At 44.8% G+C, this 144,179-nt stretch overlaps 1 protein-coding gene across 1 annotated transcript; it reads right to left on the minus strand.

The window, feature by feature from the left end:
- Window positions 1–8,372: 8,372 nt before the first annotated feature.
- On the minus strand, window positions 8,373–118,962 carry BRINP1 (BMP/retinoic acid inducible neural specific 1). The gene is made up of 8 exons (XM_035114125.3): window positions 118,476–118,962; window positions 80,004–80,271; window positions 46,626–46,816; window positions 37,975–38,144; window positions 34,019–34,124; window positions 22,506–22,742; window positions 21,477–21,699; window positions 8,373–10,061 (listed from the first exon to the last, which is right to left on the minus strand). Exons 2-8 carry the CDS (start codon window positions 80,219–80,221, stop codon window positions 8,921–8,923), a joined length of 2,286 nt encoding a protein of 761 aa, XP_034970016.1. The 5' UTR covers window positions 80,222–80,271; window positions 118,476–118,962; the 3' UTR covers window positions 8,373–8,920.
- Between the last annotated feature and the right edge of the window lie 25,217 nt (window positions 118,963–144,179).

Here is a 144,179-nt window from a genome sequence, read left to right on the forward strand (position 1 = left end):
AAAAGCCTTCTACAAAGTAACTCAGAGCAGGTTTTTGCAGTGTGACTATCCCTGTTATGTGGAACATCATACCTGCTGAGATATGACAGGCATCCAATATTTGAAGTTTCTGCAAACAATTGAAGACAATTGTTTCAACAAGGTTTTCCAGCTGGATGAAAAAGCATTTGCCTTCGGTGTTTACTCTGTATTGTTTTAAAAACTGTATTTACCTGGGGTTTTTTTGGGAGGCAGGTACCATTTAAAGTACTGTTTCAGTTGTTTTTATGAACGATTGTGAAAAGTGCTGTATCAATTAATGAAGTGCATTAAAAATAAAAGCAAAAAATTGTGAGCCATTCTGGAACCTTTTAGGACAGTTCATGTTTTCTTGTAAAAAATTAAATGGAAATGTTGAGTAGTAGCCAACTAAGTTCTAATCAGAGTAAACCTGCTCAAATTAATGAGCCAAAGTTAGGTATGTCCATTATTTTCAATGGGTCTCCTTTGAGTAGGACTAATACTGCCTTCCACTCATGGTTGTCATCATTAAAAAGAATGCCCAGAACATTTTCAGTTTGAGAACATAATCCTTTGAGTGATTCCTCCGGAATTTAATTTGCAAGTTTCAAAAATCTAGTTTTGCCTGCAACAGATATATTCATGCTATTTTCATCCTGAGATTTGGGAATGATGTTCGTAGTAATTTGACCTTCCTTAAAGAAACAACACTGTTATTTTCTGCGGCACCACATAACATTGTTGACTCATGCTTAGTTTGTTTTTCTCCATTTTGCTCTTCTTACATTGTTTAAGGTTGGAAGGGAGCACCTCTTTTTTTCAGGAGTGGAGCATAATAAAGGCCCCCCTGGCCCACGAGGTCACATTTACTCTATGTATTTAAAATAAAAATAAGTAAAGGTGTTCCAAGTGGAAAAGAGAAGCATAAATCCAAGAAAACAGGTGGGTAACCACCAAAGAAAACATCTTAACTGTCAGAGTTCAGCCTCTTCTTTCAAAGTATATCCTGGAACATGATGTCAACCCCATTATGCCTTGTGAAAATGCACTACAGCGAAGGGAGTGCTCTCATGCTCAGGTACGGCTGTCAGGCTTCCCACAGGGACCTGGATCTCTCCCACTGTGAGAGCAGGACACTGAACGAGATAGACCTTTGGTTTGACCCAACAAGGCTCTTCTTATAGAAGTGCCTAATGAAAGCCCTTCTGGCTTGGACCAAAGGCCCGTCCTCAGCATCTTGGTTTCAAGAGTGACAAGCAACATAATTCCAGGAAGCCCACAAGCAAGGCAGTAAGCGAAAGAAAATAAGAAGTGTCCTTCTGTATTAGACCAAGGATCTGCCTAGTTGCGCCTCCTGCACCTTACAATAGCCACTCAGATGTTTTTGAGAAGCCCACAAGCAGGCCATGAAAGCAATGGAAGAATCCCAGCCGGGCACCCAGTGGGTACATGTTTCATTGTTTTTTCCTTGCAAGGAGGAAGAGCAGCAAAAGCACTAGGGGAGTGTGACCCTTGAAAGAACTTGTGGTCTGCAGTGGCAATTTCTGCTGCAAAAACACTGGCAAACAGTATTGTGTGGGGAATGTGGGAATTACTAGAAATTAGGCTAGTATGGAAGACACCAGGGAAATCAGTCAATGTGTGCTCACTTTACATCTTGTTGAAAATAACTCTTAAAAAATAGATCCCAATAAACTAAACCTAAAACTAATAAAAAAATCATTTTCTACCTAGTCCCTGCATTGGGAATAGTTCCTATTTATGCTGATAACACTCATCTTGGGTCACTTTCAGTAATTAGTGGTCTCCCTGGAAAACCAACTTCAGAGTGAATTTTTGAATAAAGTAAAAAATAGTTTTGGTGTATGGCAATCTTCAGCAAAATCATCACGTAGAAAGGGTTGGATGTGAGCTAGGTTAGCTGAAATTGGGTCGCACTGAAATCAAGTGGAACAAGCACATGGGGAAAGACAGAGCAAGCATCTTCAGGTAAGGTTGGCAATGTCCTTTGCCTGAAACCCTGGAGAGTCAGTGTAAACAACACTGATGGACTTTAGATGGTCCAAAGGCCTGATGTGGTATAAAATAGCTTCATTTGTTTCTATTGCTCCAATGAGCCATATATCATGCTAGAATAGTTGTCTTGCATGCAGAACATTCTGAGTTCACTACCTGGCATCTCCAGGTAGGCTAAAAACTTTCCCCTGCCTGAAACCCAAGCTAAGGGAAGGGCCACAGTGCAGTGACAGAGCACCTGCTTTGCATGCAGAAGGCCTTAAGCTCAACACTTGGGTTCTTCAGATAGGGATGGAAAAGATTACCTGCCTAAAACCCTGGAGAGCTGCTGCCAGCCGGTGTTGATAATATTGAGCTACATAGGCCAGTAGTCTGACTTGGTATAAGGCAACTGCCTATCTTCCCATGTTAACTGACACCTACTAAAGACATTCCTTTATCAACAGGCCTTTTAAGAGAATATATTTATCCTGGTCTGCTTCTGTATTGGTTCTGATTATTATTTTTTTGGTAAGTTTGAATTGTTGATGTTCTTATTAGGAACCTAGGAAGCTGCCTTATACCAAGGTAGACCATCTAGCTGGACAGTGGCTCTCCAGGATTTCTGATGCACGTCCCTCATAGCCTGGAGATGCCATTGGGGATTGAACTGGGACCTTCTGCTTGTAAGGCAGATGCTCAACCTTTCTCTTGCTTTGTTGTTAATCATTCAGGGGCTTTCATGGGAAACAGCTAAGAGAAAATGAAATGAATACATTTGTGGGTTCAGGTCTTCATATTTTTGGCCTTGTTATTTGGCAACACTATAGTTGCTATAGTCCCCTTTGCCCCTGGCACAGCGCAGCGATGCCAAGAGGGCCTCTTCCCAATGATATTGTATGAGGGCTAATTAATGGCCTCTCGTTTCCATAGCAACCTCATGCTTTGCTCTTAGGCTTTCTCCAAGTGGCAATTCAATTGCTTCTATTACCCTAGCATCCATGTATTTCTTAATAAAGCAAGCTGATGAAACTTGCTTGCTCCCACATCAGACTGGCAACGATAGTAATTGAATTAGGAAAATATTGAGTGGAGGGTGGGGAGGAGGTTTAAGCAGGCTTGCAGCATGTCCTGTTTCCTCTCAGTTTAATATGAGCCTTGCATTCCCCTCCCCATCTCCTCCTTCCCACTTGCCTGAAGCAGGAAAGAAGCAGGACATTTTATCTTCTGTTCCTCTGAAGAGTTTATTTTCCTCTTATTTTATCCCACTAGGGATATTTATGGTAATAATTCATTAAACAAGAAAAGACAGCACCAGAGAGCAATGTAAGGGGTGGTCTTGCCCAGGATATCAATGAAGGACTTAAAAGAAATATTGGTAAGTTCTCTGGGACTACAGAACAACTTTTTCAGACTGAGAGCCACACTCCCTTCTGAGCAACCTTCTAGGGGCCAGTTGTCAGTGGTGGTTGGGGACAGAGGCAAAACTAGTTGGGGCAACAAATGTAACTGTTACCTTTGCGTTAGGTTAGTTTGTACACATGTTCCTCAGGCAAGCAAGAAGCATTATAAGAGTTCTAGGGCACATTCCAGTCAGACAAAGACACCCAAGGCCTGTACAAAGCAGGGCCAGTAAGGGATGTGGCCAGGGAGGGTATGTGGCCTAGGGAAGAGTTCCAAATGTTGTATTCGATGCACAGGCCTGAGGTACCCCACCCTTGCTCTAAGGTGTGCTGACCAGACAAAATACGATTGGGCAAATTTCTTTTTTAAAAAAGCAACCAGCCAAATGCGTTCAGAACCCTTTCACCTCCCTCTATCATGTCAGTCACCTCTTGGCCACCCAGAGACCCCCTCAACCCAGCAGCACCAGGAATGCAGCACACGTTAGCTGTCTGAAAGATTGTATTCCCTCGTATGAACCTGCCTGGGTTCTGAGATCTTCAGGGAAGGCCCTTCCCTCAGTCCTTCCACCCTCACAGGCACACTTGGTGGGGATGTGGGAGAGGGCCTTCTTGGTGGCTGCTCCTAGACTTTGTTACTCCCTCCCTAAAGAAACCAGACTGGCTCCCTCCTTGCTGTCCTTCTACCAGGAAGTGAAGACTTTCTTGTTGTAACAAACTTTGAGGAACTGACTGCTTGAATGAAAGGGCTGGTGCTGTGCTGTTTTTATTGTAATTATCTGTATGTTTTAAGCTTATTTTATATACTGTACTAGCTGGCCCTGCCACGTGTTGCTGTGGGTTATTTGTGTGATTTCCCCTTGTTTCTGCCTGAAAATAAAGGTAAAGGTAAAGGGACCCCTGACTGTTAGGTCCACTTGTAACCGACTCTAGGGTTGCGGCGCTCATCTCGCATTATTGGCCAAGGGAGCCAGCGTACAGCTTCCAGGTCATGTGGCCAGTACGACTAAGCCGTTTCTGGCGAACCAGAGCAGCACATGGAAACGCTGTTTACCTTCCTGCTGGAGTGGTACCTATTTATCTACTTGCACTTTGACATGCTTTCGAACTGCTAGGTTGGCAGGAGCAGGGACCGAGCAACAGGAGCTCACCCCATTGCAGGGATTCAAATGGCCAACCTTCTGATTGGGAAGCCCTAGGCTCTGTGGTTTAGACCACCGTGCCACCAGCATCCCTTTATGCTTCATCTGTAAATCGCATTGAGTCCTGTCAAGGAAAAAGTCGCTTTGAGTCCTGTCAGGGAAAAAGGCAAGGTATAAATACACAACAACAACAACAACAACAACAACAACAACAACAACAACAACAACCCCTTAGAGAGCTTTGCCACAGACAAAATCAGGGCCAGCTACAGATTTGACAAGACCTTCGGCCTTCCATGCTCCCCTTTCTATATCAGTGGGCAGCTGTGAGCAGTAATTTAAAATTAAATGCCCTGGAACACTCATTGTAGCATTGCTCTAGGGTAGCCTCCACCACCCTGGTGTACTTCAGATGTTTTGGACTGCAACTCCCAGGACTATAATGGATGGGACTGAAATGAGTTTTTGTCCCAAAAAACATGGAGGTCACCATGCTGGTGAAACCTGAGATAGTGAAAAGTATAAGATGGCAGCTTGCAACTGCAAGGCATCTGGGCCAAGAATCCACATGGGTGGCCATCAGATAGGCCAGAGATGGGGAACCTTCCTCAGTTCAAGGACCACAAACCAAATGCATACCACCCTCCATCCAGGCAAGGTATTATCACACTTCAAGGATACATTCTAGCCAGGTAGGATTACTATAGGGTGCAGAGCAGGGACATTGAAGGACATGGCTTGGACAGGGGATTGTGTGTGTGTGTGCATTTGGTACCCAGGTCTAAGGTTTCCTGCCACTGAAGTACGAAGTGGGAATTTGCAGAGGCTGCTTCTGCAATTTTCACCTGTCCTTCAGTTGCCAGTTGTGTAGTATCTCTTATGATCCTCAGGCAGGAGTGGTCCTACTGCTGGGCAGCGAAACTGGTGGGCAACAGCCAATCTGTTACTCCTGGTTCCCCTAGTCACTCCTCACTGTTGCCACATGACCTTCCTGATGTTGGTGCTATCCTACATCCTAGGCCCCCAAACGTGGCCTGATTCTTTGGGTCTGCCACCATTTCTTAGACTGGTCCCATCTCAAGAGTTATGAGTGTGAATTATGTATGTGGGAAGGCTGAATAAAAAAGCAGATGGAATGACTTAAGGGTCTTTCTCCTTTCCGAGTTGAAGCACAATGCCAACACCCCACCCCAAAGTCTTAACAAGGACCTACAAAACCTTGTGTTGCTCTGTTGTTTCTGTACTTCAAAGTGTGGTCATTCTGCTGCACAGGGACTGTGCTAAGATGGCACCACTGACCCCCTAGCAGAATAGTATTATCTCCCTTACTTGACTAGGGTACCAAAGTTTTGCATGCTCCCACACTCCCCAGCAGTCACACATTCAGTGTTAATGAGAAAATCTGTGTGGGTATCCATGAATTCACTTTTCACGATAAAGGGCTATGTGCACATACAGCTGAATATGACACAGTTCTTTGAGAACATAGGAGACTTCCTTGTATAGCAGACCATTGATCCATCTAGCTCAGTAATGACTACCCTTACTGGCCAGTGGCTCTTGAGTGTTTCAGAGACTGTTTTCTGCTAGACCTTCCTGGAGATTTCTGGGATTGAACCTTATGGGACCTTATGCAGGGTATATATATGTTCCACCACTGAGTTATGTGGTTCTGATGAGCATAAACCCTGTCTGGCCCACGATGCACAATCTCTCTCTCTCTCCCTCTCCCTCTCCCACACGTTATGGGCATGTATATAATGATTTGTATATAGGATTCTTTCCCATTACAGCTGTAAACATGCCCTCCTCAGTACACAGCTAGTATGTGTGTTGACGTGGGGTGTTGTTGTTTTTTGGGGGGGAGAGACTAGCAGGTGAGATCCTGGCCACCCCCAATAAATGTTAAGTGACTTTATATGAACACCCCTCCAGTCACCACTGTTCCTGCTAGCCAAAATTCTTCCAACCTCAAAACTGGTAAATCCCCATCACCACCACACATACACAAATTACAACAGTATCTTTTGCGTAAACTGGACCAAACTGATCTTCCTCTGGCAAATGAAGTGGGGAGAAAGTTCACTTGAAGGGATTCTCTACAGATTACTCCTTGTGATGAACCAGTCCCCTCACCTCCACCACCACTGGCGTGGTTCGGAATAGTGTCAGCAATTACAAGCGGTCACTGGGGAAACGTGAAAAAGAAAAGGGAGACAAAAACTTCATTTCCTCCCCTCTCCCAACAGTTTTAAATTCGTTTCCACACATAGGCAGAAGAAAAAATGGCGGAAGAGAAATTGGAAGAGGTCCCTGGGGTCATCAAGGGAGGGAGGGAGGGAGGGATGATTTAGGACAGGATCACCACCTTTTGGCCACTTGAGCACATATGCAAACATGAAAAACTGTCACACACCCCATAACCTATTTTATTGGTCAGAACATAATGCTTCTTTCAAGCCTGATTTCAGTGAGGGAGAGGTGGTGGCAGAGGCCATGTGGGCTCTACAGAAGGTCTTTGAGGGCACATGTGCAGCTGCTGGTGCCATGTTGTCAACCCGTCATTGCTGCTTGCTTACACCACCCCACTGACTTCAAATAAATCCCTCTAAACTCAATAGCCTTAATTCTAAGTAGATGTGCATAGAACTGCACTACATGGTTGCCATCCTCCATGTACTTACATGGAAATAAACGTGCCAAGCACCATGAAACATCCATAGGATTTCTTCTTTTCTGGAACTGCCTCCCTCTGCCTATTTACTTGGGATAAAGTCCCCCCACCCACCCCCTGAAGATAGGCAGATTCACCTTAGAATAAATATGCAGAGGACTCAGATGTTGAAGAAAAAAGCATTCACGTTGAATTCCAGGCTGTAGAACAGCGGCAAGGAATGTGTGGCCTTCTCGATGAGGAAACTCTGGCCTGGCGACGGTGAAGACAGCCCCCCAAAGCCCCTCCATCTGGCCCTTGGGACCCACCCCAGACCACACACCCTCTCTAGATTCATCCCTTACTGTCTCTGCTTTGCACCCTATTTGGGTGTTTTTGTCTTACTGGGATGCTCTGTGGATGCCTGGCTGCCTTGAGGAGAGAGAGAGAGAGAAAAAGAGAGGGAGGGAGAGGGAGTGTGTATGTACATATACTAGCTTGGTGTACGAAGGAAAAAACTTCATTCTCATTGCTTTGCCTGCTTTTGTCTCTGGGTTCATCCACCACTATCATGTGGTTCTCTCAGAAAGTTGCCCCAAAGGCAAAGGCAGAGCTAGCTACTCCGGCACCTGGAGCGATGCACATGTCGTGCACCTGGGGACGGGTCTAGCTGCCCACGGTGAGCGTCCCGGGGTGGGGCGGGGTGCTGCACACAGTGAGCGACGAGCGTCCCAGGGGGGTGCCGTCAGTGGCAAGCATCCCAGGGGGATGGCGCGGCGATGTCATCACACACACACACCCGGTGTGACACCCGGGGTGGGCCGCACCCACTGCCACTGCCAAAAAGGAAATGTGGCTCTTGGGGTGAAAAGGATTCATCACCTCTGGACTACAACTCCTGTCATCCCTGATCATTGGCCGTACTGGCTGGGACTGACAATAGTTGGAGTCTGACAACATCTGGAAGGCCAGAGGTCTCCCCATCCTTGATGCAAAATAACTTCTGAAAGATATTATCACTGTGATTTGTAGCATATCCAGGCATTACTGGCTGGGTAAACGCTTAATTCCAAACCATAAAATTATACCCTTTGGCAATGCAAATCAAGAGTAGTAGTCATGGTCATCGGCAAACTCATCCTAGAGTAGTGGGGAAAATGATTGAGAATAAAGCTTCCGTAACACTTCACAAAAGAAATTTCTTTTATCTTTGGCCATTAGCTCCCATTAGGAGAAATGGCAACTCTTGGTACATGTACACAGAATTCTCTCTTTCTCACTCTGGTTTTCTTCCTTTTTTGGCACCTGCATATCTGAAATCTTTACAATTAAGTACAGGGAATCTCAAAAAAAAGCCGTTTCTGCATGTTCTGTAATTCCCTCCCCCATCCCATATTTTTGATTCCCAATCCCACTGAGCAACACCTCAGCAGATTTTCACGTTCTGACCCTTTTTAATGATTACAGGAATAACTAAACATGCCCGGCAGTTTTACATATTTGCTTGAATGGTTTTCTTTCAGTATTCCAATAAACAAAGACCTTTCCATCACTCTCTCTCTCTCTCTCTCTCCCTCGTATATTAATTACATTTTACATTTTTTTGTATTTGTTTAAATCTCTTTCTTTTAACTTCTTTTTTTAATGTTGGGTTGGGGGTTTTGTGTTTGTTTGTTTTTACAGCAAAAAGGTGAGTCTGGGTAGTACCTAAGTACATAAAGTCTTGGTTAGCAGAGCTTGGCAGTCATCTGGTCAGATTGCTTGAGGATTTCGGTGTTGTACAGATCCAGGGCGTGATTCACACGGATGATCTCACTGTTGGTCAGTTTCAGACGGTGCTTGAGCATACAGGAGAAGAGATCCAGCTGGGGCTTCCCTGGCGCTACAGGAGGTGCCAGTCTGTTGATTCGGTCCCGTATATCCAAAAGCAAGAGCATGACGGAGGAGGAGGAGTAGAACTGCCCGCCTTGTGTGTAAGACTGGTTGACCTGTTGCACTGCGCTGCGCAAGAGGTCAGCATTGAAGCGCAAGCTGTATCCAAACACCTGAATGTCTGAGATCTTGATGTAGAACTGACGCTTGTTGGGATCAGAGAGGTCCACGGGGCCCTGGCCAGTCTCATTGCGCATCAGGGAGGGCAGCCGGGTCCGGCTGCGTAGGTAGATGTGGACAGTCTCAAAAAAGGTTTTCCACCTGTTCCCAAGCAGCAGGGTCCAGTTATAGCACTGGCTGTTTTGCAAGCGGATTTTCTCCCAGCGTGGGTAGCCAAATTCTCCAAACGGCATGTTCCAGCCTTCGGAATGGCTTCCACTAAACGGGTTAACGTAGACAAAGAACATGGGGTCCAGGCTGCTGTTGCGCATTTGGCAGATGCGCATGGAGATCCCAATCACCATGTGAATGAAGTCCATCCTGTTTTTGTTGCTCTTCAAGGTGAGGGACATGCGCTTGCGCCACCTCGGGTCAAAGAAGGTGTCCAGGCGGATCTCATTGCTGATGAAGGTGGTGTGTACATACAGGCGAGAGTCCATCTTCTGCAGGAGGTACTTCAGCTCCAGGTCCTGGAAGTCCAAGTCCGTCTCAAAGCTGATGAACTGCTCACTGCGCTCTGAGTCCACATTCTGAGGCTCACAGCGACCCCGTGAGAGACGGTAGCCCTTGTTGCATGAGCCACAGAGGGATATGTTGGCCAGGCTGCACATGGCACAGCTATTGTTGCCTCCAATGATGCACGGGATCGGTCGCTGGCACAGGCTGGTGCTTCCATGGCAGACACAGCTCCTCTGGCTTTCCAGGAAGGTTCCCCAGAACCCGTTCTCATTGCAGTAGAGCAGGGACTGAACCCGGGACAACCATTGCTGTATTGTCCTATAAGGGAGAAAGCACAAGGGCATGAACTCCAAATTTCTAAAGGCAGCTGTCAAGGGTATCATTTTAACTCAATGCCACAAAGTAGAGGTGAGAGAAATGAAGTAGCTAAGTGGAAGTTGTCAATAGGCAAGGAGTTCCAAAGTGTAGATCCAGCCACATTACAATACTGATTTTTTACAAGTGCAGAGTAATAATAATAATAATAATTTATTACTTATACCCCACCCATCTGGCTGGGTTTCCCCAGCCACTCTGGGAAGCTTCCAACATGAGATTAAAAATACATTTATACATCAATCATTAAAAATAAAATAAAAATAAAAATCCCTAAACAGGGCTGAGTATTATGTGACTGTTCTGCACTGGGTTGTTTTTAATCCATCAAAGCTCTACTCAGAGTAGACCCATCAGAGTAAGTCATGCCATCAATTTCAATGGCTATATCCTAAATAGGTATAACATTGGCAACCAACCCATTCACATTCTCTGTGCCCTGCATAATTTCACAAATATTCACACACACACACACACACACACACACACACACACCCATGAAAATGGATTATTGGGGAAAGATCCTGTAACCACCACCACTACCCATAGTTTCCCTTGCTACAATTAGAAACAAGACACTGAGTGCAGCCAACATGTGCTCCAATAAAATCTTTCAAGAACAATCATACATAAATGTATGCATCTAGTCTACCGCCCACCTCACAGATAAGTATATCTTATTCTGCCTATCTGACTGCCAGCCAATGTGGTGTAGTGTTCAGCATGACAATTGGGGAGACCCTCATTCATAGAATCACAGAACTGTAGAGCTGGCAGGGAGCTCTAGGGTCATCTAGTCCAGCCCCCTGCAATGCAGGAATAACAACTGAAGAACGCCTGACAGATGGCCATTCAACCTCTGTTTAAAAACCTCCAAAGAAGGAGAACCCCATTTGGACATCTTACTCATTGGCCTACACCTGGAGGGCCACATCAAAGTTTGCCATCCCTGCTTCAAAACTTCAATCTCCTGTCGTTGAATCCCAACCACATTACAGCCAGCTAGCCCTCTTCTGATGGGACTAACAAGTGGACCACCCTGAACAGATCAGTCACAGTTTTCCAGGACTTCTTAATTCTACCATCATTTCATCCTGTCCAAAGAGCTCTTTCCAACTCCCCCCCTCTTCCCTGGCTGTGCTAATGAATGCCTCATTGTTTCCCCAAAGGCTGAGAGTTCTCAGCAGCTCTGCAGCGACAAGACACTTACTAATGAGAAATTAGGATGCCATCCTTGCAGATTGGGAGGAGTGATTACAGGCGGAGGTTCTGAGAGTCGGATTAGTAGGATTCACGGCACCTGCCTACCTTGACCCCAGAATAATCATTAGGTTGTGTGCTGTATCAAAGGCAGATTTAAAAACGACACAATAGTGCAGAAGAGCAAAGCAAATTGAGGGAGGGAGATGGGAAGGGGGAGGAATGGGGCTGGAGAGATATGGAGTCGGTGTGGGAGGATGGGAAATGGATGGGCATGTATAATTTAAAGAAGACTGGAAACAAAAGCCGGAGAAACACAGAAGCACCAGAATTCCTCAAGATGATGAGGGAGAATGAGGGCTTGGAATGATAAGACTAGATATGCAATTAAAAGATCATTCAGCCCAACTTCAATGCAGGAATCAGGGAATTGAAGAGTCTCTCCCTCCTCTACCTCTCATATCATCTGAAACATAACAAGACTTGGATGTGGATGTGAAGGGTGGGGTGTCTTGAAACCCCCACATGGGACCCTTCTTCTGGCTGCCCAATGACCCAGTGGAGAAGGAAGATAGGACTTATTTACGGTATTCATTTGCTGAAATTTATATGCCACCTTTCCACCACAAGGTGTTCAAGGCAGCTAACAATAATTCTCTCCCTCCCTCCCTCCCTCCCTCTCTCCACACACACACGCACGCACGCACACACACACACACACACCCACACACCAAGGCATGTAATAGTATCCCAACACAATCTCCTCCTCACGTCCCAGTTTACTAAGTTATAGATTGTATTTCTATCCCACCTTTTTCTTCAAGGAGCTCAAGGTGGCAGGCATAGTTCCCCCCTTCCCATTTAATCCCCACAACAGCCCTGTGAGGTAGGTTAGGCAGAGAGGCAGTGACAGGCCCAAGGGCACCAAGTGGGGAATTTGAACCCTGATCTTTCAGGTTCTAGTCTGACACTCTAACCACTGCACCACACTGGCTCTCAAGCTTGCTCTGGATATGTTGCTAATGCTGCTTGACTTCTCTCTTCATCTTCATCTTCTCCCTTCATCTTCATATACATCTTACAAGCTCTTTCCCTGCCCTGCTTCCTCCAACACCTACCTTATTTGCAAGGAAAGCTTTCACTCATGAGGTGGGGAATCCTTTTTTACTAGGGGCTGCATTGCTTAAGGCAAGAATGGGGACGTTTTCTAAACCAGTGGGTCAGCTTTTTATCTTCTTCCCACACCTTTGGCCAACTTTGATGGGTGAGCAGGGCCCTGTGGGGAAAGTACTGGTGAAGTAGCACCCAGCAGGATTGATCCCTTAACTCACTAGGAAATGAGCAGAGGGTTTGGTCCTGCTGGCTGAACTCACCAGCAAGTTCTTCATAGTGTATAGGCTAGGGAATTTGCTTCATGGGCCAACTTGGATCTTCTGGTGGCCACCCTCTGCTCCTAGCTAGGGGGAGTATTGCAAAGTCTAGTGACTGTATCCTGGTGCTTCTCCCCTCCTAGGTGTGATAGAGAGAGACACAGTCACTCACTGCCTCAACAGTCAGGCTGTTGTTGCCTCGGCAGCTGACAAATGAGTCAGTTCTGCACCCACTAGCCTGAACCTAATTTTCTTTTTCCCATAGCTTCAGCACAGTGGGGCTACCCAATGGCATTTGCTCTTCCAGGCAGAACCAATTTGCACATTTCATCCTGTGCAGACATAATACATATTCAGCAACATGGAGGTGCACAGGGAACATGAGGCACTTCCGTCCACTGCCCCTCCTGCCAGTGATACAGCCCAAAGCTGCCTGAAAAGGAAGACAAGAAGGAAGGAGGAAAGAGAGAGAAAGAGAGTGGGGAGGAAGGAGAAAATGAATCAGCAGCTATGTGCTTCCAGGGGTTTTTGGAAGTGTGAAAGGACTTTTATCACATGTCTCGCTTGTGCTGAAGCTGCTAGAGTCTATCACCCCCTCTCCCTCCCCTGCAAGGTAGAAGGAAGCCAAGGCACTGGATGGGGGGGGGGAGACACTGAAATCTATAAATGTTGTTCTCACAGAACAAGCCCAGCAACAAAGCCACATCAACAATGGCTAACACTGCAGAACTCACCTTCTTAGTCTCTGCCAAGGACGGTTCTACATTTTTGCTGAAGGCAAGGATGCATTTCAGAAAACACAGAATCTTCTGGCATTTAAAAAGCTAACCTGACATAATGCATTCTGAGAATGCACCTCCGAAGATGGAAAATAGGGAATGGGATCCAATTTATACAGGCAAAGCACAGGGGCTACACAACCTCTTAGCTTTTAAGGCGCCGCAATATTCCACTATTGTATTTGATACAATAGACCAGTGGTCCTCAACCTTGGGCGTCCAGATGTTTTGAGACTACAATTCCCATCATCCCTGACCACTGGTCCTGCTAGCTAGGGATCATGGGAGTTGTAGGCCAAAAACATCTGGAGGCCCAAGGTTGAGGACCACTGCAATAGACCAAAGGTTTTCAACCTTTTTGAGTCCATGGCTCCCTTGACTAACTACATTCTTTCTGCAGCACCCCTGTGAGACTCAGGACCCCAGTTATGTCCCCCTTGCCTGCAGAGCTGGCAGCCTTTTTCAAACACCCTCCCTTGTGGAGTGTTCCCTCAGCCTCCTCTCCCCTCTCTGAGCTGGTCTCTGAGCTGCCCTTCCCTGCCCTGCCCCAAAGAGAGGTGCCTCCTCACACTGTACCACAGGTGCCTGGCGCTTGTCTGCCCATTCCCAACAGCAAGAGCTGGTGGACTGGATGGCTGGGCTCCCTCACCCACTTGCTTGCTTGCTTACTCTGAGGCCGCCTCAGCTTCTGGCAAGCAGCACCCCCTGGCCAGCCACAGAGGCACCATTCAGCTGTAGAAGTCTTTGGGAGGCAGAGATGCGAGAGGGCATCAGAAGGAGGGAAGGAAAGAGGGACAGATGCCAGTGTGGCCCACAGCACCCATGACCATCATTCAAGGTACCCCATGGTGCCACGGCACACTGGTTGAAAACCACTGCAATAGACCAACAGAATTACCCTCTGAGGATATTTCATGGAGGAGGGGGGGGATACTCTCAGAGATTTTGATTGCTTTCTATTTCCATTTCGAAATCAGCACAGCTACACCCCAATCTGAAGAAGAAAGGCCATATACCACTGGAATGGCCAAAGGGAATATAATTGAGAGTTGTGTAGCAACACTGACAAAAAGGGGAGGGAGACTCACAGCCGTCCCCCTCAAAACAAAAAACTGTCTTAAACTCTTCCTTCTTTCTTTCTTTTGCCAGTTAGGTGCGCATTCATAGAGGTGCTTTCTGAATATATTCCACGAAGGCAGACTGGCAGATGAAACTACGGGACTATGCAAAGATGGCTAGATTGACTGGGAAAATTAGAAATCAGGAGGATCAAAACCTCAATAGAGAATGGGACAAATTTAGATTGTATTTAAAAGAACACTGTAAACACTTGAACTCTTTGGCAGGCTCTGAACCACTCTAGCAAAGTTACAAAGACTTTGGACATATTGGAGGACTATAATTTGGATGAACTATAATATGCAGTTGAAATATTATAGGAAAAGGAACCACGGAGGAGAGGAGGGAAGTCCTAAGATTCAGAAGAATCTTGTTTATTTCAAAATTTAAATGTGTCAATTGTATGGATTATTTTGTAAAACAAAAAAAAAAATCCAAAAAAGAAAAAGTCCATGAGGCTTTTTTTTTACTGCAAATGTGACTAACAATTTTCAGCATGATTTCCAAATGTAAGGGTGATCAGCTCTCTAATGATAATTCCTAGCAATGGGTTGGGCCAAGGTGTCCAACACACACTCACTCATGTGTGTTAGAAGATACACACACACACTCACTCACTACAAACAGAGTGCAAATACACAGGCACACACGCACACACACATTCAGACAGGCACATACAGATGTACACTTATTCAGGCACCCCATTCATCACCTACAAATCACCAGAGGTGTATGTGTTTGGTGCAGGGGAGGGGGGGAGTGAAGTCTTTCCCATCACAGCAATGGGCTAGGAGGAGAGGATGCTCCCCTCCATCCCCCCTCCCCTCCCCACATCACAGCATAGCCCACCACAGTGATGGGGTGAAAGAAAGCCCCGTGCTTTGTTTTCTGAGCCTCTATGGTTTTCTACTAATGGTTTTGTGCCACAGTGAGAAGTACTTTTCCAATGTAATAAATGTGTGAGTTTAGCAGAGGCTTGGCAGGTCACTAGAAGGGGTTTCATGGGCTGGATAGATAACCCAAGAGGCTGATACAGTGGGTATTGATGAACCAGGTTCAGAACCATCAGGGACCTACTTCTCTCAAGGTTATGAAGCAAAATGTACCCTGCTAAGCAATTTCTGTGAGATGAGCCAGCCTGGCTGTTCCAGTCTTTTAGCATTTTTAGCCAGTAAGTGAAGCCAGACCTGTGATTGATGAATGAGTTGTTTTGACACTGGGCAAAAGGAATCCCTGGGGTCCTAAACAGCTGCTGTTTCCCCCTCCCCTTTTCGGTGCTTCTGTCTCATTTTCTATTCCTTGGAAATTGTGTTCTTCTTTTCCCCCATCTAGCAATCAGGACACATTCTTCCTGTGGTGGGTTTCCCTGAGATCAGGTACTCCCTAGAAATTATTTTCTGCAAGTACTACTGCATGATAAGTATGGGTGGATGTTAAAGAACACCTCCCCCCCCCCAAAGTAGCACATGGACTTTTATACAAACCTGTGTCCTCTTTTGCAAGTGAGTTGGAGGGCTCAATGCACATACAGTGTACTTGGCTAATAAAACCATTTTTGTATTCCTGGGGCTAGATCTGGAACTCAGACCACTGATTCACTACTCCTGTGCTACAGGCAGCATTCTCTAGAAATAGCTGCGTTCAAATTCCAAGTGTTCCAATATCTAGAACACTTACAAAAGTGATCTTCTCCACTTGATGTGAAAAAAACCTAAGAAGGGTCCTGCTGGATCTGACTAAAAGTCCATCTAGCCCAGCATCTTCGTTTCTCACAGCGGCAAACCAGATGCCTCTGGAAATCTCACTGCCCTGGCTCCCACCCAAAATATGCAGACAGCTCTTACTTGTATTTATTCAGCCAAGTAACAGTACAGGCTTGGCAGCAGACACAGCACCCATGAGTCATGATTCAGGAGCAATGCAAGAAGTTCAGAAATGGGCGGAAGTGCCAAAGGTACCCCAACCATATTCCCTTCTGTACTCATCAAGCTTTCATTGATTGCTCACTTTGCAAGACTCTTGTGTTTGCAGGAATGCTGAGATAGCAAGTCCACACTCCGCTGGAGCAGAAGGTGAAGGTGTTGCCTGGTTCTAAGCCACAAGGATGCATCTAAGCTACATTTTCACAGCAATTTGCTTTTTAAAATATCTATCTATCTATCTATCTATCTATCTATCTATCTATCTATCTATCTATCATCTAAAGGTAAACTGGGCATGTCCGTTCCTCTCTAATGTTCAATGAAACCACTTGACCGATAGCGTTGAAATTTGGACACAACGCCACATGTGAATAAGAGAGTACTTTCCATACACAGATGTCACACCTGGGCCACGTAAAAAACCCCAAACCCCGTGTTTCAGAACACACAACTCACCCCAAAGTGCATGCTGGGAAATAGAACCCAGAAGCTGACAGTTCCTTTTCCAAGGGTGGGGGCCAAGGAATGGAGATACAGGGCGGAGCCCTTGGCTCGCATTTACATACTAGGCCAAGCCAAGGCTTACAGACGAGGCCTTGGCTCTACTTTACAGACTAGGCCGTGTGGAGCCCTGGATGGGGGGTGGAGGGGCCCGAATAGGTCATGGTTTGAGCCAGGGCGAGGGGAGTCACAGGGATGACCCTGGGGTGGGGGGAGGGGGGACGGGATACCTCATGGGTCGCAACAGGATGGGAGGAATCACAGGGATGAGACACAACGGGGGGGGGGGAGAGGAAAAACACATAGTCAACAGTGGGACTGACACATCCTCCCCCTTTCCTGGGAAACAAGGACCCTGAGTCAGGCACAGCAATGCGTGCCCGGGCCAACTAGTGTGTGTGTGTGTGTGTGTGTGTGTGTGTGTGTGTGAAAATTCATCAGAATTTTAGTGCAAATTTCTCCTTAGAAATATTTTTCTGTATGTAAATTTTGATGGATTCACACATTTCTGCATGCAGTGAGCTTGCATATTGTACTCACTTTACTTATGCAATTGCAACCTTACATGGGGGGGGGGATAAAATAAAAAAATGGAGACATGGGGATACCCACCACCCACGTCTCTCAATTTATTTATTTTTTCCTCACCCATGCACCCAGCAGGTTTTCCTCACTTACTAGGCTTTAGGTGGTAGAGGAAGAAAAAGATGTAGGAAAGTTGTGCTTGGTGGGGTGCCCAAACACAGAGTCCCCCTGCCCAGTGCGCCTAACCGCTGAGGGGTAAAATGAATAGACACAACTGTCTGGCATTTGAAATGGCCACTACTGATTTCAGATATAAGAAGCCTTGGCATATGTTTTGGGTGCGTATCCCTCTCAGCCCCTCCCCTGCTGGAGGACTGAGGCACGACAGGGTCTATCTGGGGGTGGCTCTATCACAAAATGCAAGTTTATGTGGATGGCCCCCCAAACGCTGAGGTAAGCTCTATGGCCCGCTAACCCTAACAACTGGCTTTTTGGACAGAGACTTCCCTCCAGACGCCTCTAACGGGGTACCCTGTTAACGTCACCATTAACAGGGGGTGGGTGAGTCACCACTTCACCACACCCCAATTGGATGAACTATATCGCCTAAATCGCCAAAGTTGTGACTAATGCTATGGGGAAGGCAAAACCTGCAGAGCAGGGGAAATTCCTTCCTGGCTCTGAATACGGCAACCGTCAAAAGAACACAGCAAAGCCTGGCTAGCTGAAAAGAAATGGTTAGAGCAGTAATCAACTATTAATGGAGGGAGGGGAAAGGTGGGTGACTCTCCCGGCCAACTGAATGTTGCGCTGAGTGGTCGGCCGGGCTAAGTAAATGGCCATGCCCCACCCACCACCCTCAGACCGCCACGGATTGGCTGAAGGATGGGTTTGACGGGAACCCATGAGCCTCTGTGGTGGCTGGAGGGGATGGGGAAACATTTGAAAATGACACTGTGTGTCTATGCGAGAGAGGAGGCATCACATTGGGCTGCAACTGCTGCTTACTGGCAAGCTGGTAAGTGGCTATTTTATATGTGGTCCTAGCTGAATCCCACAAATATTTCAATACATTGTTTTGAACATCTGACCTGACTTTGCAGAAGCCCCTCTTCATCATCATATATTGCCAATTGCCGTATTTTCATCCGCCTGCATCAGCTACTCTCGCATTCTCACAAAACGAAAAAAAGCAAAGCAAAACAAAACCCAAAGCACAACAGGCCCATATATCTTCAGTCAAGCTCAGAGCTCTTAAATCTATTACTCCCCTCCAGCCTGCAAAGTTAGCAGCCTTCCCTGAAGCAAACTATGCATCAGCCTGCCCATTCAGAAATCACACAAACAGGTCAGCAAAAAGAAGAAGGAAATGAATCCAGCATTTGATTCAATTTCCATTTGAGTCACTTTTAATTATATTTTTTTAATTAACTTCATTTGCTCTGCTTGTTTGGCAAACAAAATCTATAGATAAAAAAACAAAAAGTGAAACTGGGAGGGAGTATAGCTTTCTAAAAATCTGGATTCACACCTTCCTGCACCATCAAAATTGGCTGAACACAACTTTCCCTTTCAGCATTCAGTTCTATTCTGCTTCATTTCCGGAAGGGCAGTTGAGTGCCAGCACGTTCCTTTAGGCTATAATTGAATATAGAACATGCTATTTCTATTAGACCTTTGTGAATGGGACAGAGAGTGTCACGCTGTTAATATAACCACTCCATCTTTTCAAAGTCAGCGGCACATATTAAATGCTGCTGTCTCGGTCGGGGCATTCACACAGTCAAAATTGCCCCAGCATGGGGCCATATTGGGTCTAATTTTGTGCAAGGTATATTCTAGTAAACTCATGTCAGATGTGTGGCAAAGACAGAGGCTGAACAGTGGACCGTGAAGCTGAGTCTGGGTATCTGTTGAAGAAAACACACTAACTTTCTTCACAAAATTGCTGTCATAATCTGAAACCTATGCTACTTGAAAAACTGCCTCCTGTCCTGAATGGACTCAGCTTGCCTGCTTCCTAAAGTTAGGGGAGAGAATTGGTTCACGTTTTAATGTGAACCAAACTAAGCAAATTCAAGTAGAATAAAAGAGGAAGTGGGAAAGGGGCCAGTTTTCTGTCTTCCTTTCCCAACTCTATTTACTTCTCCAGAGAGAAAGAGAAAGGTGGCAGAAGCCACATGGGCACCAAGGGCAATCCAGGAAAAATTCGCACATCTCCCATTTTGCGGTACAGTCCTCCTACCAACAAAATGGGACAAGGAGAAGCCACTTATCTATAATGCTGACCAAAGTCCCACATTCATGTACACAAGTAGAGAATGGACAAACCTGTCATTTATCCCCTATCCATTTTTAATTTTACAAATCTTTTGTACCATTTGCCCCATTTATTAATCAGTTTGCAATTTTTCTTTAAAAATGCACGAAAATTCATAGCACTTGCATACACATTGCTCCTATTCCACACATTGTTGCAAACAATTCCCCCTAACATAATGCATTTTTGCAGTATTATTTCCAGTAATGTATACATATTGTGTGCAATTTTCTCTAATCTGTGCAGTTTTGTGCAGACTGATTTCTTGCCCTGTGGACAGGGATTCACAAATATCATTTTTGATTACTAGACAAACCACAATTTCTCCTCCATTTTCTCCTCAAAGGAAGATTAGGCAAATCTTACAATTTCAGTTTCTCTCCATTTCTCATTTTTAAGTTCATTTTACCACAAATCCCACTTTCTGAGGGTTTTTTTTTATAAAAAAGTCCTCATGAAAATGTATAATTTTGGTGTGAATTTCTCCTAATACACACATTTTTATACAATTTTACATAATATGTATATGTATTTTTTGCAAAGCATATTCCTTACATTAATTTCTTTCTTTCTTTCTTTCTTTCTTTCTTTCTTTCTTTCTTTCTTTCTTTCTTTCTTTCTTTCTTTCTTTCTTTCTTTCATGTTAGTTTCACTAATAGATGCACACCCAGTATATGCATTTCTGTGTACAGGTAACTCTCACCTTACTCAAGCATTTGGTTTTTGGGGTCCAAACATACAAAACTACTACTACTACTACTACAACAACAACAACAACAACAACAACAACAACAACCCCACACATAAAGCCAGGAGCCCAGGGAAGGAAGATCAAGAGCTCTGGCAGTTTCTCAGGGTCCTTCTGCCACCATCCCAAATCCCAGTAAACACTTGTCCAAATTTGGGAAGCAGACAGGTGGGCTCTAGGATCCTGGCAGAAACCTTGAGCCTCATTTCCAAAGCAGTGGGCACTGCTTATCAAGTTTTGGGAATGTGGCAAGAGGGCTCTGAGATGCTGCCAGAGGCCCAGCTTTGTGCAGGTGTATGGGGAAAATACTGTAAATGGAGAGTGGGTTTCCACAGTTCTCCACCCACCCACCCATTTACCTACTTACTTACTTACTTTTCCTCCCCACACCTGCACAAAGCTGTGATCATGAAGTAAAGGAGGTGTAAAATGGGAGTTACTGTTCATTACTTGGCTGGAGAACAACACTGCAAAATTTGAGAACTGTGAATTTAAAAGAATGGCATTGTTTCAGTTCATGTACTGTTTTGCAAAGTGAGTATTAAGTAGGTTCATGCTTAAATGGGAAGTGAATTGAATTTGTCTCCCTTATGCTCGAGTAAGCATAGAGGGCTATAGAGAGAGCTGGAGTCTTGCCTAATTTGCACCAATGCTCAGATGGAGAAAGAAAGAGCAGTTGTCTCTCCTGCTACTTTTGTTTACTGAAATCTGAGCAAATAATAATAAAAAAGGTTTGCACCCATCTTACACAAAGATTTGCACCCTTCTTACACAGAAAGTGATATACAATAAACATGTTGAACTCTTAATGCATGGATCAAGCACTCTCTAAATATAGTATATCACCCCTTACATAAATAAGGATGACCAGTACCTTTCCCGCGGCAGCTGGTGGTTAGGATTGTGCCGGCAACGGATGCTGAGGCCGAAAAGCTTGCGGGCAGTGCGCTGGATCTTCTGGCGTTGGGCCTCCATGGAACTCTGCAGGAGTTTGTACTGGTTCTGAAGGTCCCAGTCATTCCCCCAGTGCTGGTGGATACTTCCAATGGTCAGGAAATGGTTGTTAGGTAGCCTCTTCATGAAAGATTTAAATTCGTCTGGGAAATACACAAAGACACATATAAAGCCAAGAACAGAGAAAGGGTGGAGGAGTTCTTCTTCTTGTTGTTGTTTTGGGTGGCATGATGCCCTCTTTAATTTTCTATTTTTTTTATAGTTTGTCAAACTTTGGGGAGAATATGAAATTATTGTTAGAGTCCATATATCGCATGCATGAGGTCCCAGATTCAGTTCTTGGCATTTCCAGTTAAAACAGGGGCAGGGAATCTACCGTTTGGGACTTTCCCCAGGCTACATCCCCTACTATCCTCACTTCGTACCCTCCTTTAGTATTTTGACCTGCTATCTTGCTATCTGCCCAAGAACTCTGATAATGCTTCTTGCTTGGCTGGTGTGTGTGTGTGGCATATGAAGGTAAATCTCACATTTTCCCTCAAGCCTGGTTTTGTCAGTGGCACTGCCTATCACTAGTATATGACTCCCCAGAGGTTTGCCCAGAACAGAATGTGGCCCTCAAAATGAAAACAAGGCCCCCCATCCTTGAGTTAAAATGATCAGGAACCAGGTGAGGGAAGATATCTCTGCCTGAAACCATAATGGAAAGCCAACATGACACCCTCCAGATGCCATTGCAGGTCAGGGATGATAGGAGTTGTAGTTCAACAGCATTTGGAGGGAACCACATTGGATACTCATGGCCTTGTTGACTACATCTGCCCTAGATAAGCTGCTGTCAGTTGGAGCAGATGATACACAGCCAGCTGGGCAAATATCTGGGTCTGGTATTGGGTAGTTTTAGTATGTAATTCCTTTGAAACCCGCCTTCTCCTTTCCTCTTCATTACCTGAATTCTCCAGGTCTTTGTAGGCTTCTGTCCAAGATTTTGCCATGTTGGCCAATGTGTATTCCATGATCTGAATGTCGGTGATGGGACAGTTGCACTGTGGGAATTCTTCTGCACACTGACACCCACACTGGCTGTCTCGGCATATATATTCTCCCTCTCCATTGCACATTATGTAGCTCAATGCTGACTGCACAAATTTCTCTTGTAAATACTGAGGAAAGATTAGCTGGAGGCCTATTGAAAATAATTGAGCGTAAGAAAAGAGACAGTAAAAATTCAAGGTCCGACTCAACCCTCAACATTCTGAATATCCTGGAAGCTGACAGGTCTTTGTCTTGTTTTATTCATTTGTTTCCTTTTTAATTGCAAACATTCACACTTCATTGTACCTATGGAGACTCCTGCATATGTAGAAACTGATACCTTATTTCTAGGTGCTCCCTCATTCTGCTTCAGGGCCGGCCCAACGTGCAGGCTGGGTGGCGCAGGGCACCATGGCGCCGGCCCGCCAGGAGGGCGCCGCGAGCTGCGCCCACCCGCTGGCCGATCGGTCCGCCGCGCAGCTGCGCCTGCCCGCCCGCCTGCCGCGCAGCAGTGCCTGTTGCACCCACGCGGCGCCCACCCGCCCACTGCGCTGGGAAACGGGGTGGTAGGGCGCCGGAACGGGGCGGGAGGGCGCCGGAGGGATCCAGCACACCACGGCGCCGGGAGCGCTTAAGACGGCGCTGTTCTGCTTCCAAAATGATAGGCACTCAAGTCACCTGAGTTTTGCTATTAGAAGGAATGGTGTATGGGTTCTATTTGTGTTTTTATTTATTTATTTCAATTTATTAGCAGTTCAGGGATTGTGGCTAGTGGGCAGCTAAACCTTACTCTGAGATCACAGTATAAGCAAGGAATTGAGGGCATGGAATTGAGGGCATGGAAAACTGAGTATAGTTCAGCTTGGATTCTGCTGAGTTGAAGATCTTATCACATCAGCCAGCTACTATAAGGTTATGCTGTGACGTATGAAGCTCCAGAAGGCACCATTTAGAACATAAACACAAATGGATATAAAAGGAGTGTGTCCAGGTCAAATGCCTTTCTGTCCACTCTGTATAGCAATGCTAGCAATAACAGGCGTCAGGCTGCAAGGCAGGTAGACTTGCATCTACTCTGGCTCAAGGTCAAAAATTGAGGCATTTCCTAAGGCTGCTATACACTTGCCACATATTGTTTTGGAAAGTGTGAATTAGGAAGCTTCACTTCTGAATACAGTAAGGTAAGCCCCCAATTGGCACTTGCTTTACTTACACGTTTGCAGCCTTATGTGGTTGGGGTAAAAAAATAAGTAAATGCTCTTCATTTATTTCTCACCCGCACACCCAGCAGGTTTTCCTCCCTTACCAGGCTTTGGGAAAATAGCAAGAACATCCAAGAGCCCACACACGACCTCCCCAGACGCCAGTAAGCAACCCTCTGCCTTGCAGGTGCATGTGTGTTTCAGGGGCTCCTGACTTTGCGCATTTTCCTTGTGAGTCTGGAGCCCTAGAACAGAACCTTTGCAAAAATGCCTTGAGTTCCTTGGCAGAAGGGCAGGGTGAAAAATGTGAAGCAGGGGTAGGAACACCTCTTGCTTGGGGTGTGTGAATGTGGCATGCCTGCCCTCTTTCTCTGGCCCTCAGGAGTCTCCCCAGGCCACACACTTTCTCCCTAGGCCACAACCTTCACTGGCCCTTCCTCAAGTATTTTGTTTTCCTGGCTGGAATGTGCCCTCAGACCAGCTCAGACCATGCCCTCTTGCTTGTCTGGATGGAGGACACAGAGTTGGGCATGTGAATGTGTGTAGAAGAAGAAGAGAAGAAGAGTTTGGATTTGATATCCCGCTTTATCACTACCCAAAGGAGTCTCAAAGCGGCTAACATTCTCCTTTGCCTTCCTCCCCCACCACAAACACTCTGTGAGGTGAGTGGGGTTGAGAGACTTCAGAGAAGTGTGACTAGCCCAAGGTCACCCAGCAGCTGCATGTGGAGGAGCGGAGACGCGAACCCGGTTCCCCAGATTACGAGTCTACCGCTCTGAACCACTACACCACACTAGCTTGATGTACAAAGGCAACATTTACATTTCTTTCTCTAGCCACTTTCCCCTCTGATGCCCTGGGATGTGGCCCCTAGCATGTTTCACAAAAGGGAATGTGGCTCTCAGGCTGAAAATGGTTCCCCACTGCTGATGCAGAGGATGAAATACTAGCCTGCGACTATGAAGGGAAAACGCCAGCTGCACCCATGGACTTTGCTTTCAACATTCACTGACATATGAATGAATGGAGAAGTGAAAGAAAATGCCCTGGTTTTGTCAGCATTGTTTTCATAGACTCACAGAATCATGGGCATGGGGCTGGGGCTAGGAGGGGACTAGCCCCAGCCACACATTGAGAGGACGCAAACAAGGTGCACTCACACAGGGATCCCTGTTCCGCCCTGCCTGGCCGGCATGTCCCCAGCCCCGAAGTTGGCAAGCTGGGCTCTTTCCTGCATGGGCAGGCAGGCGGTGCAGCACGGCTCTGCTTAGCTCTAGTGGTGAGGGTGGGGCTGTGAACCCTACACGCTCCACCCAGTGCACACCTGCTTGGTAATGTCAGCGATAAGGGTTGGGTTAGCACGGCGGTTCCCGTTTGCCCTTTGTGCCCTGCCCAGTGCACACCACGGGTGCCAGGAAATGCCGCAACACCACTGCATATAATTGTAGAAGTGGAAGGGACCCCAAGAGTCATCTAGTCCAACCCCCTGAAATGCAGGAACCTCAACTAAAGCATCCATGACAAATGGCCATACTACCTCTGCTTTAAAACTTTGAAGGAAGAAGGTGGCGCTGTGCTCTAAACCACTGAGCCTAGGGCTTGCTGATCAGAAGGTAGGCGCTTCAAATCCCTGCGATGGGGTGAGCTCCCATTGCTCTGTCCCAGCTCCTGCCAACCTAGCAGTTCGAAAGCACATCAAAGTGCAAGTAGACAAATAGGTACCGCTCTGGCAGGAAGGTAAACGGTGTTTCCATGCGCTGCTCTGGTTTCGCCAGAAGCGGCTTAGTCATGCTGGCCACATCACCTGGAAGCTGTCTGTGGACAAACGGCGGGTCCCTCAGCCAGTAAAGCGAGATGAGCGCTGCAACCCCAGAGTCGTCTGCGACTGGACCTAATGGTCAGGGGTCCTTTACCTTATTCCACTGCCTAACAGCTCTTGCTGTCAGAAGGTTCTTCTTGATGATTCACCGGCATCTCTCTTCTTGTAACTTGAATCCATGGGTTCAAATACTACCCTCCAGGGCAGGAGAAAACAAACATTCTCCATCTTCCATGGGACATGCGGGTCAAGGAATAAGAATACAAGGTGGTGCTTCCAAGATCTGTGTGTGGAGCCTAAATCCCCCTGTCTGGCCCAAGGCTTGTGCAGGCCTACACATACAATACCTATATTTCCATTACCTCTCTTTAGATCAAATTCTGCAGCTTTCTGTTTGTGAGCCGGAGGCTCCAGGAGGATTCCCAGCTGTTTCCTCACACCTGATCAGTTCTGCTTGTCAGACTCACGTCAGTTTCTGGCTCCATGGGAAGCAGTACAGAAAGGGAATCCTTTATGATAATTCCCTTGCCCAGATTTGTCTGGCCTTATCGTCAAAGTCTGGGGTTTTCAGGCTGGTAGATGAAAAAGGAGCCTGAGACACCAACAAGCCCCAGTGAACTACAGGCATACAGAATGTGGGCTGGTCAGTCACCCATCCTCTTTGTGCCATTGTGGTTCTGGATGGCACTTTTCTAAAGCTGCCAGCTGACCAGAGGAGAAGGGGAAAGAAGTCAGGATTCACAAGATGGAGCTGAGCAAAAAGGAGGGGACAGTTATGGGTGCATTCTAGAGTTTGAGCCCTGTCCCTGGGAGGGGTTACTTTAGTGATCTAGAGAGGTTGGCAAAAACCTTAACTGGAAAAGGCTCAGCCGAAATCCACCCCACCCCCAGCCAGGCAAAATTCACAACCATGTTTGCTGTCTGTGAAAAGCCCACTTCCCCTTTTGTTAAATTTCATGAGCGTAGGCAGGCTGTGAATGGGACTTAATGTGTCTATCCCACTTACTGATTAATGTGCTGGACTGGGAAGCCAGTATCAAATCCCCATTTGGCCAGAAAACTAACCGAGTGGCCTTGGGCTAGTCACCATCACACAATCTAACCTGCTTTCACAGGGTCATTGCAATGATAAAATAGAGAGAGGGAGAACAAGGTAGCTTCAGTTTTCTAGAGGAAAGGTGGGATTTTAACTTAGTAAATGAATGTCCAGCTCCTGATGGGTACCCCATTATTTTACCCAGAAGAAGAGCAGGCATGTTTGCCTTCAGTCTGATTTGGCTCCATTATGATTCTGTATAGCTGCTAGTCACTATTTCTCAGTCTCGCAGAGTTGCTGTGAGGACAAAGTGGAGCAACTTGCTCCTCTGCATGCCAGCAATAATTTGGCCTCCATGCTGCCTGAAGCCAAATCAGAGTGAGGGCAATAGTTCAGCCCCTCAATCTAGCATCTTGGTGGGTGGGGGAGAGATGAAAAGAAGAAGGAGAAGGAGAAGGAGAAGGAGAAGGAGGAGGAGGAGGAGGAGGAGGAGGAGGAGGAGGAGAAGAAGAAGAAGAAGAAGAAGAAGAAGAAGAAGAAGAAGAAGAAGAAGAAGAAGAAGAAGAAGAAGAAGAAGAAGAAGAAGAAGAAGAGTTTGGATTTGATATCCCGCTTTATCACTACCCAAAGGAGTCTCAAAGCGGCTAACATTCTCCTTTCCCTTCCTCCCCCACAACAAACACTCTGTGAGGTGGGTGGGGCTGAGAGACTTCAAAGAAGTGTGACTAGCCCAAGGTCACCCAGCAGCTGCATGTGGAGGAGCGGAGACGTGAACCCGGTTCCCCAGATTATGAGTCTACTGCTCTTAACCACTACGAAGACAAAAGTAGGTAAAAACTGAGGAGAAAGGGCACCCAACAGGAATAGGGACCATGGCTACTGTAAGTGCAGCCAGGACACAAATAGCCAGTGAAGAAGGGGGTTAAAAAGGATGAAAGGAGCACAATTTTTTTAAAAAAATACATAAATAAAATACCTTATATAGTACTCATCCAATACAAAAACAGTTCTGGACTAAGTCTTACTAGCTGCTACAGAATCTGACAGTTGCTTAGCAGTGTATGTGACAGAGGTAGGTAGAATAGAACTGAAATGCTATGTAGTGAAGATAAGAAAGGCTGAGGTTCAAATCCTGACTGCAAGGCAGTAGAGGCCAGGCCATATGGCAAATGGGGCACTGCCCTATCAATCTCAGTCTGTCCTCAACCAGCACTTTCCCCTCGCTTGACTGCCTTCCTACCTAACAACCTGTGTAGGAGGGTTGCTCGGACGGACAGCCTTCTCTTCCTTAGTCTCAGTGTTGCCCCCTGTAGAATTCAGCAGGTAGGAATTCTAACCCTACTGGTTCCAACCAACACCAGCCACCACTGCTCCAGGGGTGTTACTTTCTCACACAAACCTACCTTACAGGGTTTAGGATGAAAATGGGATGGCCCTATTAGCTCTTCAGACGGAGAGCCAGATGCAGATAATTTTGACCTCTCCAATAGCAAGCTGTGGTGATGAGTGCCACCAGGAATGTGGGCACCAAAGAACAGGAGGGAGGTATCAGCACAGCTAGTTTAACCGTAGAGTTTGAAGAAGTTATAGACAACAACGAAGAGTTCTTCCGACTGGAGAATCTGTGGCTAGCTGGCTGGAACCCTGAACAGAAGCACTCTATTAAGGAGGTGAGAAAATGCTGCAAGAGTTTGTTGCAGGACCCGCTTGTTCACATTGGTCATAATGATTCATAGGAAAAAGGCCACTCTCTTCTGGGCTGCCTGTCCAGATTAGAACTCCTTGCCCAATGGCAGTGAATCACCCAGTTTTGTCTGACCCAATTTTCAAGCAAGAGGGGAACAGTGGCAGCTGTCAGAGAGGATAAACATAGCACTGGAGTCAATAGGAATGATATATGGGACACAGCAGGAAAGGGGAGGGCGGTGGCAGCAGATTCAGGTCACGATCTTTTCCCTTTTTTTCCTCACAAGAAAAGGACATGTCTAGCACCTGCAGATCCTACTGAATTGAGCTGGGAGTTATAATCCTTAAGTAGCTTCCATCTCTTCTCTCTCTCTCCCCCCGCTTCTCGCTCCTTCCCTACTCCCCCCTCCCACATTTTGAGAACTTATAGATTCAGCATCAGCAAAACAGCACTAGGCAAGTTAGCTTAGAAAGGCTAACTTTGAAGGAAGAAGCATAACAGGGTGAGCCAGCATGCTATCCACCCAATGTCATTGGACTCTAACTCACATCATCGCTGACCATTTGCCATGCTGGCTGGGGCTGATGGGAGTTAGGGCTGATGGAAGACACTATGGTGCAATGGTTAGAGTGCTGGACTAAGACCTGGAAGACCAGGGTTCAAATCTGCACCCAGGCATGAAGCTCCCTGGGTGACCTCAAACCAGTCAGCATCTCTCAGCCTGACGTACCTCACAGGACTGTCACAAAGAATAAAATGGGTGGGTGGGAGAACCCTGATTTCCTTGGAGGAATGGTGGGATATAAATGTAATAATGTTAATGCTTATTGTACAAGAACAATACCACTGCCTTTAAAACATGGACAAAATCTCTGAGTGTAACACTTCTTCATAGCATTTGGCATTGTGCAACAGGAACATAAAGGAAGAAGCAGTCCTCAAGCTGGTGAATGAAACCTGTAATAGACCACAGAATGCCCAAAGAGTTTCTATTATTCCAAATGTTCCCCACAGATTCAGCTGAGACTTTGATTCATGGGGGCAGGGTCTGGGACCTAGTAGATTATGACCACTGGTCCCATCACCTCCTGGCAAATAGAAGGGGAAGAAATGGAGGCAGCGAGAGATTTTACTTTCTTGGGTTCCATGATCACTGCAGATGGTTCACGAAATTAAAAGATGCCTGCTTCTTGGGAGAAAAGCAATGACAAACCTAGACAGCATCTTAAAAAGCAGAGGCATCACCTTGCCAACAAAGGTCCGTATAGTTAAAGCTATGGTTTTCCCAGTAGTGATGTATGGAAGTGAGAGCTGGACCATAAAGAAGGCTGATCACCAAAAAAAATGATGCTTTTGAATTATGGTGCTGGAGGAGACTCTTGAGAGTCCCATGGACTGCAAGAAGATCAAACCTCTCCATTCTTAAGGAAATCAGCCCTGAGTGCTCACTGGAAGGACAGATCGTGAAGCTGAGGCTCCAATACTTTGGCCACCTCATGAGAAGAGAAGACTCCTTGGAAAAGACCCTGATGTTGGGAAAGACTGAGGGCACAAGGAGAAGGGGACAACAGAGGACAAGATGGTTGGACAGTGTTCTCAAAGCTAACATGAGTTTGACCAAACTGCTGGAGGCAGTGGAAGACAGGAGTGCCTGCCGTGCTCTGGTCCATGGGGTCACGAAGAGCCGGACACAACTAAACGACTAAATAACAACAATAGTGGCACCTGGGTGCCATGCACTCTGGTCTCAATCCCAACCACCCAGGCTCAAAGAAGACTCAGAAGGAAAGGATGAATTATATGGGGAGCCATTGTCTTCCCCCCCACCCCCACTCCAGGAGCTTCCAGGCTAGAGGGCAAAGCCTTGGCAAAATCCTTCAATTAGAAAGCATTTTAACAATCCAGACCTCAGCTTTCAGAGCCAGCTGCTACAGACTCAGGCAATGACCCTTTGAGAAACAACAAGGGCAGGGTTAACATCAGGTCCAGACCAGCTAACCTTTATAAGGCCTAAGAGTGGCGCTGAGATAACTGTCCTTCGGCGAGTTCCTAGTCAGCATGTGCCAGTGATTTGTTCAGGGTCCTGAAAGGCCAGGGTTTGGGACCTTTTGTAATCCTGCCTAGTCTATCTTGACTTTACCCTAAAAGAGGTGACTCTGCTCCTCGGGACAGAACATTGCCCTTCTAGCAAGTGCCATTGCTTCAACCCAATTTTGCTAGAATTTAAGCTGCGAGTTTGATGTCTCTGGATGGACTGGAGGGTGTAAAGAATGGCAAATACTCCAAAGCCCAACAAAAACTGTCCCATTTGATTCAAACACTTCACCATGAAATCTAACTGTTCCCCACTGAGACCCAGAGAAGGTCAAGCCTTCAGATCTAACCCTGAAACCTTACAACCCAATTGATGGCATCATACAACCACATTGCTCTTTAGTAATAAGAAAAAGAATCCAAACTGGCAGTCTTGATTCACAGTGTAATCCAAACAAGGGCTGAGTGGATTGCTGCTGTAGTCATTCATACTATCATTCATCTTCTCTTTACTCTTAACATACTTGCTATAGCTAACTGCCATGATTGCAACCACTACAGTTATGATTTCAGATGCTAGTGGACAGCAACTCTAGCCAGACCCAGCTAAGTCCCAGCTAATGGTTGGGATGAGTGAAACTGTAGTCTAACAACATATGGGGATACAGTTTCTTCCTACTTGAAATTTGCCTTTGGTCTGATTCCACAGGACTCTTTTTAGCTTTTTCATCTTCATTAAAATTTCCCCACAGTTTATAACCTACCTGCTCATGGAAAACTAAGATATCACAAAGATGACTAAGCTACAATCCTTTTCCTTGATGAGCAAGGTGGGGAGTTTTTGAGTTAAGAGAATTGTCCAAGGGTCTAATCTCCCTCCCTGCATTCAAAAGTGGGAATGCTAGCATCTCCAGCTAAGGATCTCTGGAGCAGAGATGGGTTGGGAAAGGCCATTGCCAGAGATCACCAAGGAGCCACTACAACACAGAACAGAAAGGGAACATGAGAAGACCTCTACTGGGTCAGAACAAAGGCCCATCTGCTCCAACATTTTTTTATGATAACGGCCAAACAGATTCCTCCCGGAAGCATACAAACAGAACCCAAGTGCAACAACCCCATTCCCTCATTTGTGTTTCTCAGGAACTGTTACTCAGAGGCATGCTGCCTCCAACAGTGGAGGGAGAACATAAACCACCATGGCTAGTAGCAACTGATAGCCTTATCCTCCATGAATTTGTTGAATCCTCATGGAGATGACTATGATTAAGTAGTATATAAATTGTTGAAGTAATCATCATCAACAACAGCATTGGTAGACATCACTACATATTGAAGAAGTGAATTGCACAGTTTAATCCAGTGCTGTGCAAAGTCAATAGCAGACAATGTTGGGAGTGAAGGGCGAAGATTGTGCTTAACATGACAAAGATCCCATGTTGAACTCCAGGTTAAAGCATCAGGGCTGAAAAAGGTTTCAGAATGTCATTGTCAGCAGTACTAGTCAAGATGGGCCAGTGGTGTAACTCAGTTATCAGATAGCTTCGTATGAGCAAGACTAGCAGAGGTTACTTAACCGGGAGAATAAGATGGGTGCCTTACAATATATCTGTGACCTTTAAAACTACGCTTTAGCCTTACCCTCCTCTTCTCTCTCTCTCTCTCCCCCCCCCCCTCCACAACCGAGAATGTGGCTCTTAGAATAATTAGCTAAGATCATTGACTTTCTTCTCCAGCTGCTTTGCAAGAGCTCATTAAGCATTATTTACAGGGCCACAGGTAATGGATCATGACTTGGTCTCCTCTGATCTGATTAGCAGCCAAGCACAAACCACTGTCACGAATCAGTAATCTGTTGTGGCTTGAAGGACAGTTTAGGGGAACAAGCAACGTCTCCAAGATACCACTTACTGTCCTGAGTTGCAAGAGTCTGTAAGGAGGAGGCAAGGAGGAGAAAGGACCATCACAACCACAATGACATCCCATTGGTCACTCTAGCACAGCTGTAGGGACATAGGAAACTGCTAGCAAGGGTAGGACCTATTTAGATCAGTTCACACTTAGGGTAGCCCACACAGTATCCTCTATATGTTGTTGGGCTCCAGCTCCCATAATCTCCAGTCATCATCATCATCATCATTTATTTTTTGTACCCTGCCCATCTAGCTGGGTCTCCCCAGCCACTCTGGGCGGCTTCCAACAAAGATTAAAAATACATTAAAATGTCACACATTAAAACTTCCCTAAACAGGACTGCCTTCAGGTGTCTTCGAAATGTCAGGTAGTTGTTTATCTCTTTGACATCTGATGGGAGGGCATTCCACAGGGCAGGTGCCACTACCGAGAAGGCCCTCTGCCTGGTTCCCTGTAGCTTTGCTTCTCGCAGTAAGGGAACCGCCAGAAGGCCCTCAGCGCTGGACCTCAGTGTCCGGGCTCAACAAGGGGGGTGGAGACGCTCCTTCAGGTATACTGGGAGTTTAATGACCAGAGATGGTAGGAGTTGCCATGCAGTAGCACTACAGGGAGACAGTCTTGTTTAGACTGACTGACTGACAGTAGCTCTTCAGGACCGCAGGCATGGATCTCTTCAAGCCCTACCTGTTCTTTCACCTGAAACTTTCTGCATGTAAACCACTGAGCTACATCCCTTCTCCTGCTACTCTGAGGAGCAATAGTCTCCCAGGATCGCTAATAGAATTCATTCTCAGCTCTAACATATGTGGCAGGTGTGGCAACCATTGGGAAGGGATCTTTTATAGTAGGTTCATTCAGGCTTTAGCCAATCTGTGTTTCAGTGTATCTGTGGTCACAATTGGAAGATGGCATCAGAGTTGGGCTACAGTTCCCATAATCCTGAGCTTTTAGCTATGCTTGCTGGGGTTGAAATGAGATGGAACCCAACAACAGCTGGAAGGCCACAGGAGCCCCACTCCTGACTTTAAATCACCACCATCCTCACTGTATGCTTCAGTGTTGTTTTTTCACACCCCCTCCCCTTAATCTCATTGACTGAGTCAACTAGGCTCAGTTAATTTATTTTGCAGAGAGTACCCTTGGATACACAACCCCACACTGGGTATCACCAAATTTTGGATGCTTCCAGCTGCAACCTTTGGCTGGGAATGTTGCCATTATTATAGTCCAGGGCAGAGAACCTGTAGCCTCCAGGTTGTTGGATGCAAAATCTCACCATCCCTGACCACTGGCAATGCCGGCTTGGACTCCAGGGCAAAGCAGGGCAGGCAGATCACTGCACATCAAGGTCCTATGCCACCATCTTATGTCAATGGGGTTGGCTCAGAATCTAGTGGATCTCGAGCTTGTTCAACCCCTTGCCAGAATGCTCTGTTTCAAGAGTTTCCATGGACTGCTGCTGCTGGGGAACCAGCCAGTGGCACTTCCATCAGCCTGCATGTTAGGCAGGTAGAAGGAGGAGCTCCACATTAGTGAAGTGATGGTGGCATCATTTCAAAGGCAGAGGTCAGCAGAGCTGGGTGGAAGGGCACTTTGGCCCAAGCCCAGCACAAAGATAGTTTGGATTGCACCCTATACCAATTTTTCGTTCAATGCTACTAAACTTCCCAGAGAGGGAATGGAATAGAGATCAGAGGAACTGACACCAGTAAGTCCAACTCCTTTCTCCCCTTACCTTGTAAGTGGAGTTTGCTCTCAGCGCTTTGCAGAAGGACAGAACTCACAGAGTCCAGATTGTCGTAACTGTTACAGCCCAATGGGCCTGTCCGTGTTTCGGTTACCTAAAGCAGCAGAGATTTTAAAAAGAAAGAAAGCAAAATCATTTCCTTTGCCAACAGTATGTAAAGACTAGGGAATGGTATGTAAGTAGAGCTTGTTGGATCAGAACAAAAGACCCATATGGCCTGCCACTCTGTTCTCATGATGGCCAAATGCATACCTCATGAAAGTCCTCATGAATTACTTGAGGGCAAGCGCTGTCTCCGCATTTGTGATTCCAAGAAACTGGTATTCAGGGGCATTTAATGCCTCCAATGGTGAAGGGAGAACCTTGCCATGGTGGCTAGTAGCCATCAATAATCTTTTTTACTCCAACAATTTGCCTTATCTTCTTTTAAAGCCTTCCAAGTTGGTGGCCATCAATGCCACATGTAGGAGAGAGTACCACTCTGTGAAGTTCTTTCGTTTAAGAGTCCTAAATTTCACAAAATTAATTCAGCTCATGTTATATGGGAGGGAAGAGAACTTTTTTCTGTCCACTTTCTCCACACCATGAATTTCTCCATGAGGGGCTCATGATTCCAGAATCCCCTGGGGAATTCCTCTTTCCCATTGCTTCCACACTTGAGGAGGAGCTTAAAGTGATGAGAGTAGTCAGAACAGCTGTTGAGGAGGAACCCTCAAAGTTTGCCTAGGCAGCTAGCTAGCGGAGTGTGTTGTATAGCACTTGCATGTTGGGAGCCAATGTAACTGAGTGCTTTGCCAACAAAGAATAAAAACCCAGTCAGTCAGTTGTCCTTGTTGGTTCAGGTGTGGGTTGGTCTGGGTGTGGGTTGGGATGCTCACAGGGTTGTTGTGGGGAATAAATGAGAATCATGTGCACCACCTTGAATTTCTCGGAGAAAAGGTAGGATATAAATGCAATAAAATTGCAAAGTAACTTCCAGTGGCGGGGTGTTTTTTTGGGGGGGGGGGTTGCAGCCTGTAATAGCTTAATTAGTCCTTTGCTTGGGGGAATGTGACTTCTTTTCTACACCCCCTCCCCCTGCTCCATTCATCCAGTATCGGTAGATTGCTTTCACAGATTGAAAAGGTCTTTGTCTGAAGGCCCATTTCTGCTTCCTTTGTCAGTGTCCCTCCGCTGCTACTCTCCAGTGCCTTGTTCTGCATCCCTGACCACCTGTATCTGGAAAAGTATTGTCCAGTCTTATTGTCAGCTCTTGTTGCTGATACACCTGAGAGCCTGTGAAAAGACTTCCAAGCTAAATTGTGCAGCATAAAAGGCTGGACAGAAACAACAGTTACCATTGTGTGAGCTCCTCTCTCTCTCTCTCTCTCTCTCTCTCTCTCTCTCTCTCTCTCTCTCTCTCTCTCTCTCTCTCTCCTCTCCCTCTCCCTCTCCCTCTCTCTCTCTCTCTGTGCAAAGATGCTCCTCTCCACCTCCTATCAGCAGCTTCTGTGGTGATTTGCCTGGTTGGGTTTTGTGAGGTGTTGACTAGAGCTGAACTTTACATACTCAGAAGTTGCAGGGGCTGGTTCATTAGGGCAGACAAAGCACTGTCAGCTAGTCCACACCTGCCTGTCTGCATACAACGAAACCGGGGGGGGGGGGGGTTGCATAGCTGCCAAGTTCCAGCCTGAGAAATAAGGGACTGGACCGGAAGTAGCAGACCGGAAGTAGCGCTGCAGCCATTTTGGAACTGGGCAAAGCAGCATCAAAAGTCGCTTCTGAGCATGCTCCGTCCAGTTCCAAAATGGCCGCCGCACCAGAATAAACCGGGGGGAAACAAAAAAATCAGTTTTTTCGGCTGGGAACAGCTGGAAAAATGGGGGGTTTCCCGGGGAATACGGGAGATTTGGCAGCTATGGGGGGACACCTCCTTGTCCTCCTAAGTCCCTTGTAGAACTCAGCAAAAAAGAGGATGGGGACAAAAGTTGAATTAGTTGGCTCTGCCTATCAGTGACTCCGGTTCCATCAGCTGTTGGCCTTCCTGCCTTCTGCTCTTCCATACCCTATGGGCAACAGCCAGTGTTTTTGGCATGCTATGGTCCCTGTGGTCACGAAGAGTTGGACACAACTAAACGACTGAACAACAACTCAAGGGTACGCATTACCAGCACATTTTTAAAGGCAGAAAGTGTGGCAGGGATCCCTAAGTGGCATCTAGTCCAACCCCCTGAAATGCAGTAATCACAGCTGAATTCCTGGCAGATGGCCAGCCAACCTCTGTTTCAAAACCTCCAATAAATAAGAGCCCATCATTTTCTGAGGTAGTCCATTCCACTGCTGAGCAGCTCTTAGTGTCAGCAAGTTCTTCCTAATGTATAGTTTGAATTTCCTTTCTTATCATTTGAGTCCATTGGTCTGTGTTGTCCCCCGTCCCCCCCGTCCCCGAGCAGGAGAAAACAAGCTTGCTCCATCTTCAATGTGACAGCCCTTCAGATATTTGAAGATGACTATCATATCCCCTCTCAATCTCCTCTCCTCCAGGCTATACATTCCCAGCTCCTCGAACCATTCCTCATAAGGCTTTGTTTCCTTCTGAGAAGAAAACTGTTGTCTTAACGTTTGTGGGTTTGGGCACCTGTGTCTGCAGGGGCTGATTTTTGGGAGGAATCAAAGTGCTTTAAAAAGAGAAAGAAAAGAAAATGGGTGTTGTGTTCTAATTGGTGGTGATAGTGGCAACAGTTTCTTTTTTCCCCTTAGTTTTATTTTTGCCTTGCCTGTGGTGGTGGTGGAGCTTCTCAAGACTGCTACCTACTGGTACTCCTTTCAAATGTTTTGGACTGATGCTGCACAGCAACACTTTGGAAGAACAGCATTTGGAACAAACACATCACCACCAACAACAACAACACCTTATGTCCAAAGGAGTGGGCATCTTCCACCCTCCTCCTCCTACCGGTAACATTTTCATTGGTCAACACTGCCTTTTTGTTTATTATGCACAATAAACCCTTTCTCTCAATTTCTCATTTTCCCAATCTCCAGTTCAGCTATTCACATTTCTGCGCCAGTTCACAATTCTTTATATATGAAAAGTCCTCGTGACATTTCATCAGCAACATAACATGAACTGACCTGGACCCTGCACATTATCTAAAACCCTTTTTAATCTTAATGCCTCCTCCATGAGAGGTCCAGAGGGTGACAACATGAGAACTTTTCTGTGGTGGCTTCCTCTTTGTGGAATGCTGTCTCTAGGGTGGCTCACCTGGCATCTAAAGTTACCATATGTGATATTCCACTTCTCCCAGGCCTTTGGCTAATTATGGCTTTAAAAATGTTTTTTTTTTGAGGGGGGTGTTTTGTTGCTGCTGCGACAGTTGTTTTATATATTTTGTGTTTCTATATAGTGATCTGCCCCTGTGATCTTTGGATGAAGGGTGGTATATACGGTAAATTTAATGAATAAAAATAATTCACATTTCGCCTTATATTCAAATTACAATGTATATGCACACATTCTTCTAGTTAATACATTTTTGCACACATTATTTAGTTAGGGAAGTGCACCACAAATTTAAGAGAAGAAAGAATTTCAAAGGATGTATGTCAGGCACCCCCAAACTGCGGCCCTCCAGATGTTTTGGCCTACAACTCCCATGATCCCTAGCTAACAGGACCAGTGGTCGGGGAAGATGGGAATTGTAGTCAAAAACATCTGGAGGGCCGAAGTTTGGGGGTGCCTGATGTATGTGTTTCAAATCATTTATCGTTTGAGGAAGAGCAAATTAAGTACTGTAGATTCACCTTTAAAGGCAAACTGTATCAAAATTCTCCCCACCACCTGCAACAAAATGCCTCCTAAATGCTGTGATACTGTCCCTTTCCATCACAACATCAGTATCCCCACTCTCTTTAAATCCAGCTTCCTTATGTTCAGTGAGCACATGCAGCCAAAGCCATACCTTGATTGCTCCGGTAGAGATCTGGATCTCATGAAGGCGCCTCATAGTTCCATCCCGGTCCAAGAAATAGGAGGAGGCGAGCTGGTGAAGAGACTCGACACTTTGGGAGGCATTGCCCGACTTTCGATCGAGTCGGCTTTTATCCATGTACATGGTCAAAGCCTCCTCTCCTGGCAGGGAAAAGAAGAAAGCATGAATGCGAGGAAGAGGAAGAGGAGGGGGAAGGAAGGAGGAGGAATAAGAAAAGAGGTGGAAAGAGGAGGAAGAGGTTGGTGAGAAGGAGAAGAATTGCGGTGATGAGAAGGAGAAGGTGTAAAAGTGTCACCACATCACTGACACCCAAAGTATGAAAAAGAACCATAAGGAAAGCTTCACATCTCAGCGCAAACCTGCCATATTACATTCTCTTCATCAATGTTGTTTTAAACCATAAGCAACCAAAGCATCATTTTGAACACTAGGAAGAACCTAGGGTGATGTGGAAAGTGCATGGGATTTTGTGAAATCTGACGAAGGACACATGAAGGATCTCTGCTTCTATTTTAAAAGTAAAGACTTCTAGTACTTATATGTGCTTGAAAACATTGACACAGTGTCTGCAGAACAATAGCACAATTAGGGCTAGGAGCGTTGTCTCACAAACACAAACACAGAGAGATTTTTTTCCAAACTTAAGTTATACATATGTACGCCTATTTGCTCATGTAGTTCTGATGTCAAGCGTACTCCAAACCATCCCAGGTCAGATTAGGGCTGCTCTGAATGGGGGGGGGGGCAGGACATGCACAGAGCTACTATTGAGTAGCAGTCACTGGGATGGAGGAAGTGGTGCTACAATTGTGAGCATGCCCATTTTCACCTGCAAAAAGCATGGGTGGATATGTTCGAGGAACGGAGGAAAAGAGCAACACATCACCTCCTGGAAAGAGCCAGCAACAGTAATCAAGAAGGGTTAATAGATTTTTTCTGCATTATTAAGTCCTAATTTCTCATTTATTAAGCAGACACAGTGTTCAAAGTCATCTTCCCTTCAGGGCATTCCCTGAAAATTAGCTCTCAGCTCTGCCCACTCCATCCTCAAGCAGATGCATTCCAAGGAATTGCCTAGCACATTTTCTCTTTACTTCTATTTCTTCTTCTTTTTTACAGAAACAAAAAGAGGACAGGGCCTTTTACTGGCACTGGGACAAAGGGATTGACACTGGGACAGATCAGGATTAGGCTGGGAGGGCCAGACATGCTGCAACAAAGGAGACCTCCCTAATCTTGTTGCACACTTTCCGCTTCTGGGAAGCCTTTGTTGCTGCCAATGGGGAGGTTCCCTTGATATGCAAGTAGCAGCCTCAGAGAGGTGATTTTTGCCATGACCATGGAACATAAAGAACAATTAGAAGACTTCTGCAATTAAGAACTAGTGTTTTAAGATGCTTTCAGATGTCCTGTTTATTGAACTTTCATCCATTCAAGGTGATTAGATGGTGTTGGCGATTTAATTACTTTTCTTTCTTATCTGTATATAGGGAGGTTGGATGATGTTGGTTCAAAGCAAGTGTTGTCCCACACCTCTCGGTGTAATTTCTGGCCGTTCTCCTTATCCCCAGAAGTCTAATCTTTCAGAAAAGTGTTGTTGTTGCACAAGACCTCCCAATCACCTATAACTGTGCAACTTGGAATTGTGATTAAATCCCATTTTGTGATTAAACCCCACTTGAAAATAGCAACAGGCTGGAAGAGACCTTAGTGTAGTTGTTTTTCCTTCTCCCTCTCAATCTCCCCTTCCTTTTCTGTCATGCCTTTTAGAGCATGAGCCTAATTGCGGCAACCATATTATTATTGATTCTTCTAAGCTACTAAGAGAGTCTTATTTTGGCTGAAAAATGACCCTCTACACACAAACATCCATGGTCCCGTGGTTGCTCAGGCTTCCCCTCAGCCACTATCTGCACAAGGAAAGAAAAAAGCACATTAATTGCATCCACACAATTAACATAAGCTCTAATTTAGTCCATTGGTCTGCATCAGGGACTGGACTCTGGGTGTTTCCAGAACTCAGGTGTTAAGCAGGTGGCAACGGAGGGTAAGACCATGGCTGTGCATATTTCTACATTTGTTGATTTTCTGATTAGGTTTGAGCCCCACCAGAAGACCAGGAGAACCAGGCTTACCATCAAGTTATGACATGCATATACAAAGATGCTGTCACAGATCAAACTCTGGAGGGTTATCTCAGCTCATAGCAGCCCAAACAGAAGATGTCCAGTCTTGGCACTCCATACATAATCTTGAGAGCTGACGTCATCGTCAGCATCATTATTATTATTATTAATTAAATTTCTATAAAGCCCTTCATCTGAAAATCACAGGGCAGTTCACACTATCTCCCCCCCCCCCCCCGAAAAATACCATACCAAAGGTCTGGAGGAAGGAGAATATTACATAACTTTAGATGCCAGGTGAGCCTCCCTGGGAAGAACATTCCACAAACCGGAAGCCACCACAGAAAAGGCCTGTTCTCATGTTGTGCCCTCCAGACCACACATAGAGGAAGCACACGAAGAAGGGCCTCTGGTGATGATTGGAGGGTCCAGGTTGGGGGAGGTGGTCCTTGAGGTATTGTGGTCCTGAGCTGTTTAAGGTTTTATAGGTCAAAACCAGCACTTTGATTTGGGCCTGGAACCTAATTAGCAGGCACTGATGTCTGGCCAGGATTGGATTTATACGCTCTTTCTTGTCGTGGTGAGCAACCAGGCTGCTGAATTCTGCACCATCTCAAGTTTCTGGACAGTCTTCAGAGGCAGCCCTATATACAACACGTTGCAGTAATCTAACCTAGAGCTGTTAGACTTGTACTGTATAGGCATCTGGTCTACTCATGTAACAGAATGAGGTGCTGGAGTCCTGATATGGAGAATGTGAGCATATAAGACAGAGAAGGGGAAGCTGTGGTATTCTTCAACTACAACTCCTATCATCTTATTCTGCCTTAGTCAGACCACACCTGGAATACTGTGTTCAATTCTGGGCATCCCAATTTAAGAAGGATGTTGACAAGTTGGAATGGGTGCAGGGGAGGGCAACCAAGATGATCAAGGGTTTGGAAACCAAGACTTACTGTGCATATGGAGTGCTTGAAGGAACTGGGTATGTTTAACCTGGAAAAGAGGAGACTGAGAGGAGATATTGCAGCCATGTTCAAATATCTTAAGGGCTGTCACATGGAAGAGGGAGCTTGTTTTCTCCTGCTCTGGAGGGTAGGACTCAAACCAATGGCTTCAAGTTTCAAGAAATAGGATTCTGACTAAACATTCGGAAAAAAACTTTCTGACAGTAAGAGCTGTTAAACAGAGCATGGGTGGCCATCTGTCATGGATTCTTTAGGTGAAATTCCTGCATTGCAGGGGGTTGGACTAGATGACCCTTGGGGTACCTTCCAACTCTAAGATTCTATGATCCCTGACCGTTGACCATGCTTCTTGTGGCTGCTTAGAGTTAGAGTCCAGCAATGTCTGAAGCCTATCAGAATAGGCAAAAGTGTTCTTGAAAGTGTATCACTTTTGCATTTTGCCTCCCCACCCCAATTTTAACTGTTTATCAAGATAGGCAGATAGCCCCCTGCTTCAGAAACCAGTTTAGGGCAAGCTATTTCACTGATGATTTTCAGAGAGATGAGATGTCAGTCATGGGTAATGGTGTGTTGATCTGCAGGTCCTCAGTGATCCTCAGTGTAAAAAATTAGATCTGAGCTAAAACTCACCCCCAGGTTGAGCTCAGTGGTAGAGCCCCAGCATCTCTAGGAAGGGCTGGCCTGAAATCTTAGGAGACCCTCTGCCAATCAGTGTAGACAATATCAAGCTAGATGAACCAATGGTATGGCTCGTAAGGCCACTGCTTAAGCTCCTACATTTGTACTTCTGCAAATCTTGGTATTTCCACTAGTCGGAGGATACCACCCTTTTCCACCTGAATGTTACTGTTTTGGTTGCAACTGTGGACACCATTTTTATGCAAAGGCAGCAAAACATTGAGACTCCAGTGCTCACTGTAGAGCTTAGAGGCTTAGTTCGTATCTCTGAGGGGACTGTCTTTTCAGTAGCACTTAAGAACACTAAAAGATCTCTGTTGGATCAGGCCTAAGACCTGTCTTAGGTGTGGGGACTGTTTTCAGCCCAAGGCCCACATTTCCTCCTGGGCAAGCTTCCTGACAGTGGTGGGTGGGACCATAGACAAAAAGTTGGTGGAACAAATAATGTGCCTACATTTGGCTAGTTCTCTTTCTCCTCCCCGGCAAGCAAGAACACATCCCAGGCAGGGGGAAATGTTCAAGGAGGCTACAAAGCAGGGCTGGCAGCCAGTGTGGCCTAGGAAAAGGGGATGTGGACTGGGGAAGTCCCAAAGGACAGACAGAAAGGTTTAGAGGGCTGTATTTGGCCCCTGTCCCCCCCCACTTCCTATCTAGCCCATCACTCTGTTCCCACAGTGGACAGCCAGATGCCTTTGGGAAGCCCCACAAGCAGGACACAAGCACAATGGTTGCCTCCCTCTTGTAATTCTCAGCAGCCAGTAGTCAGAAACATGGAGACACTGTATAGCCATCATTGCTAGTTGCCACTGAATTTGTGAATTTGTTTAATCCCCTTTTAAAACTGTACTATGGGATTTGCTATAAATTGTGTGAAGAAGTACTTCCTTTTACCTGTCTTGTTCTCTTACTACAGTATTCCACTTCATTGGATGACTGTTTCTAGCATTATGTGAAAGCGAGAAAATCCTTTACGGCCCAGGGGTATCCAAACTAAGGCCCGGGGGCCGGATCTGGCCCAATCGCCTTCTCAATCTGACCCGTGGGCGGTCCGGAATCAGCATGTTTTTACATGAGTGGAATGTGTCCTTTTATTTAAAATGCATCTCTGGGTTATTTGTGGGGCCTGTCTGGTGTTTTTACATGAGTAGAATGTGTCCTATTATTTAATATGCATCTCTGGGTAATTTGTGGGACATAGGAATTCGTTCATTTCCCCCCCAAAAATACAGTCCGCCCCCCCACAAGGTCTGAGGGACAGTGGACCGGCCCCCTGCTGAAAAAGTTTGTTGACCCCTACACCTATCCACTTTCTCTACTCCATGCAAACTTTATACACCAGTTCCCCCCTTCATCTTTATACACATGTCTCCCCACCTTTATCGCCTCTCTTCTGAGCTAAAATGCCCCAAACGTCATAACATTTATTCATAAGAGAGTTGATTCAACCATTTGATCAGTTGCACTGTTGTACTCCTTTTCTTACTGTACAATATTCCTTTTCATGAGTGGTGAACAAAAGTGTATTCAGTTTTCCAAGTGTGGTTGCACCATACAACATTTGGTTGCATGGTGAGGATTTCTAGGACGCTATGCTCTTCCAAATCCATCCCCTTCACTCCTCCACACACACACACACAAAAGAATCCACACAGAAAAGTTTCATGTTGGGTAAAAGTGTTCAAAGTCTGCACTTCTCTTTGACATGATGAACAGTAATAATATGTTGGGCCTATAAAGTGTTTATAAAAATAATTACTCACTGAGTATATTCCAACATCCCAAACAACACCCCTCCCCACCCCCCACCCCACCAAAACCCCCCACTCTGTACATAGAAAGCCAATAAGTCAGGGAACATGTTAGGCGTGAACCTTTATCATGGGCAAATGGTTTTCAATTTTCAAGAGTTTCTTTATTCACCACATTATATCCGACATTTCATCCAAGATGGCATACATGGCTCAACCCCCATTTTATCCTCAGAACGTCCCTATGAAGTAGGTTAGGCTGAGTGGTCATGATTGGTTCACGGTCAACCAGTGAGCTCCCCAGCCAAGCGGGGACTTGAACCTGGATCTCCCTGGTCTGAGCACAGCACCAGCATAGCACAGTGGTCCGTACACCAATGAGGGCAATGAGACAAGCACTCAACCCCCCAACTCCCCATGTACACCATAACAAAGGATGGCACAAGACTTATGACTTGAGAAAGAAAGAATAATGTGAACACTTAGGGCTTCATTACTGTAGTACCCATCAGCACTAAGAAGCTGGCACTGAAATACCTTCTAGTGTTGTGGTTTTCAAGCTCTTTGGGGGTAAGTACGTTGTCTGCGTTATTCCAATGAGAAAGAGGAGCTATCAAATGTCAAGGGATGATAGGTTGTATGAATATTCTGGTTGAATCGGGGAAGTGTGTGTGAACCTGAAGTCTCCAAATAGGAAAATACTTCTGCTCATAAACAATGCATGCTCCCCAGAGGGTCCCTTTCCTCATCCTCCTCTTTACTGCCATCAAGACGAATCTTTCATTCCTCTTGCGCCGTTCCCTGGCGGCTCTCCCTCCCCATGCTCTCTGTGCTGGGGGCCTGATCGAACGCTTAGCTCCGCTGTCCATCGCCAGCTCTCGTTACAAGCCTGTGCATATTTTAAAGTGTTGTGTCATAAAATCAGGAGCACGAACAAGCCAAGGTGAATAATTCACCATCGCGCCTGAACAAAATTAAAAATATATTTCACCGTCAAAAGGTCTGTGTTATTTGGAATTTCCAGGGAGATAAAAAGAAGGGGGGGGGGGAGGAAAAGGAAAGAAAATTGGCTGGTTGTAGGAGGTGAAATGAAGAAGCAAACCCTAGTCCCTCCCTCATGTAAATTCAAGGCACGCAGTCAGATCATTGGCTTGTTTGTTCAGAAAAGTGCCACTGTGTTCAATGCAGTTTAATCTCAGGCAAGTGTGAACTGAATTGAAGCCTGAAGCAACAATCTAAACAATAGGGATGGGGAACCTATGGCCTCTCTGTTTACCCCTCAGGACTCTCCACAGGCCACACCTGCTTCCCACAGGCCACACCCTTGAATGCTTTTGCATGGCTGGAATAAGCCCTTGTGCTGCAATAGTGCCTCTTGCTTGCATGGGTGGAGAGGCAGTCTTTCTGGCTTTTGTATGGCTGGAATATAACTTCATGTTCAAAGTTAGGAGTCAGATTCATTGTTCTACTCGTTTTTGCATCTGGCCCTTGCCAACAGTGGCGTGAGGGCTCCTCAAAAGGCTGCACATATGTGAATATGGCCCTCAGTCTAAGCAAGGTCCCCCAGCCTTGCTATATTCCAGCCTTGCTATATTACCTGGAAGTAAGTCCCATTGAACTCAATAGAGTTTACCTCTGAGTAGATATGCACAGGATGAGTTGGCTGGAGTGAGACAAACCACTTAAGAACATAAGAACAACCTAATTGGTTGTTGCCACAGTGACCACACAGATGCCTGTGGGAAGTCAACAAGCAGGACTTAAGCGCAAGGGCCCTTTCCTCTTCTGTGGTTTGCAGCAGCTGGCATTCAGAAGTATCAATATCTCTCAGCAAAGCGGCACAGCACAGCCACCTTGGCTAGCAGCCATCAATCAATAGCCTTCTCTTACATGAATCCATCTAATCTCTTTTAAAGCCAATTGAGTTGGTGGCTACCACTATCTCCTGCAGGAGTGAGTTCCATAGTTTAACCAAGCTCTGAGTGATGAAGTACTTTCTTTTGCCTGTCCTGAATCTTTCAGAATTCAGCTTCACTGCTCCAGTGTTATAAGAGAAGCAGAAAGAAGCCTATTTTCTCCATGCCATGCATAATTTAAAAAACTCCTAGCATGTCACCTCTAACCCACCTTTTCTCTAAATGAAAAGCCTTGTAGGACACCACAGAATTCCCACAGTAGCCTCCCATAACTGCTTGCTGCAAATGGCCCTGGGAGTGGAAGAAGCACAGCGACCCCAACCCCACCTCCCTGAGATGCTCCAGAAGCATACTGTGGTCAACAGCATCAAAAGCCATTGAGAAATTGAGAATGAGCAGGGTTATACTCCCACCCCTCTCTCTCAATGAATGTCACTAACAAGGGTGACAAAGACAGCTAATTGGGGATACAATGGTGACAGAGAAGCAGGCACGGTGAAGCAGCCTCACTCATGTTTGTCAGGTTTAGACAGGGTCCTATACCACCTGCCCTCTACTACCAACCCTCCTGCTTCATGGCATGCAGGTCACAGGGATATCAAGGAGACCTATGTGCCCCACAGCAATGATGGCTGCACTCAGGAGCAATTGTGTCAATGACTCCACACATTACACCATTCCACAGTGAGACAAGAGACTCAACAAGAGTGTTAGCTGTGTCAGCTGAAAACCCCCCCAGAGCATTCAGGATTCCACGTCGCCTAGGGCGGACCAACTCAATAGGTCCCCCACCCTTGAATATGTGTTTGTTTGTTTGAAAAAACAGTATTCTCATAAAAATTAATCATAAGTGCAGTTCTCCCTGCTCAGGGACACATTTGTGTATAAAGTTTTGGTTACTATATACATTTATTTTTTTTTGCTAGTAACATTCCTTTCTGTTTGTTATTTTCACCAATTATACACACTTCCCCTTAATAGACACATCATTTGGTTGGAAAACTGAGCTGTAAAGCCTGGAGCAGTGTGAATTTCATAGGATACCTGTGTGTTGTTTTGCGCATATGTTTAGGAAATGCAAAATCAGCTAAGTTCCCTTTGGAATGCAAACACAACCAATATCCTCACTCACCAACCCCCTACCCCAAACCCTTGTGGGAAGGTACAAATCTCATTGCCACCTACCTCCCAAAGTAGCAGAGATGAGTATGTGTGTGCCGTACTTCTTGATGATGGTATCAATGAACTGCTGTGTCGTGGGCCTCCTGCCCAGCAGGCGGATGCTCCTCTGGAACTCAGGCATCAGGGGGACGGGATTGCGGAGCAGGTCTCTCCGCTCGATGGCTGTGTTCCTCACCTTCCAACGGGCAAATTCCCTAAGCGACAACACAGGAACACAACAAAGGTGAGGTTCCAAGTCCAGGCAGGAAAGGCAGACCACTGGGGAAATGGCTTGTGGAGGAACACAGAGGGGAAATACTGTGCAACTTCACCGCATCTTACGCCACTGGAGAGATACAGAGGCACATTTCCAGGGCTAGAGCTAAAAGGTTTGAGGGCTGGAGAAAAGGGAAGCAAAAAAAGGAGAGGAGGAGAGGAGAAGGAAAGATATTATTTTGATATGTATTGTTTCATCCCATAGTAAGAACCAGACATCCCCTAGATGTGGAGGAAACCATGCACTTGACAGAATGAAAATGAACATTGTGCAAGGGGTGAGAGGATGAACCTAGGATTTTTCAACCAAGGAATGTGAGTTTTCTGAGCATTGCTCTGTGCCTGTATTTCAGGGACTACACTTGATCTGAGGAACCTGCGGTTCTCCAAATGTTGTTGGACTCCAACACCCATCAGCCACTAGCCAGCATAGCCAATGATTATGGATGATGGGCGTTGGAGTCTAAGAGTTTCATCCAATGCTATCCTACTCAGAGTAGACACACTGAAAATTATGGACATGATTAACTTAGGCCCTGTAGTTTCAATGGGTCTACTTGGAGTAGAATTAAGTTGGCTACAACCCCCCCCGCCCCCCCCCCCCCAAAAAAAATCTGGAAGGACCACAGGTTCCCTATCTGTGGACTATACCATTTCACAGTATTTGAGAAGCAGCTTTCAAGTTTGTTTGTACAGCTCTGTCTGAGCATTGATTAGTGTTCCATGGGTGAACTGACTGGTCACAGATGAACAAAATCTCATTCCAGACTGTAGGTTGGACAAGAATTTCCAAGGAAACAACATTAGATTTGTGATATCCCAAAACATTTGCAAGCTGGGCAAATTGTATCCTGAACCAGACCTGTAAGGATTTTGATAACTTAACCACTGGCAATGGGCACGTGTCACAAGGCAATTCAAATAAAGTCCATGATAGTGATATGAATCCCAGTGCCCTCATTCTGCAGCAGCAAATGCCAAGTTTTGCAAGAAGGTCACACCTTCCTCAGTCCTCTGAATGAAGACAGAACAAGTGAACTAATCTATAGATGGTATCCCAAGGGACAGAGTGGGTAACATCATTTTTTCAGTTGTCTTTCTCCTAATGACAACCCTGTCAAGTAGGTCTTGGTTATCCTCATTTTTAGAGTGGCCACTTGCCCAAAGCCCTTCAGTGACACAATGGCTTGTTGCTCATCTAGGCTGAGTTCCATATTCTATCCTCTCTGCCTTTATATTAGCCTATTATCTAAACTGGCAGATTTATTTTTAGAGAAGTTAAAATATTTGGGGGAGATTAATGCTGATTCAACCATTACAAACGGTATATAAAAATAATCAGTGTCGCTTGAAATGCCTATTGAAATCACAGTTCACTGCCATCTCCCTCCTTCCAGTACTTCAGCTATGTGCTTTGGTGTCAATAATAATTCAAAAAGATACAAGGCTAGATTTTATATTTGTGTGTGTTCTGCCCCCAACAAAGGAATAATAGCATCCATTCATACATGTGTTAAGTACTGTGGGTTGTATCTGTATTAGTCCTACTAGGAAAACACCCTTTGAAATCAATATACATGATCAATTTAGTTCTATTAATTTCATTGGGTCCACTTTGAGAAGCACTAACAATGAACACAAACTTATATATTTTCCTAAAAGGAAGGGAGCGAGCACCTCCCCAACACACACACACAAAAAAGCCAGTTCAGTCCCTCTTTCCTCTGATTAGAACACTCCAGTGAGGTAAAGTCAATTCCCTCTCCACGTACAAATTTTAACCAAAATGAACACTGGAAATATAAACAAGGCTGCACACTTCTGACTATGCATGTTTATTTGAATGATGATTCCATGAAAGTCAATCTGTTTGACTTCACAGAAAATTGGAGGAGAGGGTGTTCCCTGCAAGGAAAATTTTTTATTTTCTCTTTCAAAACTTCAACATGTGAGACAAAGCTTCCCACTTCCCAAAAAATGCACATTGGCCCTTCTCTGCCCTTCCTCAGTTGTTTTCATTTCCTCTTCCTCTGCTCCCTCTGCACTCCCTCAAAAGGGAAAAAAATAACCCACCTAAATTCATGTGGTTCTTCCTTTGGGTTCTGTAGCCACATTAATTCACACTGGAGGCATACAAAAAGCACACCTTTTTCCTGTTACATAACAATAACAATAATAAATTATTTATATCCCACCCAATTGGCTAGGTTTCCCCAGCTACTCTGGGAGATTTCCAACTGAATAATAAAAACAATACAGCATCAAACATTAAAAACTTCCCTAAACAGGGCCGCCTTCAGTTATCTTTTAAAAGGAAAATAGTTGCTTATTGCCTTGACATCTGCTGGGCGGGCGTTCCACAGGGCGTTCCACAGGGCGGGCACCACTACCGAGAAGGTCCTCTGCCTGGTTCCCTGTAACCTCACTTCTCACACCGAGGGAACCGCCAGAAGGCCCTCAGTGCTGGACCTCAGTGTCCAGGCTGGACGATGGGGATGGAGACACTCCTTCAGGTATACAGGACCAAGGCCATTTAGGGCTTTAAAAGTCAGCACTGACACTTTGAATTGTGCTCGGAAACATACTGGGAGCCAATGTAGATCTTTCAAGACCGGTGTTATGTGGTCCCGGCGGCCGCTCCCAGTCACCCATCTAGCTGCCGCATTCTGGTTTAATTGCAGTTTCCGAGTCACCTTCAAAGGTAGCCCCACACAGAGCGCATTGCAGTAGTCCAAGCGAGAGATAACCAGAGCATGCACCACTCTGGCAAGACAGTCTGTGGGCAAGTAGGGTCTCAGCCTGCGTACCAGATGGAGCTGGTAGACAGCTGCCCTGGGCACAGAATTAACCTGTGCCTCCATGGACAGCTGTGAGTCCAAAATGACTCCCAGGCTGCACACCTGGTCCTTCAGGGGCACAATTACCCCATTCAGGACCAGGGAGTCCTCCACACCCGCCCACCTCCTGTCCCCCACAAACAGTACTTCTGTCTTGTCAGGATTCAATCTCAATCTGTTAGCCGCCATCCATCCTCCAACCGCCTCCAGACACTCACACAGGACCTTCACAGCTTTCACTGGTTCTGATTTAAAAGAGAGGTAGAGCTGGGTATCATCTGCATATTGAGGAATACCCAACCCAAACCCCCTGATGATCTCTCCCAGCAGCTTCATGTAGATGTTAAAAAGCATGGGGGAGAGGACTGAACCCGCCCCGCCCTGCTCCCATGGTGGAGTCTACCTCCTTCCGAATCTGAGTTACTTTACATGTATCTGCAAAAAAACTTTGCAAATACATTGCAGGAGATCTTGGGGTCCCTACCAGGCCCCGATGACGAAGTTGGTTCCAATAGATGGTGAACCACCTGAAAGAGTCTCCTGCCACTGTTTTCTGCAGATGCAACAGAGGCGGCGAAGAAAATCCTCTTCGCCGTCGCCATCACCACTTGGTAGGCTCGACGTTGAGCTCTAACCCGTGTCTGGTCCGATTCAGAGTGAGTTTTCCATCACCGGCGCTCTAGCCGTCTCAGTGATTGTTTCATCACCCTCAGCTCTGGGGAAAACCATGGGGCTGTCTGGGCTCCATGCAATCGGAGAGGGCACTTCGGAGCCAGACAGTCAATAGCCCTGGTTAACTCCGTATTTCAATGGGTCACCAGGGAATCAGCTGAAAGGCCATCAACATGGGATAAAACATCTACCAGTCTCTGGAAATCATTTGGATCCATTAAGTGGTGGGGGCAGACCATCCAAATCAGTCCCACCTCGCTGCAGAGGGGAAGGGCCGCGGAGAAGTCCAGTTGCACCAGGAAGTGATCTGACCATGGCCATAGAAACATAGGGAGATACCATTTACCGAGCCATACCGAGTCTATCTAGAACAGAAGCTTTCAACCTTTTTGAGTCCTTGACCAACTATATTCTTTCTGCAGCTCCCCTGTGGGGCTCAGGAGCCCAGTTATGTCACCCCTTGCTTGCAGAGCTGGCAGCCCCTTGCCCTTTTTTGAACACCCTCTCAGCCTCCTTTCCTCTCCCCTCTCCTTGGGAGTCCTCTGGGTAGTTGCTGCCGTCGCTCCTGGGACTTGCCTGTCCATTCCCAACAGCAAGGGCTCAGGGATTGGCAGGCTGGGCTCCCTCGCATGCTTGCTTGCTTGCTTACCCCGAGGCCACCTCAGCTCCTGGCAACCAGCACCCCCCGGCCAGCTGCAGAGGTATCATTTGCCTAGGGAGCTTGTAGCCAGGGCTGCTGCAACAAACAGCTGTGCAAGCCTTTGGGAGGCAGAGACGTGAGAAGGCATTAGAGGAAGGAGGGAAGGAAAGAGAGACAGAGGCCAGTGTTGCCCACAGCACCCCTGACCATCATTCAAGGCACCCCATGGTGCCATGGCACACTGGTTGAATCCTGCTCTAGAGGATTGAACCTGGGACCTTCAGCATGCAAAGCAGGTTGCCCAACACATGAGTTACAGCCCTTTTCCTAAGGTTGGGCATTTGTGTAGGTGGCAAGGAAAATCCAACTACAAATAAAAAAATATGCTGCCACAGCAAGTAAGCACAAGTTGATTGTGACATGGCAAATATTTCACTATTTTGCTTTGTCAGCATGCCCAGAAATAAGTGCAACAATAAGAAAGCAGGAGCTTGGGGAAGCAAATAGGCTTCGTGGGGAGTTTCCAGAAACCTTAGCATTGATTCATACTCCAGAAAGATGGTCAAGAACACCTGGCCCTTCTGAAGCCAATCAAAAAAGGAACTAGACTCAACAGCCACAAGGATCCAAGTTAAAACTGGATAGCTGCTGATTCCTTATATTATAACATGGGAGGTGGCATAGGGTAATGAATGGAAACAAAGCCGTATGAGGAATGGTTGAGGGAATTGGGTATATTTAACCTGGAAAAGAAGAGACTAAGAGGAGGAAAAGAGGAGACTGAGAGGAGATGTTTCCTGCTCGGCAGGGGGTTGGACTGGATGGCCCTTGTGGTCTCTTCCAACTCTACGATTCTATGATTCTATATGATAGTCATCTTCAAATATCTCAAGGGCTGTCCCATGGAATATGGAGCAAGATTGCTCTGGAAGGTAGGACTCAAACCAAAGGATTCAAGTTACAAGAAAGCAGATTCTGACTAAACTTCAGGAAGAATATTCTGGTGGTAATAACTCTTTGAAAGTGTAACAGGTCTCCCATGAGAGTTGATTGACTCTCCTTCCCTGGAGGTTTTTAAGCAGAGGTTTGATGGCCATCTGTCATGTATGATCTCCCCACTATGTCCTCCCCACTACAGCTCGGTTAGATGAGTATGGTGCTGATAAAACCAAGGCTACAGGTTTGATCCCCATGTGGGACAGCTGCATACAGTATTGCCGCATTGCAGAGTGCTGGACTAGATGACCCCCCCCCCCGGCACCTTCCAATTCTAAAATGCTGCAGTTCTATGAATGTTTACAATGCATCATGGCTGGGACGCCCATTTCCACTGATACTGGAACTGTGTGGCTTGGATTTAGTTCTAGGTTCAGGGTAGGGAAGATTTTCCAGCCTGAGGGCCACATTCCCTACTTGGCAAGCTTCCAGCGGAGACATGCCAGGGATGAGTGGGGGCAGAGGCAAAAGAATGGGAAGCCAAATAATGTAACTTTTGGATAACTGCCATGCTGCTCAGGCCCGCCCTGGTGCACTCACAAGGTGGTCACCCTTAAGTGAAAGGACTTTCCCAGACAGCAGTGCTAGCAACAGGCTTAGTTAGGCATGATTCCATACTCAAGGTTAGGCTCAAGGTTCAAAAAATGGGGCATTCCTTTAGGCTGCTAACTAGGGGCTCCACAAAATCACTCCAACCTTATCCCTATGTAAATGCCAAGGTTGCACTGGGATGCATACCAAGGTGCAAGGAATCTGGTAAGTCAGTCACATCCTCTGAGAACTTCACTTTTGGGACCTGGTGGGGTGTCACAATTAGGTGGGGGAGAGGAATGAATGCTTCCTCTGCTTCCACTATCCCACTTGGCAGGACCTGCATGTACAAAACTCTGTCCCGCTTGTGATTCACAGCAACTGGTGTTCAGAGGGCTGCTGCCTCCATCTGTGGAGATAGAACATAGCTGTCATGGATAGTAGCAACGTATAGCCTTATCCTCATCAATTTGTCCACTCCACCTTTTAAGCTATCCAGGATGATGGCCATCACAACACCTGGAGCCAGGTTCAGTCCTGCCACCGTAAGATCTACGGCCACTGGAATAGATAAGAGTGGATGGAAACTCAAGAAGTTGGAGCTGAACAATTTCTGGCAGGCCACAAGCTACCTATTACAGGAATATTGGACAATATGAATAACCAGGGTAATACTGCTGCTCTGTTAAGTAATACTGCCACTCTATTCTGCCTTAGTCAGGAATACTGTGTTCAGTTCTGGGTACCACGGTTTTGACAAATGAATGTGTGCAATGATTAAGAGTCTGGCAGCCAAGCCTTATGAGGAACAGTTGAGGGAGTTAGGTGATTTTAGCCGGGAGAACAGAAGACTGAGAGGGGGTTGGCTAGATGACTCTTGGGGTTCCTTTCAACTCAACAATTGTATGGGAGCCCTAGCTAGAAATGCCAGCAATTTAACTGGGATCTCTTCATGCAAAACATATGCTCTAAGCCAGGCATCCCGAAACTTCAGCCCTCCAGATGTTTTGGCCTACAACTCCCATGATCCCTAGCTAACAGGACCAGTGGTCGGGGAAGATGGGAGTTGTAGTCCAAAACATCTGGAGGGCCGAAGTTTGGGGATGCCTGCTCTAAGCACTAAGCGATGGCTCCTCAGCACTGACAATCCTTATCAGTGCTGGGTTGGAGGGAGTAGAGTTATGGGTCTCTCGGCTTTAATATCTGGGGTGGGGGAAGCATCTACACATTGGTTTCTGGAGCCATCAGGGACTGCTTGCCTGCCTGAGGAGAAGAGAAGCTGCAAGAATTTGACCTTGTTTCTTGTCACAGCAAAAGGCAATGTATACTTTGCCCAAGGCACTGCCACACTAATGAGCACACAATAAAGCCTGCACAGGTTTTAAGAAGAACAGGGGGGAATGGTGGGTGACACCAGGGACTGTTGGGATGCTCATTAGCAATATGCTCCCTCAAGGGGACAGAGAACTGGAGGGAAATGCTGCAGAGGAAGGATAAAGTTCAAAGCCTGGAGGGCATGGAGTTTGCCCTCTGGGGAACAGGAGACTCCAAGGCCACGGGAACATCTAACATAAGTGACGAGTCCACGAAGCCGTCAGAGAAAATTAAATACTCCATCTTCCAACCACCGCGCAGGCCAGAGGGCATGAAGGGGAAAAGAAATTAGATCAGCGTGAAACCTTGGGGGCTGTTGCTTGATACCACAAAAAATAAAGGAATTAAACACAACAGTTGAAGAAAAATCCAAAGTATGTTGAAAGAAAAATACAGAACCGGAGTATGCAAACCCCACGAAAACTAGGCTGAAGCCAGATCTTTGACTACAAGCTCTTCTGGGGGGCCTGGGGGGCTGTCTTTTGCTATTGAGTTGAGTTAGGTAGGTTAAGAAGAATGGCATTGTGGCCCCCATTACTACCCCTCCCTGCTTATTATTCAGCTTCCCCAGCATCACCCAAGAGGTACCATCTGCTCTGTGCCACCCACAGCCTGATCTGTCAGCCGGTGGCTTTTTCGACACATGCTCACGTCAATGTTTTTCTATTCCTAGCATTGCCTCCTTTGCTGCTGGGTCAGCCTCCTACTTGCGTGATTTACTGCATTTAACACTGCAGTGACTGGATTTCTTTCTTTCAGCTTCGGAAGCAATCAGGGAAAGTCAGGCTGACAATGAGGAAGTCTGAAGGGTTGGAGGGAGTCCATTGCGCAGGACAAAATGCCCTACCCAAAAAAGCCACTTCCATGTAGAACACTGTGAAAACTGGGCTAAGGAATGCCAATGTGGTACCTGTGGACAGAACAGTGTCCTTGAGAACTTCTCCAAGCATATATGAATTCTCTGAGCCTGCCTACGAACACAACACACTCAACTCGCTCACTGCCCAACTTGTCATGGGGTGGCAAAAATTGTTTCCTTTTTCTCCCTTAAGAAGTACATAGAGCTAGAGGAGGAAGATGAAAGAGCAACACCCTTCCCTACTTCCTCTTTCAGCTTTATGTGCTTTTCAAGGCTCGGGTTACTTTGGCTGGATCCAACTTTTACCCAGATCCCATGGGAATATGAGGTGAAGGGTGTGCTGCTGATCTGGCATAGAGAATGGGGACTCAAATGGAGAAGTGTCCCAAGAGACTTATTCAAAAATCTAGATGGGACCAAGGACTTAGAAAGGTCAGGGGCTTGCTGACCACATTTCCTGGATGAGTGTCTACTAGGAATGAAGTGTGGCTTGAATTTAAACAATTTATCTATCAGTAGAATCACCGAGTTGGAAATTAACCCAAAGGCCATCTAGCCCAACCTCCTGCTTTTATGCAGGAAATCCTGTAGGAAATTTGCTACACAGCATCCCATTCTAGGCAGGCTTATCACTTAGGGACATGAGAAGACCTCTCCTGAATAAGACCCAAATGTTAATCTCGCCCAGCACTCTGCCTCCCGCATTGCCAATCCAGATGCTTCTGGCATTCCTGTGAACATCAAGGGGACAGCCCTGCCCTGCAAAATGTAGCAAGCCAGCCCTTCTCTGTTTGGGGCATCTTCTGTTCAAGCTGCTGAGTTGGGCCCTGGTCTTCTGCCACAGAGTCCTGCCCTGACAGCATCGCTGAGCAGCAGCTGGAGCAGGGAAGAAGATGGAGCAGCTCCTAAATTCTAGTGGTCTGATCCCGTTCTGGCTCTGGGCCATCTTCCTGACAGGTGATTCCTCTTGCCTTACTTTACTTGCACAATAAAATCATCTCAGCAGCAAATAATTAGGTCTGACTCATAAAAGGAGGCCAGGCTGTCTGAGCAGACAAGACTAGAGTCAATGTCACGCTTGTTTGGTTGTTTTTTCCCCGTCCTCCCCCCCCCCCAATTTTTTTCTTTCTTTCTTTTTTAATACAGAGCTGGAATAATCCACTTACTAAGAGCTGGCTGAAGGTCACGCCAAACCCATCTCCTCTTAGAAGCAATTTACTACCTGATCAGCATTTCCAAAACTTTCATCTCATCCCCTTGTTCTCTCCTCCTTCTCTCCAGAAAAAAACAAAACAAAAAACAACCACCACCAGCTTCTCCTGCTGCTGCATTTTTGGCTCCAGATGTAAAATTGTTCCACAACATTCTTAAGTGAATCAGAGATAAGTGTGGCAAAGTGAGTCCTTTCAGGAGCTCCTAGTGGAACCTCCTGGTGCTTGTGGGAACCATGTTGGTGATCCCTAAAATGCCAGATACATTCTGAAACTGCTTTTGGTTTTGTGCCTTAAAGCAAAGCTTGTGTGTGGTCTCTGCATTCAACTTACTTATTCTTTTAAATCATTTATATTCTCCCCCCCTCCACCAGTACCCACAAGGGGTCTACAAGGTGGCTATCATTGATATAAAACAATTTTAAAGCACAATCAATTGGCAATACGACAACTCATATGAAAAATAAATAAACAGAAACCAATAAGGCCACAAATAATGAGAAAACTGCCGCAGTGGCAGCAACAGAAACAGCAGCAGAGACCTCTAGAACAGAAATAAATCACTAAGGCTGCAAGCCTTGGCACATTTACTGGGGAGTAAGTCTCGCTGAACTCAGTGGGGCTTAATTCCATGGTAATCAGGAGGTGCTTTGAAATAGCAGCATATTTACCCTAATTAAAAGGGAGCAGAGCAATACTGGCTCCATTTATCTACAGTTTTCATTTATTATTATTTTACCATTTTTACACCCCCTCTTTAGTAAAAAGGCTCTCAATGCAGCTTACAAAATCTAGTGCTGGAGATGATCTCTGGCTTCAGGCTCACAATCAAAAAGGACATGGCACACAAGGAAGAAAGAGGAGGACAGAAGAGGGAAAAGCAAGCTCAGCACAAGTTCTTAAAGTTACGATTTCTAACACTGCAGCTGATGTCAGCAGTTGCTCTGGCTGCCTTGCATTTGATAAAGAACAACCCTGTTTACCCAGATCAAAGCTGGTGACAATGTCCAAGTCAGAAGCACAATTCAGATCTTATCACACTTCCCCCCCCCCCCGCCTTTCAGGGTATGAAGATCATGATTTGGCTAAAATAGGGGGTCAATGGGTGGATTTTGTGGGTCCTTTCCCTTCATGATTTGTGCACTGGTATTTACTTCCCCGAGGGACATGGGTGGCACTGTGGTCTAAACCACAGAGCCTAGGGCTTGCTAATCTGAAGTTTGAATACCTGCGATGGGGTGAGCTCCCGTTGTTCGGTCCCGGCTCCTTCCCACCTAGCACTTCAAAAGCATGTCAAGTGCAAGTAGATAAATAGGAACCGCTACAGCGGGAAGGTAAACGGCGTTTCCATGCGCTGCTCTGGTTCGCCAGATGCGGCTTTGTCATGCTGGCCACATGACACGGGAGCTGTCTGCAGATAAACGCCAGCTCCCTTGGCCTGTAGAGCGAGATGAGCGTGCAACCCCAGAGTTGTCCGCGACCGGACCTAATGGTCAGGGGTACCTTTACCTTTTAATTTATTTCCTCACCCAAAATCTAATTATGTGGAAGTCTAGGAAACATCTCCATAGGAGTGAGTTTCACAATCTCATGGCAGTTATGAAGGATTGTGTTGTGCCAAGTGACCTACCTCACATGGCTATTTCAGAATGTAGGATTTGTTCCTTGCATGGGGAGGTGGTGGAAATGCCTCAATTCTCTCTGGCTCCCACTTGCCTCATTTGCATTGAACACTAAGCCAAGCCCAAGAAAATCTTCGTTCCCCTGGTTATTAGTTTTACTAATAAAGCTAGCACTTCTGCCCCAGTTTCTAACAACAGCTTCTGTTGGTGTTTTTAACGCTGCAGTACCTGTTGCATTATGAAACTGGCTTTTTAAATCAATATACTACCATGTCACACTAAATTTTGAATGGTGGGAAAGAACTCTATGCTGGGATACCAGTACATATTTCATCACATGAAGTTACAATACAAAACTCCCATTATTTTCTGGGTTACAAATGCATATTTCCCCATCTGGAAACAACATGGAAATGAGCACTTCCACTAGATAGTGGCTTTTATGTCATGTGAAAGATCACATAAAATGTGGAAATGTCAGGAAAACAGAATAATGCACTATTGGAATGCAGTCTTAGATCGGGGTCCAATCCTTGATACTTTATTAGGGACATCTGATTTTGAACAAAGAAGTATGACAGGGTGAATAAGAATTTTAATCTTCATCATCCAGAGTTGTAAAAAACCTCCAGGGTACAATTGAGAGTTCTGAATGACATAATGTTTCGCTTTGCTTATTTGCTAGTGCATATTTCCCTTTGGAGGAAGACGGGGAGAAGCCACAGCACAGAATTAAAACGTAAAATAAAAATAAAATACAAGAAATCTAAATAAGGTCCCCTCGTTAGCCCAACCCTGCAACACTATAATGAAGAACCCAGTTTATTATAAACAAAAGACTTTCAGTCAGCTATATATTTTAACTGACTCTACTAGCAACCACCGTTTTTATAATATACTGCCCTCCATAGCTGGTACTTTAAAACAGTACCGTAATTTAGAACATAAAGCCTTGCCCTTGAAGAGCCTAAGGATCCCCTTACTTTGTTGCTCAGTGCCCAATCACACAACCTCCCCACCTCTATCTGAGGCTGCCTGCCCCTCCAGCTCATTGATTATATGAAGAACGATGCACTCAACAACATGCTCCTTCACAAAACCACAGACACGTATAATCGGTCACATGGAAAGCTAACACCCTCCCCCCCCCGATATGCTAGGTTTCTTTGTGCAAGGCTGTGTGTGTGTTAAGGAACGTCAATCATGTAAACTTGCTCTCCAAGAGTGGATCCTCGTTTAACTTGCTGATACCACCACCACCACCACTGTCATGGGTGGTGCCATTTTGGTTACATAAATAACATCACTCACAGCCTGAAGAGTGGAAGATAGAAATAATGATTCCTCCTCCAGGGTTTCGCATGACCCTCCTTGAAGTGGTGATACTGCAGTGGTGCCATAATGCTTTCACCAGATCCGAGGCCTCATAAACCCACGCAGCAGATCACAGGATCCTGCTATTTTGTTCTACACTGGTTTCATGTCTCAGTGCCATCATTCTCCTCCCACCATGGAAGGGCAGCTGCTTCCTGTATTTAAAGCCTACGGGTTTGCTGAGCAACGAGACGTGCAGTTGCTCGCTCATCTACCATGCCAAAGCCCTCTGACTAATTTATCTTCTATAATGTTTAGTGTTTCATCCCCACCTGCACCTTGAAGTTATTAGGACCCCTCTTTTCACTTTCTACCAGCAGTAAGATTAAAAGAAGCAGCACCAAGTGGATCCCCTGAATCAGAGTTACCAATATTTTTGGGGGGTCGTTGGCACATTTGTACTGGACAAGAGCCAATAAACTATACCTTGATCCAGACAAGGCTGAGGCCAGATGGATGGGGCGTGGTCTACTCTGAATGGGGTTACACTTCCTCTGTGGGAGCAGTTTCATAGCTTTGAGGGTACTTTAAGGTCCACCACTGTCACTTGAAGCTTGTGGATTCAGTTGCCTGAAGTACCTTCCATCAGATTGGCTGGTGGCCCACTACACCCCTACATGGACCGGGCCTGATGAGCTGCATCCAAGGGTTCTAAAGGAGCTAGCAGATGTAATCTCAGAGCCTCCAGCTGGTTATACCCATATGCCATCAGGCAGGCTCAGAGTTTTTGTGTTGAGAAACAAAGCCCTGAACAACTTGGGTCTACGATACATTAAAAAGCACCTGAGCCCTTCATCCCAGCACAATGTTAGATATCATCCAGAACAGTGCTGTTAGTTGTCTCCCATGTTACAGAAGCCTGGCTGGCCTCAGCTAGTAGTTGAGCATTTTGAGTCACCAGTTGCATGCTTTGGGAAAACGCTCCCAGCAGAGAGATTCAGCAGACACCTTTGGTTTTGCGTTCCAAAGTCTCTGGAAGGCTCTTTTATGCTGACAAGCCTTTGCAGTTGTTTAACTTTAACTTTCTAAATTAATCAGTCACAATTATGATTATCTGCATGTTATTTTAATGACTTCTTATGCTTTAACATTGTACACCACTCTGATTTTTATAAATAAATAAAGTTGGGGCACAAACTCAGAAATCCCTGCTACTTGGAGTGACCTGTGCCCCTTTCTCTCATTTAAGCCTCCAGAATAAAACTCAGAGTGATAGCTGGAGATTGTCCATACACACACAATTGGCATGGCACAATGGCACTGCAGAGGCACCATGGCTCTGCATAGCAGTTACTGGGAATTGCAGGAGTGCTTTCATGCTCAGCTTCTGCTTGCAGGCTTCTCATGCGGGCATCTGGTTGGCCACTGTGAGGACAGAATGCTGGACTAGAAGCGTCTATGGCCTGAACTAGCAGGGCTCTATAAGTTATTACAGTGGAACCTCTACTCACGACCACAATCCGTTCCAGAGGCCCGTCCTTATGGCAAAACGGGTTGCTGGGAGAGGTGCCGTTGTGCGCATGTGCAGGCGGAGATTGCTCGCTTCTGCGCATGCGCGAACGGCAGCAAACCCGCCAGTTACTTCCAGGTTTGCCGTGGTCGCAACTTGGAGCATCCGCGAGTGGAGGCGGTTGTAAGTAGAGGTTCTACTGTATATGTCACCCATGGGACACACCTCTTTTTCTGTGCTCGCTTCATCTCCAGTCATCTATATTAAATATTTATCAGATGAAACAAACTCAGTATTGCTGGCACATTTCCCCATTACGAGCCTTTATCAAGATACTTCCAAAATATATTCCCCCTTGAGCCAACTTGACCTGTAAGTATGAGAGCCAGAAATTTCCAACGCAATTACATCTCCTCCCTCCCTCCCTCCCTTTTGTCGCTCCCCCCCTCTCCAATGACCTTTTCCTCTCTACATAATAAGCTTCTGATATGCTGGAATTTACAGGGTCGTAAACATCTTTTATTGAGTAGGGAAGAAACTGAGTAATTTGGCAGTGCTTTTTCTAATAATAATAAAAAACTTTGGGGTGGGGGATGAGATGATGTTTGACACCGATAAAGAACTAGAATTAGAAGAAGCCAACATGTACATAAGCAGAGGATGGTTTCAGATTATAACGGAGGGCAGGTGAGAAATGGAGGCTGGTCCAGTAGAGACAACAGGGAGTGCCCACTGATTGCAGCTGCCCTTACTTGCCTGCCTTCTTAACTTACAACCTGGCTTTGGCCTACAATGCCTACAATGCCTGCATACATAGTTCAGGAGCTGTTCTTGGTGGTCGGCTTCCTTCTCCTTAGCCTCAGTGTTCCCTTAGTAGAACTCAGCAGAGAGAGGATAGGGCAAAACTGGAATGAATTGGTGCTCCCTTTCTCTCTGGTTCTGGAGCCAGTGTGGTGTAGTGGTTAAGAGCGGTAGACTCGTAATCTGGGGAACCAGGTTCGCGTCTCTGCTCCTCCATATGCAGCTGCTGGGTGACCTTGGGCTAGTCACACTTCTTTGAAGTCTCTCAGCCCCACTCACCTCACAGAGTGTTTGTTGTGGGTGAGGAAGGGAAAGGAGAATGTTAGCCCCTTTGAGACTCCTTTGGGTAGTGATAAAGCGGGATATCAAATCCAAACTCTTCTTCTACTTCTGCCCATTCATGGCCTCCCTGCTTTCTACCCTACAAGTCCCAATGGGCCCCAACTATCTGGTAGGTAAGGTAGGTAGATATTGCTGTATTCTGTTGAATAGCATAATGTTTACATCACAGATAACGGGGTTGTATTCAACCAAGTTTTACTGAGAGTAGATCCAGTGGGATTAATAATGCTGTGTTAGGCCTGTTCATTAATTTCCCTGGGCCTCAGTAGGCCTAGCATTAGATTTAACTTGATGCAGGCCTACTATTATGCTTTAAATATATCTCTGTCCCATTCATAAATGAACCTGCATCTGCAAATTTTTGAAGAAGAAAACAGTTCATGAAAGCCAGAGATTTATCCCTACCTCCCTCCTCCCTCTCTTTCTCTCTCAAAAATAAACCACTCTTTTCTTTCTTTCTTTCTTTTAAATGGCAAATGCAGACTGACGGATTGCAGCTCAGAGGTGGCTCCAACATTCCTTCCTAGCTGAAAAATGTAGAGCTCTTTTAAAATCAAATAAAAGATGTCATGCCCAGAGAAGAATATCCATGTGGGCACCTGGGGGGCCAAGCAGTAGTGAAATGACAGATGTGCTACATAATCCTTTATCCCTTTCTACTTCTCTGTCTCTTGAGAAACATCTAAGGCATATGAAGTCCTAAAGCCAAAGGAAAAGGAGGAGCTGGTAGATGTAGAAACAAATCTTGTTTGCTCTTGTGGCCAGTTTGGTGCTCTTCAGTCAATTACCTGTCCTGTGACACTTCCTTCATCCATCCCTTGGCCAGTTTCTCAAACATATGTCTCCACTCTCATCCACAATATACACTCCCTCTTTGCACACTTCTAGCTTTAGTGCTTGTTTTCAGTGTCTATTTTTGCAGACTGCCTTCTCTCTCATCACTGAAGTTAGCTTTTCTCAGAGCATTGTCTTCACCTTCACCTGTCTTCTCTCTTTCCAATGTTTTTAGTTTCCCTTCTCTCCCTGGCCTTCTCAGTCTGCCCTACAAAGTAGTCATCCCTGCCCTTACTCTCTGCGTGAGAGAGGTTTTAATCCCTGACAAGGGAACAATTAAGGTTCCCATCCCTCACATACTCGGAACTGCAAGCATCTCATCTCCTCCCGAGCAGCTGAAATGTTCGTGGACATACCATGCCTTCACACCAGTGTATTCAGTTGGTATTGGAGGCAACCCCACCACTATAAGAAGCATAAAATAACAGGGCAGACTCCAGTAATGCAAATATGTTTTGATTTCTTGGTTTTCAGAGTCTCTCCTTACTACTCCATTTCTGATCCTGAAGGGATTTATCCAAGCAGCAAGAATGACTCCTTTGTGTAGTTGGCCTTGCTGCAGCTTTCTGTCAATATTTTATTGCAAATGACTATGTCAGCGCAAAGTTCTGTGAAGCGAGATGTATGTGAAATAGTCTCCGAGCACCACAGAAACTGACTCATGGCTTCGAAGTCAAAACATGCTTCTGAATAAACTAAAGAGGAGCACCAAACACCGCCTGCTGTAAGTTGTGGAAACATTAGTGTTATATTTAAAACAATTAGTAACTCTCCCACCTTTTGAACACAAAGATACTAAAAAATGTCCATCAATAGGATTAAGATACAAAACTAGGAGATAAAGGACCTAGTTACAGCTAGCATGCACCAACCCCAAATAAAACCTTTTTTTTTTTGTGGTTCCGTCATAGGCAATCATTCAGGGGGCTGAGGCAAAATGTGAGTGGACAAGGAACAAAAGTAGGCAGAATGGATGTGACTGTTACCTTTCTACACTAGGTACTCCAGCCATGCAAAAGTCAGAGGTTTCTACTCTTTCTTTCTTTCTCTATCTCCTCTCTATCCTCCATCCAAGCAAGAGGCACCATCAAGAGTTCAAGGATGCATTACAGGCAAGATCACTCCAAGTCATTTGCAAGATGGACCCTTGAAATCACCATTCTGAAGGTGCAAATAGATTCCCAACACCAGAGCAACTGTTGGGTTTAGCAGGGCATTGCAGTGGTGGATCACAGACACAAAGCCCCTCCACCAGGAAGGGAGGGAAGGAGGGAAGGAGGGAAGGAGGGAAGGAGGGAAGGAGGGAAGGAGGGAGGGAAGGAAGGAAGGAAGGAAGGAAGGAAGGGGGAGATCTGCTGAAAATGTTAGCTGTATAAAGATCCACACAAATGTTTACCACATAGCAGATGGGAGAACCATATGTTTTTGGACAAACTCCTATCAACCACAGCCAGCATGGAGAGTGGTCAGTAGTGATGGGAGTTGCCCTAAACAGCCCTGGCCCTGTATACCTGAAGTAGTGTCTCTACCTCCATCAAGTCCGGACACTGAGGTCCAGTTCTGATGGCCTTCTGGTGGTTCCCTCACTGGGAGAAGTGAAGTTACAGAGAATGGGTCTGGTAGTGGTACTCACCCTGTGGAATGCCCTCCCATCAGACGTCAAATAGATAAACAACTATATGATTTTTTGAAGACATCTGTATAGGAATTTATTTTATGTTTGATGTTTTACTGTGTTTTTCTATTTTGCTGGAAGTCGCCCAGAGTGGCTGGGGCAACTTAAGAGCAATTACAGAAGGGAAGCAAATGATATACTGGTTACTTGACCCCTCGTGCAAAGTCTAGCCTACCTGAAATCCAGTTGTTAACTACACTTCAATCCATTTATATGGCTGGCAACCTAGGAAGCTCTACTATACCAATTCAGACTAATGGGTCCATCCAGCATAGCACAGACTACACTGACTGGTAGTGGCTCTCCAGAATTTCAGAAAAGGTTCACTCCCAGCTCTTCCTGGAGATGCCAGGGATTTATTTATTCATTTGATTTCTTATGGTATCTGTAGGGTCCCTGGGAAGCTTGCAACATAACAGAAAAGCAAGGACCTTCTGCATGCAAGACATTTGTTCTACCACTGAGCGATGGCCCCTTACCCTAACTGTGAATTAGGGAAGCTTGCTTTAAAATGTGGACAGGGCAAGATTCTCCTCCATCCCTAAATGTGTAGCAATGTGGTTCTTATAGCATCATTCTCCCTTCACATCAAGGTCTGACCCACGCCAGTCTCTTGAGGGTGAGCTCTTCTTATAGAGGCATGTGGGTGGTTCTCTATAGAGGCACGTGGGTGGCTTTCTGTCTTCAGAAACAGTGAGTGAAGAAGGGGAGGATAACAGAGCTTCCAGAAATAGCAAACACTTTAATAGGTAGAGCCAGAACTCCTTGTGCTTGAGAAAAAAAAAAAGTTAATTCCTAGCTTCAAACACAATGACTCCTATTCTTTACATAACTGCTCCAGCAGGAGGCTGCAAGCCGCCCATTTGGAGAAAGAAAAAGCCGAATTAAAATTAAAATTGAGTAATGGCTTCTGCTTGGCTTGTTAGAACCTTAAATTATGCTCTATGGAGCCTCCCGGTTTCCAAGAGTGAGCTGGCAGATTTACAACATGGAGATCTTTAAAAATGTTTCCCAGGGAGCAAAGCTGTTCCAGCATCGAGCATTGAAGAGACCCACCTGAGACACCCTGGAGAGGCCTGACAGGGTGAAAAAGATTAGAAAAAAACAGAATGGAAACAAGACATGTGAAATTTCTGCCCTCCCCCCCCCTTCCAGTAACTGCTGTATTGAGGGAGAACGCAGTAGGTAGAATTTCCCTGCAGTGATACAAAAAGTTTATGTTTTTAGAAGTTTTGAATTTCAGGCACCACCCAACATGCGCATGATCAGCATGTTTACGACCACAGACATGAGTGCCGTTTTTGGACAGAAAGGGGGCGGGGGTAGGGGCAGAACAGATTTATGTGCCCCATGCATGCCCAAAACATGCTTACAGTACCAAACAAGACTAAGATTTCCTGAAGGGCAAGATTGGGGAACCTTCTTCAGCCATGGCAGAAGGAAAGGGCCATGTTCTCTTCTGGGCAACCTTCCAAGGCCACATGCCAGCGGTAGGCAGGGACACAGGCAAAACTTGTGGGGTAGCAAATGCAAATGTTACTTTTGTACAGGAAGCTGATTTCTACACACACTCACACACCTTTCTCTATCTTTTATCCTGACATACAAGAAGCATTGATTGGAATTCATGGACATGTTCCAGACAGATAGAAGCATTTTGTGTGTGTGTCACAGGGTCAGTGAGGAGTGTGGCTTGAGAAGGAATGTGGCCGAGAGTCCAGAGGGCCAGATGGAGAGCCCTGGAGGGTTGCATTCAGCCCCTTGCCCTAGGTTGGTCTGATAACATGCAGATACATGGAACCATTGGTATCCATGTATCGACATAATTAGCTACCGTATATGAAAACTTGCAGAACGTATGCCATTTATGCTCACTGAGGCAGCTCATAAATACAGAGTCAGGTCCAGAAATTGATATCTGAGATTTGATTCCCCCCCTCCCTCCTCTCCCCTTTCGCCTTGTGTGTTGAGGTTGATTTCAGAGTGTAAACTTGTGGGGAGGGAGTCTTTTGTCTTGATTTTACGTAAGCCACTCTAGGAGCCTGCTTGGTTGAAGGACAGGGTACAAATGCTGTAAATAAAAATAAACAAACCACATTCAAGTGGCTTGCAAAATTTGGGGTGAAGGGGAAAGTGTGTGTGTGTGTGTGTGTGTGTGTGTGTGTGTGTGTGTGTGTAATTTCTTTTCGTGAAGTGTTTTGGGGTTTTTGTTTGTTTGTTTGTTTTGTTTTTTGCAATGTTACCACCATTTTGCATCTTTCTCAATGCATCTATAACACTGTTAGGTGGAAACAGCAGTCACCTCCAAGTGGATTTCTTTTTTCTTAGGGCGGGGGGTGAGACCAACAATGTAAGGAGAGCCTCCCAAATCTGGCCAATGGTTCATCAAGTCCATCATCCTGTTCTCACAGTCACCAACCAGCTGCCCCGGTGGGAAGCCCACAATCATGACCAGAACACAGCAACGCTCGAACCAGTTGTGATTTACAACAACTGGTATTCAGGGGCATACTGCTTCTCATAGTGGATACAGGAAACAGGCACCAGGGCAAATAGCCCTTGCTCGCCTTGGCCTCTATGAATTTCTCTATGTCTCTTTTAAAGCCATCCAAGTTTTGGGGTTTGTGGTTTCAATAGTTTAACTATGAAGTATGAAGAAGTACTTCAATTTGTCTGTCCTGGTCCTGAAACTTTGTACATTCAAATTCACTGGGTGTCCCCAAGTTCTAGAATTTTCAGATTCTCTCTCTCTCTCTCTCTCCCTCTCTCTCTCTCTCTCTCTTTCTCTCTCTTTCTCTCTCTTTCTCAAAAACCACCATAGCAAATATGTGTAATCTCTTGAAACACACTAACATATTTGGGTGACTTATGGGATGTCTTTTTGAAGTGACTGCTGTGAGGTAGAAAAGTGCTTTTGTTGACAGCTATAAATTGTTGTGCTGATGCCCTGATTTAATAATAAATTTATATATACTTTCTTTGTTTCTTTCATTGCTTTCCCCCCCTTATTTTTTATTTAATTCTTCAATCTTCTGCATGCAGAATATTTTCAATATTTGTGTTTGCAAGTGTGATCTGCTATATAGTTTTGAACCTTTTTAAATTTTGGCGTTGACCTTTATCCATTACCAGTAATGGCTTGAACGATGCTGACTTGTAAGAGGCAGTTCTCTGTGTTTTGAAGAAGAAGAATTCACAGAGCATATGCTTTGCATGAAGAAGTTTCCAGTTTCAATCTCCAGCATTTCTAGTTAGGGCTGGGGAGGCCCCTTGCCTGAAACCCTGGAGAGCCACTGCCAGTCAGGGTGGACAGTACTGGGCCAATCAATGGTCAGTATCAGGAAGCTTCTTTTGATCCCTTTAATTCTGGTAGGCAGCCCAAATCCCCAGTCTCCACTTTAAAGAGTCTTGCTTGGATCATCCTTTCCCACCTGTTGCCCCGCTTTGTTCTCATGATGCAGATACATGAAAGGACATCCCCTATGCCTACTGATGTATTATGCAAGGCATCCAACAACGATGTTCCCTCAACATCAGAAGGAATAGCAGTTGCAGCTACATGATGCAACTCAACTGGCTTGCATTCAGTCCTAGGATGTGAGTTCTCTGCCAAAGTACAAGGCAAAAAGCACAAGGCAAAAAGAGTGAGCGGAACAATCTCTTAAAATGTTTCAGAAAAGCCTGTGAACAATAGACTTTAAGGAATCCATGCAGCAAGCTACTGGAAGGTCTTCTTCCTTACACACTGTACATAAATTGATTTCCGAATCCTACACTCAGGCTGCCTTCCAGTATAGTGGTACCTCAGTTTAAGAACAGTCCTGTTTACGAACTATTCGGTTTACATACTCCGCAAAACTAGAAGTAGCGTCCCAGTTTGCGAACTTTACCTCGGTCTAAGAATAGAAGCTGAATGGTGGAAGGGCACCGGCGGCGGGAGGCCTCACTAGGGAAAGCGCGCCTTGGTTTAAGAACGGCTTCAGTTTAAGAACGGACTTCTGGAACGGATTAAGTTCATAAACCGAGGTACCACTGTACACGCTTGGTTGGCATGTATAATACAGACTATGAAAATGTTGCTATTTCCATGCCCTGCTGAGCTGATTTGCCGTCATTTTGCCAACAAGCACCTCCTTTCATCTTCCACTCTTTCATCTGCCCGATCAATGCTAGCAAAAACTCTCATCTTTTAGAAAGTGTGTGTGTGTGTGTATGTGTGTGCGCACACACACACACACGAGTCACCACCTTGTGTTGATCCATTGAAGGTATAAATCAGGCATAGGCAAACTCGGCCCACCAGATGTTTTGGGACTACGACTCCCATGATCCCTAGCTAACAGGACCAGTGGTCAGGGATGATGGGAATTGTAGTCCCAAAAGATCTGGAGGGCTGAGTTTGACCATGCCTGGTGTAAATGAAACAATGCACTGAAAAGTTGTTAGTTTCCTCCAGCCATGAAAAGAAAAAAAGGCAGGCAACATCATGGGTAGTGGCATTGTGGCCAAATTCCTCCTAAAATTGAATGTTGGATCTCACCAGGTGGTGCTTCAGACTTTTCTGTATTTTAGGTGTGCAATCTGCAACAATAGTTTCTGCAGCCTAAGTACTACAAATCAAATATAACAAACACATGAGATAACCCGCCCCCAGGATTTCAGAGGTAAGTAAAAACATAAAACAAAAAACAAAAGCCACTGATCAGTCTGATTATTGGTGCAGCAATAAAACTGCTAACACATTTACAAAGCTAAGCAGGGTCCAATATGGTTTCAGGGGGTTGAACTAGGTGGCCTTCAGAGACCTTTCAATTCTACGAGTCTATGATTCTGTTCTTTCTCTTTTCACAAAGTCCACAGTGTGTAGCACAGTTTGCAAGATATTGATGACTGAGCTCTGATGTCAAGTCTTTTAGCTATTATGCATGCATTTCCAAAAACATGTGATGGTCAGCCTAGCTACAATTAGCAAGTAGCCAATTAGTTATTTGTCTTTGCAATCCAAATTTTTGCCATTGTCTGTGGTGGCCAGGACAGGTGGTATGGGAACATATTGGCTACCGCTGATCTAGACAATTCATATTGGGATAAGGCTGCAGGTTCAAATGGGCAAGCTGTTTATGAATCTGCATTGACTAGCTCATCCCGAGTCACACCACTCTGCACCAGACAGCAGGCTCAATGCCTCCACCCCTCCCTGTAGTACATGTTTGGCTAGCTGAGGGGGTCATGACAAGGCTGACAAAAGATCCAAAGAAACCACAGCAGTGGTAGCTCAAAGGGGCAAGATACAATAAGCAATAGCTACTGGTCTCCTGACCTGTCCTCCTTTCCTCTGGTTCAAAACAGCCTGTATAAGTGAACGAAAGTAGCATATGTTCCGAAATAGCTTTGTGGCATTGATGCTTCTGGGCCCCTGGATTAATTCCCCTGCAGGGGTGCAATCTAAAGTGCTGGCAGGCTGCACAGCTCTCACTACTTTGTAAAGCTGATAACGTTCTTCCAAGGGTCAAAGAAATGGCACCAGAGCACGCAGGTTCTCAAATGGACGTCCTGCAAAACGCATGCATATTCATAAGGTCATAAGAAGAGCCCTATCGGATCCCATCAAAGGCCAAGCTAGTCCATAATATTCAAGCATAAGCTTATCGGAAGCCCATAAACAGGACATGAGCGCAATAGCCCTCTAAATCTGGGATTCCACAGTGACTGGGATTTAGATACATTCTGCCCCTCATCCTGGATACATTAGATACTAGGGGTGTGCACAGCCCCCATTATTTGACTCATATCTGTGTGGGGTTCAAAACATACACAGTCTTATCTGTTTGGGTCTCTCTGTGCTGTGTTTCAGCTTCTGAGCTCTTTATACTCAGTGAATGCCTGAGTTTTCCCAGCCACTGTAATGGAGAATATAAAAATGGCTATGACTTTTCTCCCCTTTTGACCAAAGAGGATGAAATTTATGGGTATGTGAGCCATTGCAGAGTGAACTGAGCCTGCCAAATTACAGACAAAGTTTCAGGGGATACACTTTCTTCCATAATAAAGGGGAGAATAGATGTGTCTTTATTACCTTAAAATAATTAAGTGGTTGAATTAAGTTTATTACACACACACACACACACACACACACACACACACGTAAATGTAAATGTATATGTATATATCAACTTGGCAACTTCACACTGGCCTTACTTTCTGATGTCTTTGCATCCTAGAATCATAGAATCGTAGAGTTGGAAGAGACCACAAGGGCCATCCAGTCCAACCCCCTGCCGAGCAGGACCCCCTGCCGAGCATCCTCCAGGAGGCATTTACAGGCCTCTGATAGCTTTGCAGTATGAGGCTGTCTAGAACAGTGGTCCTCAACCCCCGGGCCAAGGACCGGTACCGGTCCGTGGATCAATTGGTACCGGGCTGCCCAAGGAACCTTAAATACAATTAAATTAAAATTAATAAATCAAAACAATCTAAATAAAATATAAACAATCAATGTCGCCCCCCCCCCAGCGGGCCGTGAAACAATCAATGTCCCCCCCCCTCAGCAGGCCGCAGTAAAATTATCAAACGTTGATGGTCCGCGGCAATAAAAAGGTTGGGGCGCACTGGTCTAGAATGCAGCCTGCACAATTCTGAATAGTTCTGGGCTTTGTTTTGTTTTGTTTTGGCAAACCAACTTGGTTTGTTTGGTGTGTGTTTTTTATCTAGAGCTCTTCAGTGCTCTGCAAGCAACTTTTTGCACAGCTTCACTTCTTGCAAAGCTCATAGACCTAGAGGGAAATAGAGATAAACGGTAAGCCTACAACTTATATGTGCATTTAATTTAAGGAGTGAAAGGCGGCGGGCATCTGGCAAAAAAGACTTTGGCAATCACACCCACTATTGAACCCAGTGTGTTTTGACCATATGCAATATTGGCTTTAGGCCCGATCCCAGGAATATAATCCCCACATAAATTGTGGGCTTGCTGTATTGGAAAACCAGAGCTGACACAAAACTTTGTGAGGCCTCGATCCAATTTGCGATGGGTGAGTATTGACACTGTGCTTCAATGTGGGATTGTAGGAGACTCTGAATCACCCCATCAACTTGTTATTCAGCCCACACATGAGACAAATGGGGCAGAGTACTAGACCAACTGCTTAAAGCCATGTATTTAAAATTGTTATATCCTGTCTTAAAGTCATCCAAGACAGTGTTCATGACCATGACCATGACCACATTCTCTGGATTTGGATTCAAAAGGTTCTGAATGGTAAGTAGTGAGTTTTAATGAGGTACATGCTTTATCCATATGTTGGGAGTGGGGGGTGGGAGTTAAATAGTGTTGGTTTTTTTTCAATATAGGTAGTCCATATGGAAATGGGACTCAACGGATATGCAGGCACAGGCAAAGGGGACATAAAGTACATCAAGACTGAGCCATCTATCCCCATGGATCAGTTACACCTTTAGAACAACTCCAAGTAATCTAAGTGAGATGGGATTCAGAAGTATCCCTAGTCTGAGAAATTTACCTGCAAATCCAGTTTGGGCACAAATGCCAATTAGAAAGCATCCCCCCCCCACTTGCTTTGAGCCTCCTCACTCTAGCAAAGCTGGTGGCTTGTACTTTATGTACGTCACGTAATGCCAACAACACTATTTTATCTCTGAGGGTTTCCAGTGTAAATGGCATGATTTTAACACACTGTGTCCATGTTCCCTCACAACAAGGCGCTCCAGGGAAATCACAACTAAACAAGGTACGCTGTGGCAATTAGTGACTGGATGTGGCAGTTGGGAGGGGGTGAAACAGCCTCTTCATTTCAAACCTACTGAGAACAGCTGAAAGGAAAGAGTGACTCACAAAATGGAAAGTAAAATTTAACAAAAGAAACACAACCAATGAGCTTAAAACTGATTAGAAATGAGGTGTAATTTATGAGAAAATGCATCATATGTGTGAGACAACGAATGCATTTGGGCAATTATATATTGACCTCACAAGCTGAGATAGGGACATGGCTTTATTTTTGTCCATGCATGCAGATTAAAATCCCTCAGAATGACCTGCTTGCCTTTCTGTAGTTTTGCCAACATCCCATGGGGTGTCCATGAAAACAGACAGTTTCCATGTTCTCATATTCTCACAGTGGCCATCCAGAAGCCTATGGGGAGTCCCAGGGGCATAGCGTGGGCGGTGCCAGCGGGGCTGTGGGCCCGGGTATGGATTTTTGAGGGGATGTGAAGCAGGCACCCTGACAGGGGCTCCCACCATGCCCAGCCCGGTGCGCTTCTCCCGGCCTCAGAGGAAGCGGGACGGGGCAGGGTCATGTCAGCAGCAAGGGCTGGTAAGCTAATGCTACATGACTGGGCAGCCACAATACTATCATTGCTGTATTAATTACCTGCCCTCCACCCTAAGGCAGGTTACAACATTAAAACACATATCACATTGGTGTACAACATACACACACAAACTAAAAAACACATTTTAAAAAACCACCTGTAAAACATTTTTTAAAAAATAAACCAATCCCAAAATGGCACTACTTTCAATATTTGCAGATGAAGCACAAGAACTTAGGGACAGAGACTTAATTCTGCATCTTGTAACTGCAGCACGCTTTGCTGTTGCTAGGCACTGGAGGACACTGAACTTATATGAAGTCTGATACGCTTATGTTTGGGACTTAATCTTGATGGAAAAGTTGACAGAAAAGTACAAGAAAGAAGACAACACAACAATCTGCAAAGACGTGGTCCACTTTCACTTCATCTACGAACTACACAAAACACAAGGAAACCTAAGAAACAACACTTTTAAAGTTGTCAGCTATCGAAGTAAGGTTATACTTTATTAATACTAATACAACTGGATGTAGTTGGGGTTGTTAGGTGGGGACGGGGGGGGGGGAGACTTTAATTGAATGTATGCTTTTTCCTGTATTCAATATATATATACAGTGGTACCTCTACTTATGAATAACTCTACTTACGAATGTTTCTACTTACGAATGGAGCTCCGTCCGCCATCTTGGATGCGGTTTAGATAGGATTTTTTCTACTTACGAATTTTTAGATAGGGTTGCTTCTACTTACGAATTTTTTCTCCCAATGCATTCCTATGGGGTTCGACTTACAATTTTTTCGACTTACAAATGTGCATTCGGAACGCATTAAATTCGTAAGTAGAGGTACCACTGTATATAACATAGAATAAAAATTAATAAAGTTATTTAAAGTGAAGTGCCTGCTGAATTTCTGATGAAAAGCCAGGAAACCCACCACTCCCTGCTCTCCATTTATTACTTTGTAGCCCACCTGCACAGGTTTTCCTCCCTTACCAGGTTTTGGGAAGAGAGCGAGAGAGCTCTGACAGTGTCCCAGAGCCATCGTGTCAGCTTCCCAAGGCCAAGTAAGCATGGCAGCAGCTTCTTTAACAGACTTTTGGAAGGAGGTGCGATGGCACTGGAATCCTCCCAGAGGCCAGTAAGGAAGGCACCTCCTCGCTTACCGGGGTCTGGGAAGGTCTGGGAAGGCCCCAGGATCTCAGGGTCCCCCTTGCAACCTGCACTACAGTAGTGCTTCCAGGGGCTCGTGACTTTGCGAGATTTTGCCTTTGCATGTGGACCTCACATAAGTGGCAGGCCCACTGTAAATGATTTGGCACAATGCCCAGAGAACCTATCTTATGCAGCATCCAACAAATGTGGTGGGGATGGTAAGGATAGGTCTTTGTTCGGATCCAGCTGGGCTCCTTCTTACGTCTTGTGGAAAGCATTCATTTTCCACCCATAAAATTCATTTACACCTCTTTCCTGTCGTATTTGTAACTCGCAAAACATGTCAATTTAGTGCATGAACATCCGTCATAAATATGGGAAAGTATGACAGAAATGTTTTCTGATAGTAATAAATGTGTTCCATTTAACCACAAAAATGTCTTTCTTATTTTCCCTTCTTTCCTTCCCCCCTTTTTTTGGTTAATGTGCCATGAAATGGCACATTTTACTGTGAAATAAGCAATTTTTAACCATGGAGGGGGGGACCTTTAAAGAAATAATTATAACTAAACCAACCCTAACAGTTATTTAGTCAGCCAATTATAAGAGGAAATAATCTTTCCAGATGGAGCCCACAAATGTTTGTTTCATCTATATTTAGAGTTATGTAGCCTCTGTGCATGTTGTTGATTTTGTAATTTTTTCATTTATTTATAATAAAAATTCCTACTTTGCAATTTCCTCTCCAAATGAAAATGTCCATTAGCATCTTTGTACGTGACCGGCAAGGGGAATATTCATGTTCACTTCCACAATGCAGTCAACTGCAGAGCTTACTATCACTAAGAATCTACAACTCCCACCCTCTGGAATGTTGTGTCCAGTTCTGGGTGCCTCCTTTTAAGAAAAACACATGGACAAACTGGAGCATGTTCAGAGGTAGACAACCAGGATGAGGAGGGCCTAGAAACCAAGTCCTAGGAGGGTTGGTTTAAAAAAAAAACCTGGGTGTATTGAAACAAGCGGAAAGATTAAGAGAAGACATAATAATCCTGCCATTTCAGCATAATTTTCTGAAGGGTAGGGTTGTCCCCATGTAGAAGAGCCTAATAAGAGCTTGCTAGATAAGGTCAATGGGACACGGGTGGCGCTGTGGGTTAAACCACTGAGCCTAGGGCTTGCCGATCAGAAGGTCAGTGGTTCGAATCCCCGCAACGGGGTGAGCTCCCGTCGCTCGGTCCCAGCTCCTGCCCATCTAGCAGTTCGAAAGCATGTCAAAGTGCAAGTAGATAAATAGGTACCGCTCCAGCGGGAAGGTAAACGGTGTTTCCGTGTGCTGCTCTGGTTCGCCAGAAGTGGCTTTGTCATGCTGGCCACATCACCTTGAAGCTGTACGCCGGCTCCCTCGGCCAATAATGCGAGATGAGCGCTGCAACCCCAGAGTCGGTCACGACTGGACCTAATGGTCAGGGGCCCCTTTACCTTTACCTGTTGTTGTTGTTTAGTCGTTTAGTTGTGTCCAACTCTTCGTGACCCCATGGACCATAGCACGCCAGGCACTCCTGTCTTCCACTGCCTCCCGCAGTTTGGTCAAACTCATGTTCGTAGCTTCGAGAACACTGTCCAACCATCTCGTCCCCTGTCGTCCCCTTCTCCTTGTGCCCTCAATCTTTCCCAACATCAGGGTCTTTTCCAGGGAGTCTTCTCTTCTCATGAGGTGGCCAAAGCATTGGAGCCTCAGCTTCACGATCTGTCCTTCCAGGGAGCACTCAGGGCTGATTTCCTTCAGAATGGAAGGAAACTCCATGGACAATACCTTTACCTAGATATGGTCAAAGGCCCATCTAGTCCAGGACTCAGTGGCCAACTAGTCCCTGGCCAACTAGTCCCTGGCCAGCTCCCTCGGCCAATAACGTGAGATGAGCGCCGCAACCCCAAAGTCAGTCACTACTGGACCTAATGGTCAGGGTCCCTTTACCTTTACCCAGAATCTTAGAAAATGAAGTGACTTTAATCAGTTTTACTATTCTTAACTTTCGCATGTTTGAAAGTACATTTGAATTTTTTTCTTTATTTTACCGTTTTATCTTTTGTAAACCATTTTTAATGATCAAGCAGTGTATAAATGTTATGAAATAAATAAAATAAACAGACAAACTCTTCTGCAGGGCCATTCTGCCTCCAGCAATGGAGGCAGCAACTGATAGCTTTATATTCTATGAATTTGTTGAATCCTCTTTTAATTCCCTTCAGTTTGAGGGCTGTTACTACATTCTGGGAGCAAATTCCACAATTCACTTATATGCTTTGTCAAAATTGTGGGAGAATCTGAAGCCAAAATCACAAATGCGCAGTTGCTAGAGAATTACAGACAGGGGACTGTATGGTGTTATATCCTCTAAACCTTTATGGCAGAAGGAGGAAAAATAGAACACTTAATCATCTTCCTGTCACAGCTAGGCCTGGACAATATATCAACATATTACCCAGGACCAGTATGAGGGGCAGACTGTGATGACAGTTTCACTCAGTGGTATATCACGGGTGAAACCACCGCCTCCTGAGTCCCTGTTCTACCACTGCCAAGTGAGAAACAAGGTGTAGCCCCTTGGAGGCAAGGGGACTCAGAAGGCAGCAGTTTCACCTGTGATATACCGCTGAGCGAAGCCCCCATCATCTTGTTTCACCACCGGCGGAAGGAGAAACAAGCTACATCGGTGAGGTGCTGATATAGTTTGTTCCTCCCTCTGCCTCTTTAAACTCCTTGGCTGAGGGGCGCGCCATTGCCCTCACCTCAGCCAAGCAGTTTTACAGAGCCCTCAACCTGCCATCGGCTCGCACGAGCCAGTGCTGGGGTGGGGGGCTCTGTTGAGGTGCTCCTCCTCCCCGGCTGAGAGAGCCCTGATCGTGGCTGCTCAGCTGGGAAGGCACAGGCTCTGTCTCACTTCTCCCTTGAGGGGGAGGCGGCTGCGGGTGCGAGCTCCATTATGCTCCCCAACCCCAGCAAGGCAACTGCGGCTGAGGCAGGCCTGTGCACTTGCTTCAGCCTTGCCACGGGGGTCGGGCTTAGCCAGGCGGTGAACTGGCAGCATCAGGCTGCCCTGCCTTGTGGACTTCACCCCGGGAGGGTGGGCTGCGTCTTTCTACCCAGGGTAAACGACCACCCCAGAAGGAAAGAGCCAGCACACCCACATGGACAAAGGCAATGCTTAGTCTGTCTTCAGGGAGTAGGGGGGTGAGCAAGCGAGGTTGCTGCCCCCTCCCTGAGCCAGCAAAAGCAGAGGGAGCCTCAGGAAGGAGCCCCGCTGTTTCTGCCACTCGTGTGCGAGTGGCAAGGACACCAGGGCTCCCTCAGCTGGGGGCAGGAGCTTTTCCACCACCACCCCAGCTGAGCGTCAGGCTGGGGCCAGATGATAATAATAATAATAATAATAATAATAATAATAATAATAATAATAATAATTTATTATTTATACCCCGCCCATCTGGCCGGGTCTCCCCAGCCACTCTGGGCGGCTTCCAACAGAAAAATAAAACACAATAATCTATTAAACATTAAAAGCCTCCCTGAACAGGGCTGCCTTCAGATGTCTTCTAAAAGTCTGGTAGTTGTTTTCCTCTTTGACATCTGTTGGGAGGGCAGGCACCTCCACCGAGAAGGCCCTCTACCTGGTTCCCTACAACTTGACTTCTCACAACGAGGGAACCGACAGAAGGCCCTCGGTGCTGGACCTCAGTGTCCGGGCAGAATGGTGGAGGTGGAGACACTCCTTCAGGTATCCTGGAACAGGCCATTTAGGGCTTTAAAGGTCAGTACCAACACTTTGAATTGTGCTCAGAAACGTACTGGGAGCCAATGTGGTCTTGGCGGCTGGGAGGTGTTATGTGGTCTTGGCGGCCGCTCCCAGTCACCCATGATGAGGCCTGAATCCCGACTGGAAGGGATCCAAATGGTCCGCTTCTTCCAGGCATGCCTGAAGTTGTTCACCAACCACTCTGGGGTGAAAGTGCCTCAGCTGCGGTGGTGAGAGCTGAGGCACTTTCACCCAAGCACCTTGCTGGCAGGGAGGGGCTGATGCCGTTTGTTTCAACATCATATTGAAACATTTATTGCCAAACTGCAATGTTTGGTTGGTTGCAAACCCAACATCACCCAGCCCTAGTGATACCTTTAATGGGATAGGTTGCCTGTGGTGGGTCTCCTCCACAGAGTTACATACCATTTTGAACTGGACAATGGTCTTTCGTAACTTTTAAGAACTATTACCTCGCTGATTTGCATCAGTGTAACTCCCTAATCCTGGCAAGACATATATGTAAGTAAACTTTACTCTTTTTTTCTTGTTTGCAAGTGATTTCTTTGTTAAAAGGGAAACAGAGAAGGGAGGTGATCCAATTCTACCTAAGCATCTTTGAATATCATAGTTGTTCTAGGTTATACAACCTTGACTCTAAAAGCTTCTAAAGGTAAGCTATGCACAGATGGTGATTTAAAAAAACCTGCTGAAATAGGTATTTGCATTCTTCTTACACCAGCAATAATCTTTTGTATTATGAGGGGGGAGGGGGGACTTTCCCCCATACACTGTCTCCATACGTACAATGAATAAGTTTATACACTTCTTTCATGCTCCTCTTACCTGCCTTTTCTCTAAACTAAGAATCCTTTATGAAGGAATTCAATACACAGAGAAAGGATTGCAGGGAGGGACACCATAATTCAAACCCCACATCACTGGCATAACAAATATTTCATTCCTTCCAGTAGCACCTTAGAGACCCACTACGTTTGTTATTGGTATGAGCTTTCGTGTGCATGCACGCTTCTTCAGATACACTGAAACAGAAGTCAACAGACAGCACGGAACTCACACCCGTGAATGTACCATGCCTTCTGAAAGCAATCCTCTTCCATTCTCCGTGTCTGACACAAAGTACAAGACCCCAAATTCCCCATAAAATATCACATTATAAAGCAATGCATTGATTCTATAGCCGCATTTGCCTTGTCCATTGACATATTTTGACCTGGGGTTGCTTGGCTATTTATTTACTTGCTTAGATGGCTTACTTATTTGCTTATTTGACCGCTTACACCTAGCAAAGTTTGAGGTGGCTTCCAATTTATATTTCAACAAAATTAAAACCAACCCTAAGAATAAAAGTAAACAATCAGCAGTAAATAGGGTGGGAAGAATATCATAAAGCAAAATCATAAAAGAGTTTAATAAAAAACCACAACAGCAATAGCAGACTAAAACCATATCACCAGAGGCTCTGGTTTAACTCACACCTACCAACCCCGGGAGTCTTTATTAAAGCAAGATTTGGGGGAGGGGGCTCTCTTTGCACAAAATACCTCTCTCCTGTCCTTGCGAACCGCTTCAACAGCCAAGCAGTTTTTCCAGCTGATCCAAGAGAAATATGCCATCCTAAATTTGATTTAATTCTCTCCTTTAGGGCAGCAGAGCACATAGAATCACAGGATTGTGGGTCTTAGAATGAACCCCAAGGTTCATCTATTCCAATCCCCTGTGCTGCAAATGTCTTTGCCCTCTTCTATAGAGGTGTTCAGATGCTACAAGTGTATAGTCCATGTATCCATGTACACACTTCTACCATAATCCACATGTACCGTTCAATGAATATACAGTTTATGAATCTGTACACAATAGCTGAGCTGTGTGAATCAACAAGTGTCCACTCTTTCACATGTGTAGAGGCAGCTTGTTCCTGTGTTCAATGCAACACACAAACAAGCCTCATGTGATAGTCCTTCAAGAATAGTGAGTGCGGCGGGGGGTGGAACTCTCACTTCTCACAACTGGGTAACTACAGCCCTATCAATGCAGCTAATGACTGCATTAGCCATTTTTGCAGCTGCCATGCTGTCAGTCATATCCAGCAATTCTGAGCTCCTTTTCACAAGCCAGGCATCACCCATCCTCTAGTTTGCAACTGCCTATCATCCATGAAGGGACCCAGGTGGCGTGGGTTAAACCACAGAGTCTAGGGCTTGCCAATCAGAAGGTCGGCGGTTCGAAGCCCTGCAACGGGGTGAGCTCCCGCTGCTCGGTCCCAGCTCCTGCCCACCTAGCAGTTCGAAAGCACTTCAAAGTGCAAGTAGATAAATAGGGACCGCTCCGGCGGGAAGGTAAACGGTGTTTCCGTGCGCTGCTCTGGTTCGCCAGAAGCAGCTTTGTCATGCTGGCCACATGACCCGGAAGCTTCTGCGGACAAACACCGGCTCCCTCGGCCTATAGAGCGAGATGAGCGCCACAACCCCAGAGTCGGACACGACTGGACCTGATGGTCAGGGGCCCCTTTACCTTTATCATCCATGTACCACTCAAAAGACATCAAAGGCAAGCTATTGGTTTAATGGAAAGCACCCCCAAACAAAAGATTCCTGCTTACCTGTATATTTTATACCGGGTTGTAAATCCCTGACGATGTCTTTCCACAAAGGATAAGTAGCTCCGCGAGTGGTGGAAGGGCCCCCTGTCTGATATAAGCCAATCAAATTCCTTGGAGACATGTTGGTTGGTCACAGCGGGTTGCTGGTGGGAGGGCTGCACTGTTATATGGTCCCATATAAAGAGGAAGTAGAGGAACTCAGCAAGCCTCCAGTTCATGCTTTTCTGTCTGCCTTTTTCCTCTCATTCTTGCTCCATTCTGTGGAGCCCTGTGTAGGTAGGGGAAAGAGGGAGTAGAGGAAAGGTGGGAAGGGAAGAAAGGAAAGAGAAAAACATGGGCAATGAAGGGTGGTTCCAGTGCTCGTTTTTAAATTACCAATAGGATATTTGCCTACAGTTTCCACTTGCTTTCATCCAGAGGTATTCAAGAGCCCACACCCAAACACTTTCCATTGCTGAAGGCTGTCATTCCGCCTTCTGTATATGCTAGCCTGACTGTGCTCATTGGAAAACAAAGAGAAAGTTTGTGCTTACAGCTAAAGGTGTTTCATAAAGATAGACAGATTGAGAGTTTCATAAAAATGCATACAGTGGTGCCTGGCTAGACGAATTTAATTCGTTCCACGGGTCTTTTCTTATAACAAAAAATTCGTCTAGCGAATCCCATAGGAATGCATTGAATTTTTTTTGACTTTTTTTTTTGCCCATAGGAACACATTAATTGAATTTCAATGCATTCCTACGGGAAACCGCGATTCGCTAGACAAATTTTTCATAAAACGAATTTGTCTAGCGAGGCAACCTCCGCTCGAAAAATCCTTTCGTTAAGCGGAAATTTCGTTAAGCAGGGCATTCGTTAAGAGAGGCACCACTGTAATTGTCCTTATAACAGCACATCAGCAGTGCAGAAATGAACCTCAAAAGCTACAGCAAGTGGAATGGCAGACTGTGTGTGACATGAGGCCTTGATGTTCATGCATGTGCACTGATGTACACCTGATCTTCAAGGCACAATATCTCTGCCTCTTCCTTGAAGACTGCATTCTTGTGCATAATAACTAAGTATGTTCAAGGGATTATTCTTCACCAAAGTGTTCTCCAAAGTGTTCTCTACAAGACTGCCTTACCCCACATGTGCCCACATGACTGGATCAACCAGTGAAACAGGCACTACTACAGGTGCCACATAATACCAGTTCCACATTTGTAAGAACCTGAGCAGTGTGTGAGCAGTGACTACAACTTTGGAACTCCCTGCCTATTGAGATCAAGAAGCCACCTTCAGTGTACTCTTTTCGGTGCCTGCTAAAAACATTCTTGTTTAAACAAGCCTTACCCAGATGCTTAGAAAGTTGGGATGATTTTAATCTTTTTCGGTAATTTAACTTTCATATGTTTTAAAGTAGGGTTGTGAATTTTTTCTTTTGTATTTTTTCTTTTCTTTTTGATAATCAAGCAGTATATCATTTTTATGAAATAAATAAACTCTGGGTCCCCGGATGTAGTTGGACTGCACGTCCCATCACCCTAGGCAGCTTAGCCAATGGTCAGGGATGATGGGAGTTGTAGTACAACAAAATATGCAGTGGCTAGGCTACCTAAATGTCAGGTGTTCCCTCTGTTGTTCAGTAAGGGCATTAAGATCAACAAATAGGCCCTAGTTAGCCCTAGTTAGTACGTTTCCGAGCACAATTCAAAGTGTTGGTGCTAACCTTTAAAGCCCTAAATGGCCTCGGTCCAGTATACCTGAAGGAGCGTCTCCACCTCCCTCATTCTGCCCAGACACTGAGGTCCAGCACTGAGGGCCTTCTGGCGGTTCCCTCGTTGCGAGAAGCCAAGTTGCAGGGAACTAGGCAGAGGGCCTTCTCGGTGGTGGTGCCTGCCCTGTGGAACGCCCTCCCAACAGATGTCAAAGAGGAAAACAACTACCAGACTTTTAGAAGACATCTGAAGGCAGCCCTGTTTAGGGAGGCTTTTAATGTTTAATTGTTTTATTTCATTTTTCTGTTGTAAGCCGCCCAGAGTGGCTGGGGAAACCCAGCCAGATGGGCGGGGTATAAATAATAAATTTATTATTATTATTATTATTATTATTATTATTATTATTATTATTATTATTATTATTTACAGAGGCATGGTGTTTATCAGCTTCTTCACTGGTAATGCGGGTGTTGTAGAATGTGCTCCTTGCTGAAATGTGAGAGGCCCCCATCACCACTGGCATTCCTCTTGCCTGTTTACACAAGCAGTTTCTTGACCTCTTAACACAAGTATTTTGTTTTAATTGCACAGCAGCTTTAATGGGATCGTTTTGTTGCTCATTTCAACACTGGTTTGCATTTTAATGTTTTAATCATAGGATTGTAGAATCGGAAGGGACACTGAGGATCATCTAATCCAATCTCCCTGCATTGCAGCACCCATGACTTAAGCATCTAAAACTTAAGCATCTGCTTAAATATCCTCAAGTGAAGGAGAGTCCACCACCGTCCGAGGGACTCCGTTCCACAGTCGAACAGCTCTTACTGTCAGAAAGCTCTTTCTGAGAGTTCAAAGAATAGAATCGTAGAGTTGTTAGGAACCCCAAGGGTCATCTAGTCCAACCCCCTGCAACGGTGGAATCTCAGCTAAAGCATCCATGACAGATGGCTATCCAACCTCTGTTTAAAAACCTCCAAGGAAGGAGAGTCCACCACCTCTCGTGGGAGTCTGTTCCACTTCCAAACAGCTCTTACTGTCAGAAAGTTTTTCCTGTATGTTTAGTTGGAATCTCCTTTCATGTAACTTGAAGCCAATGGTTTGAGTCCTACCCTCCTACCCAGAGCAGGAGAAAGCAAGCTGCTTCCCTCTTCCATGTGACGGTCCTTCAGGTATTTGAAACTGGTTATCATATCTCCTTTCAGTCTCCTCTTTTCCAGGCTAAACATACCCAGCTCCTTCAACTGCTTGTCATAAGGCTTGGTTTCCAGTTAGATCTGTTCATGTTAAAATGCAGACTGAACATAATTCTGCTCCATCCTGATATTGAATTGGAATCTCATTTCTTGTTACTTGAAGCTATTGGTTCGGGTCCTACTGTCCGGAGGAGAAAACAAGCTTGCTCCATCTTCCATGTGACAGCCCTAGAGATATTTAAAGATCATATCTCCTCACAGTCTCCTCTTCTCCAGCCTAAACATACCCAGCTCCCTCAACCATTCCTCAAAATGCTTGGTTTCAAGACCCTTGATGATCTTGGTCACCCTCCCCTGCACATATTCCAGCTTCTCGATATCCCTCCTAAATTGTGGCACCCAGATCTGGACACAGTACTCCAGGTGTGGTTTGACCAAGGGAGAATAGAGTGGTGATAAGATCTGGACATTATACTTAAGTTGATGCAGCCTAGAATCATTAGCTATTGACTTATATTAAACTCCTTTTCACAAGCCAGGTGTTCCCCATCTTCTGGGATCGTTTTATTTATTGCATTTTAATTATGTTGTATTTTTCATTCTGTTTTTTTTAACAACGTTGTGCAACTGTTGCTTTTTTCTATACATTACCTCTACTACCACCAGTGCTTTTATTCAAGAAAATGGGTGCCAGAACTCACCATGAAGTTGTTACAGTAAGTCAGCAGGTGACTCGGGCCAAATTCCAATGCCTCTGATTATTTTACCCAGCAAGTAAAATAAATGTGCCTCCCTCCCTCATTCTCTTAGATTCAGGCGGATGGCTAGGGCAGCTTGGAAGGGCCTTTGTGCAATCGTGTGTGTGTGTGTGTGTGTGTGTGTGTGTGAATGAATGAATGAATGAATGCAACAGTAGATGCCTGGCTGGAAAGCTTAAAGCCCACCACTACTACACAGGAGACAGACTGAAGAAAAGGAAACACAAATTAGCCCCGCCCCAATCATGGCTAGAAGTGGTTAGGTGCTAGGTGGAGTCATAGACCTTTTTAAAAGTGTAGAGTCGTACATGCTGCCCAGCTTCTGCTATGACTTCAAATGTTTGTTTTGGGCTTCTGGGAAGTACATAAAGGCAAGAAGCGGGCAGGGGAGCCTACAACAGCGCCCACCTGAAAGGTGCTGGAACTGCGCTCCGGTGCGCACTGACTGATAAAAGCACTGACTACCACTATGAATAATAATAGTAATAATGGCAGTTCTTTTACAAAAAAAATATCTGAGGGCACAGGTTGGGGAAGCCTGTACTACAGCAGTATTATTAAACTTTGGGTTGAGAAACATCACTCCCACTCTCTCTATAGTTTTAGATGGTTAGTTAAAATGCATTATTTTTTTGGCGATGTTTAGAGGAGAGACCTGATTGAGGCTACTAGTAATTTTCCTTTACTGCTTTGCTATGTGTTTTTTATAGGATTCTGTTATGAATTTTATGTGATCACTTTAAGAGACCACTACTTGAAGAATCAAAGTGGTGACATCCAAAGTTGACAAGAAATGCTATCAGAAAGTATATAGAAACTGTCAGAGGCACATGAATCTAATGAAATGTCCAAGGTTTTATGATTGGAGTGAGCGTAGTACTCAGAATCATTCTGAAGGGAGTGAGCATGCTAACAACTGTAAGCTAGCCCTGCACTGAGCAATTAAGAAACAAAATGCAATTAAGCATCGTCAGAAGTAATTAAGTAAATAAGTTGAGCAATTAAGCTTGTGATTTGTGGGCTACATCACCTGCACAAATGGATTTTTGTCATAAAAGGACTATAATAGAGAATGGGACTTGGAGAGAGAGAGGAAGGGAGAGGGAGAAGATGAGGTTACTCCTCATCTTCAAAAAGAGGGGGGGGGAAGAGAAGACCCAGGTAACTACCAACTGGTGAGCTTGACATCAATACCAGGAAAGGTCTAGAACATATAACAGTTGGCCTGTGAGAACTTAGAAAAGGATGCTGTGATTACTAAGAGCCAGCATGGGTTTCTCAAAAATAAGTCATGCCAGAAGAATCTCATTTCATTTCTTTTTTTAATGAAGTTACAAGCTTGGTGGATCAGGGGAATGCTATGTTCCTTGGTTTCAGTGGGGCTTTTGACAACGTCCCCCATGATATTCTTGTAAGGAAGCTGGTAAAATGTGGGTTGGATGAGGTAACTGTTAGGTGGATTTGTAGCTGGTTGACTGACTGAACCCAAAGAGTGCTCATTAATGGTTCCTCATCATCCTGGAAAAAAGTGGGGTTCTGCAGGGTTCTGTCCAGAGCCTGTTGTTCAATGCCTTTAGAAATGACTTGGATGAAAGAACTGAGGGGATGCTTATCAAATTTGCAGATGACACCAAACTGGGAGGGATGGCTAATGCTGCAGAAGACAGAATCAGAATTCAAAATGACCTTAACAGATTGGAGAACTGGGCCAAAGCTAACAAAATTAATTTCAGTAGGGACAATGTAAGGTTTTGCACTTAGACAGAAAGAACCAGATGCATAAATATAAATTGGGGGACACCTGGCTTACTAGCAAGACATATGAAAAAGATATTGGGGTCTTGGCATACCACAAGCTTAACATGAGTCAACAGTGTGATGCAGCATCAAATGAAACTAATGCTATTCTAGGCCGTATCAACAGAAATATAATGTCCAGATCAAGGGAAGTAATAGTACCACTCTCTTCTGCCTTGATCAGACAACACCTGGAACACTATGTCCAATTCTGGGCACCACAATCTAATAATGATGTTGACAAGCTGGAATATGTGCAGAGGAGGGCAACCAAGATGATCAAGGGTGTGGAAACCAAGACTTACTGTATATGGAGTGCTTGAAGGAGCTAGGTATGTAGCCTGGAAAAGAAGAGACTGCGAGGAGATATGATAGCCATCTTCAAATACCTGAAGGGCTGTCACATGGAAGAGGGAATAAACTTGTTTTCTCTTGCTCTGGAGGGTAGGACTTGAACCAATGGCTTCAAGTTACAAGAAAGGAGATTCTGAGTAAACGTACGGAAAAACCTTTCTGACAGTAAGAGCTGTTTGACAGTGGAACGGTCTCCATCAGGAGGTTGTGGACTCTCCTTCCATGGAGATTTTAAAGCAGAGGTTGGATGGATGGCTGTCATGGATACTTTAGCTTAGCAGGATACCCAGAACCAAAAAGGTCCCTATCTCAGAGGTCTCAATTCTATTGCAGTTTTTGAAAACTGGTAAGAAACAGTTATTTCCAAGCTGTTGTTTCTTATCTTCTCCATTGCCTTGTGCAAACGAGTGAGCACCCTGCCCCCAGCTCTCCATGCATGCATGCCAAAGAATGGAGGAGCTGGATGTGTGTGGAGATGACCACAATTAATGGCTGGTTTGCAAGTCAAGTCAGTATTGATGGACTCCTGATCATGGCTTGAGGTCATCTGCATACACAAGGACACAAAATGCCAGCACATGGCTTTCTACCTATCTACAGGGGAGGGCGTTACTCCTCAGAAGACTGGCTTCATTATGGCCTAAACTTCATGTGCCAGAAAGGCATAATCAATTTGTTGTCATTGCATCTGGTTTGGCCCTGAGTAGGTGAATGACTGTCAGTTAGTGTCGTCTGCTCATGTTCTACAGGTAAAGAGGGAGATAATTTGATAGTAAAGAGAACTCAGGGGAACTCAGGCCTGGCAGTTCCCTCATTGTGAGAAGTGAGGTTACAGGGAACCAGACAGAGGGCCTTCTTCTCGGTAGTGGTGGCCGCCCTGTGAAATGCCCTCCCATCAGATGTCAAGGAAATAAGAACCTATCCTATTTTTAAAAGACATCTGAAAGCAGCCCTGTTTAGGGAAGTTTTTAATATTTAATGCTGTATTGTTTTTAACACTCAATTGGGAGCTGCCCAGAGTGGCCGTGGAAACTCAGCCAGATGGGCAGGGTAATAATAATAATAATAATAATAATAATAATAATAATAATAATGTATATAAGGGCATTGAAACTCTCCATAGGCCATGCCACTCACTGACACTTTCCCATTCCCCTCTCCCACCCCACCTGTTGGTTTATCCAAACAAGGTAGGATCAGAAACCACGGATTGATCTTCAGTTCTTCGGGTGAACTAAAGTTTAAATTAACCCTGTTCAGATGAACAATGCAGTGTGTTTCATTTCAAATGGAAGTGAATGCTTCTGAGATCCTTGCAACTAAACCAGAGGAGAAGACTTGAGGGAGTGGGTGCACAAGCCTGAGACTTGTGCATGTAACACTAAACTATTGTTTAGCATTATATCCAAGCCTTTCCATAGTGGGTTACTGAAATGGCTTTTGACCCTGTTTAGTTGAATTACTGATCCAGGCCTGAGATTCCCACCTTTGCATTAAGTCTTGAAATACCAGGTCAGTGCTGCTCCTCCACATAAAATGCCCCCTTTTAGAGGGTCATTACAAAGCTCTTGTTTCATATTCCAAGCCCGCCCTTGGCTCCTAGCATCAGACTTAGATGTCTGTTCCCCTTCAGACAAGATGTTCTCTCACTTTCCCAGCCTCACATAACCTGTTCTTGCTAGAGTTGGGGGAATCGGAGATTATAAAACTCGATAATGAAACAAGCTGCCTCTCACTTCACGTTCACACACAATTAGTCTATGTACGGTTGTTCTTATTTTCATGTCCCACATTTCATAAGACACACACCCCGCAATGCACAAAATAAGAAGGTCACAGCTTCCTGTGGCTTTCACTGGAGAGAAACAGCTAACGAATTGCTCTTGGTAGACCACTTTGCTGCAGCTGTACTACTTGCCTTCAGGGCTACATAACATTCTGAAAGGTAAAGAATTGAACAATGAGTCAGCTGAAGAGTTGGTAGTGAGGAAAGAATATAAGGTGGTCTGAAAGGAGGCTCTAACATCAGCTGAACCTATAGCCAGTTCACCAGGTCCTATGGGCTGACCCAGCTTGGATGTTATGCTTAAACCAGTGTAGTGCCTCCCAGAGGTTGTTGAACTCCAACTCCCTTCAGCCCCACTTAGCATGGCCAATGGTCAGCGATGATAGGAATTGGAGTTTGACAATATCTAAACATTGGCCAAGAGGCTAAACCATTGTTTAAAATGATGAGAATGAACCACAGCAAGCCTCAGGGTCGCATCCTTCCCCCTCCAATATAGTTGTGAGGAGGAAACAGGAAGTTTTTGCTGCCATTTTTGCATAATCACAGTTTCTTCAACCACCTGAACTCAGCAAACTGTGGTTAACGTAAATATAATTTTATTCAAAACAGCAAACTTCGAAGCTGGCCATGAAGCTGGCTTCTTTAAACACAAAGGTACCATTGGCAACAGTTCAGTGTGGGTATAGAGAACCTGTGGTACTCCAGATGTTGCTAGATTCCAAGTCACATCGGCCCTAGCCAACATAGTCAGTGGTCAAAGATCATGGGGATAGAACTGCAACAGCATCCAGAGGGCCACAGCTTCCCCAACTTGTAAGGGAAGCTGAAGGATAGGGAATGGCTGAAGGTCACCCAATGAGCTTTATGGTTGAACAGAAAGCTTTGCAGCCAAACAGAGATTTGAGCCTGCACTTCCCCAACAAAGCTTAACGCTTCCAAACCATTGCATCAACTGGTTACGTATACATATACACACATGCACACATACCACCACCACCACCAAAGCATCTTGTGTGCTACAAGCAGTGTAAACCAGCAAAAACCTATTACATTAAAAAAATCACTTTTAACACGAGGAGAAGCTATCTGGCCTGGAGAACAGATGTGCTCCTTCTCAGGTACCGGTACTTTCAAACTTCAGAGGGTATCCTAACCTTGAATTCTGCTCTGACATATATCAGAAACAAATATTAAGTGTGGAATGTGGTTTTGGATTTTCTCTCATCAATCAAACTTGCTTTCTGTTTTTTTTCCCTGTGTTAATCCAGATATCAGAATGTTCTTTCTCTCTGTGTGACAAGAAATTGCAGTATCTACCAGTAGCCTTTGCAAAATGTGTAACATGATACAGGCTTGCGGAGGAGCAAGGTGCAGGGCAGAAGTAGGAAAAGATGGAGTTTGTCTTGATTCTTGGCCCATGCAGAGAAATATGCTCTCCAAGAGCCAGGACAGGTGTACTGTACTTCTGAGAAACACTGAAGGAGTTGGGTCAATTCAGCTACAATCAGTGTTCCCCAATTGCTGGAGTCTGCAAGTAAGTTTGAAAATAACAGAAGACAGAAGAGCCATTGCCATTTTAAATTAAAGTGTGCCGTTTAATGTGTGCATGTGTCTGGGTGCACATGGGAGTTAATGAAGCACATAGGGCTAAATAATGGTGGCATTGGGTCAGCAGGAGGGAATGAGCCCAATTTTTCAAAGGAGACTGGTGACCCAAAATGATTGCTTTGAACACCCATAGTAAACATGACTTCTATTATGTAGTTTTGTTATATTATGGGTTTTTGCATAACAAATAGGGTATGTAGAGGGGGGGGAGTTTTTATACATTGTTTTTATACAGGTGATCTGTAATGCTGGCATTAAATCAAAGTGTACACATTTCACAGCACCATCCATTCTTGATAAGGAAGATCATTCATTGCCATCAAAAGTGGAAGGAAGAGTGTAGCAGCAAGATGGACTATGAGGTCTTCAATACAACCCCATTAGCTATGGTGACAGCAGTCACGAAATTAAAAGACGCCTGCTTCTTGGGAGAAAAGCAATGACAAACCTAGACAGCATCTTAAAAAGCAGAGACATCACCTTGCCTACAAAGGTCCATATAGTTAAAGCTATGGTTTTCCCAGTAATGATGTATGGAAGTGAGAGCTGGACCATAAAGAAGGCTGATCGCCGAAGTATTGATGCTTTTGAATTATGGTGCTGGAGGAGACTCTTGAGAGTCCCATGGACTGCAAGAAGATCAAACCTATCCATTCTTAAGGAAATCCGCCCTGAGTGCTCACTGGAAGGACAGATCGTGAAGCTGAGGCTCCAATACTTTGGCCACCTCATGAGAAGAGAAGAATCCTTGGAAAAGACCCTGATGTTGGGAAAGATTGAGGGCACTAGGAGAAGGGGACGTCAGAGGACGAGATGGTTGGACAGTGTTCTCGAAGCTACGAACATGAGTTTGGCCAAACTGCGGGAGGCAGTGGAAGACAGGAGTGCCTGGCGTGCTATGGTCCATGGGGTCACGAAGAGTCGGACACGGCTAAACGACTAAACAACAACAACAACAACAGCTATGGGGTGGGAAACCTTTCTCAGCTCAAGGGGCCACATTTCCTCATTGGCAAACTTCAGGTGGGCAGCATATGCTAGTGGTGGATGTGGCAGAAGGTAGAAAGTGGGGAGGGTTCTCCCCTCCACACAATAAGCTACATTATAGAAAATCAGAGCTTTACACACATACAAGCTTCCATCCAGGCAAATAAAAGGCATTATCACAGTTTAGTAATACATCCTACCATGGCTGAAGGACTCAAGAAGGGTGTGGAGCCGGGCCAGAGGGGGTGTGGCTTGGAAAGGGGACATGACCTTAGGGGAGGGTCACAAGGGACAGACAGAAATGCCCGGGGAGTGGGGTCCGGCTGCATGCACCCTCCTCACTCCTCATTTCCCTTTTCCTGCATCTTTTCCCTGCTTATCAGTTCTCTGCCCAAGCAACAACTTTTCCTGTCGAAAGTGAGCAGGTAACTCCAGCCGTGTCTTGGACTTAGGTGTTAATTCATCAGTAAGCACTGCACAACAAGCCAGATGGCAGAGTGTTCCCTGCCAGCATGCAAGGCCTCCTTTGCCTTGGGCATCTGCAACCCGTCTCATTGAATATGCACAGTTGCCTCTGATTTTGCTGGAGATGCCCTAGCACAGAAGACCCATCCAGATGAATTAAACTCTCTGGAGAATCGGGCATGTCCACATTCGAGACATCTGACAAGGAGCTGTCAAGAAATACCCATTCTTTTGTCTTATATTTAACTGAAAATGAGGTGCAATTCTCTCAAAGCTCTGGGACAACTCCCACAGTGCCATGGGAAGTACATTCCCTTTCAAACTCCCACCAACAGCTTAAGGCTCATGTGTTTCCCATGTTACAATGAACATGGGGGAGGGGAAGAATTCAGCAGCACGTATAAAGAGCTTGATTGGTTGGCAATCTTGTAGGATAGTTCTCTCCTCTCTCTCCGTCCCCAAATCACCCCCCGCCTCACACATATATCTAAGAAAAAAAGATAGTTACCATCTTGGCTTTTTAATCAGTGGAGGGCAGGTTGTGTTCTGTGGGAAATTGTAGGTGTGGGTTTACTATAGTAGTGACCTTTGCTCGTAGAATTGGGATGTTCCAAACACACACTACTTCCATTTGTGAAATATTACACTGAGATGGACATACATCAGACTGTTGATTGCTCTTCCCCACTTTCAGTGGCCAAAATAACAGTTATACAAAGGGCCCCTGAACCAGCTCTTAGTAAGGTATAAACTGGTGTGTGAAACCAAAGTAAACTACAGTGGTACCTGGGGTTACAGACGCTTCAGGTTACAGACTCCACTAACCCAGAAATAGTATCTCGGGTTAAGAGCTTTGCTTCAGGATGAGAACAGAAATTGTGTGGTGGTGGCGGCAGCAGGAGGCCCCATTAGCTAAAGTGGTACCTCAGGTTAAGAACGGTTTCAGGTTAAGAACGGACCTCCAAAACGAATTAAGTTTATAACCAGAGGTACCACTGTACATGACTGCTCCTCAGTTTTCCTTCCTCTTCCCTCCACCATCAGAAGAAAACCACACCAAAGGGTATACTGCATAATGCGCTCTCTCTCTCTCTCTCGCTCTCTCTCTCTCTCTCTCTGTCCTTTCCTTATCTGTTTCTCTCTACAAATGAATTAGAGATGTGGAAAAGGATCCTTCTTTCACACCTGCCCTTCAGCATCCCCCTCCGCTGTATAATTCTAGCAATTCACACATATACTGCCCCTTATTACAGGTTCTCACGTGCCTACCACATTTCCTTCCCTGGTCCCATACCCTCTAAGCATTGGAGTCACTCATTCTTATCTCTGTATTTATGTCTGTCTTGTCAACGGAGGTGGTGTTCCTACCTGACAGTGCCTCTTCTCCCACCCCAGGCCCAGGCCCACATCCCCTCTTCCTTCTCTCCCATTTCTTGCTTCTCTCACTATCTGATTATTCCATCTCTGAAGCTCCCACCTTCTCTACAGCTGTTTCCCTTTTATCGTCTTGCATTTGTTCAGAGCTGAAACTCCATGTCTGCTTAGCCTTTATACTTCTCTAGCTGAGGCTCCAATACTTTGGCCACCTCATGAGAAGAGAAGACTCCCTGGGAAAGACCCTGATGTTGGGAAAGATGGAGGGCACTAGGAGAAGGGGACAGCAGAGGACGAGATGGTTGGACAGTGTTCTCGAAGCTACGAACATGAGTTTGACCAAACTGCGGGAGGCAGTGGAAGACAGGAGTGCCTGGCGTGCTCTGGTCCATGGGGTCATGAAGAGTCGGACACGACTAAATGACTAAACAACAACAATCCTTAACTATCTAGTTACAGGTAGGTAGCCGTGTTGGTCTGAGTCGAAGCAAAATAGAAAAAAATTCCTTCATTAGCACCTTAAAGACCAACTAAGTTTTTATTTTGGTATGAGCTTTAGTTTTTATTTTGTATGAGCTTTAACTATCTGTTTGACTGGTTTTTGTTTGTTTGTTTGTTTGTTTGTTTGTTGGGTTTTGTTTTGTTTTTTGCTAACCATTGCAGACATTGTCTGTATCTGGATCTAAAAGCATGGCTGTGCCAAAATGATGCAAAATGACTAGGAACTCATTTGCACTCCCCTCTCTTCCGACCCCTCCCGCAAACCTCAGCAGTGCCTCCTTGTTTTTGTTAATCTTTTGGCTTCGTCGGGGGGGGGGGGGCAGAATCTTACTGGTGTTTTGCCATCTGGAGGGAAAGGCCGGTAGAACTGAGGGAGTTGGCAGCAGATTCAGGACAGACCAAGAGAAAAGAAAAGAGAGGACTTCTTCAAACAACACAGAACTAACTTACAGAAGGGGTTGCAGTGTGGTGCCTATGGGGCAGTTGAGGTCTTCCCCGAAATGCCTGCCCATCCTCTGAGACACCTCTACTCACTGCCCTCCTGGGTCATGAAGTGGTGAGGGCTGTTACATTTTCCCCCTCCTTTGAGTAGTACACAGGGCTGGAGGATAAAGTTTCCCACTTCCCTCTTCAGTTCTATGGTGCTTTTCAAGGCTCATACTAACTCTGCTGGGATCTGAGCTTTATTCAGATGGCTTGCAAAAGTGAAGCATGTGAGGGCACTTTCTCCTTCCATGACTCTGGTGGTGGAGGCAGAGGGGTGACCAGGTGGGGTAAGGCCCACAGGGCTCAGCCGGAAAATCCAAATGTGTCAGAAGTTTTTTCAAAAGAAGATTGGTAAACCCTGACTTGTGGACTGCACTGCCACAAGACATGACAATGGGCACTAAGTAAGGTGGCTTTAAAATACAAATTCATGTCTAAATGGAGCCTCCATATTCAGGGACAGTGTATCCCTGAATGGTAAAGCACAGAAGGAAGGGAAGGTTATTGCCTGCTTGTGGGCAATCTATGGGAAGACCTTTGCAATTAGAGACACTACACTTACAATTTGCACTTGAGAGTTAGAACGGGGGTGGAGATGGGGTGTCTCTATGGCCACACTTGAATCATTTGCCCATGGTGCCAAGTTGCCCTCCCTTCTCATTTCCGCACACCACAGACAAGCAGAATATGGAATGGATTGTCAGAAGATGTTGTGCTGGCCAATGAGTAAAATGGCTTTAGGTTATGTCAAGGTTATGAGGGATAGGATGTATCTGCTGATGTTACTCATGAAGGTGAAATGGACCCTTCTGATTCTGAATACAAGTTACTGAAGAAGAACAGACAAAAAACATTTTCGTTTTTTTCCTTTCATTTGATGCTTCTATTTTTTTCCCTTTCATTTGATGCTTCTATTTTTTCTTTCATTTGATGCTTCTATTTTATCTGCTATGCCTATCTCTGTTTTTATTATATTGTATATATTTTGGATGTTACTGTACTTTATGGTTCAGAAGGGGTGTAACTTAGGGCTTATCCACAGTTCCTCTTCTCCTACTGCTTTCCTCCAGAGAAAACTGTTTTTGGCAGTCAGTCTGATCAAACAGCAATTCAGGTTTTACCCGGATTGACATTTGCCCTAACTTAGAGCTAAAGAACAGGTTTTCCCTTGGGGGGAAAACAGAGCAGGGGGGAAACTGGCTGGGCTCCATGCTTTCTAGGTGTGAGACAAGCAGACGTGTAGGTGAGCCTTTTCTATCAATCATCTACTTCGCATGCAAAAGATCTGACATTTTCAGGCAGGGCAAGGGCTGCCCTCTGCCTCAAAACCTGGAGAGCTGCTGTCAGTCAGCATAGACTGTACTGAACTAAATCACCCAATAATATTTAAAAAGTCACATATCCTCATAGCTAATAATTCCAAAGTTTCTGGGAACAGAAAAAATTAGCTAACCAGGGCCTTGGGAACCAGGAATGTTTTAAAATTCATACAGCAAGTTAATAAAGAGAGGGTCAGACACAGCTCACCAAGGAGAGAATTCCATAAACAGGGAGCCACCACCAAGAAGGCCAATGCAAACCAGGTAGTACCCAGCAGCAACATCACCAACAGATAACCTAACTAGTTTAGAAACCTGATGTTAAACTAGTTTAGAAACCAGCTGATCATAGGGCCTGATATGCTTGGTAGTTTCCCATCAGAAACCTGCTTTTTATAAACCTGACATTTAGAGACATCAGCATCCTTCAGCCCATGTAATCTTTACTTCACTGTTCCTGCATATGGATAGCTGGAGTGCCTTCAGTATGAACAGCTCCAGAGAACACATACATACAAGTGAACTGAGACCAAGCAGATACACAATGCAGGTACGTTGTCTGTATATAAAGTACTGTGTGCAGCAGAGGGAAGAACAGCAGCAGCCAGCAAAAAGTCATCCAGAACAAATATAAGACATTAGCTAATATATTTATTTTAGAGGTGTTGGAATCTCTCAGTAGAAGGCAGCTTCCTATGTTCCTATGAATGGAGAAACAGAAAGAACAACAACCACTGCTTGGTTTAAGAGCCTAACAGGTGCTAATGAAATTCCGTGGAAGAACACTGAGCAAGTGGTAGACATTATAGGTTTTTAAACAGAGGTTGGATTAGATTTTTATCTGTGATTTCTGCTCTGTGGGGGGTTGGATTAGATAACCTCTGGGCTGCCTTCCAGCTTTACAGTTCTATGATTCTAAAAAGACTCAAGCATGTGTCTAGGTATTGAGAAAAAGCCCATACTTCATAACCTTGTGAAAGGCAGATGCATTGTTACTTGAAAGGAGAATGTCCTTTCTTGCTGTGCATGGCTTGCTGAAGCCACAGCAATAAAAACTTGATTTGAGAACAATGGTGAGAATATAGTGCAGATGGTGGTCGGAAATGTAAAAAGAATGTGCCAGCCAGATAAAATACCTTTCTTCACATTCAGAGAAGCTTCAAAGGAATGTGAAGTAACAATCTGGAACAACAAAGGATTGTGCAAGGACAATGACTGTCTTTAGTTGGGCTGAATTTGACCACATTTCCAATATCCTGGAAGTGAGCTAGGTTGGGCAAAATTGAACATGGTGAGGCAAGTTGGGAGTTGGGCTACATTGTGCCATTGTCCTAATAATCTACAGAGGGCAGAGCTAGCATCCTAGTTCCCTCTGTTGGGGTTGTGGGGTGTGGTCATGCTGGGCTGGCATGAGTGTCCTTCTGCCACTGGGGGACGCAGGTGGTGTTGTGGTCTAAACCACTGATTCCCTTGGGCTAGCCGAATAGGTAGTGATGAACATCACTACCTATTCTGGAAGAAAATTCCATAATTAAAATGCATGCCTTGTGAAGAAGCACTTCCTTTTGCCTGTCATGAAACTCCCACTGTTCAGTTTCACTTATGGATGGAGTTCCCAGCCCTAGCCTTATGCTTCCTTGCTGGGAATTTGCACCCATTGAGGGGGGATGGAGAATACACAAAAATAAAGCAGGGGTAGATAATCGAAGGGTGCTGCCTCCAGATGTTGTAAAACTGCAGCTCCCAGCACTCCTGACCACTGGCAATGCTATCTGGGGCTGATGGGAGTTGTAGTCCAAGAATGTCTGGGAGGCACCATGTTGGCTACCCCAGGCTAAAATCTGAACCAGCCACCTCTAAGATCAGAGGTCAGCAAACTTTTTCAACAAGGGGCCAGTCCACTGCCCCTCAGAACTTGTGGGGGGCCAGACTATATGTTGCCATGATTATGACCCACATTTTTGGCAAAAACCCTTATTGGCACCAACCCCGTTACCCAAATGCGATTTTTTTTGGGGGGGGGTGTTGTTCCCTCATACACCCATGCTGCTTCCTTTGCGTTTTACGCATTGGCAGTTGTTATTTCTCTCGTAAGGCGGGGTGGGGGGCTGACGTAAGCGTGCCATTCCTGTCAGTCCTGGAGAGCGTGTGCGCATGTGTGGGTGAAGAGGAAAGCTGTTGGCGACGCTAAGTCAGGCTGGCGCCACTCAAGCAAAAATATTCTTTTCCCTGTGTGAGGGAAGACGAAGTGTCGGCGGCGGCTATTTACCTTTCCATGGCTCGCACCATGTAGCTAACGAGTAGCCTCCCCAGCAGAGCGCAGAACTGTTTCAGAGTGCAGCTGCCCAGGTGTTCCCCGCTTCCTCTGGCAGGGAGCACCGCTGCCACAGACACAGACAGGTGTCGCTCCCGAGGCGCCTCCGAGCCCCTGCTGCTGCAACTACCCTTCCTGAGGTCAGTTGCCGGCAGCTCTATGGTGGAAATCCAAACTGTGGCTCCTTTTCCCTCTTCCCCACCCCCCACACCAGAAGAAAAGATTGCTGTGCGTGCACGACAGGTGGAGAAGGGGCTTGTCTCAAGCAGTCGCCCACCTCACTTTTGACCCCCAAGCCTGGCTGAGTCGCAAAAACCATCTCTCACACACACTATGCCTGCTGTTTGGATTCCGGGACAGTCCCTGGGCTGGACGTAGAACGCAATTGGGCCTGATCCAGCCCGCGGGCCTTAGTTTGCCGACCCATGTCTAAGATGCTATTCGGTACATTAGGAGAGGGGGGGGGGAGTGAGAGAGGAGACTTCCATCAGCAACTGGGTCCCAGGAGCTCCCAGAAGGGGATCCTCTTACATTCTGCAGTGCAACACATAGCAACCATTCCCCTTAATTAGAGAATGCAAAGTGGAATTAACTGACATGGAATCACTGAAGCCTTTATGGTCTTTACTTTCGTGGGGCTTTTATGACCTCCCACAGCTCAGAATCCTGCGGGACACCAGCTCCTTCCTTGTGGCTTCTTTTTGAAAAGGCTTTTTGGTGTTCTCATTTGCAAAGTGCTTGGCTCCCTTCCATCCTGCCCTCAAAGAATTCTGCCTCTCTCATCCCAATCCCCCGCCCCTATCTATATTCCTCCCTTCAGGCTAAACAACACATATTTTTCCTCCTATGATTTTTTTTTACTTATTTAATTTGTGTTTGTAGAGCAACTCAATGGTATATTAGTGTAATGTAATTACAACTTCTCTCTCTATTCTTTTTTCTTTTTAATGCTTTCAGTAACCAATAAGTGCTACATTTCTTGCTGCTCAGTCATCCTAAACAGTGAGAGTATTAGAGTAGGGACAGGCTGGCCAAGGATCTTCCTTTGCCAAACATAACCGTCTCTTTCAGGGTAGGGAACTGGATCCAAGGTGGTTATTTCTCTTACCACTTGCAAGCCCATTTGGGTGGAATTCTACCTTGCTGTAAATCACACATGAGCTGTAAACAGAGGACAAACATTGGATGGGATTAGCATAACATGTGAACTGGGAAATGGATCAGCTAGCCAAGCTAGCTTCTAAAGATCTAGAAACTTTCTTCTCTTGAACTTCGAATGGGTTTTTATAAATGGCTAAACAAGCTACACACAGAGAGAGAGACTGAATGAACAAAACACAGAAATGTAGGAAGAGAAATGTTAAGATCATGGAATGCCCGGCAAGGCAATCAAGACAAGTAAGAAAGCAATCAAGGCAAGTGGGGAAAGAACAATCAAAGGGATCATCTCAAGGGGGCAGAACAAGAAAGTGGAAAGTTTATCACAAGGCATGGAGATGCAAGCATTGTGCGCAAGATAGTGGTGCTATTTTACCTTGACATTTCTCTCTCTCCTTGTCTTAAAGAAAATATCACAGGTAAAGATTTGCTTTTTCTCTACATAGGAAGCTGCCTTGCATGATGTCAGTATTTGATCATCTAGCTCACTTTATCCAGCAGCACCTGTTACCAGATAATTTTAGCGGCAGATGCCAGAGATTTGCATGCAAAGAAAATACCCTGCCACTGAGGTGTAGTCTCTCCCTAGTGATCCTGGATTGGGCAGGATCACCCATGTGACCAATACTGGAAGTGCTATAGTTGAACAGGATTTTTTCCCTTTGCAAAGTAAACTCAACAACTTTGAGCTGATCCTTTTAAAAAAAATGGGGCTTTTCCTCTTTGCAAAAGAAGCTGCACAACTGTGAGCTGATCCCCCCCCCCCCCAAAACGGGGCTTTCCCCCTTTCCTCCTCTGAAAACTAAGTGTGTCTTATGGTTAGGCAACAAGGCCAGGTCCAAGCAGACCTGTCTGGCAAGACCTTATGAAAAGCGTGTGAGGAAACAGAGCTCCAAGGAGATGTAGAGTGCCAAGAGATAACCAGTCGTCATCAGCTATCAGTCAGTCAATCACCCACTCCCACCACAAGGAGGGAGTAATACCCCTCCCCACCCTCTCACTATATATAAGCATCTGGTGACTTCTGTTTCAGTGTATTTGAAGAAGTGTGCATGCACACGAAAGCTCATGCCAATGACAAACTTAGTTGGTCTCTAAGGTGCTGCTGGAAGGAATTCTTTTATTTTGTTTCGACTACGTCAGACCAACACGGCTACCTACCTGTAACTAGGAAGCGCTATCAACATTCTAAATGGGCTTCATTTGCCAACATAAAAAACAAGAATAAAATCTGATTGGCTACATAGCCCTGTCATAGCATCTCATCCTGTATGTGATCCCTAATTGTCTGGAATCACTTGAAAAGGAACAAAAGAGGCAAAAGTAATATTACCCCTGGATATTTAGAGGTAGACATCATTCCCCATCTTTTGCACCAACATTCATGAATGAATGAATGAATGAATGATATTGAAGCCACACCTGTGTCCAGAATAACATCCCTCCCTGTAGAAGTGCTTAATGATGTTTGCATTAATCTTGGAAGATTGTCTGCTATTCTGAATGAGCAGGAAGAGAGAGACATTTGCAAAGTGGGAAGATGAAAAAGAAAAGCCGGAGTGGGGGTGGGGTGGAGGTAGAGATATGTTAACATTTTGACCTATTGATTTGTACATTTATCTTCCATGTTATAGGTAAAGGTAAAGAGGCCCCTGACCATTAGGTCCAGTCAGGGTTGCGGTGCTCATCTCGCATTATTGGCCGAGGGAGCCGGCGTACAGCTTCTGGGTCATGTGGCTAGCATGACAAAGCCGCTTCTGGCGAACCAGAGCAGCACACGGAAAAGCCGTTTACCTTCCCGCCGGAGTAGTACCTATTTATCTAATTGCACTTTGACATGCTTTCGAACTGCTAGGTTGGCAGGAGCTGGGACCGAGCAACGGGAGCTCACCCCGTTGCAGGGATTCGAACTGCCGACCTTCTGATCGGCAAGCCCTAGGCTCTGTGGTTTAACCTACAGCGCCACCCGCATCCTTCTTCCATGTTACAAGGAGGGTTAATAACAATGGTCGAACACCTGCAGGTAGCTCCAGATTCTGGATGTTTCCGGATGCTACAGTTTACAAGAATTGAAGGTGGTACCTTCTGGATGACAAACTGGTACTTTCCCAAGGAACTATGGTCTCTTTCTCCACACATGCCAACAATGAGGTAATAATACCCCATAGAAATTATTCAATGCTTCTTTCCCCAAAGTTACTCCTTTTCTCTGGGGTTTTTTGTTTAAAGAACCTCACAAGTGGGATTCAGTTCTTATGAGAAGCAGGTCACCTTCCAAACTATATGTTAAAAGCACATTTATACCACTTTAACATTCATGCATTCCCACTAAGAATCCTGGGAACCACAGTTCACCTCTCAGGGAGCTGCAAGTCCCTGCATCCTTAACAAGCATTTATCAAGATTGTGGGGGGCATGTTGTTAAAACAGTACGAGTGCTTTAAATGTATGGTGTGGGTATGACCTCAGGCCGCAAAATGCATGGTGTGTAACCTGTTGGAAGAGAAGGCAGAGTTTAATGGGTTTATACTGGTTTGCCAGCAAATTTCCACCTGTGTGAGAAGGAGAAAAAGTCATTTTGACAGGGATGTCCCCTGTGACCATTATTGTTTATTTTAGTGTGAGAGACCCTGGCTAGCAAGTTTAAAATCTGATGAAGAAATAAAAGGGATAACAGTAGGGTACAAAGCATATACAAGGCATTTGCAGACAACCTTGTGGTAACTGTGGAAGACCCTATGGTTGGAATACCAAGGGTCCTGGAACTGATTTCTAAATTTGGATAAGTAGAAGGCTTTAAAATAAATAAAAGCAAAACAAAAGTGCTGGTGAATAATGTGACTGACCAATATATAAAAGAATTACAATTATTAACAGGACTAATGATTGAGAGGGGGGGATTAAATATCTAGGAGTGTGGATAACAGCTAAGAATATAAATTTTAAAAGAAAACTATATAACAGCTTGGAGAGAAATAAAGAAAAATCTGGAGGTGTAGGGAAGGATGAACTTATCATTATTGGGAAGGATATCAGTAATTAAAATGAATGTGCTGCCAATAATGTTATTTTTATTTCAAGCAATACCTTTGGTCAGCAAGGCACTTCAGAGAATGGCAAAAAGACATTACCAGATTTCTCTGGCAGGGGAAGAAGCCAAGAATAAAATATAAATTGCTGATAGACTCTAAAGAAAGAGGTGGATTCTCCCTGCCAGATTTAAGTATATATTATGAGGTGTCCTGCTATGCTGGCTAAAGGAATGAATATCATTAAAAAAAATACTGATGTTTTAGATCTTGAAGGCCATGATAATAATGGCTGGCATACATATCTGTGGTACAATAAAGTTAAAGTACACAGACCTTTCTAAACCATGTAGTAAGGAAAGTGGTTTATGAAGTAAGGGGAAAATATAAATATAAAATTAGAACAAAAACACCATGGTGGCTTTCCCTGATATCTTTTTAAAAAATTAAACATGAGAAATGATTGGGCAACTTATAAGGAATTATTAATATAAGTAGAACACAAATTAAAATTAAAGAGAATATATAAGAGGACTATTAACTGATTGGTTACAATACCATCAGCTTAATGAAATACTGTATTTAAGATGGACAAAAAGAAAGGTTTTTCTAATTAAACCTCTAATTTTGAAAAAAGTATTGTTAGAAAATAAGACTTAATTGCTTTCTAAAATGTATAAATTAATATTAGAATGGCATACAAAAGATGAACATGTCAAATCAGTTATGATACCCTGAGCCAGAGACTTTGGATATAATATACAACTTGCAGCATGGGAGAGGCTATGGAACTGGAATTTAAAGTTCATAGCATGTTATACTATATGCAAATGATGTATTGGTGGTATTTAACTCCTAGTAAATTAGCTAAAATGTACAAAACAAGGTCAATACATGCTGTAAATGTAAGGAAAAAGAAGGCACCTTCTATCACATGTGGTGGACTTGTAAAGTAGTAAAAGAATTTTGGAAAATGATATATAATGAACTGGAAAAATGTTTAAAATAACCTTTTCTTTTTTAAAAAAAACCCTGAAGCTTTCATTTTAGGGATTTTAGGTGCTGAAATACCAATGGACCAGATGAGACTATTTATGTATGGGACCGCTGCTGCCCAGATGTTACTTGCCCAGCGATGGAAAGAAGGCATAGTACCTGCCAGAGAAGAATAGCAGATTAAATTGATGAATTATGCTGAGATGGCAAAAATGACCGGAAGAATTAGAAACCAGGAAGACCAAAAATTTAATAAGGAATGGAGAAAATATATAACTTGCCTTAAAAATCATTATAAACAATTAAAACTATTCCTGATTGTTCAAGTTACTTCCCAAAAACTTGATCCATGTTGCCTTTACAACAGCCGTATATGGTATACAGTGGAACCTCGGTTTATGAACACAATTGGTTCCGGAAGTCTGTTCATAAACTGAAGCGTTCATAAACTGAAGCAAACTTTCCCATTGAAAGTAATGGAAAGTGGATTAATCCGTTCCAGACGGTCCGCGGAGTAACCGTTCATAAACTGAAGCGAACTTTCCCATTGAAAGTAATGGAAAGTGGATTAATCCGTTCCAGATGGGTCCACGAAGTACTTAAACTGAAGCGTTCATAAACTGAAACATGGGTGTAATTGGTTCCGGAAGTCTGTTCATAAACTGAAGCGTTCATAAACTGAAGCGAACTTTCCCATTAAAAGTAATGGAAAGTGAATTAATCCGTTCCAGATGGGTCCGCGGCGTTCATAAACCGAAAATTCATAAACCGAGGTGTTCATAAACCGAGGTTCCACTGTATTAGTTACAAAAATAAAAGCCAGTCCCATTATTCCATTCCAACCGCTTTCGCATTTGACCCTGATTTCCACTGATATGTGGCACCCAAAAGCCCCCCCCCAATAAACACAGCCCTTGAGCTGAAGAAAGGTTGTTTTCTGCTGTTCCAGAGAAGCGGACACGGAGCAATGGATTCAAACTACAAGAAAGAAGATTCCACCTCAACATTAGGAAGAACTTCCTGACAGTAAGAGCTGTTCGGCAGTGGAATTTGCTACCAAGGAGTGTGGTGGAGTCTCCTTCTTTGGAGGTCTTTAAGAAGAGGCTTGGCAGGCATATGTCAAGAATGCTTTGATGGTGTTTCCTGCTTGGCAGGGGGTTGGACTGGATGGCCCTTGTGGTCTCTTCCAACTCTATGATTCTATGAAAAAAGAGAAAAAGTTCCCTGCCCTGGCTTATTGTTAAAAGCCACCCAGATAACTTAATTGGCTTGAACGCTACAAAACAAAGAAAAGATCCCATCACTTCCAACAGAATTGCTTCTTTGTTCTAATGTTGACTTCTATGTGCCATTTGGAGACTGATTTATTTATTTGTGGGATGGAAATAAGTCGTTCCCTCTTAAAGAGAAAGAAAGAAGAAGAAAAGTCTGAATTTTGTTTCTGTTTCCAGCCATGGAGGCTGCTTTGTCAAAATCGGGAAAGGTTCTGATGGAGCGGGGTGTGCAGCTGAGGCTGAGATTTTCCCTGAAACTCCCTGAGACAATTCAGGGAGACTTGAAACCCCCTTGGTTACCGTGGATCCTGCTGCTGCTGAAGCAAGAAGGCTCCGAAATGGGAGGGAAGGGAATGGCACTGGGTTTTCAAGCTCTTTGCCAGTGAGTCAGCCTCCGTATTTGCCATGGCAGGGGCAGATTCCCTTCTCAATTTGGCTAATTGGGACTAAGTTAAAGATGTGGAGAAGATGTGAAGAACAAGCTGCTGACAAATTTGGCTGCTGGAACCAAGGTTGGTGATGAAGTTGATTCCTGCCGTAGAGAATTGGAAGAGGAGAAGGGTAGCTCTCTGTGTTTTTAAGGTTCCTTGTTTTTGTGGTTACCCTCCAGCCTTAATGGAATAAATGCTTACAAAAGAGGACCCTAGAGTTTAAACTAACCTTAGCTTGATATACCTGGCTGTATTTAAGTAAAAGAGAATGAATATAGAATAAGTTATGAGGAAATTGCATGCGCAAAGCTTGTGAAGTGGAGGAGGAGGGGAAGAGACTTTTATTTTTTCTTCTTTGTGTCAAGGGATGATTACACACACCCCTCCAGAATGAAGATATAATTTAGTTTGGAACTGAATGTAATAAATTTGGAATTGTGTTGGAAAGGGGTATGTGAAAGGGACACTGTATGTGTGTTTATGTATTGTGTTGTGCTGGTTGGTTGGTTGGTTGGTTGGTTGGAAGGGAGGGAGGGTGGGTGGGAACACGCACTCACTATCAAGGAATATTACCCACCCTCACCCAGACCGAGGAGAAAAAAAAAGGAAAAGGAGAAATTGGAAATAAAGACCACAGGTATGAGTTGTTGGAGATGATTGCATTTTCAAAAGCAAGAGAGTCTTGGAACTATGTTTGGAAATATAGTTGATTGAGAAACTGGCAAAGCAATGGTAGAGGGGAGGGGATCTTGCTAGTATTTTAAAGTTTTCAAGGAATAATGGTCTTCCTCTCCAATGGTCCTTGTGGGCCAGTTTCTGTGATGATGTGTGTTGGACTGTATAAAGAGAGCCCTTCTTGTTTAGAGTTAATGCCAGATGGCTGTCTTTGAGAAATAATCTTACAATAGGTAATAGAGTGCAAACACTGTGGAGACAACATGAATTGCAAGATATGGAACTGGATAGGAAATGGACACTGGCTGTGAGGAGTGTAGACTGGAAAAGTGAAGATGGGCAACTACCAAAAGGTGAAGGATGGAGGAGAAGATAGACACAGACAGCAGCACACGCAAGATGAAAGAAAAGAAAAATTAATATAAAATTATAAGTAATGATTTAAAGCAGATAGACAACAGGATGTATAATTTCTTTTGTTCTTTAAGCAAATATGTTATTGTTATGTAAATATACGAGCAGGAATTGCCAAATCGACAGATGGATAATGAGGAAGGAATTTTTTTTATAAAAATGTAAGTCAAATATAAGGAATGAAATGTGAATTAGAAATAAATATGTAATATCAAGCAGCTACTATATGGGGGGAAGTTGGGAAGCATCTAGAATGAAGAGCAAGAAGTCAATTTTTGGAAAAATTGTATTAAATATAATGTAATTTGGTATTGATTTTTTAAAAAATTGCAAAACTAAGAAATATTATTTGACAAAAGAAATACTGTAAAAAGTAAAGAAAAATACAATAAAATTTCATAATTGAAAACAAATTTAACAGCCGTCTAAAAGATCATTGGTGCTACTTAAATACCTGGGAAACTGAAAAGAATATCTTAGCTTGGTGCCAAAATGATGGCAAGGTTGCTGCCAAATGGGCCTCCCTGGCAAGAGCATCTGATCAGCGCCAGCTTAGGGTGGTAGGGTGTCTCTCACACAGGGCACCAAGCCAAGGATGTACAAAACTGAGAAGTTCCATGATTGAGAAGGTTCATTTGGCGGCAGCGGGGGCGGGGGGCACCAAATTTTGGACTCACTCAGGGAGCCATGGTATCGAGGATTACCAAAGTTTGCCCTGATCTCATAAATGGAGAACTAATACAGAGAAGACCCATTGTCTCCTCATCACCCTCCAGACCTCCATCAGTGTGGTGGTTCGTGGGGAAGGGTCTCAGATGACATTTTCAGGGTTCATGCAGGGTTCCTGGAGGAAATAGTCCCTAGATGTATAAGGTTTTAGAAGTCAAAAACAGCCCAGAAAGAAATGGGTAGTCAGTGAACTTTGTAAAGTAAGTTCCCTGAGGCAAAGGCTTTGGGACATTTCACATAGAACCTGCGATCTCGATCTCATGTAATTTGTGGCCCAGTAGCAGCAGGAATCCAATATGGGTACGATTTTCAGATACCCTCATATCTTAGGAACCTGTCTGTACCAACCTATCGACGTTTATTTACCAAAGCCATAATAAATGTATTTCCTTCGGAAGTTCTAAATGGTAGACTGAGAGGCATCAGAATAGGCTTTGTTTATGTTCTCAGGACGTCGATTGCATGAAGCATATTTTACTGCATTGTGGGCAGTACGAGCAAGCAAGGAACCAACTGATCAAATCCTTACTGGAAAATCTGCCAGAAATATCTGAATCCTCCCATATTAAATATCTTTTGGATGACAGGTCTAATGATATTACACTGGCCATGGCAAAGTTTCTCTCGGAAGTTAAAAGAAACAAGGAGCATCATTTGTGAGGCAAAACAAAACGACCGCCTCGATTCCTCCCTCTTTTGTGGTTGGCTGTCTTAATGGTGTTTTGTTCTGAAATTGTTCGATGGGTCTTTGGACCACAATAAAGATTTTATTTATTATTTATTATAAAGTAAGTTGAGTTCGTTACAGAAATAGTGGGATATAATATTATTATATTATATTAATTATTACACTACATTATAAGCATATCACTGGGTAGTTTAAAAACAAACAAACCTTAAAGCAGTTTACAAAAAATAAAACAGTAAAATCAATAAGAATTTACTATCCTATTTTAAAACATACAAAAATTAAAATACTAAAACAGATTAAAATTATTTCAATTTGCATTTATTTATTATTGCAAATATTTCAATTGCATTTAACAGCTTGCCAGTTCTCCATGGGTGGGAATGAATTCAATGCAGGCAGATGAGCTTTGGAAGATCGGGTCCTCCCTCAAAGAGTGTTGCAGTGAGACCTGGAAACCGACACCCTATGCTGTGGGTGGGTAAGATTGGTCAGCCACAACACCCGATTGGTAGGTCCCTTAATGTTGGGTTCAATCTGGCCAATGGGGCGCAGTCCAAACGGATCGAGGGACCTATATATACCTATGCACGTGACCCAGAGCTTCCTCTTTCGGTGCGTGCATTCGGAACACCCGCCCACCTTTCCCTACTTTTAGGGCTTGTTGTGCTTGATCTTGCTGTGCCATCGTGTGTCGTCTGTCATAGGGACAGGGGCACGGCAGGAATTTCCCCTACTTGGCTAATTGGCTGGTGCCATTTGGGTTTCACCTGCCGTGTAGCAAATCGTCACAACTTGTAAGATTGTGCATAGGCACTGGTTCAGGTGATCGGGATGGGAGAAAGCTCTCGCCATCCCTATGTGAAGGGTATTCCGTTAAAGGAATCCAGGGACTCAAATGGTTTGGTCAACCCCTGAGAGGAGGTTGTGCCCATGCCTGAGTCCAGGAGGACATCTGGGTGGTGGACATACGGTAGTATGTCCCCGGCTTTCTGCCTATCTAAGTGTTCACCCTTGGCTAACCTATGCTGGTGCCCTGGGTCAGTGCTACCTGCAAGGGTGCAGGGACCTAGTCGAACAAGAGCCTATGCAACCACTCACTTTCTGTAACCAATAAAGTTGTAGCCTAAATTCTGCCAAAAACCAAACCAAAATTTTGAGTCTTGTGTGAATTTATTTAGGGGGGAGGTCTCTGGATCTGAACACGAAAAAGAATAAATTGTTCAACCCCTTCTCTAACACCCTATTTCACTTTCATGTTGGTTACTTTCCTTCCTCCATGGCAGCACTGGATCATATTGGACTGCTTGATCCTTTGACTTCCTAGCCTGCTAAGAAGAGGATAGCTTGTGTTTCCCATGCAAATGCATCAAGATAGTGCTGAGGCCACACTTTGTGGTGGCAGTCAAGCACCATGGTGCTTAAAAGTAGGTCTGCCATATTTTGAAGAGCAAAAAAAGAGGATGCAGAGCCCCCTTGCTTTCCACAGTGCACACGCATTGGGGGCACACACCCCATACCCTCAAACAACAACAATAATAATTTTATTATTTATACTCCACGCATCTGACTGGGTTGCCCCAGCCGCTCTGGGCAGCTTCCAACATATATAAAAACATAATAAAACATTAAACATTTTAAAACTTCCTTATATAGGGCTGCCTTCAGGCGTCTTCTAACGGCATAATGGCATAAAGAAATACAATATGATGGTCCAAGCAGTATGGTTATCAAAGGAAAGGAGCTAAGCTTTTAGGGGGGAAATGGGGTGCCAAGTGCTTCAGCCATCCCCTCCACTCTTGTGCTCAACAAGTAAAAACATATTACAGTATAGTAGTAACACATTGAACTTGGCCTGGTAGCAAATTGGCAAGCACCGCAGACCTCAGAGAACAGGTGCAGGCAAGACCTCACTCCCATCAGCAATCATGCTGCAGCATTCTGCACAAATTGCATCTTCCAGATCAAGTGCATGGGAAGCCATGAGCAGCTGCCGTGAAATACTATCCTCTTAGCAGGCAAGTAAATGGTTCCCCCAGCCAGCCACATTTTGTAGTTCAATTTGCACGGCTTGCAATATGGAATACAACATGAACGCAGAAATCCAAAACAATTTTCTGAAAAGGCAATACAAAAAGCTGACTCTCACAATTAAGACAGGCAGCGACAGGCAACCAACAGGAGCAAGAAAACATCCATTAAATGCACAACAGGGGCAGGAAAACATCCATTAAAACAGTTTTAAGCTGGCACTGAAAAGGCAAATGAAGCTGTGCCAAACCGACATTTGTGGGGGAGGGTGCTGAGGGCTGGTCTAAGGTATTTCGCTGCCTGAGACGAAACAGGAAATTATATTTCCCTCCCCACTCAATCTTCCCAGTCCTCACCCAAAAGGTTGATGGTAGAAATGGGCAAACCTTTCAATCTCTCATTTTCCCAATCTTAAATTCTGTTGCCCACTTTTCCACATTGGTTTGCAGTACGGTACAGTAAATGAATAGTAATAAAAAGCCTCATAAAAGCTGGTGAGCATTTTTAGTGAATTTCTCCTAATACACTGCTTAGCGAAGCAGCTTTTTTGCATATTATTTTCACAAATATATGCATTTTTTCATTCACACTTTTACCCTCATATATTGCACTCTTGTAGACATTAATTGGCTGGAGCACAATTTGGGAAAGTGCAAGTTTCAACAGATCTGCTGTGTTTCAGTCTGCATATTGCTTTGGAAAGTGCAGGTTCCGGGGAGTTGCTTGAAACACAAACCAAATCGAATTTCCCATCCCTAGTGCACAGTATCTGAGACAAGTGCCTTCCCTGGGAATAAACCACAACAATAATCAATTCAACAACTGACAGTTTGCTGTTGTTGCACACAGGGCTGGCCCTGTTGTTAGACAGAGTAAGATGACTGCCAGCGTGGAGAAGGGGTTAAGTTGTTGGGGCCTGGGGAACAGGGGTTCAAATCACCAGTCAGCCATGAAGCTCTCTGGGTGACCTTGGGGGCCTAGACATTATCTCTCACCCTGAATTACCTCATGGCATGGGGAGGGGGAGAGCCATGTATGCTCCCTGGGAGCAAAGGTGGAATATAAAAACAAAGATGTAAAAGCAAATAAATAAATACAGATGTTTAGGGGAGGTAGCAGTGCAGGCCACCCTCAGGACACTGCCCCATCACCAGTGTTGAAGGAAGATTCAATTGCCTGGCTTCTGTACATGGGATTGTGAGAGTGGCACCATCTTGTCTTTTTCCTCAGGCAACAAAACGTCTGGAGCAATTCCTGTTTTCAGGCAATGCCTGAATTCAGCTCCCTGAGGCAACTGCTTCATTCTGCCTAATGTGGTAGCAGCCACCAGCTCATACGATTCTAAAAGAGGGTTAGAAACATTCCAGGAGAACAAGGGGTATTGATGACTACTGCTCGTGGCAGCTATGCTGCACTTTCACTGCAGCAACATTAGTTGCTAGGAATTGCAGGTAAAGAAACTGCTGTTGTGCTCGAGTCGTGTTTGTGAGCTTCCGATGCCAAAGGTGCTCTTCTATGCCAAAGGTGAGTCTGGTATACCCACCTAAGACACATGATGCATGCTTAGCACATTTCATTATGGAAACCAAGTGAGAAAATGCTCATAACCTCCATCCAAACATGTAAAAGGCATTATCAGAGTTCAAGGCCACATTTCATCAGGGTTCAGTGATGGGTGCGGCCTGGGAGAGTTCTGAGGGCCAGAAAGCAAGGTCCGGAGGGCCATATTGCATCCCCTTCCAGGGTCAGAATTTTCTCACCCCTCTTTTAGCATGTTTCCCAGCTGCTACTTTTAGAAGAGTACAGGGAGAAGATAATTTAACTCAATTTAGTGGAAATAACAGGTGGGGGTTGTGGGTTTCATCAGCACTCTGAACCCTAACGCTTCCTCATCCTGATTTGAACATTGTATTTAATAGTGACAAAGAGGATTTGCTTTTTTCAGTTAAAAAGAGAGAGATTGGAGGCATGCGATTGTGACCTTATGTGAGAGGGGAAATAAATAAATAAACAGAGTTCCATGGAAACCTAAAATCTCCACTCTCAATTTATTTGCTTTCTTCCACCTGTGCAACCAGAGCCTCCTTCTGTCCTGTCCCCTCTATAAAGACTTGCAGCTCAATCTCATCACACTACTTCTAACTATCCCATGGCCGCCCAACTGAGGCCTCGTTGTTCTTTCTTCTATCAGATCGAAATGACCTGAGAACAACAAAAGTTGCCAGATTCATCGAGGGTGCAATGAGACTAAGGGCTACCTTTTAAATGTAATCATAGTCATATGACTGATCCTTTTATCCGTGTTGTTTTAATTGTATATTGCGTGTATTCTGTTGCTATGGCTGTCGGCTATGCAAATAAAGTTTATTTATTTATTGATTCCTATTGAAATGTGTTTGTTTTGGCTTCTTTTTTCCTGTTTCTCAATCTGTATCTTAAAGCACCACATTTAAAATAAAATAAAAAAGTGCACCCAGAGGGTTTGCCTCACTTTACCAGGCTTTGGGGAGGGAGTGGAAGGGCTCTGATAGAATCCCAAAGCACCTCACACCACACCACTTTCAGGAGCCATCTTCCCAAAGTTGGATGCTGCCAGAGCCATATCTGTGCCTTCCCAAAGCTGGGTAATTGAGGTGATAAGCTTGGAGAAGGATGTGTAAGAGTTCTGGGATGTAACTGAAGTGCCAGGCTTTGGGAAGAAGGCACGGGGCTCTGAGGCACTGGGCTTTGGGAAGGAGGCGTGCTTCGCTGCCAGCAGTGCCATCTTTAGGGTGGTGCAAGGAATTATTGTGAAAATAAGAAAAATGGGGGGGATAAGGAGGTGCCAGGCTGAGGCAGGGGGCTTTGGGAAGGAGGCTCCAGGGTTTTGAGGTGGCAGGCTTCATTGGGTGGTGAAATTTTTTGTCCTTTATTAGGGTGCCATATTACCAAAGTTCACTCCTGCTGCCAGAGCCATTCCATTGCCTTCCCTCTGCCCAGTAACTGAGGTGCTGGGATTTTGAAGTAGGTGCCAGGCTTTGTGAAAGAGGTGCAAGGGCTGGGTAACTGGGGCACCACATTTTGGCAAGAAGGTGTGTGAGTTTTGTGGTGCCAGGCTCGCTGTGGATTTTGAGGTGAAGCAAGGAATTATTGTGTAAATAAGAAACATTTAGGGAGGGCACCAGATATTATCTTGAGGCTCTGGGCTTTGAGCTCAGAGCTGCAAGGGCTCTGAAGCCAGCTTCGGGAAGGAGGGCTCTGGGATGTAACTGAGGCACCAGGCTTGGGGAAGGAGGCAAGAGGGCTCTGGGACACTGCCAGAGCCATTTCACTCTCTTCCGAAAGCAGGGTACTAGAGACACGGAGCTTTGGGAAGGAGGTTCAGGGGTTCTGGGATGGAAATGAAGCTCTGAGTTTTGGGAAGGAGGCGGATTTTTTGTGAAAATAAGAAATACTGGGAGGGAGGCACAAGAGCCAGATAACTGAGGTGCTAGGCTTCAGAAATGAGGTGCAGTGGCTTTGAGGTGCTGGAAATCATTGCCAACAGCCTAATCTTTAGGGGATTATTTTTGTCCTCGCTCAGGGTACCATATTGCCCAAGTCTGTATCTGCTGCTGGAGCCATCTCGCTGGCTTCCTAAAGCCTAGTAACTGAGACAATGTCCTTTGGGAAGAAGACACAAGGGCTCTAGGACATGCCACACTTAGGGAAGGAAGGGGGGGGATTCCAGGGTGCAGGGTTTGGAGAAGGAGGAGGGAGGATTTGGGGATGTTGTTGCCAGAGCCCTATTACTGCCTTCCCAAAGTTTGAAGACTGGGGTGCTGGGCTTTGGAGAGTAATTGAGAGTGCTTTGGGACACTTTCAGGGCCATCTTGCCTGTGGAACACTACAGGCAGCACTGTATTTATGGCTGGGGCACAAGGGCCGGGCAAATGAGGTGACAGGCATTGTGAACAAGGTGCAAGAGCTCTCCTCACTGCCTTCCCAAACCCTTTGGGAAGGAGGGCCCGGCATACGGGAAGAAGGCACAAGGGCTATGGGATGCTGCCGATTCTATATTCCCAAAGGAAGGTGGCATAAGAGCTCTGAGGTGCTGGGGAAGAAGGCTCAAGGGCTATGGGACACTGCTGGAACCTTCATACCTCCTTCCCAAAGCCTGGCGCCTCAGTTAGGCAGCTTTGGGAGGAACAAGCTTCACACAGACCATCTCTAAGTCTATACTACCACACAAATGAAGCTTCTTCTTCTGTTGTTGTTGTTTTTATATAAAAAAAATCCTTGTTCACACAATGTCTAGTTTGCTTATGGAATTCACTGCTACAAGATGTGGTTTCAGCTGCAAACTTAGACTTCATTAAAAGGGGGAGTCTTGGGCAAATCAATGGAGGATAAGGTCTACTGATGGCTATCCCCCTGAAGGCTAAGTGGAACCTTTAGCTTCAGAGGCAGTCTACCTCAAAACATCTGCTACTGCAGGAAAAAACAGTTGGAGGAAGTGGTTTCCCCCACATGCCCTGCCTGTTAGTTTTAAATTTTTTCCTGAAGGCATCTAATTGGTTGGTGTGGGAAACAGGATGCTGGACTAGTTGGGCCATGCTTTTGATAAAACAGGGCTCTTCTATGTCAGAGTGGTTGTGGTTAGTAAAAGTGGTATAGGTAAGGTTGCCATATTTCAAAAAGTGAACATCTGGGCACAAATGTTGTTGAGCTTTTCGGGGGGGAGGGAGCAAAATTGTTGGCCTTTTTTTTGATAATCCTAAAGAAAATATGGGAATGCGGGTGGCGCTGTGGGTTAAACCACAGAGCCTAGGGCTTGCCGATCAGAAGGTCTGCGGTTCGAATCCCCGCAACGGGGTGAGCTCCCGTTCCTCTGTCCCTGCTCCTGCCCACCTAGCAGTTCGAAAGCACCTCAAAGTGCAAGTAGATCAATAGGTACCGCTCCGGCGGGAAGGTAAACAGCGTTTCCGTGCGCTGCTCTGGTTTGCCAGAAGCGGCTTTGTCATGCTGGCCACATGACCTAGAAGCTGTACGCCGGCTCCCTCGGCCAATAACACGAGATGAGCACCGCAACCCCAGAGTCGGTCACGACTGGACCCAATGATCAGGGGTCCCTTTACCTTTAAAGAAAATATATGACCCCCCTAGTTTATGCAAGGGTGCTTTAGCCATTAACTGTCTTCTCTCTCTCTCTCTCTCTCTCTCTCTCTCTCTCTCTCTCTCTCTCTCTCTCTCTCTCTCTCTGTGTGTGTGTGTGTTCGGCAGATCTAAACCAAATAGGAATTTAAATTGCTCTGGTGTACAGCTGGCATCCGCAAATCTATAGGCGGGCCCCAGAAATGGTGTCAGAGCTCCCCCTTCTGGGAGACACAGTGTCTTCATGGGATGAGTTTTTCTAGAGACAAGGAGAACAGACAAGGGTGATTTGGTTGTGTTGCCTGAAAGGTACTTAAATACACCTGCATTTCATCAAAGGTTCCTATGTGTGAAATCAACCAATTTGAAACATCTTGATGCCCTTCCCCTGACAACCTTAACATATCAAGATTCAAATGTTCTTCTATTTGTCATTTCTGCATCCTCTCTCTTCTTCCAGTTCACCCCCTTTCTCCATCCTTGTCCCCGCTTTATCAATACATTTAAAGATTATTCTGTCATCCCCTGATATTTCCCTCCCACTGCACAAACAACCCCTATTGCTTTGCATCGTGACATACCTAAACAACCCACGCCAAGGCTGACAGCAGAACAGATTTTGAAATACATGTTAAAAAGAGACATGAGTTTCCCACACACACTCACTCATGCACACACATAACACACTATTTCACAGCCAGAGATGGTTCCCTAATTCAGCTTAATTATTATGACAGTTTTCCCACCTTCCCAGCTCACCCCCAATGTTAATCCTAAACACCTGCAAATGTGCTTATCAAGAAAAGAGAACCTGACTTTGTATTAGCTGACGGCACAAATATTTCCAAGTTCTTAAATATGGGGAATGGTTGGGGAAGGAAGGAGGTTGGATATACAGTGGGACCCCGGGGGCCCCGGGGAGTCAAAGCAAAGGCCATTCTCAGCAGTCCTCTCTTGGGGGACCAAGCTTTTTCTGCCTGCAGCAATCACTGCAAAATAAGACATTTCATCAGGGCAGTTGTCTGGCCCTATTAAATGCTGCCTTAAGTCTCTTTAACTAGGCCCTGGAAAGAGAAGTGGGATAAACTTGGGATAAATTTTAATTTAGTACAATTGTCTTGCTGCCAGTGAGGGTTGAGCTATGCAAGCAAGGAAGTGTTGGTTCTGATCTCACTAGGGAGACATTTTGGCATTTTCCGGAGAATATGCATCATTCATTATTGCAAACCCATCCATGGTGCCAGTCGGACACACCAACCCCTTATATCCCTCACTGGTTCCCTTCTATAAGCAGTGGTATCAACACCCACAAATGCACATGCTCAATGTTCACCCACCACTGTTGCCTTTACTCCCAGATGCTGCCCTAGAAAAAAAAGCATTGCCTTTTTTCATACCCCAAACACATGAACATGAATGTATTAGGGCTGATCTTCTCGCACAACCTCCATCACCCTCACAGATGCACTCACATTGCAGCCTCTTACTTACACACGTTCTCAAAGCTGTACCCCTCCTTCAACCCCCTCCCCTTCATGCAGATGCCTCAGTACTTCTGGACATGCATCCTACCCTATTTCTGGAACCAGTTAAAATGAAGGTACAATCCCATGTGTCTCGTGACCATGGAGCACACTGACAGACAGCCATGCTCTGTTGCACACATTTTCAAAAGTGCAAACACAGCTGTCTCACAGGCTTCCTCACACACTCCAATACTCACTTGCTAGGCTCACAGGACCATACGTAAGGTCCTTTCTCACCCACCACCCTTGCAACACTCCCTTAAGTGATTTTCCAAGGTTACATATCCCAATCCTGTTTATCCCAGCTTACCCGAGAGATAAGCACCCTCCCCTCTTTTGCAGGGTCCTGTTTTCTTGCCTTTTTTCAAAATGAAGGAACTGCAGAGTCCTGAGGACATGAAAAGTGCAGTAAAAGGAAGATGAGGGGAAAATGTGTGCAAAGCATTTTCTGCTGAGTGATTAAGGAGCTCTAGTGATGGATAACCCCCACCCCCACCAATGGCTGGAGGAAAACACGGACAGTGCATCCTGCTAGTAGTAAGGGATGCGAGAGGTGAAAGCATATTTATTCACTTCTTAAGATTTGATCTGTACAGACAAGAGGGGCAGAGCTTGCCCACAAAGTCCCTGGCAAATGATGTCTGTGTATGTGGATGAATGGCTGTGCATATCAGTTCAGGGCTGAGAGTAAGGGATACCCAATCAGGAGAGGGAGAATGTCACACCCTCCCAAAGAATTGTGTGTATGTGTCTGTTGCATGTGTTCTTGTTTGCATGTGGGGTGTGGGGGGAAAGCAAAAACAGTTTGGCCATTGTTATTTGTATGTGCAACCACACAATGTGGAAGTTTTGGGTGTGCAAGAGATGAGAAGGGAAACCTGTGTGCAACTGAGTGCAGAATGAAGCCTAAGGGTGCGTGCAAGTTGTGTGCAACTGGGGTTGTCTGTGCATGGAAGGAAACTGGGTGGGGATACATGCAGTGCTTTTTTTTCTTTTAAAAAAACCGTTTAGGGATACTCTCATTTTCACTCAAGAAAAATCAACATTTTATAGTTCAAATTGGGGGAAATAAATACAGTAAATGGACAAAAGTACAAAGATTCAAAAATGTTTAGGGGTATGTGTACCCCTGCATCCCCACAAAAAAACAACAACTTGATACTTGTGCATCAGTATAAAATAGGTATTTTATGGGGAAGGAGAGCAGAGCAAAGGAGAGCTGTCTTTGGACAGCTTCTGGAAATGGAAGGGGGACATGATGAAACTTTGTGTGCAAGCAACCATAATGCAAATGCAAAGTAATAAAGTCTGTCTGTCTGTCTGTCTGTCTGCCTGCCTGCCTGCCTGCCTGCCTGCCTGCCTGCCTGCCTGCCTGCCTGCCTCTCTCTCTCTCTCTCTCTCTCTCTCTCATGTGTGCATGCACATGCACGTTTGAAGAACAGAGAGAAGCTGTCTGCAATACAGTACCTTAGCATGCTTGTGAACAGCAGGCAAAATCTACGTGACCAAGTGGCATGTGTATCTGTGTGCCTATAAAAGAAAAGGTGTTGATGGTAAAGTGTGTGCACGTAATACAAACAATTGTGTGTGTGTGTGTCCGTGCATGCTAGAGTAGGCCACCAGTGATGTGTGCCTGTGCAAGTCAGAGAGAGACACCAGCTATGTGTTATGAAAAGGAGACAAGCACCAATTCATGCGTTGTGTGAGACTAAAAGAAGACGACCTCTGTGAATAAATGTACTGCCTGTGTCTGTGTGCGCGCACATGCACACACACACACACTCATTAGTATCAGTCCATGCATGTGTGCATGTGTATAAAAGATAGTCCTGTGTGAGAGAGGGAAGCAGGCATGGTAAACTGGTGTATAGGACCATCAACAGTGGGAAGGATGCTTGAATCTACCCAGAAATAACACTCCCTGCAACCCTCCAGAGTTCTTGCTAATCTCGTCTTCCTTTGCACCATCAGCCTACCTCTCTGTAACTCTTCTCAGACCAGCTTAACTCCTATTAAGAAAAGATTTCTCTCCTCTGGGTGGGACACGCTCCATCCCCCACCCTTTCCCCTACAGCTGTGATTTGGGGGTAGGGAATCTTTATACTGGAGTGGTTTGTCAATAGCCTTCTCATTATACTATGGTTTATGCATCAGAAATAGCACTGAGCCGAGAGAGAGAGAGAGAGAGAGAGAGGGAGAGAGAGAGAGAGAGAGAGAGAGAGAGGTGTGTGTGTGTGTGTGTGTGTGTGTGTGTGTGTGTGTGTGTATACTTCACCACACCACCACCACCATGATGGACCACCTTCCCATTAAACCCCCGAATATATATTCTATGTCCCTCCAGAGAATGGAAGAATGGCACAGTCTCCATCCATGCTGTATAAATTATTTAAAAGACTGGCAAAGCTGAAGTTTAGCTTTCAGCTTGCTTCCACTTCCTAAGGTGCCCCCTCCCATCCTGGAGCGCTCCCCTTAGAGACTCCTTTCCCATGCATGCATGGGCACCCTGCTGTTCCCATGGATAGATAAGAAGAGACCCACTGAATCAGACCCCAACATCCAGCTAGTCCAGCATCCAGGATTCCCACAGTGCACAGCTAGACAGACAAACCATTCACCCCACATGTAATTTTAACACAATTACTACCTATTCTCCCCACATACCAGTGGGGCAGGGTGAGGAAGTGACCCCCCCCCCCCAATAGCCTGGAATTCAAAGCTTGGATTGTCACTCTGCAAACCAAACACAGCAGTCTATTAAGCAAAGAGGACATTGTCTCCTTGGGGACTCTCTCCCCCCTCCAGGACTCTATTAGACTCTGTCCTGATCAATATTTCTTGGCATAGACATCACGGGGGGGGGGGGGATGGCGGCTGGGCTGCGGTGGGGGCGCCGAGATTTTGCAAGCCCTCTCTTCCCATGCAGTTTGGTGAGATGCTACTTCAGCCTGAGCATAATGTGTGATTGCAGTGCATGAAACAGCTGTACGCACACACACGCACACACACACACACACACACACACACACATCCACCAAACACGCACACTAGCCTTTCCCTCCTTGCCAGGAAGTTTCCTTCAAAAATTATGACCCGAGATCATGACAAATCATGACAGCCCAGCAGAAATAATTCTACAAGGGTGTGTGTAGAGGCTGAAAGAGTTTTACACTTACACACAGACACACGGACACACCACAGATCTCGTCTGGGCATTGCACTACATACAGCCTGTGAGCGATTAGGCACCTGAACACACACACACACACACACACACACGTACAGGTCTTGTCTGTGTTGTGTTGCAGTCCGGCACACGCAAGCCCAGAGTTTCTGCGCGATTTTCTACATCCACCATTTAACCCTTTGCTTACTAAGTAGGGGGATACGAAACTGCAAAGCGACGTGTATGGGAACTGAATCCCTCAGATTTTGGCTGAGTGAGTGAGGCAAGATGAAATCCGGGGAAAGATTGGAGCGATGGAAGGATATTTTTTTGGCGGGGGGGGGCAGCGCTGTTAAGGAGTGTGAGAGAGGATTCGGAAGAGAAGTCTGCCAGCCGTATAGGAAGAGCGCTGCTGCTGCTGGATCAGACCATTTTAGTCCGGTTTCCCACAGTGACTACCAAGATAGAGAGGCTAGATAACGAGGAATGCCTACGGGAGTTCTAGAGAGCGGCCCCACGAGAACGAGCTGGCCGATGTTGTGGCTGTCTGGCTGAGCAGAGTCAAAATAATAATAGTAAAATGCCCTTTTCCCCTTACCGGATGTTAGTGCCCCTCTCTGGCGGAGATCTGGTTTCTCATTCGGCTCGGCAGGAACTTGTGATGGGAGCCCTTCTGGATCCAGAGCGCATAGTGGGCGATTCTCCGCTGATGCTGCAGGCGTAGGAAGACTGGGGCTTTAGCAGTCCTTTTCATGCTCAGACAGAGAATCCCTCTCCTCGCCCCGGATCCCAGGCATTAAAAGGCAGAGATGCAAAAAGGAAGAGGTGTGGGGGATAGATGAAAAAGAAAATCCGGGTGTTATTCCTTCTCCCTCTCTCCCCCCTTCTTTTACCTATCCTTCTCCAGTCCTCTTTCCCTGTGTTCTTTCTGTATGATGATTATTATTATCCTTAATCCCCTCCCTGCCTTCCTCTGATGGATCAGTTTGCAGCCACCGGGGGCGAAACGAAGGCGCAAAAAGCAGCACAGAGAGAGAAGGTGGGAGGGAGGGAGCGAGGGAAGGAGGGAGGCGACCGAAATGAGCAAAGGCTGGAGGAAAAGGCGGGGCCTCGTTGCCGTCAGGGGCGGAGCTCTCGGCCCTGCTGAAGAAAATGAATGGGTAGAGGGAGGGAGGAGGGCGGGGCCGAGAGCCTGGAAGTGGGTTGGTCCTAAGAAGTCTCTCACTCCCTCTATCATTGGGACGTGGGAGCGGGGGCTGCGTTTTGAAACAGGGATGTGGGGGAGGGCATAAAAAAGAAGACGGGTGCTGGCCTGTGAGATATAGGGGGACCCACCCCTTGAGATGTGGCATGGGGTTTGGGGGGGGGAGGAGAGAGGTGTGCGCTTTTGAGGAGGAAGGGAAGGTTTAGAGCCTATTGGGGAGTGGGCTTCAAGAGTCGCTGGTGTATCCGTGGACGCGAATCCTTGGATTAGATTTGGGCGGGCGAAGGCGAAGCGACTAATTAGAGAAACCTGCTGGATATAGTAAGCACCACAGGAAACTGAAGGGGGGGGGGGGTCATCTGTTTCTCTCTCTTCGTTTTCCGTTCCGTTTATATAGTTCCCATTTCTATGCAGTTTGGCTTTCTGTTCTATTCCCTCTCTCTCAGCTTGTCTGCCTCTTGCCCCTGTACCATTCCCTATCTTTGCCTTACTAGGTCCTCTTTCTCCCTCCCTTTGTGTACAGTCTTTGTGTCCCTCCCCTAAAGTCCAACCACCCTGTTCTCTGCTCATAAATTCCCTCCAACAAGCCATCCATCCAGATCTCTCTCTCTCTCTCTCTCTCTCTCTCTCTCTCTCTCTCTCTCTCTCTCTCTCTCACACACACACACACACACACACACACACACACACACACTAGCTATCTCCAAGCAGCCTAACCATCCGCTGGGTTCTCTTCCTATCAACCCCTGTAAGGATTCTTTTACACCCCCCCCCCTTGTTGCAGCCTTCTTTAAGGGGAAGGGCCATAGCTGAGTGGGATAGCATCTGCTTTGCATGCAGAAGGTCCCCAATTCAATCCCTGGCATCTGCAGCTAGGGCTGGGAAAGACTGTGCCTGAAACCCCCAGAGAGAACATAAGAAAAGCCTGTTGGATTGAACCAATGGCCCCTCTAGTCCAGCATCCTTTTCTCACCATGGCCAACCAGATGACCAGGAGAAGCCCATGAGCAGAAGCTGAGCACAACAGCACTCTTTCCTCCTGCAGTTTCATGGCCATCAGGTTTAGTAGCCATTGAAAGCTGCTGCCAGTCATTGTTGGCTAGGTGGTTCAATTAGACAACTAGGTATAAGTCAGCCTTCTGTGTCCCTTTGTTCCTTCAGGGACGACACTTTCCTCGTTGAGGCTCAGATTGACTCAGGAAGGAAGGTGGGAAGTGTTATGTTTTCTGCATGATCTTCCCCAGCTATGATGGGGGAGGTTAGTTAAAGGCATATACAATGGCAGAAAAGGAAATGTGAGTGACTGATTGAGAATAAAAAGAATACAATAATTGAGCTGGAGCAGGCCCTGTAAGGCTATCAACCTTCTGCACAATGAAGGAAACCCGGGGCAACAGCCTCACCATACAAGTGGCTGCCCAGCTCCAGTGACAGAGAGCTCACAATTTCTCTAGGTGCTTGGTTCCCATGTTGAAATACCTTAACCACCAAGAAGCATTTATTTATTTTACTGCCAAGTAACCCTATAAATAGGGTTATCTGGTTGAAACCAAAGTGGGGGTTGTAAAACATGAAACTAGACAAGCCAAGCACATGGCCTAATAGTATTAATAGTACAGCAGTAAAATGTATCAAAGTAACAGAAACACAACCAAATCTACCTACCAGTACTTACAATTTAAGTTCATTAGCAGGACTTCTGCCACAGACTCACTATGTGGCTTTAAGCCAGCCACTCTTTTTCAGTCTCAGTTTTCCCATCTGAAATATGGAGGACTAATAATACTGACTTGCCTTAGAGATTTGTAAGAATTACAACTAGACAAATGAATGTGAAGCACTGTCATTACCCAGAATATGTCCTGCTTCTGGAATCATGATGTTCCATTTCTGGAAGCAGACAAAATGCCAGGGAAGGGAAGGGTAGAGGTGTGGTGGGGTTTATTTACATATCATTTTTTAGTCCAGTGACCCCTGAAAGGGCCATGTAGGAGTTGTGATTAAGAATATAAAACAGGCCCTGCTGGATTGAACCAAAGGCCTACGCAGCACTCTGTTTCCTACAGTGGCTAGCAAGATGCCCGTTGAAAGACCACAAACAGAACATGAGCACAACAATACTCTCCCACTGTTGTTCCTCAGCAACTAGTATTCAGAAGCATTCTGCCCATGATTTTGCAAGATTGATATCATGAGTGTGTGATCAACTTGTTGAAGCTAAGAAGATCTGGATCTGATCATTGGTTGGATGAGTGACTTCTGGGAACTGGATGATCATTGCCCTGGGTTCCATGATGGAACAATCGTGCATTATCCATGTAAGCCCTTTTTGTATCAGAAAGAAGCCCCATGTTTCCAGGAATTGAGGCATAACTCAAATAGTTTTTACACAAAAGAGTTCACCTAGCCCAGCCTCCTACTTAAGTGCTAGATCTGCAGTTCAGAATGACATATCCAGCCTCTGCTTAAACACTTCCAGTAAAGGAGCATATGTTATCTGTTGAGGCAGGCTTTTCCACATCCAAACAGTTTTTACCATTAGGAAGTTTCTCTAAATATTGTTTCCAAAATTTTATTCCTCTGAACTTCTCACTGAAATTTGGAGTTCCAAATAACTCGGTAGCAGTTTCAATGTGGAACGGAAGCATTGGAATTCCTCAGTTGTTCCATTACTTTTATATGGAACATATTTTATATGGATCAATGTACACATTGTGGCTCCTTCCATTCATTTGTGTCACCACCACCCTCCACACGCATGAACACACTAGCAATGCACATGTGCTGATTGATAAAACACTGTAGAAAAGGAATCTTCAAGTGTCTTGCTGATGCACGGGTACACTAGTGTGCAAAGTTGTGGTTAGGGTTTTGTGCAGTTAAAACATTCCATAAAGAAGAATCCCAATACGATCAAGAGCAGTTTATTTATTTAAACATTTTTATACCACCCAATCAGCTGTGTCCTCTGGGCGGTTCACATATTAAAATCAATTGTGTAAAATCAATCATATGTAGCATTCTATTAGCATTGCTTTTTCACAGTGCTTCATAAATAATGTCAGGATTTGTGGGAAATTCAACTGTATTGACAGAACTGAATGCCATAGCAAACTCCACAGCTTGACTCTGAGCTCTGGTTGTGTATGCTCCAATTCTGCAATGAATGTTAGAAATTATTCTACTTAAACCTGAAATCAGGAGGAGTGAACACAGATGCAGAGGGAATGAGAGGAAGAAGAAATGATTGGAAGGGGTGGAATCCTCTAATCCAAATTTGGATGCTTCTGCCGCCTGTTTTGCTGCCTCTTGTGGTTTTGTTATGTTATTTGTGGCTTTTATTGTTTATTGCTTATTGTCTTAATGAATGTTTTGCTGTTGTTTTATTCTGTTTTGATTACTCGCCATATGCTTTCATTAGCTGCTTTGCAGATCCCTGCAGGATGGAAAGGCGGGATATAAATGTTCCAAATAATACATGAACTGTGCACATCAGTTATTTTTAATTCACTATCCTGCCTCTTGCATTTTTCTCATTGTACGGTAGATCCTAAGAAGGTTTTCTCCAAGTTTGAGCTTTTTTAGGAGTAGGATGGCGAGAACTCTTAAAAACATATCAGTACTGTAAACCAGTTCTGAAGGCTGAAGCAGGGTGAACTATAACCCAGGTAAGTCACTCAATGGGCATATGATGCAACTCAAGAGCTTGTTCCCTGCTTTAACAAAACAATGTAAAAAAAGCTATTGTGGCTGAAAGCTTTGCACAGATGCATTGCAGCACCACGGACAGCTCCAGGAGGCTCATTTCAGTCTAGCCATTCCAGTGCATTGGAAAAGTCCCCGTCAGATTAATGCTTTGGGGCAGGGAGTGCACATGAGAATCTACTTTGCAGTTGCCTTCCCCAGCTAGTACGTGGAGGATTCCTGCAGGGCACCACTTCCCAAGCACCTCCCCCCATCCCCTTGGGGCCATATTTTTACACATCCAATATGTTTAATTTAATTGCCCCTCATATCTATTCAGGGCTGAATTGTCTCTCTCTCTCTGTGTGTGTGTGTGTGTTCCAGCTCAAGGGGGAAGCAGTGGACAGCCCTTATTAGAAACTGACATTGTCAAATGAAGCTGAAAATAAAGAAGGACTTATTCACCCAGCACATGGTTAAACTAGGGGATTTTCTGTTGCAAGATGTGCTGATGGTTGCCAACTCGGCTTTAAAAGTGAACTAAACAAATTTGTGGAGGATATTGACATATATTACTCTTCTCCAACCTAATGCCCTTCAGGGTTTTTTTTTTTTTTGAAGTACAGCTCCCCCCAACATGGTCAATGACTCCAGGTGAGGAGGGCTGTTGTATATTACCTCCAGTATCAGACACAGTATACATCTGAATAATAGTTGCTGAGTATCATTTATCCACTGGGAGATACAAGATGCTGGACTCCATAGCCCTTTGGTCTGATCCAGTAGGAATCTTCCGATGTTCTTGTATGAGAACCCTGCTCTAAATTATAATGTTGGTGGTGTAACACTGATGGATACATGTGTCAATTTTCATTTCTCTCCATTTCTCATTTTTTCCAAGCTTAAACTCAGTTATCCACTTTTCCATATGGGTTTGCATTTTAAGAGTAAAAAGTCCTCATGAAAAATCACCAACATTTTAGTATGAATTTATCCTAATACTGTATACACATTTTTGGGACACGCTTTTGCACATGTCACCCTTGCATATACATTTTGGCCCACATTACTAAACTGGAGAACTGCATTCCAAAATTCAGAGCAATGTGGATTTTGAAATATTGCTGTGTTTTGGAAAGTACAAATTAGGGTAGTTCACTTTTCAATGTGAACTGATTCAAATTCCTCTCCCGTCTTGATTACACACAAGCAATCAACTTGTGTTCCTGGTTCTAGTCCGGCCACAGCTTGATGTCATGAGAATGTATTTCTACTTTGGGGAATTATAAGGACAGAACTACCTAAACTGTATAGAAACTTATTCATGTATGCTACCACAGTGGCAAAAATGTTACTCACCCCAAAATGGAAAGAAGCAGAAGTCCCAGCAAAGGAAGAATGGTTACAAATACTTAAGGAATATGCAGAAATGGCAAAACTTACCGGAAGAATAAGAAATCAAGATAACAAACTTTTAATAAAAGAATGGAAATGGTTTATTGAATATTTACAGATAAATTGTAAACAGATAAAAACATCAGCAGGATTATTGTAATGACCTTCAGTTTTATAAGAGTATATATTTACAGTAGATAATTATATGAGCAAATTAAGTTAATTTGGATATGCAGAAGATATTAAAAATAAATTTAAGGAATCACAGAAAGTGGTTGTAAAATTAGTGAAATGTATGAATCTGAAAAGAATAAATAATTTAAAAAATTAAAAAGAGAATGTATTTCTACTTATTGCTTTTTACTTCTGCTTTGAAGCTTAAAGTTCAAGCTGTCCCTGCTGCCCTTAAAATCTTCCTAATTTTTACTATGTGCTCCAAATCCACACTCAACTGCAAAACCCACACACCTTTGTTTAAATGCTGGTGCTTTGTGCCTGTTATTTATTGCTTTTTCAGGACCATGGTGATATCGTCAACCACCCAATCAAAAGGCTGTTTGTCAGGATTCCAAAGAAATTCCTACAGGATTATGCACATCCTATCTTGACATACAAACTTGGCATACAGAATGGAATGGTGGTTTTAAAACATACACACACACACACACACACACACACACACACACACACACACACACACAACTGTCACAGAAGTCTGCAGTTTGGACAATTTGGTTTTTTGTTTATTCTAACCTGAGCACAGCCCCATTGCCTTTTTGTAAACTGGCACACTCTCAATGGAGAGTCAGCTGACAAAAGTGAACTGAAAAACATGAACACATAGTGCAGAGAGTGTATAAGTGCCCCTTATTCACAAACAGGGAAAGAAAAGAGGTGAATGCAATGCTAAAAGAAAGCAAGAACAGAGCAAAAATTGCCCCTGAAATTTCTCTATGCTATTTGTGGGCGGCAAAAAACTGGTTGGGGGAGCTGAAATTCTGCAATAGTCTTTCTCAGAAAACCTTCTCCTGCGAAATTTAACTTCATTTATTGTGGCTATGAAATACTCTGGTAAATTTATGTTATTTTACATAGGGATGGAGAAATTTTGGGTTCTCTCAGTTTCTCATTCTTCCACTGAAAAGTTCAGTTTGCCATATTTCTCCATCAGTTTTTATTTTATTTTATTTATGAAAGTCCTTATGGAAATTCGCCTGCATGTTAACACATTTTTAAAAATGCTATGTGCACTAATGCATGCCTTTTTATGTGCACTATTCCCCAGTATATGTGTAACATTTGTGTTCATTTTGTTGGCTGGAGAACTGCATTGCAAAGGAAATGTGACTTGTTAAGCTCAGCTGTGTTTTGGTTCACATATTAAAAGCTCCAGAGAAGCAGACACGGAGCGATGGATTCAAACTACAAGAAAGAAGGTTCCACCTCAACATTAGGAAGAACCTCCTGACAGTAAGAGCTGTTCGGCAGTGGAATTTGCTACCAAGGAGTGTGGTGGAGTCTCCTTCTTTGGAGGTCTTTAAGCAGAGGCTTGGCTTTGATGGTGATGCTTTGATGGTGTTTCCTGCTTGGCAGGGGGTTGGACTGGATGGCCCTTGTGGTCTCTTCCAACTCTGTGATTCTATGATTCTATGCATAAGAAGAACCTTTCTAGATCAGGCCAATGGCCCACCTAGTCTAGCACCTTGTTCTTACTGTGGCCAACAAGATGCCTCTGGGAAGTCCACAAGCAGAACCAGAGTCCAATAGAACAAGTAGAACCAGAATCCAACAAAACTCTCCCCACCTGCGATTCCCAATGACAGCCATTCAGAGGCCTGCTGCCTCCAACAGTGAAGACTCTGCGTTCCCTTCTAGTGATTTCGCTAGACTGGAATGTGGCCCCCCAGAAGGTCACCCACAAGGGAATGTGGACCTCAAGTTGTTATACATTTTCCCTCAGTCATTTTCCCTACACTTTTTATTTTTTAATAATAATTTTAATTGCATTTTTACTAAGAAAGACACAAACAGAAAAATACATTACAATAAAGACACTAAAAGAAAAACACACACATAAAAACCAAAAATACTTATTCCTAATTTTCCTCTCACATTTTATATAGGGACCCCCTCGGGCTCCCATCCACTGTGGTTCACTGGCATACACCATTTTAGCAATTTCTATACCAATATAATCACCTCATATAATCTTATTTTGCATCTTACACCTAACATATTCCTCATTTCCACAGTTTAATTACAACCTAATTCTGATCTTAATATATAACTTTTGCATATTTTTTAAAATACATCTTAAAATCTTTCCATTCTTCTTCTGTCGCTTCTTCCCCCCGGTTACGGATTCTTCTGGTCATCTCAGCCAGTTCCATAAACTCCATCATCTTCATCTGCCAGTCGTCAATTGTTGGTATTACATGGGATTTCCAGTTCTTTGCTAATAACATTCTTGCCGCTGCTGTGGCATACATGAAAAAATTAACATTTCTCTTTAAAATCTCTTTGCCTACTATGCCCACTAGAAATGCTTCTGGTTTTTTTAACAAATGTGTTTTTCAACACCTTCTTCATTTCATTATAAATCTTTTCCCAGAAGTCACTTACTAGTGGGCACGTCCACCACATGTGGTAAAAGGATCCTTCCTCCTTCTTACATTTCCAACATTTGTTGTCATATGTATGGTAAATCTTAGCTAACTTTACTGGTGTATGATACACTTTTTAGTGCATTTCCCTGCCACTTTTCAAACCACAAAAATCTGTTTTGTGTTGTTGTTTTGAATAGCTGTGCAGAAGAGCTTCAATTCACTTTGCTTGTGCAAGGCTAATGTTTTAGTATGCAGCTCAATCACTCTTGCTAAATACTAAACTGTCTAGATGTGACCTGTGTATTATTCTTGTGTCCACTCCATCATATTCCCTCCCACACACCATTATTTTAGCAAGCAATACCATAGGGGGGCTAAATTTGGCCTCAATACAGGGTTTATTGTGCTGGAATCAGCCTCTCAGGCAGAGGCAACATTTTTGGTTGGATTTGAGCCAACCAAACATGAGTGGGGGATATAGCTATAACCACAGCCATTTGCAGATTAAAAGGGGATGGTCCAGAGATTTATGCAAGAATAAATTAATATTCAAAATCTATCTGAATGCCCTCTTAGGCACTTCAGGAAGACTACTCAATGCCTCACCGTGACAAGAAGCAGATCCAGGAGCATTTATCCAGGGTTGGGATAAGAGGATTTCCTATATTTCATTGCTTTTTTATATTATTTATTTGCAGTACAGTCATACCTCGACAACCGAACGCTTCAACTTCCGAAGGTTTCGACTTCCAAAGTCGACAACCCCGGAAGTCTTTTCGCTGTGGGAATTTATTTATTCAGTCATTCTTATATCCTTCCCTTTCTCCAGTCTGGAGTTCAGGGCAGCCAACAACCAAAACACAAGCAATAACCCAAAATAACACATCATATAAACCACAAAGTCATAACAGCAACAATTTGGCGATGAATCGTATCAGTAAAACTGAACCTAAAATTAGTTTGCCCATTATACAAATGCCAAAATTATAACTAAACAAATTGCATGCCACAAAATCATTTTGTCGTCCAGACCCTAAACTGCCTGATGACTACAGGGTTTCTCAGTGTAGCATTTCCACTAAAACTAAGAGGCAGCCTTACCCAACCCCAGTGCCTTCTAGATGTCCACCTCTCATCAGCCCTAGCCAGCACAGCCAATGGTCAGGAATGATGGGGGTGACAGTCTCACAACATATGTAGGGCGTCAGGCTGGGGTTGGCCGAAACAGACTCTTCAAATGGCCATCACCTGGCCAGGTTTGTCAGAAGGAAATGGTGTGAGGATGACTTATTTTAAAGACCTGGCGTATTGTGTACACTTAGTTTCTGCCTTTAACAGGCTTATGCCACCATTAAAGCTTCCTGGGTGGATAAGCATGCATTGTGCTGCTATAACGCTGACCTAATTATCTTTACTGTGGATTTATTTAACAGGTTTATTTGAAAAGGGTTATTCTTTAAATGTCTGATAACTGATTTGTTATAACTCCTTTTAATGAGCCTCTGTCTTCCTCAAGGAGGCTTAAATCCCTTTCTCGGCTGCGGGGAGAGGCATCCGTCGCACTGGTGAAAACTCGATTGTACTGTGTTTAGTCTTTTGAAAAAGGTTTAGTCTTACACTGGATATTCATTTCACCAGGCAGCTGCAGAGGTAGGAATCTGTACACCGAAGGATCTCTATTCATCTTTATCTTTCACTGAATAGAAATGGAGGGATAAAAGAACTATCATACTAATTTAAAAAGCAAGAGGGTGTGTATTAGAAATGTGAATCCTGATGAGATTTGGAGAATGAAAAGTCAAGCTTTGCAACAAAAGGTAGGCGAAATCTCTATGCTTTTCTTTTTTGTTTTGTTTCAGATCCTACCAAGTCTGAATCAGTCGCCACCTCTCCAACAGTAAAAGGCATGCTAATATGTTACACTGAACACAGATATAAGCTGTTTGTGGGAAAGAGTATACACTTGCTGATATGTACAGCTCAACTGTTGTGTAAATAAGTACGCAGAATGTACACATGTTGAATGTTCCAGGTGATTAACTATGCCAGCTCAACTATTTGTTTAGGATACTTAAATTATGCATGTAATCTGTCATAGGCACCAGCTCCTAGGAACCCACCTTCTTTCGCACCCAATAAAATTCTTGAGGGGGCTGTCTCCCAAAAGTTGATGGGCATTGATGCCTTTCTTTCTTTTCTACATTTGGACTTTCCCAGCAAGCCCTGTAAACAAACTGTAAAAGTTTGCTGGGTGGCAAGAGTGCTGGGATTGGGCAACAGCCTCCGATATCATTTTTACAGCCCTTTTAATTTGGAGTGGGGAGAGAAAGAGATAGAGAATGCAAGCTAGGAGCGCTGCCTCGCCCAACATATTTTATTCAAGTTGGTGCCTCAATAATCTGTGAACACCTCCAATGATAGCTCTGACTAGATAAATTTGTTGGATTTGCTCTTCTCAGTTTGACTCGTGTGGGAGGTAAGGGCAATTTTGCCTCCAACCCCTTATAAGAGATGGAAAACTGGAAAGAGGCTGTCTAGTTAGTTGCCATGCATAGCCAATTCTTCCAATTAGAGGTAAGGATCAGGGCTGGACAGTGAGCAGTACAACACAACTCAGGAAAAATCTATGAAATAAAACCAGAAGGGAGGACCAAGCAACAACAAAGGATAATAAGCTTTCAGTTGTATCTAATGTTCTTTTATATATATATATAATATTTATTAAGGCTTTTCTCAAACAGCAAAACATACAAAACACAAAAAGAGAATACAAAAAACAAAAAATACAACAATGCAAGAAAAAATACAAAAAATACAAAGAACAAAAATTCTAACTTATGACCCTTATTATCAATCTATTGACTTCCTCATTCCTCCTCCTTTTGCGATTCTTTACATATCATCCGTAGTAAACTCTAAATCTTATATAGTTTCTAATTATTACTTTAATATAATCTTATTTCTCTATCTTTTACATCTTATCCTTTTATACTGTATTCAAGTCTTACTTCTTAATTAAGTTATCATTTACTTCTAACAATACTTATTTCACAACATTGTATTATCTACAACCTCTATTTTATCTCCATCACTTCCACTAATTCTAATCTATTATATGCTTATTCTTTAAATAAATTTTAAATTTCTTCCAATCTTCTTCCACTTCTGTTTCACTTCGGTCCCGGAGTCTCCCGGTCAGCTCAGACAGTTCCATATATTCTACCAACTTCTTCTGCCATTCATCCACTGTTGGTATTTCTTCATTCTTCCAGTTCTTTGCAAGTAGAATTCTTGCTGCTGTTGTGGCATACAGAAAGAAGGTAACATCCCTCCTAGGTATATCATCCCCCATTATCCCAAGTAAGAAGGCTTCTGGTTTTTTGGCAAAGGTGTTTTTCAACATTTTTTTCAGTTCATTATAAATCTTTTCCCAGAAGTCTCTTACTTGGGGGCACGTCCACCACATGTGGATGTATCTAATGTTCCCTGTCTGCTGGCACAAGGGTTCTTGTGCAAGAGGCTGGGTAAGTTTTAAGGTTGCACTTATGGAAACTCATTGCAGAACAGATTACACAATATATTGGGCAACAAAGTTACCAGCCACTTGCATATGCTTTCATAAAATCATAGAAACGTAGGGTCATAAGGGTGATCTAGTCCACCCCCTGCAATGCAGGAATCATAGCTTTACTGCACAACAATCTTCAAGTGCTGCAAACATTCCTCCAGAGAGGAATACTGCAAAATAACTTTAGCTCAGTGCTACATTGCATACAGCCCCTGGACTGTAAACAAAATTATGCATCAGCAGCAATAATTGTCCTAAATAATAACCTACTTATGAAAATGAGACTCATCTAGATGTTTAGTGGAGATCAGCCTGCAGAGGCCCAGAGCTCAATGGAAGAGTGTACACATTGCACATACACAAAACTTTTTGGTAATGTGTCTCACATGGCTAGAGGGAAAGTAGAAAGTTGTGTATGTGTTAATATGTATAGAAACTACTGTAGCCAAAGGTAAAATCTGCACCCATCATTTTGCCCACTTTTGGCTCTGATTGTGTCCATAACTAATGTGTGGCCCTTGGAAGGTTGCCCAGAAGCAGGGCCGTCTCAAGCATGTTGGGCGCCCGGGCGCCGTGGTGCAGAGATCGCTCTGGCGCCCCCGCCCTGGTGGGCGCAGCACGTAGCACGGCTTCTGCGCAGCGCCCCCCTGCCGGCCCGGCACCCTGGCGCCTCGTGCCACCCAGCCTACCCCTAGAGCCGGCCCTGCCCAGAAGGGAAAGTGGACCCCAGGCTGAAAATGGTTTCCCACCTCTGATTACGTCCCACCTCTGATCCCACCTACTTGGTTACGTAGACCAATGGTATGGACTCACTCTATATAACAAAGCTTCCATGCTGTTGTTAAAATTTCACACAAGGTTGGAGTTAGATTTTATAATTTCCCTCATGAAGATTCTCCCCTCTCTGAAATGTCATAAACAGTTGAAGAATATACACTGTAGAGACAAACTCTGCATAATTATTGTGTTGCAGGACCCTTAGTAAAAGAAGCCAAGCTGGATTTGTGATCAGGAATGTAGCAGAATTTTGTTCAGTCTGTATTTTAAAGTGAACTGACCTAATTCTCAGGAAGAACTTTCTGATGGTAGGAGCTATTCAACAGTGGAATGGACTCCTTTGGAAGGTGGCGGACTCTCCTTTATTGGAGATTTTAAAGCAGAGGTTGGATAGTCATCTGTCTTGGGTGCTTTACTTGAGATTCCTGCATTACAAGGGTTGGGATTAGACCCTTGGGGTATCTTCTAACTCTGCAGTTCTATGATTCTGTGGTTCTTATAAGTTCCCGAGACTTATGAGAAGATAAGAATGCAGTTAAGAAATAGATTGCACACTTTAGAATACTGTAATAGAATCCAATATCTGCTTAAAACTTCCAATGAAGGAGAGTCTACCACCTTCAAAGGGAGAGACCATTCCACTGTCGAACAGCTCTGTTGACAGAAAGTTCTTCCTGGTGCTTTGTTGGATTCTCCTTTCTTGTAACTTTGATCCATTGGTTTGGGCCCTATCCTTCGGAGAAGGAGAAAAGAAAATTGCTCCATCTTCCACGTGACAGCCCTTGAGATATTTGAAGATGGCATCATACCTCCTCTCAGGCTCTTCTTATCCAGGCTAAACATACCCTATTCCCTCAACCATTCATCATAAGGCTTGGTTTGTAGACCCCTGCTCATCTTAGTTGCCTTCCTCTGAACATGTTTCAGCTTCTTAAACTGTTTCAGCTTCTTAAACTGTAGTGTCCAGAACTGGACACAGTGTTCCAGGTGTGGTCTGACTAAGTGAGAATAGAGTGGTACTATTACCTCCTTTAATCTGGGCACTATAGTTCTTTTGATGCAGCCAATAATGGCATTAGGTTTTTTGTTTTTTTTGCTGCTGCTTCACATTGTTGGCTCATGTAGGCTTATAGTCTAGGGCTTTCACAGCTTTTATATATGTGGCCATATTTTTTTTTTCTGCCAGACTGGGCCCATAACCCAGTTGTTGTGGAGGTGGAAGTGATTAACAAAACCAATCCTCCTGACAAATTGGGAATATCCCCTCACTCACTCAGTTTAGGACATTCCATACCTTTCCTGAGCAGAGTTTCTTTTTCTTTGAGAAAAATAAATGGCTCACATAAATGTAAACTAAGCTTTAAAAATAAAGAAAATAACTTAATGAGAGAAACTAAATACAGCAACATGAGGCAAGTCTGAGGCAAGAGACAAGAAGAGGCAATTGGTCCCTCTTAACTGACACTCTTAACTGAACAGACACTGAAGGGAGGGGCTTATTCCAGAGCAGAACACACAAGCCCCGCCCACCAGATACCAAACACTCTAATTCAAATTAGGCCCCAGTGTTTTTCTTACAGTGCAAAACCTTACATTTATCCCAATTGAAATTCATTTTGTTAGTTTGGGCACATGCCTGTCCCGATTCTGTCTTCTGTGGCATGTGGTACTTCTCCCAGTTTGGTGTCATCTGCAAATTTGATGAACATTTATTTTATTTATTTATGCTGTGCTATACCCCAGGTCTCAGGGCACTTCATCCCCTCAATTCCTTCATCCAAGTCACCTCACTCGCCACTTTTTTCCAGGATGGTAAGGAACCATTAATGAGCACTCTTTGGGTTCAGTCAGTCAAACAGCTACAAATCCACCTAACAGGAAACTTGTCCAGCTGACATTTCACCACATTTTACAAAGTTTGCTAGCTGGCATCAGGACACAATGAAGAAGCGCACCTTTGAGGGTAAAGCCAAACTGTTGAAACTGCTGTGGCTATAAAGACTGATGTGAGAGAGACATGTTTTGCTGCAGCTGGGGCAGATGAAGGAGTCCAGTTGTGCTGCTACAGATGCAACATGCCGCTTCTTTACTCTGCGCTCCTCACAGCAATCATTCCTTCTCTGGTCACTGCTATAGATACACAACCTGGCTGATTGTCTCCAGGCACTGCAGTTGTCTTCAAGGGATTCCCACAACATGTGGTTGATGTTGCCAGCAAATATCTTTGTAACACAGAGTTGGTCCGTCAACAGGCCTAATGTAAGGTTACCAGATTTTTTTTCAGTGAATCTGGGGACACTTATTGTTCGCTACATACATGTGAATGCTGAGAAAGCTGCAAATCCGGGGACTGACCCCGGGAAACAGGGACACCTGGTAATCTTAGACTAATGCCTAAAGTCAGCTCCCCATAAAGCATGTCCTTGGGGATCGTGCCACCTTCATTTCTGTGGGCATTACCAACCCAGCGTAAACATCGCTGAGACAGGAATGTGAACATGCTGGGAATGTGGGTTTGGGAAAGTACATTTTTGTTTGAGACTTTGTCCTGCCATGTGATGCCCAAAATCTTCCTAACAACAGATCATATGGTAGGTACTGAGGCATTGCTTCTGGCGGTTGTAAGTTGTCCACAACTCAGTACCATAAAGCGTTGTGCTGAACAGACAGACCTGGTAGACCTTCAACTTGGTATCTGTCATTAGCACCACATTCTCCCATACCATTTGGAGAGGTGAGCTATTGCCATTGCTGCCTTGCCAATATGTTTGTCCAGCTCAGCATCAATGGAGAGGTTGCTGGCTATGGTGGAACCCAGGTAGACAAAATGGCCTACCACTTCAAGTGTGTGGTCATCAATGCTGGTGTGTGAAGTCTTGGGAACATACAAAAATGTATATTTCAGGAGGAATTGTGCACAAAATGAATGTTTTACATCAAGCTTTGTACAATTTAAATGTGAAGCTTTTGTGCACTTGAATGCAATGAAATTGACACAGAATGGAAATAAGCTGATGTGTGCACCTTGATTGTGTGTGTATTCAACAGGGATATATTTTATCAGATTGCTGATATGCCATACATAGAGAGCAAAATTTAGCTTGGGTGAAATACTTGGAGGCCCTTGGCTGACCTCAACGTGGTACATTCTCTGTGTGCTATTTGGGAGCAGAGTTAAGAGAAGGCAGACTCATGGTGCTGCAGGGCAATAGTCTTGTTAGATCTTGCCTGCAAGTGGGAGGGCTGGGCCATTTGATAAATGGCTCCATAGTGTAGTCTTCATGGCTGTGGATAAACATCTCCCCAGCAGCTCTTTGAACTACTGACAAAAGCATTCCTTGCATCTCCTTGAGTCTTCATTCTTATGATGTCAGCTCTTCCAGTATTACTTACCTCTTCGGGGAATGTATGAATGCATAGCCATCTATCTTCTGAAGGAACGTTAACCTTTCTCAACAGGCTTGCGGCAGGACTGAAGGTGTTGGAGGTAACTGGAGAACACTGCTTAATTTCTAAAACCACTGTTGACATGATCTGATCCTGCCTAGACTAAAAACACCTAGCTCCCCTGTTCCATACCTTTAAGGACTGATCATGGGTCACTTGCTCTAAGTTGCTCTTTTTATAATTTACTTCAAGGGTTTGGGAATCAATCACACTGTTAAAAGGCAGATCTCATTTTTTTTGCCCTATAAGCAGGTAATGGTGTAATGCTTTGTGAACAAAGGCAAACACCTAAAGCCCTAAATAGCTTGACATTAGAATATCTTAAAGGCTGTTTATTCCCAGATGATCCTGCCTTCTCACTCAGATTGCCTGGGAGGCCCAGCACAATGTCCTACAATTGTTAGGGCTGTGGTTGGTGAGTATACACTTTGGGCATGCCCTGAATAATGAAGTGGATCAGGTGCTTCAGGGCACACCCACACATTACAAAGTCAGGATTCATTTCCTCAAAAGGGAAAACCAGGCCTGCAATGTGAGGATTTTTTTTCTTTAAAATAAAAATAAAAATTAAGGATTCCCTGGACAAAGATTCCCAGATAGATCTGTCTAAAATGCAGTAATCTAATCCAGAGGAGCACCTTTTCCCTGAAATTTCACGTGCTTATGTTAGGGGAAGGGACTGTTTTCCATCCTGAAGGCCACATTACATTCTAGGAAACTTTCTGAGAGCCACAGCACAGTGATGAGAAGAGCCACGGGCAAATATGAGCAAAGCAACAAGGCTGCAGCAGTTTATGTAAATCTGGGATATCCCACTGAAAGTGGGGAAATTGACTGGTATGTGAATGGCCACTTTTGGCCTTCAGACCTGAGGTTGCCCACCCCCTGCTTATCTGAAAATGAGAAAACTTGTCATTTTTTATATCCTCCATTGTAGTCAATGGGGATGAAACAGAGCTTTAGATTTAACAGACCTGAATAACAAATTGAACTGGAATGACACAGAGTCAATCTGAAATAGGCTTCTTATAGACACTAGAGAATCACCATAACTGGATCTTGTGGTAACTGCACACCCTTAGTGTATAGAAGAAGCCCCTTTCCATTGTGGCACTCAGACTTTGAAGCTCCTTATAATCAGAAAATCATTCGATCCCCTATGCTAACATTAAGATTTCTGGGAATTATTGTTATTTATTATTATATTACATTTCTATACTGCCCTTCACCTGAGGATCACAGGGTGGTTTGCAATATTAAAACACAACAATACATAATGTAGCTTTCAGCATAGAAAAAGAAGAAGAAAATGGTGTTCTTCCTGCTTAGCTTGGTTGATATTGCTTGCTCTTCTGCTGAAATTATTTTAGCTTTGATATGATTGGTTGTTGCCGTTATTTTAATCTATGAATCGTCTTTCATGATAGTCTCAAGGCAATTTACAAGCACTCCAAAAGATAGCTTTTAATAAGAGGAAAACGAACATAAATATGCAAAACAAACACCTAAAGCAAAGACCCTTTCATCCAAAGCTTGCTGGAACAAAAGCATAATCTGTTTCCAGAAAACAAAAATAGTTGGGGCCTACCATATCTCAGCAGGGTTGCAGGGGCAGCCACACTGAAGGCCCTGATCCAAGTTACTGCCAATTGGGTTTCTGACACTTTAGGGACTTAGTGTCTCTCCTACACTATACAAGGGATAAGGGTGTCTCTCAGGTAACTTAGGGTATTAGGGTAGTAGTAGTGGTGGTGGTAGTAGTAGTAATTAGGATACTAGTAATATTAGTGGTAGTGGCAGTTGTACTTGGGATAACACCACAGACAAATGCAGAAATGGGACAGAACAGAGCAAGAACACGCAAAAGTGGCTAGAAATTGACAATTTGTCCATCTTTTGATATAATTGAATTGGTTGTGCTTTGGAGTCTTTGCAGGAAATAAAAGCAATATTTGAATGTGTTATATATATATATATATATATATATATATATATATATATATATATATATATATATATATAACTTCAGTCAAGTATGGAGGGAATTAAAGGCCGTGTGAAAACATTAGTAAATAAAGAACTGTTATAGTGAAGAACCAGAAACTTTTCCCCACTTTTCCTAATGATCGCTGAGCTCTTGAAGCTGTAATACATTTAGGGAAGAAGGGTTTTTGGCAAACAACAGGTGAACTCTTTCTATATGGGATGAACGTGACATTCACAAGGTTTGGGGGTTTTTGGTTTCTATTTTTTTGCCAATGATTCAGGGCAAAGGGAGAAACACACCTGTCTTCCAAGTGTTTGCTCTTAGCTCATCATGCTGCCATTCGCGTGAAGGCACCACCATGTGCCTATATACATCCTTGTTTCATAGTTCAGTTTTACCTGCCTGACACTCACCCAAAGCACCATCCATGGCAGAGAACTGTCTAGAAATTTGACAGCATCATCCTCAGACAGACACATTTGGGAACCAGAGAGCTTTTGAAATCTTAATGTGGGACCATAACCATACGAAATGTTTTTGATGGCTATGAAGTGCAAAAGCAGGGGATCTTTTTCACTTTGAGGGCCACATTCCCTTCTGGGCAAGCTTTTATGGGCATATGCCAGTGAGATGTAGGGTGAATTTGATAAATTTTGCATTTAAATCTAAATCTACCAAGTTCTGAAACAATATGCAAAATGAAACACAGCCCTTTTAAATTTGCTGTTATTTGAATTCCACAATGCTGTTCACTAGCTAAACAGTGTTTACAGAAAATACACATACTATGTTTGCATGAAAATGAAGGTATTATTGGAAAGAATGTAAAATGTATTATATTAAGGAAACCTGATTTCAAGAATGCAACCTTTAGTCAAAACTGTGTATAAAAATGTATCTATTAGAAGAGATTGGCATTAAAATGCTGAATGGTTTTAATAAGGATTTTGCAAGTTGCTGGATTTCAGTTTGGAAAAATGAGAAACTGGTCCAGGAACCAAGAGGCTGCTGTTTGTGGCAAGAAGGTGAACAGGGGATGGTGGGGAGGGTAATAAGACAGACTTCAATCCCCTCACCATCTACAGCTACCTTCTCTTTCCTGCTAGCTGAGCCTATCGCCATCAGACAAGCTAGACCCAGGAGCTGAGAGCCAGCGGTAGTCTTGTGACCTAGGCACCTACCATACAGCCAATCTACATCTCCTGGCTGCAGTACCAGCTACAAAGCAAAGATAGAGCCAACACTGCTTCAGTTGTTCTAATTGTTTGTGGTTTGCTTTTATTGGTGGAGGGAAGATGTGTACGGGAGGAGAGGAGTTGAGGGAGCTCCAATAGCAGTGGTTCAGGGTAGAGGGAAGCATGCTGTGGGAGGTGAGGCAGGCCAGATAAGGGGCACATGGCACAGGCAATTTGTGATTGTGCCATGTGCCAGCCCCTCCACACATCTGGGAAATTGTGGTTGTCCTATCAGCCCCACCCCCTATACTTCGGAGTTTAGGATTGAGGAAACAAGCTGGGAGATGCAAGTGGAGGAAAACTTCAGTCAAATGCAATCAAATGGTGGTGAGGGCTGATTGTCAAGCCTACCAAGTGGTAGTGAAGACCCAAGGAAGGCATATACTGCTACCACCATTGTATCTTCATTGTGCATGTGGCAGCACTTTTCTGGGTAGTGTGGAACTGTTCGCAATCTGGCCTGAAGGAGGTGACAGAACCAGCTGTGACATTTGCAAAACATTTTGAGGATAGAATCCCTAGGATTCACAGGGACCTTGCCTCCACTGTCGCAGCAGACGAATCTCAAGGGGTGTCCAGAGCACAGTCTAGTCCTGTTGTGTTGGATGAGTTTCAGTTAGTAAGAACAAGGTGCTTGGATTGGTCTGGGTGACCACTTGTGCCCTGTACCCTTGCCCCTCTTGGTTGCTGGTTTTGACCTATAAAGCCCTGAATGTCTCGGGACTGCAATATCTCAAGGACTGCCTCTCCCCATACGAACCAACTCAGACCCTGTGATCATCATCTGAGGCCCTCCTTCATGTGCCGCTCCCTGAGAGGTCCAGAGAACAGGAATTTTCTGTGGTGGCTTCCCGCTTGTGGAATGCTCTCCCCAGGGAGGTCCCCCTGGTGCCCTTGTTATATTTCTTTAGGCACCAGGCAAAAGCATTCCCCTTCTCTCTGGCCTTTGGCTAATTAAACAATCTTTGGCATTTCAATGTGTTTGCGTTTTTGATGTTGTTGTAACTATAGTTACAACATTTTTGTGTTTTTATAGTGTAAAGCTGCCCTGTGGTCCTTGAGTGAAGGGCAGTATAGAAATGTAATAAATAAGCATATAAAACTGCAACTGGCAGATCTTTCTATTCACGGTGGAGGGTGGGGCAGAGACAAATGTGTGCAGAGCAAGGGATGCAAATCTTACCACTGTTGTCTGCTTTCTACACACTCACCCACCCCATCCTTCTTCTAGGCAAGCAAGGGGCTGAGTTCACAGTTCAAGGATATAATACAGCTAGGCAAGAAGACTAAAGGCATTCATGAAGCAAGGCAGTGAGGGGTGCATCTTGCAGTGGCTGCTTATTCTGGAGACCACAGATGAGGAGGACCTGCTGGGGTGGGGAGTGTGTGTGTCATTGTGGGTCAACAATAGTTTCTCCAGTTTGTAAATCAGCCCATGGGTCCCAAAAAGTTAGCAGCCCATGATCAGAAAGCTGACTGAGCTTCTCCCCCAGTTCCCGCACTCAAAAGAAGAGTGGCCGTGTGGCTGGGACCATGTTCATGACTCTAGCAGGCTAATCCATTAGGGTGAAGGGGGCACTGCCCCACCAACCTCAGCCAGTCCTCAACCAGCCCTCAGATGCCTGCCTTCTTTCTTATAACCAGTGCGGGGGTGGGGGTGGCTGCTTGAATTCATCAGGGAGGAGGACAGGGGCAAGACTGGTTGGTTGGTTGGTTGGTTGGTTGCATTTATATGCCACCTTTTCCTCCAAGGAACTCAAGGTGGTATACATGGTTTACCTCCTCCCCAGATTAATTCTCATAGGAACCCTGTAAGGTGGGTTTGGCTGAAAGTTGGTGAATGGCCCAAGGCCAACCAATGAGCTTCATGGCTAAGTGGGGATTTGAACCCTGGATCTCCCAGTTCATAGTCCACCACTTCTAACCATAATACCACACTGGCTCTCATTAACACTGAGTAAGTTGACTCTGTCATTTGCCTCCCTGTCTTCTGCCCTACTTGCCATAATGGGCACCAGCAACTGATGCTGGTCTGGCAGTGATGCATCTGCACAGCCCTGACCTCACTCGCACTGCCCCACCACAACCAGGTAAGGAGCAGTGACACCACTGTCCAGAGAGCAACCCTCCATGCACATGACTGCTGATAGAAGTCCTGCGCTCCTTTGCATCTGGTAATCTCAGCACATACACCCCTGCTTTCAGACTGGGAGTTGTTTTCTCATACGCTTTGTGCAGAGTGGATCCATTGACATTAATTGTTGAATTGCATCTGTAAACCATACTGTAATGCAAAGCTGAAATTAATGAAACTAAGTTAATTATGCACATTAACTTCAGTGGGTCTACTTGGAGTAGGACAAGCGCTGGATGCTATCCAAGGGAACTGCAGCAGATGACCCTCTCTTTAGTTTCACTACTATGACAGGTCTATCACAGAAAGCCCATTGAAAATGGGCCTGTTCTTCCCACAGAGGAATTAATTGCTTCTCAGAAGACCTTGTTCCTCTTCTGCAAGAGTATTCTCAGGCTGCCTGATTTTCTGCGTCGTTTATTTTCAGAGCATTGATTGGAGTCTGCAATTGCAGATCAATTGACAATTTCATAAAATGAAATGAATGGCTGTCAACATTTTAATCAGTACAATGTGATGCGTCTTCACTGACCTTCACCCTTTTTCTTTTCAAGCATGAGTCAAATGCATCTTCTTTCAGATGGCATGTCTCCCCCACTACCACAACCCTTTCCTCTCTTCAAGCATGGCTATTTACAGATGAATTTGACTTATGCTTAATTGGCTACACTAGATAGGGAAATAAATAACATGGATGTTTATCATTTCTTTACTGCAAGCTATAATCCCACAGAGAGGAAGGAATCCATAAGACGTTAGGGAATTGATCAGAGATCACAATTAGGAGGCGCTCAAAATCATTGGAGGATGGGGTGAACAGAATTCAGGTCTCATGGTAAATGCATAAGGAAAGAGTTTTCTTTGCAAGTGTCTTCGCCCCTCAGCAGTGTTGAGTGAATTGTCGCTTTTTGAAGCTTCACAGACTGGCACAAGGTGTAGCACTTGTGACAAACAGTCCGTGCAGAACACTTCTTTTTAGGGTTTCAGATAGACAGGCAAACAGCCATGCCTTCCACCACAATGCTCCATTCCAGTTTATGTACACAGTTCGGAGCTAGGTGGACCAATGGTATTCCATGTCCATTGAGCATGCTCAGTCATAACCACTGGGCTGCCCCTTGCTCTGTCATCCTTCGTGTCCTAAGGATTTCGTCGTGTTTCCTCAACATTGATCAAAATATCAAGTGAGTGAAGTGAGAGTAATAAATTAAAATAATGATGATAGCTTTAACATACAAGACGAGTAAATATAAATCAATTCATAAACAGTTCAGCGAGAGTGGAAAACACACTACTTCCTAATAAATCAACCGAACCCAGGAAAAGAAATCAACCAAATTCCTGGGCAAATACAAATGTTTTCCAAAGACCCATCGGTGTTGGCACCATCTGAATCAGGGAGGGCAGGGCACCCCCTCTGAAAACACACTATTCCATATTTGCAAAACCAAAGAGGCATGATCTGTTAGGGCATGAACTTTCAGCCAGGCCAAAGGGGTCAGGAGAGTGAGAGGGACAATTTTTTGCACACAGCATTACCCAGTTTGGGACATTCTGGGAGACGATTATGCTTTTCCAAGTCAGCTGGGAAGAACCCCACTCTGCTCCCGTTGCTGTAGGCATGAATCCCAATGCTATGAATCAGAGTTCTGCCTGGCACCACTGGTCTATTTTCTCATTTCATGTTCTTCCACAGAGAGCAAGGCTCTTTCTCTTTTTGCTTCTTCCAAGGGATTCAGCAAGACACATTGGCTGCATCAGAAGACCCTTGAGGCTGATGTGATATATTAAGCGGAGGTGATTTGGGGGTCAAGTGAGCACCTGTTCAACAGCAGCCTCTGGCTGTCTTAGTAACATGGGAAGAATTTATTTGAATAGCTAGGAACTGGGAGGGGGAAATCTTTGCAGGAGTTTGGTTCCCCCCAGCATGTTAATATGGTTAGGAACAGGCCCCTTCTCCCTTCCTTGGATTCTTCAGACTAAACAATATGGGAGAAAAGAAAAGGGCTCCACTGGATGAAACAAGGCCCCCAGTAGGTTCAATTCTTTGGGGTTCTGTTCTTTTGTTAGTGGCTTCCCTGCAGAAAGTGAAGCTGGTCATGAAGGAGTAGACTGGTACCATGCAGGATTGAATTCTCCCACTTAACAGCTTCAAGGGGAAGAAATAAGGAGAAGGCTAGTAGGAAGAAGGGGAGGTCAGATGCACAAGGCACCCACACACTTCAAGGGCTACTTTTGTGAATACACAACCACTGGGTAGGTAGCTCCAGATCAACCTAACCTGCAGTGATCTCTTCAACTCAACCAATGGTCAGAATCCCCCAAGTCAGCCTAATACGGTTCAGAATTTGGGACTCAGCTGAATCTGGTGCTCAGCCATATTTCTGCCAACGACATGCTGCAAAATATACCTGCAACACACACACACACACTGTCAAAGGCACTGAGCCAACATTATTTGGCCAGTGAACATACTTAGTCTTCATTCAGAAGGGTTTTTTTTTAGAAGGGTCCTCACTTATGGATCCCAACCTCCCACCCCAAAAATATGTTTTGTATTTCTGCAAGTCTTGGGGTTCCCTCAAGCCTGCTGACACTTTCCTCCTGTGTGAGAACAGTGCTATGTTGTGCTGTGCAATGGCACTCCCCCCACCCCACCCCACCGGATAGCAGAAATAGCAGGAATGCACTGGTTCATTTCAAAAACACGATCCAGTAATGCAGAACTCCAAAAATCCAGTTGAGAATTTTGGACATGTGCGTACACAAGCAAACAAAGCAGGTTCTCTCCATAGGAGAGAACATGGGTTGCGGCAGGGCTAACAAGACGACCCAGGGCCTTGGGGGTGGGTCTGATATTTGGCTTTGATTGGTGGTTTTATTGTTGCTGGGGATTTTTGCTTGTTGCAATTTGTTGATTGACAGCCCTTGCTATGTTTAAGCCGAAGGAGCAGTTTGTGCTACCTCTTTGCTGCTCGCTTCGAATCTCCCGCCCACCCTCCGCTTTATTTAGGCCCCTTTGCTTGACCTTGCAGTGCCTGTCTAGGTGGCCGCCTGTATTCAGGGGCCTGGTAGGAATTTTTCCACTTGACTGATTGGCTGGTGTCGGGTGGTTTTTGCTTACCATACTGCAACTAGTCACAACTTGTAAGGTTGCGGTTAGTCATTGGTTCAAATAATTGGTAGAGGGGTACGGATTTTGGCTGGGCCTGACCCTCATGTGATTGCTGCTGCCATATAGAAGTATTCCGTTAAAGGAATCCCGGGCTCCACATGTTTGTCTGTTTATCCCCGCTAGGGGTCAGGACCACGCATGAGCCGCGGGGAGCATCTGGGGAGAGGACAAAGAAGGGCTTGTGGTTCCCTGCCCCGTCCTCTCTCAGGTGGTGCTTACTTACTGACTCCCCTACTAGGCTAGAGGGAGTCAGATCTGTCCCAGGCGGGAGACAGATGGCTGGGGAACCAATGACTAAGCAACCACTCACATTTAATTGATTGTATTTTAATAAAAAAGTTGTGGCCAAATTTTAATGCCAAAAACTTTAACAAAAATTATGGTGTCTGCGTGAGTTATTGGGGGGGTCCTCTTGGTGCCTCGGCACGCAAACACACATTAAGAACTGCCTTCATCCATTCTTGTAACCATTGGGAATGTATTTCCCAGTTCCAGGAATCAAAGGGGTCTCCTCTCAACCATTACAAATTTCAAGAATCCAGGAAACCAAGAGATCTCACAGCATCTCCATTTCTCTCTTTGTATTTCCTTAGCAGAGAATCAGAGAGCCATAAGGGGTAGCTGGACCCATCTGTATGAATGGGAAACCAGTCAATGCAATTTGGTCTGCTGCTGACCTAAAGCAATTAAGTCCACTTTCTACCCATCCAAGTATACTGCCATAAAGCTTTTGGAGGCTGATCAATGGTGACCTTGAAAAGAAGGAAGCAGTGTTACTGGCAGCAGTATGGGCAAAGGAAAAGCAGCTTGCTGAGTCCTTTCCCTGTTTAGCTTGAGCTGAACCCAAAAGGGACCTGAGGTAATGTGGGGAACCTTAGCCCCAGGTGCTGGATGATGGCCCTTCCAGGCTTCTCTAACTGGCCCTTGAGATCTTCTTTAGGTGATGACCCCTGGCCATACTCCCCTGGACCCAGTACATAACCCTTAGTTCTGCTCCAGGCATTCCTTGGGTTTCTACCCCCTTGATTGGAATGTGGAAGTCTGTTCTACATAAGGAGTAAAACTGAGCATTGCCAACTACACACTTGTT

Source organism: Zootoca vivipara, chromosome Z2 (assembly GCF_965207765.1).
Source record: "Zootoca vivipara chromosome Z2, rZooViv2.hap1.1, whole genome shotgun sequence".
Classification (NCBI taxonomy): Eukaryota; Metazoa; Chordata; class Lepidosauria; order Squamata; family Lacertidae; genus Zootoca; species Zootoca vivipara.

Coding starts and splice junctions, on each gene's coding strand:
- BRINP1 (XM_035114125.3), bottom strand. CDS start 80,221: ATGAACTGGAGGCTTGCTGAGTTCCTCTACTTCCTCTTTATATGGGAC. Junction 38,145..46,625: donor CATCTCTGCTACTTTGGGAG/GTAGGTGGCAAT, acceptor TTTCCCTGCCAG/GAGAGGAGGCTTTGACCATG. Junction 10,062..21,476: donor CACCAGCTGCCGCGGGAAAG/GTACTGGTCATC, acceptor TCTCCCTTATAG/GACAATACAGCAATGGTTGT.